The 144,179-nt window shown below is 40.1% G+C and overlaps 5 protein-coding genes across 5 annotated transcripts; 1 reads left to right on the forward strand and 4 right to left on the reverse strand.

Moving 5' to 3' along the window:
* Window positions 1–16,073: 16,073 nt before the first annotated feature.
* On the forward strand, window positions 16,074–35,291 carry LOC134498770 (interleukin-5 receptor subunit alpha-like). Its single transcript, XM_063305038.1, has 9 exons — window positions 16,074–16,175; window positions 18,025–18,166; window positions 18,263–18,435; window positions 18,909–19,033; window positions 21,966–21,992; window positions 23,052–23,175; window positions 25,677–25,770; window positions 26,782–26,860; window positions 35,163–35,291. Exons 1-9 carry the CDS (start codon window positions 16,091–16,093, stop codon window positions 35,241–35,243), a joined length of 930 nt encoding a protein of 309 aa, XP_063161108.1. The 5' UTR covers window positions 16,074–16,090; the 3' UTR covers window positions 35,244–35,291.
* Window positions 35,292–39,558: 4,267 nt separating this feature from the next.
* On the reverse strand, window positions 39,559–46,798 carry LOC134498776 (ADP/ATP translocase 3). The gene is made up of 4 exons (XM_063305046.1): window positions 46,587–46,798; window positions 41,927–42,413; window positions 40,602–40,742; window positions 39,559–40,194 (listed from the first exon to the last, which is right to left on the reverse strand). Exons 1-4 carry the CDS (start codon window positions 46,695–46,697, stop codon window positions 40,037–40,039), a joined length of 897 nt encoding a protein of 298 aa, XP_063161116.1. The 5' UTR covers window positions 46,698–46,798; the 3' UTR covers window positions 39,559–40,036.
* A 10,044-nt stretch (window positions 46,799–56,842) lies between these two features.
* Window positions 56,843–88,620, reverse strand: ASMTL (acetylserotonin O-methyltransferase like). Its single transcript, XM_063305039.1, has 13 exons — window positions 88,452–88,620; window positions 83,131–83,262; window positions 80,932–80,979; window positions 73,134–73,198; window positions 72,465–72,526; window positions 70,239–70,347; window positions 69,082–69,490; window positions 68,173–68,335; window positions 67,238–67,428; window positions 62,182–62,314; window positions 61,288–61,431; window positions 60,518–60,640; window positions 56,843–57,076 (listed from the first exon to the last, which is right to left on the reverse strand). The coding sequence occupies exons 1-13, from the start codon at window positions 88,542–88,544 to the stop codon at window positions 56,859–56,861; spliced, it is 1,890 nt and encodes a 629-aa protein (XP_063161109.1). The 5' UTR covers window positions 88,545–88,620; the 3' UTR covers window positions 56,843–56,858.
* An 11,302-nt stretch (window positions 88,621–99,922) lies between these two features.
* Window positions 99,923–118,114, reverse strand: LOC134498772 (P2Y purinoceptor 8-like). The gene is made up of 2 exons (XM_063305040.1): window positions 118,034–118,114; window positions 99,923–102,322 (listed from the first exon to the last, which is right to left on the reverse strand). The coding sequence occupies exon 2, from the start codon at window positions 102,242–102,244 to the stop codon at window positions 101,180–101,182; it is 1,065 nt and encodes a 354-aa protein (XP_063161110.1). The 5' UTR covers window positions 102,245–102,322; window positions 118,034–118,114; the 3' UTR covers window positions 99,923–101,179.
* Window positions 118,115–138,954: 20,840 nt separating this feature from the next.
* Window positions 138,955–140,483, reverse strand: LOC134498291 (P2Y purinoceptor 8-like). The gene has a single exon (XM_063304371.1). It carries the CDS (start codon window positions 140,360–140,362, stop codon window positions 139,295–139,297), a length of 1,068 nt encoding a protein of 355 aa, XP_063160441.1. The 5' UTR covers window positions 140,363–140,483; the 3' UTR covers window positions 138,955–139,294.
* Window positions 140,484–144,179: the final 3,696 nt, after the last annotated feature.

Genomic DNA, 144,179 nt, shown 5'->3' on the forward strand with positions numbered 1-144,179 from the left:
CCACTGTTTGATAGTTTGAACATTCTTTAGTGTTTCCCTTTTTTGGTATGGGGATATAAGTTGATTTTTTCCAATCTGATGGCCATTCTTGTGTTTTCCAAATTTGCTGGCATATAGCGTGCATTACCTTGACAGCATCATCTTGCAAGATTTTGAACAGTTCAGCTGGGATGCCGTCATCTCCTGCCGCCTTGTTATTAGCAATGCTTCTTAAGGCCCATTCAACCTCACTCTTCGGGATGTCTGGCTCTAGCTCACTGACCACACCATCAAAGCTATCCCCGATATTGTTATCCTTCCTATACAGGTCTTCTGTATATTCTTGCCACCTTTTCTTGATCTCTTCTTCTTCTGTTAGGTCCTTGCCATCTTGGTTTTTGATCATACTCATTTTTGCCTGGAATTTACCTCTGATGTTTCTAATTTTCTGGAAGAGGTCTCTTGTCCTTCCTATTCTATTGTCTTCTTCCACTTCCATGCGTTGCTTGTTTAAAAATAATTCCTTATCTCTTCTGGCTAACCTCTGGAATTTTCCATTTAATTGGGCATATCTCTCCCTATCACTGTTGCCTTTTGCTTTCCTTCTTTCTTGAGCTACTTCTAGTGTCTCAGCAGACAGCCATTTTGCCTTCTTGGTTCTCTCTTTCTTTGGGAGGTATTTTGTTGCTGCCTCCTGAACAATGTTGTGAACTTCTGTCCCTAGTTCTTCCAGGACCCTATCTACTAAGTCCAGTCCCTTAAATAGATTCTTCACCTCCACTGCATATCCCTTAGGAATATTAGTGAGCTCATATCTAGCTGATCTGTGGGTCTTCCCTAATCTCTTTAGTTTGATCCTAAATTGTGCAAGAAGAAGTTCGTGATCTGAACTACAGTCAGCTCCAGGTCTTGTTTTTACCCACTGTATAGATGTCCGCCACCTTTGACTGCAAAGGATGTAGTCAATCTGATTTCGGTGTTGTCCATCTGGTGAAGTCCATGTATAAAGCTCCAACAAGGTAACGATCCTTTGCTGAAGTAAAACAGGTTAATACAACAAAAAATGATTTGTGAATATTTATTTTTTAGATTTATGCCCTCTGCAATCACAAAGACTCTTGGCTGTTTGAGATACATCTACAGAACAATGCAATAAACTGCTAATGGTACAATAAATGAAACAAAATGTAGAAAAGAAAATCTTACAATGCCAGACAATAAATTATTCACAATAAACAAATTGAAAGAGAAGTAAACAGGTCAGCAATCCATGTATAAACAGCTACAAAACTAAGAAAATTAATGGTGATGCTTTATGCCCCAAATGTTTTCCCAAACTATTCTGTTTTTAGTAGCATGCAGAAAACCAACAACAGAGATACTGAACAGATTTCTTAAGAAGCTAATTTCAGGGTACAGCCGCAGTAACAGAAAAGTAGTGCCTGAACCCCTCCTCTTTCTGACTTTGCAGAAGTGGGAGGCCACTAGGACGCTCTCCCAGGACAAATGAGTCAGAGTATGGCAAAATTGGTTAGAGAAGATGGTCCTGTAAGATACTTCAAAGCATGAATAGTAAGTTTTTATTCCAATCCTTTTTTACTGGTGATACAATTCAGGAGTTGGATGATAACACATAATTGCATGGACTACTTGCCTACATTTTGGACTGAAATCAAAAGGCTTCATCACTGTGTTTTAAAGATCCATATGAGCATAGTTCTTTTCTATATCCTAGTATTTGAAATCTATCAAACCTCTATAGACTTTTGGGACATGGGAGCTGGTTGAAAAATATTTTAGAGCACTAAAAAGAAAAATCTACACCTGATTTGCAACAGTGGATTCTTGATACATGATGGTTGTAAACGTCTGAATTGGATTTTTTAAAAAGAAAAACAAAAAGGAAAGAAAGCAGATTTGCTAGTATGGCCAGTTTTTTGCAGTTGTTCTCCAAGTGTTTCAGACTGTTTTTCTCTTCTAGTTTCATCATAAAGATCTTCATTATCATCATGATTAATAATCTTGAGGGTACATGCTGTTAACATTATTGAATGTATGCATATTTTTTCTTCTGTCATACTGTATATATACTGTATGCATCTCTTATTTTTAAGCACTAAGGCTCACCTGCTAAACGGCCTGAACACAACATAATTTGAGAAATTATGGATCTCTCATTTAATATGTGTTTAATGCTTACTTCTCACACTTGTCTTTTGCTATTATATATATTCAATAAGCAAAATCAGATGAAGTTGAAGTTATATTTGTGATGCCACCAGTTGTGGAACTCTGTTGAAGAAAGAAAGAAATTAAAATAGGAAGGGTTCCAATATAGTCTGCAAGTCTTTCAAATAGTTGCAAAATTCATTACATACATATATACATATATCTCCTATAGTAAAAACCACAGAGCACAGTAGTTTATCTGAGTTTCTTTCTCTGAATCTTACTAGCCAATGGAAAATACATTCCATAGAGTATCTAACTCAACAGTACTCAATGGGGCAGCTTCCAGGTGTATGGATTTCAGTCCTCAATATTCTCCAGCCAGCATGTCCATTGCTGAAAATTCTCGAAGTTGAAGTCCATACATTCCCAAGCCAACACAGCTCTCAACGATGCAAATTGTCCTATCTGAACTGTTCCCAAAATCAGTGTTATTATGATTGCTTCTGATTAATGATCAATAAATGATTAATGATCAATAATTATTATATCACGTATTTTGGGATGGAATCAAAATATTCCATTCTATTTTGGTAGAAGTACATCTGGTCTAAACTAGAAGTAAAATCACTTCCAATTTTTTTTTTCCTGATAACTGGGAAATTTTGAAGCCAATGACCACTGCTGCGGATATCCCTGCTGGAAGCCTGATTGAAATGAGTCTGGATGAACACTATTATTTAAGATGTGTCTTAATAATACCAATTAATTGGTAAAACTACTGTATGTAGTTCTTTTGCTTTCTTATGGGTGTTTATAAGCATAAGGAAAACCTTTTTTGTAGACATCTGTCCTACTTCATATGGAACTTCCAAATGTGACTGCTATTAACCTTCCAGCTTGCCCTCTGGAACACCCTCCCTCCTGAAATTAGGATGACCCCGATCCTTTTGGCTTTTCAGAAGGCCTTGAAGACCTGGCTTTGTGCCCGGGCCTGGATTTTAGTATCTCTCGGCTGTATTTGTATTTAATTTTCCGTATTGTTTTAACTGTTTGACTGTTTTTTATTATTGTTAGCCACCCAGAGTCACTGGTCTGAGATGGAAGGCTATATTAATTAAATAAATATTGTACAATTCTACATAAAATATACTGGATGTTCACAGACTAAAGATGCTGATTTCTTATTTCTGTTCCTTTTAAGACTTCTTCCTCTACATTTCCAAGGGTCTGTTGTTTTTCTATAATATTTGAACATAATTTTGTATAGTTAGACAGATTTCAGTCTGTAACCCTGAAAACTCCTCCGTACTTAACATCTCATTCCTCTAATTACCTTTTTCTTTTCATCCCTTCTCACTCCTCCTTGATTATTTATCTCTGTTCCTTGACTCATATTGCCTCACAGTTTAACGTTTAGACTTTTATTACTTTTAACTCTATCTACTCTCCCTGTGTCCCCTCCCTCTTTTTTCAGAGTCACTTATTTTGTGTCTTCCAGCATCTTACTATGAGTATCTGGGCCTGAAGTAGTGGCTGTCCAGAGGAACAGCAATTGCTTGCCTTCTCACCCATTCCTCCCTCTCAGCCTCCACATCCCTCCTCGCAAAGAACTCTGTGGGAATTTTCCTCCAAGTAAATTCAGGAGTCTCTTTTGCTTTCTCAGCCCTGCTCTTTCTAGCTCCTCTTTTCTCTGGCCCCAGCAGCCATCGCAGCCCTTGATGGACTGTTCTGTGGGCTTTGCAACTTTCCTTATCTTCTGCTTTTTTTTCTCTCCAGCCATCTCCAATATGCCATTTGGACACACACACACCCATAAACAGTGGCTCATTTTTAACCAGCAACCCTCTTCCAGCCAGAGGTCACCATTTAATACTCTCAGCTTCCACTTCCAGAAAGATGCCTGTCTGTGTGTCACATGACATGGACTCTGTGTGGGAAATGCTAACAGGTGGCTAATGATCTTGGCAAAAGGGAGATGGAGCTACCCTCTTGCTCTAACTTGCCAGCTGAATAGAAATATACACATGCATGTGTGATCATGAGGACACACACACACACAGTGTCACAGTGTAACAGGGTTCTTTTTTGAGCTGGAGGTGTATTGTTTTGCAAGGGTGGCACTTGACACAGAAAAACATGACAATGGAGGCTTTTATGCTTTTTACTATATATAGTTATGTTATTTACAGCAGGTATTTATAACAGGTATATACAACGCATTACTGGTTTTCACCCAGTGTCAGGTTTCTGCCTAAGTTTTGCTCCCAGAGACTATCTCCCTCTAGCTATCCTGGTTCTTTCCCCTTTCTCTCCATCTCCCTCCCCCGTTTCTGGGCTTGACAAGAGAGAGAGTGAAAAGAAAGGAATGGGCTGGAATTTACCGTAGCAAGTTCAGCATGGCCTGACCTCCTCCTGGAACTGCTTAGCCAAACACCTACTGTTTCTCCATTAGGGGAAGAACCTCTCTCAGGGTCTTCTGCCGAGTCCTTCCCCAGAGACCAGGCCTTCTCCATCAACAGCTGATCTCCTCCTTCCCTCTGGGGTCTTGGGTAAAGCTGTTGTCTGCAGCCAGCTGGGTCCCTTCTTCCTATTCTTTGGTCTTTTGCGGAGCTCTCATCCCTCTGGGTCTTCATTTCCCTTCTTCCAGAAAAGCTACCCCTGGACCTTCCTTCTCCCTTCCCAAGCAGGAACCAACAACTGCTGTGCACACTTAACTTCTCTCTCCAGCCATTCTGTTCACTCTGTGCACAGACTTCCTTCCCTCCATCTCTCCTCTCCTTCATTTTCTCCCCAATTTTTAGATTAGACCAGCAGCATGTCCCCCAGCAACTGAGGAGGCAACTGGGATAACCCCTATGCATTCAACCATGTTTGTGATGGTGACTTATAATTGCTAGTTCTTTTCTTCTGAAAAGCTCCCCATCTCGTAGTTACATGGTAAACATGTAGCCCATGACTTCTCCATGCTGAGAATAGGCAAACCTTTTAATTCTGGATGGTGTTGATGAGTAAGATCTTTCTTCCACTACAGTTTGTGGTAATCTACCTAACTGTTTCATAAGTGAGGTAGACATTTTTTAAAAGGAACCAAACATAGGAGACACCAAAACTGACAGAATGTCTATCTCTACTGGATGCAAACAAGGAGATTATTCCGCTCACACACTCCATTCCTCTTGTTTATCTCTGATGCCTCAAAGAGCTGCTTCTGAATAAGTTAGGAGAAAAGGGAACAGAAAGCAAATGTGTTTTCTCCAGCAGGACCCATGAGAGGACAAAGAGGAACCACAGACCTTATTAGATTATTACTCAGGAGCACCTGTATTTCTGACCAATTCAACACTTCCTCAAACTGAGTACTGTAAACTATTAATGGTAGCACCACGCTTCTTATTAAACAGCTTGTCACAGTCCATGGAAGTTTTCCTCTAACAATTGCCTCATGGTATTCCCCCCTGTCCCACTTCCTCCTTTTTTAGGTGTTGTTTCTGCTTTTGGGGTTTTCTGTTAGCTTAAGGGATAATGTGTGGAGGAATTCCAAAGACTATCTGGCAAATCATTAGAACAGTTACTGTTTAGGATTCAAGTTTTGATATTGTGTAGGAGACAAAAATATCTTTGTAGGACTGAACTTTATAATATAAACACTACTGTCCTAACTTTTGTAATGTGTTTATAATTCTCTCTTCCCATCTTCATTGTTGTGAGATACAAAATAATAATAATAAAAGTAAAGCTTTAAAAAAAAACAAAATGGTTTTCAGCAATTATATTTTGCCTATATTAAAATCAATTTCACAAAATCTGAAATATTGTCTCCTCTTTTCATCATTTCACACAATTTAAGGAGCTGACTTCTAGAGAAGCAAAAACTATAGGAAGCTATGAATGAAATGGATGAAATAATCACAGTTCTAAAATCTGATATTTAAAAAAAAGTAGGAAAAAGGCCTACAAAACTATTGATTTCAAGTAATCAAACTGGTCTCTATGCATGCAGCCAATTCAACTGATTGCAATCTTAAGGAGTCAATAAAAGAAGATGAATGCAGTAATTATTCGAAGAAGAATTATATGGCTTCTGGTGGGAGAGGCGGACTGAACGGCTGTGCCCGTGGGTTCAACAGGCGGAGCTGACAACATGGTAACTTTTTTCAGGCTCAGGCAGGTTTTCCTGAAGCCCAGAAACGTTCTCCGGATCAAGAATACCTGGAATCATCCCATCTGTTCTCCGGATGGCTGCTTGCAGCCAGAAGATCGCAAATAGCATTTCACTTTCAACTGGTAAGAGCCAGCTGGGAGGCAGGGACTTCATCACTTTCCAAGCCACACTGTAGCCTTAAAGGGACACTAAGACTGACCATCTCATTTTTAAATCACCAGTTTGTATTTTTTTAAAGCATATGTACCATAAGAGAGGCTTTCTACGGCGAGGAGAAGCTGGTTCTCTTGGTGCTTAATGTTATTTTTGGGATTACTTTTTTTTAAAAAAAAATTCTTTTAACTTTTGGAATTTGTTTTCCTTCCAAAGGAAATTCCTAAGATTGAGACTAGAAGAATTGTCTTCCTGTTATTTTTTTTTTGTGGTAAATTTGAAGATATCAGCATTTTCCTACACATAGAATTGGCTCATTTGAACCTTCAGCTTTCTTTTCACTTTCTCTTGACTGCTATCTCACTCTCACTTTATTGTAAACATATTCTGGAATTCCTTCATATCTTTGACTTTCGCTGGTTAAACTCCTAGGGGGTGCCATAATCTACTGGTTGAAACATGGAGGATTTCAAACAGATTCTTTCTGACCTTCTCCAGGATTTTAAACAGATTTCTTCTGACTTCTATTGGGCTTTTATGCAAGATATCCAGGATATAGTGGAAAATATGAGATCAAAAACGTGCCATCAGGTTGGGGTTGTGGTGGATGAAACTGAGGCAATTAAGAGTGATAGAAACTTTTTTTTCAAGACTGAGATTGAGATTTTTATCAAGACGCTGGATGAAGATTGGATAGTGGAGTTGGAGAAATCTAAGGGAGAGAGTGATCTGCAAGCCATAAGTAAAATTGATCTCCTGGTGGAATGCCATGAAAAGAACCTGAAATCTTTGAGTGGAGCAGTTGAAACTATTTCATCAGGTAAAGAATTGGGTCCACAGCTTCACAGATTATAGATAACAAGGGTTATGAACTATATTCAAGCTGGAATCAGAGGTAGCATCCCTCTCCTGATCCACTGGCACACTGCTCTGCATATGGTGCTGGAACGTTCTTGAAATGAGTAGATAGGTACATATATTTTCACTACACCAACTATGCAAACTCTGAATCAAGCTGGGCATACAAGGTCTCTAACAGTCTTAAGCCATTTCAATACCTCTTTTTCCAGTTGTATCATTACCAGGGCCCCCCACAAACAACATAGTGAAAGAACTTCCAAAGAAAACTTGGACATCTCACAGAGGGGAGTGAACATTCTATCAATTCCCCACTACAGTGCCTCCAGAAAATCAAAGACCTAAAAATAGATGAAGATGAAATTATGGTCTCATTCAATGTCACAGCACAGACCCAGCACTAGCAAAAGAATCCATGGCAACAGTTCTACACAACACACCTGACCTAACCAAATACACTAAGAAATATCCAGAATCATGGACCTCATCGACCTTAGCCTCACCACCTACTTTCAGTTTGATGGACAAATATACCAACAAATCAGAGGAACACTCCTGGGATCACCACTCTCAGGACTCATAGCAGAGACCATAATGCAGCATCCAGAAACTACTGCACTCCCATGCATACAACCAAAAGTATGGATCCGGTATGTAGATGACATTTTGTCATAATAAAAAAGGAACAACTGGAGGAAGCACATGAAACTATCACAACATCTTCAATGGAATAAAATTCACAAGAAAAGAAGAAAACAACAACACACTACCCTTCTTGGACATCCTCATCAGTAGAGGAAATGAGGACAAATTAGAAACACAAGTCTCCTGGAAATCAACCCACACTAACCAAGTGCTCCATTACCAAAGTAACAACCCAACCTCCCACAAGAGGAGCTGTGTAAGAAATTATTTAGACAAGCACAAACACACTGCAACAACCCACAACACCAGAAAAAGGAAACAGACTGCCTATACAGCATCTTCCAACAAAATGGATACCCATGGAACTTTATCAAAAAGTACCTGACTACTCAACTTATATAGCACAACCAACACAAGCTATGAAAAGAATAACACTGCCATACATAGAAACATCTTGGGAACTACCAACAGACTGTTACAACCAAAGGCATCACTGTAGCACACAAACCAACTAAAGCTTTCCAAAACATCTTAAGCAACCCAAAAGACCCAGCAGCCCAAGAAGGAAAAACAGGAGTCATCTACAGCATACAGGGCAAGGAATGTAAGAGCCACTACTGTATGTAGGACATACAGGCAGAAGACTAGCAGAGCGCATCCACAAACTCCAACACAGTCAGAAGACATGATGAAAACTCCTTAATCTAACAACACATGGACAGACTCAACAGTAGTTTCAACTGGGAAACTGTGAGCATCCTAAACCAAGCCAAAACCAAATATGCTAGAGATATTCCTGGAAGCTTGGCACTCAGACAAGTCAGCCATTAACAGGCACATAGAGGTAAACAGTGTTTACCTACCATTCAAAAGAGACAATAAAAAAGCTAAAAAAGAAACAAAAAGACCAGAACACCTCCTTGCCAGCAATCAACACTCAGATAAGCAAAGATTAATACCAGGATTAACACTAGATGAACAATCAGGCAGTAAACAAGAGCCTAATCAAGGAACTACCAGGAGAGAACAACACCCCCACCAACACTGTCAGGGCAAGCTATGGTATATAAACAGAGAGCAAACCCCACTCCCATCTAGCACTGAAGATGTTGCCTAGTCGAGCAATGAAACATCTGCAAGCAAACAACCAGGCTCAGAGAGCATTAAGGACGCCACATTAATTGGAGCAGTGTTTTTCAACTTCAGCAACTTTAAGATGTGTGGACTTCACCTCCCAGAATTTCTGCTGGGGAATTTCATGCTGGCTAGGGATTCTGGGAGGTGAAGTCCACACATCTTAAAGCTGGTGAGCTTGAGAAACACTGGATTAGAGGCACCCAACACTGATCAACATGATTTTCTCAACTGATGTAGGCAGAACAGTTATCTAAATAGTTATCAGATAGTTATCAATAGTTGTTTATAGCTCCTTGAGTCCAGAAAAGTTTCCCCATATGAAAGAGATAGCAAGAGAAGGAGCAGAGAAAAAAGCAGCACACGGAATAGTAAATTTCAGTGTGAAGAAGCAACTTCATATTAAGCACACACACATTACACAATTCACACAGAACTCCTCTTGGCCTCCTATTTTATAACCTCCATGTTGGGCTCTGACCACCTGGTTTTCATGAAACTTGTTATGTTTTAAAAGATAGTTTGGGGAGGGGCCTGGCTGTTCTTGATTATGGAAGTTCATGTCTTGACTTTTGGTACTTATATACATCAGTCATATTTTGATCTTCTGAATTTTAGTCTATCCTATCATGTAGTACAATTACTTCCTTTTAATCAATGCACCCATGCATTCAGATATGTACTTCTTTAGGCTGAATATTTATCACAGAGTTCATTAAGCTCATTATCCAACCTGATCACTAGAAGAGGTCATTTGCTGGGCAAGCCAGCAAAGAGGTCACATTCTCCTTAAATATGAATTCTCTCCAATTCAGTTAACTCTTGGTTTTGGTGTATCCGAAGTACCCTTCAAACATGTATTATCAGGAACATTTAATATGATCAATCCTGAAAATTAAATCTGTTGACATTAAAGCTTAATTTATTACAATGAAGTTATTATAGTGAAATATTAACCATAGTGTTTCCAGCAGATGGCAGAATGGGAACAAGATATACATTTTAAACTAGTTAAGAACAGGGTGTTTTTCCAGATCTTTTACATTCCTGTTAACTGATAATGATGGCTGATACTTTCATTTTCTGCTTCTTAGACTGCCTGCAGTGGAAAGCAAATCAGAAAAAGGAAAATAAAAAACACTGTAGGCTGAGTACCTATGCCACCCAGTGGTGGATGCTGCAAGTGTTAGTATAATGTTAGATACTACACTTTTGTGGCTTTATATGGAGACAACAGATTTAATATTATCAATATCTTGAAACTGCTTTTTTAGCCCTCACCTAGTGAACATATAAAACAAGGTATGTGAGTTCCACACAATATCAACTCAAATGAGAAAAACTGGGATCAAAACATATATACACTGGGTTCATGCATCATACTAAGCCTTCTTTTAACTATGGTTTGTAGAACATAATGACCTTGTTCACATATAATTCTAAGCCATAAATCAATGTTTACCAACTCAACTGCTGGTTCACAGACTAAGCCAAAGCCAAAGCCAAAGAACAAAGCAAAATGTGTTAACTTAACCACAAACTAGGAAATAGCTATGAAGTTGACTATATTAATTTTAAAACACTGGGTAAAGAAAAGCATTTGTGGTAGATACTGGAAGCTTTCAAACACAAAGGAGTGGGCAGGTAGTGCCAATGTTTACGAAGGTTGAAAAGTTGAAAAGCATGGATGACTTTCAAGAACAGGATTGCTACTAAGGATTGCTTACCTGGTGAATTTAACCCTTTGTAATGTCTAAACAAAGCTGTTTTCATGCACTTTTAGAGAATTGTAAATCATCTTGACTCAACAAACATGAGAGCATAAATGAATTACTTGACTTCCTGTCATACACTTCATTTGTAGTTAGGTTGTTTTGTCTGCTTGTTTCTTCCAGATGCTGATAATAAGCTGTTGTGACTTTAGGAAATGCTTCAGGACCTGTTTTGTATTTTGAATAAGCAACAAAAGTTACAGCTTCTCTCTCTTTCCTTGTTTTCCCTATCATCTTGTTTTTTCCTTTCCTTCCTTCTCTTTTTCTCATCTCATGCCAATCCAGTTATGTCCTCTTTCTTTTCAGTTTTTACTTTCCTTCCCACGCAGCTACCTCTTGTCCTCACTCCAATTCTATTATTATTATTTCTTCTGGAAGAAATGGAAAGTATATGTTAGATGGGGAATGTATAGGACAAAATGTTGTTGATGGAGCAACTAAATGTCATAGTGAAAACTAGTTCAATCTGAAATACCACCATATGGTCATTTCCTTCATCATTTCCTTTTAAATGTAACATTGCATTCCCATGTACCTTTATTTACAAATAATTTCCATTGAACCCAAAGGGGTTTATTTCAAATTAATCATATTTATGTGTAACTGACTAAACAGCTTAGTCAAATGAATATGTAATCACATCCTGCTCTAACAAGAATTGGATCAACCTTCCAGGGTCACTCTGAAAGGAATTGTAATTCAGAATGTGACAGAAAGAGAAATCATCATTCCTGTGCATTGGTCAGACCATGCCTGGAATACTGGATCCAGTTGTAGGCATCGTATTTTTAAAAGGACTTGGACAAACTGGAGTTTGCCCCAAGAAAAGCAAGCAAAGTTATAAGGGCCTGGACAGAAAGCCTATGTGAAATGATTTCAGGCATGATATGCTTAACCTGGAGAAAAAAGACTCTGGGCACATATGATAGCTTTCTTCAAGTATCTGCAGGGCTGTCACATAGAAGATGGGGCAGAAACATTCAGAGGTGTTCCAGAAAGGACAAGAAAAAATAAGTTTAAATTACAAGGAAGTAGATATCAGTTGGACATCAGGAAAAAAAATCCTAAAGGTAAGAGGAACAGATTGTTGTGGGAGGTAGTAAATTCCTTCTCTGGAGGTGTTTAAAGAGATACTGGAATTTATGATGTAATAATAATATGATGTAGAAAGAGGGTAAAATATAAATGCATTTATAACCACTGTCAAAAAGATTGGAAACCATTTCTTTATAGTCTTTTCTTTTCTTTCTTTTTCTATTTTCTTTCTTACTTATTCACGATTCTTCCTTATTTTCTTTGTTTCTTTTCTAATATTTATATTGTTTTTATCTTGTTAAAAATTTCTTCAATAAAAATTATATTTAAATAAATAAATAAATAAAAATAAAGTGGGGCTGGAGAGAAACTGTAGAAGTAGATTCCTGACTGGACTGTGGGTTAGACCATTTGATTTCCTTCAAACATTATATTCTGTGATTTTATGAAATAGACAAGGAATGATCTTGTAGAGTATTGGTTAGTCTAATTCAATTCAAATAAATGCAGATTTCATACACATTATACTAATCTCTTTGTTCTGGGCTTACCCACGCTGTGGAATGTGGTCCCAGCACACCTCTCAACGTTCAAGAGTGGCCCTCCTTTTCAGACCAGTGGTGAATCCCTCCCTTTCCCTTGAGTTCAGCATTCATCCCAGCTGGGGACACTGTGGCTGTGCTTTCAGGTCTACTTCTTCCATTATTGTAAGCTTGAATCAGTGAAGTTCTTATCTCCCATGCTGACAGTCCACTATCTGTTCCAGATGAATCTGTGAATTTTATAAATTGTTCAAGCCTAACTTAAGGTTATTTATAATAATTAGATATTATAGATATTCCACTGAGTGGAATGATGCTGACTTACAAATAAGTGTGTGAAGTTTGCAGTTCTACTGAAACCAAATGAACAAATTAGTACTGTAATCATAAAGACATGACTCAGTACAGAATACTTCTGCTAGATTTTTTTTCCCCCAGTGCATATCTGTGGAACTATAAATCTTTAATACTTTCAAGAAGAAATGGAGATTCAAACTATATGTTATAATCACTATGCCTCTTCTTTTTTCTTTTAGGCTAAAAGAAAATTGATAAATTGAAGTCTATTTTCATTTTAATTCTTGATCATAATTATATGTTAACAATAGTCCTTTGCAGACCACAAGCTGTTTTTCTTTCTTGGCTAAAGTGGTGTGAAAATAGGAACTCTGAAAAGCAGAAATGTGTATTCTTGATGAAGCAATTATGGATATCACAATCCCTGCAATGTTCTTAGTCTGTCGTATTCTGAATCTTCTTTTTTTTTGTGAGCAGTGAGACCTTCCCAGATAGAGAATTTTGCCTTGGTTTTTAAAAAAGAAAATAGTGCTGTAATGGCCAGTTTAATCTGGGCAGTACATTTGTTGGGTCAATTGAATGGGTCACCAAAAACATTGAAAGTTTTACAACCTCTACATTTCTTCATTAGGAAGTTCTTCTTTTACTTATGAACTAAATATCTGAGTAAGGTAACTCCACATCAGCTGCGAGTATGGTCCTCCTAGTCCAGAAGGAGTGTTGCCATCTTGCTAGTTAAGAAGCTCATTGTTTCAGTGCAGGCCTGGAGAACATCAATAAATTGGCATTTGATGAACTGTGTACCATTACAATGTACTAGGAAAGGATCCAGGCAATTTTTGGCACATTGCCATGACATTTTGAATAGCTGTACTGAGCAAAAACCTACTGAGGTTAACAGCTTAAGAAACAATGAGACCATTCCCAAATTGGGATTAACCTGTGACTGCTACTTGCTAAGGCTTGTAGCAATCAAACTATGCCCAGGAAGACACAGTGCATGGTGAATATGCATGTTCTACTATTAATTTGACTCAAGATATTATAATGTAACCAGGGTTGCCCTACAAAAAAACAAAGAAAAGTATTAAACTCTAACCTTAATCTACTTCCTCATTTTCCTAAACAGGAACTTACTGACGTAAGATTGATTCAGAGAACAAGAATCTACTTTCTTTAGAACTGTGTTATTACAATTTCCCTCAAACACCAGTTTTCCTTGAGCCCTGATAAGATAAGAAGGTAAGGAAAGCTCCCCATCTAGAAGATAACTAGATGACAACAGATAAATAGATCACAGAGGTAAGTTTACATCAAAACAACATCATTTTGCTTAAAAAGGGGGGAAGTGTAAGCCTAATTGTTAGACTATCCCCATGATCCAAAGCATAACCTGCTACACTTTCAGGCCCTTTCACCGGCATGGCAACCAGCAATTATCACACCTCAACAAAATACAGTTCCCAGTTCCTTGCCATCTAAAGTAATCTGGCATTTCTAGACCTCCAAAATTGTCTCATTATAATATGCACACTATCTGTCAACCCAAATGTCTATCTGTCTGTCAACCTAAATGTCCCTGTTCTCCATCAGTTGAAAAACTGTTCTCCCTCAAACACACAGTCTCCCCTATCTTTCCTTTTGACCTCAAAGGCTGTCATATTACAAATGTTATGCTTTCCTTATTTTTATATTTTTACTATTATGCATATGCATGAGACACCCATGTATGACTGCATGTATGTGACTGGATATATAGTTTATTATTTATATATACTTTATTCAGAAGAGAGCATAGCAGTAAGTTATGTGTACCATTTGACAGTTACTTTACTATAATTATTTTTAGATATTAGAATGTAACTAGATAATCTTTCCATTTATTAGTAGTAGTATTATAATTACTATTTGCTAGATTGGTCAGAATCAAAGAACAGGATAATGCTAAAGAAATTCTGAATTTTCTGCAGTCATGTTATTTAAGAATATGTTGGTATTTATACTGTTTATATGCTGCAAAATATGTCTGCGTAATGCAAGAGGGCTTTAAAACATGTATTCTCTTAAGATATCCTTTGCTGTGACCATTCAAGTAAAATCTTATGCATTTCTGTATCGAAGTAAACTCTGAATGCAGTATGGCTTATTCTTGCAATCCTATAGCCATATACCCGTGAATAGCTCTTGGTGAACCTAGTGAGACTTATTCAGATATCTACTGGATATTACTGTAGGACACCATGCCTATTTGAAGAATTATGCAGCTGGGGACACCATTTTTTTCTTATGGAAGTGTGAGGTAGGGATATAAAAAGAAGTCCCACATGGAATTTCTGTAGTTTCCATGTAGGATTCTGTAGAGGGTTTCACCTTCAGAAGGTAAAATCAGGCTAGCATTTATCTGACTATCATGCATAGATTAGGGAGTTATACTTCTAGAAGTGTAAAAGGTAACTATATGACAACTGTCTGAAGGATCTCCTCCAGCTTTATTAGCTTCTAATAAACCTGGCATATTTAAAGCAACCCTTGGTTTTCTGCAGATGATAATTTGACAACAACTGGTGACTATCACCATATATAACAATAATCCTATAAGAATGTCATCCTTCCCATTCACAAAATCATTAATGTCATTTTAACAGATGTGGAGAAAGAAGACAGGAAATGCTAAAACTAGATGAACCAGAAAGTATAAAGAAGAACTGAAAGTAAAGAGAAAAACTAAGCAAAACAGTAGAACTCTAACAAAAGTTTAAGTTCTGTAAGTGGATACAAAAATATTGCAATACAGCTTTTATCCTCTGAATTCAATCTCTTGCTAGGCTTTTCAAATTCCTTCTTCCTCCCCACTTAATTTTTTTAAATAGACATGCAGCATTAAAAGTCCAGAAATCCATCTCACCCAAAAGTAGCATTCCTTCAAGTCATCTATTAACAAGGCTTTCTGTTTTGGAGAAACTAATCACATAGCTTGGTTCAGAGGTAGGCACATCATGTTTTGTCACACTACTGTTTCTTTAAAATATTCACTTTGCTCCTTGAATTACGATCTTACACACACACACACACCCAGCAAAAACAAACAAACAAAAAACCACCAATCTAGGAAGTTCCAGGGCTATGAGACTTGCTGGTATAGTTAAAACTATGTTCCATTATCTAATGCCTTGAAAATTATTATGAATTCTTGTCTACCATAAAAATCTCCACTTGGACTTGCATGTTTTTAGGGAACATTTAAAAAGGAATTAAACAATGTAAAGATGTTGATACTTTTTACAAATAAACAAGTCATTTCTTTCATTCCAGAATTCTTTCCTCTTTATACAGAAAATAAAATGGTCACCATTCTAAGATTTATTTATATGAGCTGGCTCATTGTGTTCTGCTCTGCATTACATGTTGCTTTTCCAAAGGAAAAGGGTATGTATGTAATTTCAAGATGATTTTCAAGTTCTTTTACATTGCAATTTTATTCCAAAGAAAAGAGACAGGGTTGCTAATCATTTCCCTAAGCAGTAACATCAGGAGCTATATTGACCTGATATATTACTCTCTCACTGCTCCAGAATTGTAATGATGTTATGCTGTGCTCAAGTGTAACAGCTATGCTACTGAATGTCAAACCACAGTGGAATGGGGAAAATGCTGGAATGGGGAAAATGGATTTAAGACTCCACAGGGAATAAGAATATCTTATTCATCTTCATAAGCACCCATTGACAGTTGATAGTGTTCTGTCTAAGTGAGCTGTCAATATGGTCCTTCCAGGTGTTGAAGCACCTACAAATAAATAGCATCTGCAGACCATAAAATTAAATACAAATGTACTTTTGAACACAATAAAATGGCTCAAATCAAAATCACAAGATTTCTTGATTTTTGCTTAAGATCATAGGAATGATATGAGTTCAGATTTAAGATCATAGGAATGATATGAGTTCAGATATGAGTTCAGGAATGATATGAGTTCAGAATGATATGAGTTCAGACTTATAAGATTTAACGAACTTATAGGACTTGAGCAATATTTAAAAGCTTAGTGGGGAGATATCTAAGCCATTATATGATACCTTTTAGCACTTTATAAGATTGTCAGCCTTCATTTGGCTCAACTGCATTTGGAAAGAAGAGACAGACTTCCTTTCCCTATGCTCTGCATTTCATGTAAGATTCCTACCTCTGCCAGTGCGCACACACATCTATGAGTTAGCCTTGTCTTGTATCTTGGTGGGAAGTTTCAAAGCTCTTACTATATTATTTTCTAGGCAGTACATCCACCCTCCAACCCTGGTATATGTCTGAGAGAGATACAGCTCCCATACCTTTTGTTACTTTCTTAAATTAAAAAAAATAGAGAAAATGAAATACATTTTATAGTATTATCTTCTACTCATGTAATGCCAAGGCATGTTGCTAGAGAAATCAGCCCCTTCTCCCTTGACCTTTGGGTGATAAACTAATCTCACAAGAGATAAACAAAATAAAAATTTATATTAAAAAAGGAAAAGGGAGAGTGTTTTTTTTTTTTTTTAAACCTGTAGATCGTGAAAAGAAAATATTTATTGGCAGATGAAATTTTTAAAATGTAAAGTTCAAATCTCAGATAGATTTAGAAGGATCTCTCATTTAAAAAATATAAACAGAAAACATGAGGTTCTGGGCAAACCACAAGATGATACTAATAGAGGAAACTCTGCTGTAAAGAGATACCTTGTTTCATAAAACACACAATGAGCTTGTACAAAGAATATAAATATAGAGATGAAATATTACATTTTAAATAAATGGATAAAATAAAAATTAATCTTGAGTAATACATCTTTTGGAAATTGCCTATTAACCATCCTAGAGACCTTCAGAACAACAAGTCTGAAAAGTCATTGTGTGAGTTTCATCCTCAACTCTGAACAAAAGAAAAATTAATTAATTATAAGCTTAAGAACTTAAATAATTTGAAATAAACAACAAAAAGCTAAATAAGATTTTGATCTAAAAAGATCTAAAAAACTGGATTAAGAGTCCAGTTAAATCTGGAATCTTGATTTTTACTATAAGATTTTGGAATTAACTATAAAAAATAAATAGCTTCTCATGGGAAACAGACTTATTTTGGCTATCTTGGCTTCAGTCTATCAAAGCAGACCAATGGAAAAAAAAAAGGTAGATTTTTCTGGAGTTCACTGAAAGGCTTGTAGCTCCTACTGATTCTTACATACAGTATATTATATTGCCCTGAATATTTAATTTCTCAACTTTTGCTTATTTCTAGGTATGAATGGAACATCAATTGACAACTTCTCCTGTTTTGTTCACTCATATACATTTAAGACCCCTACTATGAATTGTCTTTGGAATGCTAGCAAAAATGCTCCTCCAGATACCCAGTATTTTCTGTACTTAACATATCACAAGTAATGCATTTTCATTTAATAAACTGAAAAAAAAATCTGGTTGAAAGTATACTGTGTCTAATTGGTTTTTAAATGAAATTCTTTTGGCATAAACAGGGCTAAGGAAAATGAGTGTCCACATTATATAAGTAACACGCTTGGGAGACACGTTGGTTGCTACTTCCCCAATGTGACGGTAAATCAATACCGTGTGAATGTTACAGTAAATGGATCAAGCACAGAATCTCCCATTCAGCCATACAGTACCAAATTACTACTTTATACAACAGGTGAGAAAAAACGGGGGTGGGGCAGGCTTACAACTAATAATAATAGAAATGTTATATCATAGATATATTGAAATATCTTATAAATAAGATTGCCAAGTATGATATGTCCCTAATGATTGGTAGCTGGGCTGTAAGGGACTTTACTTTCATTAAGAAAATAGTCTTGCAACCTCTTATGAAGAAAACAGTATTTCACTTTTTTGTCCCTTAGTGGTAATTCATCTTCTGACTTGCAATAAATGAGAAGAACCAGGCCTTTAGTTTAAATAGTAATACATTTTCACTGACCTAGCACTGATCTAGCAGGCTGAAAGAACTAAAAAAGAAATACATGTACCAAATCTGGTTGAGGAGTTTGTGTTCATTTTGTCTATACTTTCTCTTCTCATAGTATTTCTGCTTATATTTGTCCATATATACATGACTTCCTAAGTCTTCATCTGCTACTTACAATGCTGCTTATTTCATTCCAGAACAACTGCAACCTCCCCAAAATATTACCGTGGATTATAAATCACCATTATATTATGTAGTACGGTGGGAACCTCCTCCAAGCTCTCGTAACGTTGGAAGTGAATGCTTCAAGTTCCAAATAAAGGTAAGAGCCAAGAGGTTGAAAATTCCCTTGCCAGCCCAATGTCAGTTTCTGAGCTAGGACATGAAATCTAGAGGAAAATAAATATTTCAAATTTTGAACAGGTTGCCAGATCTTCATTCATTTAAAGAATTCATGAGTGCTATTCCATGGTTTCATATATACCTGGACAGGAATAAGACATAGAGTTGGATGGAGGGACTCTATTGTCCCAAACATCCTAGGCAGTGGGTGGGCTTTTCCACCCACCAGGCACTCTCAGGAATACAACCTTTATATAGTCCCGTACAAGTCTATTGCCAAGGTGTGTTGGCAAGACTAAACAGTCTCTTGTGCAAGTTCTAAAATAGAATGTATGCTAATTTCATGTGCACTTACACACACAAACAGAACTACTATACTGTTGTTCCATGCATGAAGCTGTATCAATGTAATTATATCCATTAATAACCAGCAACAATTAACTGGCTGGATATCTGGCTTTTTTAGCTAGATAAAATGGGCTTTATTTTGATATCTATGTATAGATCAGCTGGTTCACATCGGCAGGATGGGTTTTGGATTTAATGGGTCTGGACAAACTTTTACTTAGTAAGTCTCTGGGTGCTGTTATAGTTTACCAAAACATTATAGGAATGCAAAAGGGCTGCATTGTATCAAGCTTTATAGTGAGTACTTGCAGCAAAAAACCCCAAAAACCTCTTCTACATTCATCTGCTCATGTATTAACATTGAGGAAAATCATCTGCATATGATAATATAAAGGAAAAATGTATTGTCAGTCACCAGCAAATTTTACTTGAAATTAGGTATGTTACAGTTAAAGCGATCCTCACTAATCTCTGCAGAAGAGGAGACCTGGTTGATCAACTGACTGCAGTTGATGCCTTCTCTGAGTTGAAGTTGACTGTATCTGCCTTGACTTGGATTCCAGAGTTATAGACCAGTTACAAATATATAGGCCAGTTGGAAGTATAGAAATATAGACCAATTATACATATTCAGTTTTGGAACTGGAAAATGTAATCAAAGATGCTGGCATTGAAGTTTCAACTGCATGTGAATTACGCTGATTATTCAGACCGGTTTCAATTGGGCTTTTAGATAGGGCATGCTACTGATTTATTTATTTATTTATTTATTTATTTATATTTCAAATTTCCATCACCGCCCATCTCCCCCGAAAAGGGGACTCTGATACTGATACTGTTGTGACCACCTCAGCTGATGACTTATGCCATAAACTGGATTGGTGGGGAGAGAGTATGGCTGTATTAGTTCTCCTGGATCTTCCAGTACAATTGACCATAGTACCCCTTTGTACTATTTGGTGAAATTGGGCCACAAGATATTTTGCTGTTGGGTCATGTCCAGAAGATGGTGCTGGGGAACTATTCTTTGACATCTATGGTATTTATTACAATGTTCCACAGGGCTCCATCTTGGTCCCCAGGCTGTTCAATGTGTACATGAAATCTCTTTGGTGTGGACTGCCACCAGTATGCTGATAACATCCAGCTATGTTGCTTCTCACTATCCATCCAAGGAAAACTTGGTTCCCATGTATGTTGCCTAAGTTCAGTAATGGATGAGGGAGAACAAGCTGAAATTAAACATAGACAAGAAAGAAGTGATGTGCTTGAACAGAAAACTGGGTTGACACATTGAGGATCTACCTAAGATGGTACAACATTTGCCCTAAAAGAGTAGATCACAGACTGCATATGGTTTTTTTTAAAATTATCATAACTGATCATGGTGGCCAGCACTTTTCACAGTTAAGGCTAGTGTGCCAGTTCCAGGCTCTCTTGAGCTGATGAGATTTAGTAACATTTCCATATGACAGTTATCCATACCTTGATTTCAATGTGCTCTATATGGAACTACACTTAAGTGTTCAGAAGCTGCAATTAATGTGTAATGGGCCATCTAGACCACAAATAGGTACAAGGATCTCAGGAGGCTTGTACTGAATCTGTACTGGTTGCCAACTAGGCCATGCAAAGCATCCAGAAATAATGCTTCACAAAATGTGAAGAGGCTTTCCTAAGTTGTGTTTGCATGTGTACATATGCAGGCATAACTGCTTTGCTGGTGGTTCTGATGGAACTGTTTTCTATGGATGCATAGAAAATCTATCAAGATGTATATCTTTCACCTGGCTTTATTAAATTCAGCTCTTATTTCAATATTGTCATTCATTTACTTAGTTTTTGTTTTACATTTTTATTAACTTCTTTGAATATTTGCTAGAGTAGAAAGATGGGGTTATAAACCAAATAAATAAATACAGTACAGGCAAACTGGATGCAGGAGATGGTGATGCAGGAAGGCAAAAATGCTCATCAGAATATTACCATGTAGCAGGCCTGCTTCTATAATTTAGAATGAGAAGTGATTAGAATAAAAGAGAGCTCTAATATTTAGGGAAAGAAAGAAGATCTGCTCAAAAGATAAATGACCCAATGGAAATAAATGCTACTGGGCCTACAACAAATCAAAGGTGGGAAATGAGCAGAAACAACTTTTTTTTCTCTTTTCTGTTATGTAGTTACCGAAGAAGTGGAGGAGAGGCATGAAATCACAAGGAAAGAAAACAATCATGGAGGGATTGGCTAGTGCTTCTCTAGTATTTGTAGGAAATGGGGACAGAACATATTCAGCAAGCAGCAACAGATGGCTGAAACAAGAAATGCTAAACAGTTCAGAAACTAAATGTAGGAATGTCCCCAAAGAAATCCTGCTTGTAATGTAATTTAATGGAAAAGTAAATAAATAATCTTCCTTCCCAACACCCTCTTATCACTAAAGACTGTTTGACCATTATTATAATTATTGTATACAACTGACTGTGGAAAATCAATTCCAGTTCAGAAAAGGAAAAAAAATATTATCAATACTAATAATTACTTTATTTTTCCCCTTTGTTTCCAAGGATGAAATCAGAAATACAACCACTAATGTAAGTGCTATTATCTTATAAATTGCTGATGAATAAGTGATGGAAAGACCTGGCAAATTGCACTCTTATGCTACAGAGCTAGATGGGCAAATACTCTGTTAGTGAATGGACTAAAGCAAATCTGTTTGGTTTCTTTGTTATGGAAATTGATTTCCAGCCTAGTGAATTTCTGTACGACCCACAGGCATATATTTATATACACCCATCATGCTATTTCCTTGCATTGCAAGGCAACACACTAATCTGGAAGTACATGCATTTTAAAGAAAACGATGTACGAAAGTCATCATCAGGCCATTTAGGGGTTGGACTTCTAAATTTTGGAAATAACCCAGAGCCTTCTACCCTGTTTTAAAATGTAAAAATTGTTCCCCATATGCCCAACAGTGAAGTGTTCTTTCTTGTTTGTATGGCAGTTCTTGGAATATATGAATATGTGCTGTTAAATTAGGAATGTTTGTATCTTAAACCTAGAAGATGGAAGATACTTAGGCACCTTCTACATCTATACTTTAACTGTTGGTTAATTGATTGTTTTTGGAGATGAAACTGAGTTTAGCTTTTGTCCAGTCATTAAGCTATTGGAAGCAAAACAGAAAACACTCACATTTGGCCCCATTGGGAACTAAGGTAATTTTTAACAAATTCCCTAGAACGCATTAATCTTAGATCACAGGACTTATCAGAGTTCAAAATCTGATTCCAATGATCAAAGTAATAATCCTATTTCCCCATCTTTTCTTGTGCATAGGGTACAAACAGGGCAGATGTTAACTTTTTTCTTGTAATATGAAGAATGCCCATATTCTAAAACTCAATAGTAGGAGTAACAAACAGTTTGTTTCCTTTGCATAATTCCATTTTAGAAAACATTTCATGGTCACGATGCAGTGGGAACAAGATTTGAAATTAAGAAACAAGCTTTTACAATATTTGTTTTTATAAATAAGCAAAGTAATAACTATAATGTGATTGATTCAAGGTAAATTGTATTTTTACATAGAAATCATTGTTATTTCATCAAGCATGAAATTAAGTAGAGAAATATTTTGCTTTTAGGTACCAGGCAAAACATACAATTTCTCAAAGCCTGCAAAATATATATTGAGAATTCGCACAGGTGGAAAAAGTATTTGTGCAATTGCAAAACCATTTAGTAAATGGAGTAAACCAATTGAGTTTGGTAATTATTTTTTTCCTTAATTATTTTTCCTTCTTAATGCTAACATTCTTTCTAATAGTCAGCTAATGGTTAAGAGCTTCCTAATATAAAATGGTCACTGAAAAATAAGATAATTTTTATAAATTTAGGTAATTCTCTTCTTATGTAAGGTTATATATTAAACTAAAACAATAAACAAAAGAGTCTGGCAAGGAACTTCCATTTCAGTTGGTTATTGGCAATTCAGCAATAGTTCATAATTTAGAGCTTTTGAGTGATGTGTTTGGGTAATATTACATAAAATTGGTGGAGCTGGGACAAAATCTAATTATTAACTACAGTTAGCATGGCATTGATGTGTGTATTTAATCATTCCCTCTGCTTTGTCACATTAAAAACTATATTTTGGTGGCAAGGTTTAGAAACTCTCTGGGGACCTCACTCAAGGGTTTCAGGATCTCAAATTGTGAGCCTCTGCTTTTGATACAAGCAGTCTTAGAGTACCTTGGTAGAGATAATGCATTTAAATTCTCAGAACATTAAAAAAAACACTTATTTCTGCTGCTATACTGAACAATTGTAATAAATAAGTTATTACAGTTTAGATATGCTTCTGAGAATAAAGTCCCAATTTCATGTCAAAAAATTAAAAAGTGATAACAGCCTATTCCACTATCATGGGCCATTTGGCACCAAATATTATTCCTTTTAACTAAGGTAATGTTAAAATGCACAAGATATTAATGGAATGTGAAAATTAATACCTGATTTGGGAGACCCAAAAACCATATGACAGCTGAAATTATAATAGTTTATTAAATTTAGATTTAGATCAAGATGTCTCATTGTATCTTACCTAGGTTGCAGAAAGTGAATCAGAGTTTGATATTGGAACAGAACTGGCAACAAATATGACTAATAAATCCATATTGGCACAAAGCATAGGGACTAATTTGAAATTAATTCATAGCTGATATTTCATAGATGCTCATTCATAATAACACTGACTCATCTATCAAATAATTTTCACCAAAATGTTGGAGCAAATATAGGTGAATGGTACCTATAGAATCTGTGGTGGCAATATGATAATTGAACTGCAATATATAAGTAACAGTGCCATCACAAAAGATTGTCATAAATGCACAATTAGCATGGTTAAATCTATGGTATTTCTTTAATATACCATTGAAACACATTGAAACTATTGTTATACTCTTATTATCTGTATGTACAGAAAGCCAGTTTGGTGGAGTGGTTAGGGTACCAGGCTACAAACTGAGAGATTATGAGTTCTAGTCTTGTTTTAGACATAAAACCAGCCATGTGACCTTGGGCCAATCTCTCTCTGTTAGCCCTAGGAAGAAAGCAGCAACAAACCACTTCCAAAATCTTGCCAGAAAAACTGCAGGGATTTGTTTTGTCCAGGCAGTCTCCAGGAGTCAAGTCTTTAATTTTAAAGATTTTATTTAATTACTACTTATCTCAATAAAATCAAATTACTCTTCCTCCCACCATGAATGTTCCCAATTCCATCTCAACTTTATTCTGCAGATGATGTGGATGTGATTCAAAGATCCATTTTTAAAAATCTTTTTCCCGTTCTTTGATGGTAAGAGAAGCAACAACAAGATTTTTTATCAGCTGCCATTTTAGACCCAAAGTGACATCCACAGTGATAGTCACTGGCTTCAGAAAGGCAGGTGAGCTTAAACAGTCAAAGCCCAACACCTATTTGTTTGTGCAGTGCATTGAAAAAGGCTGAGCTTTGATCACCTGGTCACATCTGTCATTCTGAAGCCAGTGATTATTATCTCTATGGAAACCCTAAATTCAACATCCCTCCTGTTGGATTATTAGTTTTTCTCTCAAGTTTTAAGAATGACCCCTTGTCTAGGTTTGAGTTTGAGGACAAGGTGACTGGACTGCTAAAAATGGAGACAGAAAAAACAGTCTAGATGCACTACTCATTATTGCTAAAGCCAGTTTCATAACAAAGTTTAGTGCATTCCCTTCTCCAAAATCCCAAGTTGACAGATTTGAAAAAATGAATTTGTTTTCTCCCCTGCATGGATTATTTGAAGTATAAATCTCCTATAAAGTACCTAATACAGGTTGGTTGAAAACATGAAAATGAGCACATTTGTAATTTTGTTCAGGTTTCACTTGCCTTTAGATGAACACCTAATTTTGCTCTCCTAAAAAGAAATAGCAGTCAATATGTACATGATTTCCTAGATAGGAGTGTGCAGCTCAGTGTTCAATCAATTTGTTTTATTTTTCTGTTAGTGTCATATTTATGTACAGATTTATTAAAATATTACATTTTATTACATATCCGTATTAAATATGATGGTACATTCAGGGTCAAAGATAGCTTTTGGCTTTTTCTTTTTTTCCTGCCAAAAGAAAGAGCTTAGTGCAACATGGAGGCTGCTGCTTCTTTGCTCTGTAATTGTGTGGTGCTGAGTCTCTATTTAATTAAATTAATATAAGAATATTAAACCCTGCTATTTTTTCAGGTACTGACCCCAATCCATTCCCTGCAGTGCCTTTAGTCTTTGCTATACTTGGAACCATCTTAATAGTTGTGCTCTTGGGTTTGATCTGTAAAAGGTAAAATGTAATTATTTTTAATTGTTATGAAGAAACAGAAAACAGCTTTCACTTTAGCATCTCCTTTGTGTTGGCATTTGATAAATCTAGCCCTTAAAATATTCAGATGAAAACAGCACTTTGTCAGGATAGCAATTAACTAGACAAGATGCAGATGTTGGGAAAGGTATAAAGAATAGAAGCAGATGTTTTAACCTATTCAACCTTTACTGTGTTTGTATCTTTCCTTAATAGAGTGGCTATATCTGGATTATTTTTTTTGTCTGTAGGGGAAAAAAATTGTACATGTGCCATAACTATAAAAATAGGTTAAATACAACTATCATTACACAATAATTATATTAAATTTACTTTATAAGTAAAGCAGATGAGCTAATTAATAAAACCAATAGGAATCTATGAAAATGGCAAGGCTCATTTTGCTGATCGCTATGGATATAGATTTACGAAAACCCATCTACTGCAGTGGGCCTGCTCTCTTGTCACAGCTATTGACTCTTTGTTTGTCTTTTTATTTATTTTTATTTCATTTATTTCTCTTTCTACTTTTTCTCCTTTTCTTATTACTTTTCTTTCTCAGAATGACTTTGGTCTCCCACCGCCTGCTGTAAGAACTTCTCTTGACTGTTGTCCTCAGATAACTTTTTAAAATTAATATGGTATCTGTCTCCTCTTTCTTTTCCTTCAGGCAATTGGTTTGGGTTAATGAAGGTTCAGAAGAATGCTTTTTGTATTTTTATGGGTCAGAATCTATTTGAACCCTTTGCTTATTTCTGCATCTAGCTTTGTAAAAGTTGGTTCCACCCACTGGTTTTTCTCAAGTTTGCTGCTTTGCTCTTAGTCCCGGTAGGAAGTGATACAATTAAATATGCACAATTAATAATCTATACTTAAATAGTGTATACTTAAAAGTATGTTGCTTCAATGCTGCTGCATATTTTCAGGCAGGTATAGCAAGCTATTTCAAGAGAGAAGAATCTGGGATAATGTCCTAAATCTTTCTCTGTACAGGAACCACATATGGCAGAAGCTTACTGATCCAGTTCCCCAACCAAAAGATATAATGTGGCAATGTGAGAAGAATATGGAGGTGGGTTCTGAAATGTGCTAAATATAATGACCTATAAAATATTTGATGTAAACATGAATAACTCTTTCATACTTTATAATTTTAATGCTGCTAAATTAATAACTGGTTCTATCATTCTTTTAATTTTATTTGTGTCAGTATAAATTAAGAATAGAAATATATCTGAGGTATAGAAATATTTATCTGAAGATGTTGGGTATAATTTAACATTGGTAAGTGAGTATGCTGCCCTCAATTTATGTTGTCCTTATGTCTATCCAATCAGCTAAGCTGTCATGTTCCCCATTGCAAGGCATAAGTGCATCACAACGGGGAACATGCCCATCAGGAAAGAGGAAGGGATAACCATTATCCTTTAAACACACACATCATCCCTTAAGCACACAAACTCCTAAAACAATCACCAGGACAATAGAAGCACACCTCAGCCCGGACCTAGAAACCATTAACAGATCGGGGGAACTCCCACACATTACCCCGGGGGACGCACCTGCACTGGATGAAGGCAAAAGGACAAAGGAAACCATCGGAGATTACCCGAATCGCCCATTGTCAGACCCATACCAATTCAGATCGCCCATCTGGACCCGGCTTGTGGGACAATGGGGGGTGGAGGAGGACAAGGTCCGCCACCAGGGTATAAACAGGGTACCCCGCTACCATGCCTGCATTCCCGTCTTTTTTCTCCGTATGCAATCTGCTTCCAATAAACAGGAAATCCTTAGACCCTCTAAGTGAGTCCGTGTCTTATTGGGAGTAAGGCTACCCTGACATAAAGACGGGAATCGAAAAAAAAAATTTCCACTAGCACCAGTCCAGATCCAACCTGTGAGGGAACCAAGCTAGTGATGGAAGAATTCATCACCCAACGAGGCGGCTACTCAGCGAACGGCAATGGAACCCACAACCCCACGGATGGCAGACGCCCGGTGCCCCGACAGCGCGTGGCCCAGGAGAGCTCGGGATCGAGCTCAGAGGGAGAAACAACGGCAAATGCCACCCGGGAGTCCCAAGGCACGTGGGTCACCATTGACGAGATGGAGGAATCCTTGCCCGGATCGCCCGGAGCCTCGGGAGACCCGCAGGACGTCCCATCATCCATGGCGTTGGGAACCGAAGGAGAGCGGCAGGGCCACCACACCAAGAAGGGCTCGAGAATGGCGGCAAGGCTGAGCGCAGTTGAGGACAAGCTGGAGGCAATGCAGCAGCTGCTCCTGAGGTTAGCAGAGGCGTACGAATCCCACAGCCGGGGCGCGGAGGGGCCAGGCACCAGAAGCCCGACACCCCTTACCCCCCCCCTCGAAGATGCACCAGCCGGAGAGCTGGAGGAGAGGTCCGGAGGATGACACAGCACCAGGCAGAGTCCGTTTCCAGGAACCCGCCAGATGGGCTCTTCCCCCCCTCCCACCCTGATGGTAAGACGACCAGAACGAAGTGGGAGCCAGCAGGAGATGGTACCAATGCCACCCGAAGCCCGACGGAGGGAATCCCCACGTTGAGACCAAAGAGCCCCGACCACTCGAAGCACACCTCAATGCTCAGATGTGGCTTGGAGCCCACCGAGAGCGGCGATAAAGGACTTCGGGGTTAAGTTCGATGGGGACCCCACAAAACTCTCCTTTTTCCTCACAAACGCGAGGAACTATATGGAGGAATGGGGTCCCTGCTTTCGAATGGAAAAGGGCAAAGTAAATGCCATCACAATCAAATTAAAAGGATGGGCCACTGACTGGTATGTCCAGTTATGCCAGGCAGGTGCCCCAGAACTCGAGAACTGCAACGAGTTCCTCTGGGCAGTAGACCTGCACTTCAGGGACCCCCTGGAAAGGGAAAGGGCGAAAAGAGCCCTGAAAACCCTCAAACAAGGACAGCACTCTGTGGCAGATTATGCCAGGGAGTTCCAAGCCCTGGCCAGGAAGGTCAAAGTTTGGTCGCAGTCCACCCTCATTGAGCGGTTCAAGGAGGGTCTAAACCTGAACGTACTCAGGTGGGCACTGTGCAGGAGCAACCCCGACACTCTGGTGGAGTGGATCCTGCTGGCCGGAGAGGCAGAGGACGCCCAGGACACTTTCCTCCAGGCAAAGAGGGAAGTGCAGCATGCAGAGGCAGCGAGAGGACTCCGAGCAGCAGCAGGACCAGCGAGGTTGAGACCCCAGCCCTGGAAGGAAGAAAGAGACCAACGGTTCGCCAAGGGTCAGTCCCTTCGGTGAGGGAAGGAGGACCACAAGGCGGCGGCTTGCCGAAACTGAAGGCGAGAGACAGCTCGTGGAAGGCGCCAACCAAGCCAACTCCAGCACCCAGGAAAATGCCAGCCATGATGGGTGAAACTGCAGCAAAGGACTTCCCCTACTCCACTGAAGAAGAGGAAAGTGACAAAGACAAACTGGCAGGAAACACCAGCCACCTGCCCTGAGGAGCGCCAGAGGACAGGTGGAAGAAAACAAGAGGCACAACAATTTCAGGGTGAGTGCTAATTGTCCCACCCTATACGTGAAAGTCACCCTGACCCACGGTAGAGAAACGGCAGAAGTTTGGGCGCTAATTGACTCCGGCTTCTCCAAGTGCCTTACGCACTCGGACCTGGCGGCCATGCTAAACCTCCGCTGCTATCCACTTCAGCACCACATTGTTTTTACACAGTTGGATGGATCAGCAGCAGGAGAGGGCCCGGTCACCCAATACACGGACAAAGTTGCACTGCAGCTCGGCAGCCACAAGGAAAGACTGCCGTTCGTTGTGGCACCAGTGGGCCAACCCCTAATCATCCTAGGGATCCCATGGCCAGTACAACACAACCCACAAATAAACTGGACAACCAGGGAAATCACGTTTTCGGATGGGCGCTATCAAGCACCCACAGGGGATCGGGTTCCCCGTGCTGCAATGGGGAGGGCGGCGACTACATTGATGCATCTGGAGGCAGCGACCCTGGAGGGCCTGCCAGCCAGATATGCAGTGTTTGCCGATGTGTTTGGCGAAAAGGAGGCTGACAAACTCCCACCCCATAGAAAAATGGACTGCACTATAGAACTGGTCCCTAACACACCCTTACCAAAGCCCAAAATCTATGCGATGACCCAGAAGGAGCTGGCAGCATTAAGGGAGTTCGTAGATAAAAATTTAGCGCGGGGCTTTATTGAGCCCGCAAACTCACCAGTCGGAGCCCCAGTCCTCTTTCGGGGAAAAAAGGACGGGTCACTGAGGCTCTGTACCGACTACCGCGGTTTGAATGCTGTGTCCATCTCAAATAAATACCCCTTACCCCTCATCAAGGACATTCTTGCCCACCTGGCAAAGGGCAAGATATTCTCAAAACTGGACCTGAGGGAAGCCTATTTCCAAATACGAATACAGGAGGGGGTGAATGGAAGGCTTTCAACTGCCCACTGGGGTCTTTTCAATATAAAGTCTTACCATTTGGGTTGGCAGGGGCACCGGGAGTGTTTATGCAGTTAATTAATGAAGTCTTGCATGACCACTTATTCAAGGGGGTACTTGTCTACCTAGATGATGTTTTAATCTATTCAGAGACGGAAGAAGAGCACGAACGCTTAGTGAAGCAAGTGCTCCGGAAACTCCGCAAGGCAGAGCTATTCGCCAAGCTCTCCAAGTGCGAGTTTCATAAAGAACAAATTGACTACCTGGGCTATAGAATCTCAGCGAGGGGAATCGAGATGGACCCAAGTAAGGTCCAAGCCATACTGGCGTGGGAGCGCCCACGCATGAGGAGGCAACTGCAAAGTTTCCTCGGTTTCACGAATTTCTACAGGGGTTTTATCCAGGGGCTGGCGGAAATTGTGCTGCCTCTAACTAACCTACTCCGGACAAAGGGCTTGGGTGATACACGAAAGTCACGGAACCCGGGAGCGCTCCTGAACTGGACTGCTGACTGTCAAAGGGCTTTTGATCACCTCAAAAGCCTCTTTACAGCAGAGCCAGTGCTGCAACACCCCACCAAGCCCTTCGTCGTACAAGTCGACACATCCGACTTCTCCATCGGGGCACTCCTGCTTCAGCGGGATTTTGACAATCAGCTGAAGCCCTGCGCGTACCTTTCCCGCAAGTTGTCCGAAACGGAACGGAGATGGCACGTGTGGGAAAAGGAGGCGTTCGCAGTCAAGGCAGCCCTAGAGACATGGAGGCACCTCCTGGAAGGGGCCACCTGCCCCTTCGAGGTCTGGACAGACCACAAAAACCTAGAGGCTCTCAGCACTCCAAAATGCCTCAGCCCCAAGCAAGTACGCTGGGCACAGTTCTTCAGCCGATTTAACTTTAAATTAAAGTTCATACCAGGGAGGAAGAACTTCCTAGCAGATGCTCTTTCCAGACGGCCTCAGGATGCCAGCCAGGCATCGGACATTGTGGGTACTGTGTGGACCGACACACAGCTGGGCTGCCCTGCCATCACGCGCAGCCAAACAAGAACCCAACGCACCACAGCACAAACACCCGCGGATGGAGGGAGACGCAGGTCAATTTCACCAAACTTGCAACAACAGCTCGTTCAAGCCCTCAAAACAGATACATGGTTGCAAACCAACCAACACAATGTATCCTTCACGAACGGTCTAGCCTGGAGACAGAAGAACCTGTACATGCCAGAGCTATTGCGAGCGGAAGTTTTAAACCACTCCCACAATGACAAGACGGCCGGGCACTTTGGGTTTGTCAAAACACTACATTTAATCAGGCGACAATTCTGGTGGCCTACTCTCAGGAAGGACATTAAAGAATATGTCGCTGCTTGCCCCACATGTGCCATGTCAAAACGAAAAGTGGGGAAGCCCCAAGGACTGTTGCAGCCAGTAGCAAGCCCCTCCCGCCCCTGGGAGGAAATTTCAATGAACTTTATTGTAGATCTACCACCCAGCCAAAGAAAAACGGTCATCTGGGTGGTAAAAGACTATTTTTCCAAGCAGGCACACTTTATACCCTGCGCGTCCATCCCCTCCGCGCAACAGCTGGCACGCCTCTTCCTAAATCACATCTATAAACTCCACGGCGCCCCCTCCCGTTTGGTGACTGATAGGGGCACACAATTTACCTCCAGGTTCTGGAAGGCATTTTTAAAACTAATCGGCACCAAGCAGGCACTGTCCACGGCTTGGCACCCCCACACAGATGGCTCTACGGAGATTCTTAACTCCACCCTGGAGCAATTCCTACGATCATTTATAAACTATCAACAGGACGATTGGGTGGACCTGCTACCTTTTGCAGAGGTAGCCTACAACAATGCAGTGCACCAGAGCACAGGTCACACCCCATTCAAAGTAGTTTACGGTAGAGACTTCGTTCCAATCCCGGAACTGCCCCAACCAGACACCCCGCCCTGTTCCCCAGATGACTGGGCGGCACAACTGGCCACGGTTCGGCCCGTCATCCAGCTGGCTCTCGCAGACGCACAAGCTACATCCAAAAAGTTCACAGACAACCACAGGGCGGCGCAACTGAACTACAAAGTGGGAGATAGGGTCTACCTCTCCACTAAGTTCATCAAGTCCCCACAGCCCTCGAAGAAACTGGCACCCAAATTCATTGGACCGTTCCCAATCATAGAAATGATCAACCCAGTGACTTTCAAGTTGGAGCTACCCCACTGTGCCCTACTGAAACCAGCCAGCCCTTCAAAATGGCACAACGAACCCCCCCCCCCGCCCTCACCCATCATGATAGATGGTCAACAACATTTTGAAATTAAGGAGGTACTAGACTCCAGGAGGCTAAGGGGCACCTTACAGTACCTCATTAAATGGAGACATTTTCCCCACCCGGAGTGGGTCCAAGCGCAAAACGTTTCAGCAAAATGGCTTGTCAAAAGCTTCCACAAAGCATACCTGGACAAACCGGCACCTTAGAATTTTTCTTGGGGGGGCAGCATGTCATGTTCCCCGTTGCAAGGCATAAGTGCATCACAACAGGGAACATGCCCATCAGGAAAGAGGAAGGGATAACCATTATCCTTTAAACACACACATCATCCCTTAAGCAGACAAACTCCTAAAACAATCACCAGGACAATAGAAGCACACCTCGGCCCGGACCTAGAAACCATTAACAGATTGGGGGAACTCCCACACATTACCCCGGGGGACGCACCTGCACTGGACGAAGGCAAAAGGACAAAGGAAACCATCGGAGATTACCCGAATCGCCCATCGTCAGACCCATACCAATTCAGATCGCCCATCCGGACCCGGCTTGTGGGACAATGGGGGGTGGAGGAGGACAAGGTCCGCCACCAGGGTATAAACGGGGTAACCCACTACCACGCCTGCATTCCCGTCTTTTTTCTCCGTATGCAATCTGCTTCCAATAAACAGGAAATCCTTAGACCCTCTAAGTGAGTCCGTGTCTTATTGGGAGTAAGGCTACCCTGACATAAACTCACATCCAGTGCACAGTTTCATGCATATTAATCAGTATGGATAATAATGTGCTTTGCCTATATATTGGCCACAATAATAGATTCATTAAATAATATAAGGAGCCAACATGTTAAAAATGGAGAAAATTTAATAAATGGGATGGAAGATTGAATCATATTGAACGAATTTAGAATGGTAGGATCAATGAGAAGAAACCACAGTGCCAAAACAGGTCCTCCAAGGTGTATCTTAGAATAACTTAGAATGAGGTCAAAGGAAGATATTTCTTCTCCAGAGGAAAATTCCCCAAAATTTGTTTTAATCAAAATTAGTAATAATCTATCAATACAGGTAACAGAGTAGGATGATTTGTGGAGGAAAAATTAAAAGCAATTCAACACACAAACATTACTGGGCAATATGACACATTTTCATTAGTTAAGCTGTCAAACCACCACAGGATTTTTTTTTTCAAGCCTGCCTCCCTAACCATAGAAGCTGAAAATTAAGGTTGTGCAAATCCTTCAAAAGAGGATACACAGGAGTGCATATAGAACATTTCTCTTTGTTTATTGGTTTGTTTTTAATTCTTGTCAGTCAGCTAGATTTGCAAATTGTAGTTGTAGTGGCTTTTAAGTTTACCAGATTTTATTTATTTATTTATTTTTCAAATTTTGCCACTGCCCATCTCCCCTGAGAAGAGGGACTCTGGGCAGTTTACAATAAAACTAACATTAAAACAGTAAGTATACAAAAATATAAATATGAATTACCAAATGTAAATATAAAATAAATATCAATATAAAATCCAAGTGGCCATAAAAGATCTAATTCAGTGAGGAGAGCTCTAAGGCGCCAGCCACCCCCAGGAATAACTATTCCCCTTCCCACCACAGGTGAGGCAGCAGAGCCAAGTCTTCACGTTCTTCCGGAAGGTCAGGAAGGGGCCTGCCTCATCTCCGGGGGCAGAGAGTTCCAAAGGGCAGAGCCACTGCAGAGAAGGCCTGCTTCCTGGGCCCCACCGAACGAAATTCTCTTACAGATGGGGTCCACAGCATGCCCTCTCTGCATGATCGGGTGGGACAGGTTGATGTCTTGATTGATTGATTAAAATAGTATTACACAAAATTCACCATGTAAATAGAAATAAAAAGGAGGTAACAAGTTTTACCCCTTCCTTTTTAAATATTTCAATCCCAAATATTGCTATTTGGTACAAAATACAGAGATTACAGAAAAGAAAAATCTGCACTGACTGCCAGTTGTTTATTCAGTACAACATAAGTATTGGTGATGACTTTTAGCATCCTTAGAGTCCCTTTTGGGAGATGGGCGGTGACAAATTTGATTAATAAATAAAAAAATAATAATAAAACAATCCTAAATGGCTCAGGGCCTTAAGATCTGAGATCTTTTTCACTATGAATCTAGTGTAACAGGAAAAATACTTTTGAAGATGTCCTGGTTGCCAGAAGCTCAGTTATCTGGTACATAGAAGAGGGTTTTTCCTGTGTAGCTCCAAGGTCATGGAATGCTTTCCCAGGGAGAAGTGTCTGGTTCTGATTCTCCCAGGTTTTTGGCAAACAGCAAAAACTTCAAGGGGGCATACATATTGTTTCCTCTTCCCATTTCCCCCCACAACATCTATCCTGCAAGATGTGCTGAGAGTGACTAGCCCAAATTCCTCCACTAGGTTTTCATGGCTGATCGTGGACTAGAACCTGGGTGTCCCGAGGGACGGTCTAAAACCTTAACTACATACTTCACCACCTTGGCTCTCTATTGGAGGACTACTCTATGCAGTGAAAAATCAGAGTTTTGGCTATGTGCACTAATAAGTAGTCATTTGCAATGAGCTATGATGTAGATATGGGAATGAATCAGTCATGACCTTTAGGAATTAATGCAAGGATATTTTCTTTTCCCTTTTGTAGAAGTGGGTGAGCTCAGTACCAATAGCAGGTGAATCAATAACAGTGGTTGAAGAAATGACTGCCATCTCCCAGAAAGTGTGAGGAATTGTCCACTACAAAACAATAACCACCACCACCCTAATAAAATATTAAAAGAAAACCTATATACATACATTTGGCTTATTCATTCTTTTCAAAATATGAATGCACTTGTATAAATACAGTGGGACTTAAGATGATCTAGAGGCTGTCAAGCAGGGGCTAGATTCATCTGTGCATGTACAAAAGGGACAGAACTCCACCATCTTGTTGTTGTTGTTTTTTACTTCCCCTGTGGACACTGATGGCTAGATTTCTTTTACATACAGAAACAAGGGGATAAATCTGTTATTTCCTGTCATATGGATCGGCGTATGTTGTCAACCTTTATTGCATGGACTGCTGGCAAGATTTATTTTCTATCCTGCCTTCATTATTTTTCTAAGTAACTCAAGGAGGCGAACATACCTAATACTCCTTCCTCCTCCTTTTTTCCCCACAACAGCAACCCTGTGAGGTTGGTTGGGCTAAGAGTGAGTGGCCCAAGGTCACCCAGCCAGCTTTCATGCCTAAGGAGGGACTGGAACTCTCAATCTCCTGGTTTCTAGCCCATTGCCTTAACCACTAGACCAAACTGGTGATGTTTGACTCACAGTGGGTTTCTCTCCTTCGATCATTATTAGAAATTTTCAGACATTTTATTACAAGGAAAAGAATTAACTGAACTGTTATTCACCACTCTGGAGTACTAGGAAGCTAAGATGCCTCTTAACAAAAGAAAGCTTTCCCTCTACTCACTGAGAACCTTCTTCAGTTCCAACTTCCAAAGAAGCTGTTGTAGAGCCAGAAAGAATGGCTCTGAGAAAGTAATTATTCCTTCTTAGGGTGCAGTGGCTTCAGCCGATAGCCCTTTGGAATATTGGTTATGACGTGTATGGAGAGCAGGTTTGTCTGCAGGTTATGGTTTAAAAAAGTCAAGATAGTGGCCACAATGTTGTGATAAATGCTCCGCCAGCTTGTGTGTGAGATATGTGGGGCTGTGTATGCGTGTGTGTGAAAGAGGTGTGTGCATGCTTTTATTTCAGAAAGCCAATAAGAGAAATGAGCTTTTCCAACTGCTTAAACTTATCCTGGATTACGTTTTATGATAATGATAAAGATATGAAGTTGAGGAACAAGATCTAATAATAGGGAGAGGAAAGAATTCAAGGATACATTCTACCAAAAAAAAATGAAAATTATTAAACTTGCATAAAAATAATTCAGTATAAACTGAGCTACAATTCTGTTCACAAAGATATATAGCAAATATCCTTTTTTATTCCTGAAGAACTTTTTGCTAGATCTTCCTCAAAGCTGAAAAATACAGCAGGATGGTGGGATGTATTGGTCCAGTGTAAAGTTTGGGGAGTACAGTGAACCAACCAAGTTTGATAAAAATACTTTTCTACCCTCCTAATTACTTTCTCCCTAATTGCTTTTCTGTCATGGCTCCCATATCTTTTAAGACAATTCTGTGGGCCCTACCTTATGGCAAAAAATACCACAGTAACTCACCTGTTTTGAAAGTGAAAGGTCTTTGTTGCTATCATGTGTGTATTTGTGCACAAATGCACATACTGCAGGTCCAATCTGCAGTGGGTATCTTTTTCTGCTGTCTCTAAGGAATGGTCAGTTCTACTCAAGGACAGAGGATCTAAAAGATCAAGAACTAAGGCTGAATCTTTGAGTTTAGGTCTGCAGTCATGATCAGCTAGGACGTATTTTGAGAAATCACTTGAAAGAAAAAAAGTGAAAATTGAATGGGGGTGGGGAGAATTTGCACAAGCCTCCTTACCTGATAGTACTCTGGCCAGAACAATCATTAAGGGAAGGTGCCATATATACTCACGGATAAGCTGACACTTGAAATTTTTGTTTTTTTCAATATATTCTGAAGGACTTCATTTGTTTTCTTATTTTGTATCAATAAATTTTGTTTTCCAGGTTGCTTTAAATGGATGGAGCACTTTTCATGGTATTGTTTGACTTATCCACAAGTATATATAGGTACTTTAAAAAGTATTACCATACACACTCATGGATAAGCCCATCTGCGGATAAACCAAACCTAATTTTTTGGGTGTATTTTGAAGCCTAAATTCTCAGCTTATCCATGAGTATATACAGTGTTTTAAAATAGAAACATTCTATTATGAAGAGATGTTTCACAAGCAAGGAATTGTTTTCCAAGTAGCATTAAAATTGAAAACCTGTACAGTTATATGGCAAAAATATGCTGAATAGAAGAAACACGTAACACTCATTTCAAGAGAGACACTTAGGCTTATCATAAATTTTAGAATACCTGGGACTTTACAATATTGAAAAATGGTTGTGATCCTTAAGGATCAATTTCAGTAATTCCATTTAATGGTGTAAAATAAATCTTGAAAATATTAGGCGATATGTTGATCCTTTTAGACACCAAAGGCTCACATTATGGGATAACTTGTTTAAATATAGGCAATAAATTGACCTATTAAATTGCTAAAGAATTTATATTATAGCTGAATATTTATTAGCAACTTATTTAAGAATCTGTTGTTTGATCTATTTATTCCTGATGCTATTGCTACTTTCAAGCTCCACATCTGTTAAGAAATGTTTCAACAGAGCTTCCTGCTAGCCATGGACATAAAACTCTCCCAGCTCTTCTCAAGTAAATACAAAATCAAGTAAATAATTTTATTGCAGAAAATTAGGAAGGTATATATATACAAACCAAATCTGTGAACACTACACAGTAATTCTGCTATAAGCATGTGTGATTGGCTGTCAGCCTTGAAGTTCAATCCCAGGCTTCATCCTGCACCTTTTTTGGCCAACGCACTTTTGGCTGCTCTTTTGTGGTCTTACTTACCAGACTTTTCTGGTACAAAAGTCAGAGTCCCTTGACTTCATTTTTACATGATGGACTTCATGAACTAGACATATTTAAAACTTTTGGGATGAGCTTGGATATCTTGTTCTTGTAAATCAACAAGCGCCATTTTAAAAATAGGACTTTTTTCTTTTTGTAACAGAAAATTTACTTAATAATTAAAAAATAAATTAATAAGGGTCAGTTGCCAATTGCCTTGTTAATGGATGTACATTTCAAGACATTACCTCACAAAGTCTATCACATTTTTGACTAAAACTCAAACTGTTCATGACTTCAGACTGACCAATTGGACATCAAGGATACATATGGGGGCATGGCCAAAGACATCATTTTTCAACTCTGGAATGAAATATACTATATTTGCAACAATAGATTGTCAGTGTGTGTTTACCTGTCAACCTCTCAAAAGCAATTTGGTCAGTTTTTTAATTTTATGGGCCTATTTATTCCATTAATTTTAATATTACATCACATTGTTAATGGCTAAATAACTTTTTCTGATAATTACCAAAAATATTCATGTATAAGCTGAGAATTTAGGTCCTAAAATACAACCCAAAATTGGGCTTGGCTTATCCTTGAGTATGTATGGTAAATGCAATAAACTAAAAGAGGAACACTTGACCTTCATCCCTAATACTAGAATAATACACATTTGATACAATATGTCTCACTTTTCACTTTTTTGCAAATTCTGGAACTGGAATTTTAAATTCTCTCATTGCACCATAATCCTTTAAACTTGCCCATTTCTACAAATTTTCTCTGATGTGATATTTCTTTTTTTTCATTTGGTACTCAACATTAGCAGTCTAAACATCAATATCAATACAAACACTTCTAATAGCTACTTGTTTTTCAGTAGGACAGTGTAAAGCATACAAATGAGAAACTTGCAATGTGGGAACACAAATAAGATCTTCAAATAAAGACTCATACAGCTGTTCCATCTGACTCCACATGCACGTGCTACTTTACAAAGCACCTTAGAATTTTCTGCATAGCCCTACATTCTACCTTTTCATAGATGACCTATTATTAGTATCCCTATATGCTCACTGCTTAACCATTGTATTACTATTTTCAAGCTATGTTTTCTCAGACTGTGTTCCTATTTCAAATTATTTTACCCATTTTCATAAAAGTATGATGAAAACTCCTGAAGGCCTATCTAAGCATATCTCATTTAAAAGGTCTTTAAATCCAGCGTCTACGTCAGAAGCCTCACTGGAGACATTTCACTGCTTAGAATCCAAACTGTATTAGTTTCCCCCAACACACACCACAGACAGTTTAACATGTCTTGCTGTACTAGTTCTTCCCTTGCTTTGTCCCACTCCCCCTTCTTGTGCAGGTGGATATGCACATGCATAAATACTGCCTCAGGCCAATAAACCACATCTTACTGCAGGGTGAGGCTGGCCCTAAAACTCAAGATGTAGTAGTCATAAATTCAACACATAGTTAATTATGTTTATTGTTCACAGAATGCCCCAAATTGGAGAACACAAATGCTAGATGTTCAGCTGTGCAAAACAGTACATAGTGCTTAAGTACAAGTGGAAAAACAAGATTGGCTAAATGAATATTTTTCAAAACACGATTTTTATGGTCCTTTTAAGACAGGACTTGAAACTTACAGCTGATCTTCAGACAAATGCAGATCAGCTTCCTTGGACCCAGAACTGTAGCTACTACAACAAACACCAAAATAGACAAATCCAGTAAGCTGGACTGTCTGTTCTGATGCCTGAATAATGCTGTCTCAGAAGTACATCAGTTCACTGAACGAAGTTTCTAGTCCTACATAAACATGATCTGGCCCCGATAAATAAGACTGAGTAGGAATTTTTTTTAAGGTTGTGGTCCATAATGGCAAGTTATTCTACATGATCTGTCAATTTAATTTACATTTCCAATAAAGTTTTGTTTAAATGACTTTCTTGAACTCATCATACAACACAAGCACAAATGCACCACCCATGCCTCGAAGAACATTAGACCATGCCCCTTTGAAGAAAGCCTTTCCACCTTCATCTCTTGCAATCTTCCTCCAACAGTCAATTGTTCCAGAGTACATAATGTCAGCTGTGGGGAAAATAAGTTGATTCTTTTGAATTACTGAGTTTCAAGCACAGCAAGATAACAACAAGAAATGCAGAAGCCACCCAGAATTTGTAGATTCAATAACAAATAGTTCTGTTACACATTCACTTTTTATAGGAGGATGTGGGGGAGATATCTCTCAGCTAGGCAAGCAGTGGAGCAGCAGCACAATTTCATTACCAGAATGCAGCACATCTTTAGTGCAACTCAGCTGAACACATGATCCTGTCAAGCTGCTGGGGCTGAACATCTTAATATATACTTAAGTCTTAATCAATAACATCAACTGTGAATGAGGTTGCAAAGCTTTACATTTAAACAGTACACACAATATATCAATGAGAAAAAAAAACCTTCCTGCTTCAAAGTTTATAGCAAGTTCTACTTACCTGCTTTACGCCCAGACTGCATCATCATTCGACGTCGCACTGTGTCAAAGGGATAGGAGACTACACCAGCTACTGACGTCACTGTTTGTGCAATCATCCAGCTTATCACAATATGAGTGTTCCTAGGATCTGGTAACATACCTGTAATAAAACAACACTCTCATGAAAATAAAGGCGACTTTCCATTAAGATTTAAGAATATCAAAAGGCATGTAAAATGCATCTGAGCAACTGAGGTTTTGAGATCAGTAGTAACATCAAACATATTTTATTTACAGCAGGATGAGTGTTTAAAAAGCAGGTGTCCATCCCAGATCGATTACAGCTAGTGGTAAAACTATGTTTAGCCTTACTCTGTCAACTTTCAGGAAAGGTATCAAGATCTTCTTTAGTGAGGTTTTTTAAACATCAAGAATAATTTCACTGTTTTTAGTTATCTTATCTTTGACTTTTATGTCCTATGGGCAAAAATTCAGAATAAAAATCAAATTAATAAAAAACTACTTTGAGTAGACACCATCCTCAAAATTGACTCTGAAGTTGTTTTCGAGATGAGATATCATTATACAGCTTCATTTGGCAATTTACATGTCATGAGTACTGATGGCGAGCAGGAGGGGGCCTCTATCCAGGGGGGAAAACGCATGCATAGTACTGACGAATTAAGCAGCCATTCAAAGAGACACAGATCAGACCCGCCTTAATTTTTGGGGTTTATCTGTCTGGGTTTTCCCATGCTTCTTCAGTTTGTTAGGATTCTGTCTTATGTAGCAGTAATAAACACTAGAGACCTACTCCTCGTCTCAGCGTGATTCCTGACTGTTAGGACATTACAACTCTGATAGTAAAGCATTGAATCTTGAGCACCCTATATACATCAATAAAATGAAGGAGTCAAAATAGCTATGGAAATTTAACTTTGTTTTTGAAGCATAGTTGGGGATAAGTTTTATAAAAATGGATATTAAATATTGCCCAAAGTAGCTGTACTTCCCTAAATGTAAGCATTCAAATAATCTTAACTGCTAGCATTCAGCTTTTTTCTTTTAATACAAATCCCTCTTTTCCTTCTCAACCTTGATCTTCTATCTTCTTTCTTCCTTGATGCTCTCACAGCACCATCAGCTTTCATTTCCTATGCCTTAGCCCACTGAAACTTAAAAGGTCTTTCAACAAAGTATCACAGAATCAGTTGGAAATTATTTTAGCAATTGAGTCCGGCCCCTTATTGAGTCTAGCGACTATAACTTCTACCAATCAGAAGCAACATTTTGAAAGGGTCCAACCGCGTTGTTTGCCAAGATCAGCCTGAGCCTTTCATTTACCTTTTGCTGTATCATAGATTCCAAAATAAGCAGCTCTATAGATGATGATGCCCTGGACAGAGACATTGAAACCTTGATATAAGCCACGCAGGCCATCAGACTTGAATATTTTGAGGAGGCAGTCTCCCAGACCCGTGAATTCTCTGTCAGCTCCAGCTTTTCCAACATCAGCTGCCAGACGGGTTCTTGCAAAATCCAAAGGATAGACAAAGCAGAGGGAGGTAGCTCCAGCTGCACCACCTGAGGCCAGGTTACCAGCAAAGTATCTCCAGAACTGTGTGTGTTTGTCTACTCCTCCTAAAAACACTTGCTTATACTTATCCTTGAAGGCAAAGTTGAGTGCCTGAGTTGGGAAGTATCTGATAACATTGGCCAAATTTCCACGCCAGAAGGACAATACTCCTTGCTCTTTAGGAATGCGGACTACACAATCAATGATTCCTTTGTACTGTTTGTCAGCAGCAATCTGCTTGCTTGCATGTTGCACCTATAAGAAAAGTTTTATATTACTCCAAATTAATTTTTTTACTTTCCATTTCAGTCTGAAGATCATTTTTAAGAACATGAAATAATGTTAAAAAGATTACACACAACCTCAAATGAAGATCTATTGTTTTCAGAATACAAAAATAAAGCATTTGAACTTTATATCAAAGGTAAGGTTGTTAAAGACACTCCCTTCTTAAATAACAGTAAGAGGCAAGTTTGCCTCAGTCTGTAATAGTCAAATATGAGCAAACTAAGAAGAAACCAGATGGCAATTATTCCTACCTAACATTTAATCAAACTAACTCTTTATTACAGTCATAGACCAGCATAAAAAAGGTAGGGTACAGTCAATTAAAAAGCATACACACACCCACATGAAAAACTAGAAAATATATTAAAATGAAGTGTATATAAAAATAAGTCCAAAAAAATCTAAAAGGCCCGGAGTAGGAGCATTAGATGGGTGTAGGGCAGAGCTTTCCAAACTTTTCATGCTGGCAACACACTAACACACTGCAGGTGCGGCCGCATCACCGGAAGTCACATTGAATCAGCTGTTTTTACCCGGTTACGCATACTGCACATGTGCAGTACTTGTATGATCCCTTGGCCGTGCGACACACCAACATGTCGCAACACACAGTTTGGAAAGCTCTGGTGTAGGGGGACATAAAGGTTAGTATGTGGAAGGCTTTATCTATCAAATTACAGAGTACTCTAGTATGATGAACTAGATGCTCATTAAGTCTAGTTTATGGCACAGGTCATCATCCAACAAATTTTAAGCACTGCTGTGCAGAACATGAACATTTAAATAAGACATATTATTTGTCTAACTGAATCTGCTTAAAAAAAGCACTGTTATTACATCTTAATATCTTTGTAGTAACTGCTACAGACATACAGGAAGCTGCCTTACAGCAAATGAAACCATTGGTCCATCTAGCCCATTGTTATGGACACTGTCAGTGTTTTCCAAGATTTCAGAACAGACTTTTTCCAAACCCTCTCGAGATGGCAGAAATTTATCTGGACTGCTTTTGCATGCAAAAATTCAACAACTTTCAAGTTTCTCTATATTTTTCCCTTATGGAAGTTTAAAAAAAAAAAAAAGCCACTGTCATCTAAATGAGTTTACCCGATTTCAAAACCTGTGTGATTTTGAAAAAAATCTCATCTATTTAGAAAGTCTAGGAATTTATGATTCTCCTGTCAATGCAGGTTGCAGAATCACTACAAATGGGTGGTCAAGAGAACGTTTTCTTATGTTTTATTATTTTATCCGTTTTTAATACGGTCACAGACCAGAATTACAATTTTTTAAAAAAAGAAATACATTGAAATACGTTAAAATACATTAAAAATACATTAAATGAAATTAACAAAACATAATATATTTACAGATTAATAGAGTCGTCAATGGACAGTCGAGGTCTGCCTAATTTGCTGACAGTATAGCAAACTTTAGCTACATTCAGGGAAACTAAGTCATTCTGATCAGATAGCAACAACTGAACATAAAAGAGATCAGAATTTCCTGGATATTTTATCAAATGAGGGGTTATTAAATGGGTTCGCGAATCCTTATAAAGAATACAGTATAGCAGGACATGTTCTATAGTTGCAATAGCCCCTTGTCCACAGGGGCACAGTCTCAACTCGTATGGGACTTTTTTGTAGTGGCCTTCCAAAACTTCTGTGGGAAGCACATTACAGCGTGCCAAAGTAAGTGCCCTCCAAAATTTGGAGACAGTTATATGATTTAGGTATCTCGCTGGCTTATAAGAAAAGGCTTGATCGCCCAAAAAAACACTGTTAGGCAAAGCTGACTGGTCCTGCTGGATTTCCAGGTCTTTGATACGCTGCTTGAATTCGCTAAGTGCACGCTCATAGCCCATCATTAGGAGTGCCTCACTAGAAAAGCTGAGATGTTGTAGTTTTTGCGAGATGGTCCTGAACCATACTGATTTATAATTATCCTTAGAAAGGAAAGAACCCAAACCCGTAGGGAAAAACAGTAGTTTCAGCCAATGTGCTATAATACAAGTCCATGCACCTGTTTCAACTTAGGCAACCCTGCTTCCCTCTTTAATACTACATTTGGGATACAGGGAGGTACCTGAAATATGGCCCTTAAGAATTTGGATTGAACCTTTTCCAATGGTGTGAAAGGATAGGATCCTAGCTGAGCACCGAAGAGTAATTGTGTGCGGGCCTTAGCTTAACTTCAGTGCTGCTGGAATGTGCTGTGCTCCCTTGGTAAAATGAAAGGATTGGATTGCTGCCAGTGTTTTTTGACTGTTTTGTACAACATAGCTTTGGTGAGCACTGCATTTAGTAGAACTATGAAAAACCATGCCCATATATTTAAAGGATTTAACTAGTTTAGTGTTCTGGTCGTTTATCCTCCAGATGTGCACTTTAGGTCTCTTTGCAAAGACCAAAATTTTAGTCTTGCTATAGTTGATTTCGAAAGCTTCTTCAGAGCAGTAACTGGCCAGAGCACCCATGGCTCGTTTGAGTCCACTTCGTGTTTGTGATAAGAGCACTATGTCATCTGCATACAACAAAGTTACGATATGCCTGTCTGCCAATTTTGGAGGGTGATATTCTAATTGATTCATTTTGGCCACAAGTGAATTTATATACAGATTAAACAGCAGAGGAGCTAAAATACAACCCTGCCTCACTCCTCTGTGAGTTGGAATCTCACTTGTGTGATGGCCTTGCGTACTGCATCGAACTATGATTCTGGAGTTCTTATAAAGATTATGCATGAGCAGCAGTAGCCTTCTATCAATTGTAGTATGGATAAGCTTAGACCAAAGCCTTGCTCAGGGAACCAGATCAAATGCAGACCTAAAAACAATAAAAGTGGTATCTAATGTCAAGCCTGTTTTAGATGTATATTTTTCAGCCAGATGTTGAAGTATAAGGGCATGTCCATAAATAGAATGTCCAGACCTAAAACCTGCTTGCTCATCTGCCGATATATGCTCTGAGTCAATCCAGTCAACTAGCTTATTGTGTAAGTGTCTGGCACAGAGACTGTGCCAGACACTTACACAATAACTTACTTCTTATACTTAACAAGCTAATGGGCCTGTAATTAGCAGGCAGGTCTCCAGTGCCCTTTTTATAAATAGGGACGATAATAGCTAGGCTCCAGTCCTCTGGAATTTGTGTAGTGTGGTCAATATAAGTAAACAGGGAAGCAAGAACAGGAGTATTTTAATGTATTTCAATGTTTTTGTTTTTGTTTTAATTTGTAATTCTGGTCTGTGACCATATTAAAGATTATCCGTTTTTAACCTTGTAAGCCGTCCAGATTCGTCTGGGGAACAGGCAGACATATAAACTGAATGCATAAATAAACAAAATAAGCGACAAGCTGCAAGGAGCGATATGAGCTTTTGGTAAACTGAAAAAAAAAATGGTCTGCAAAATAGCATAGAACTAACAAGGTCTGTAGGGCTCACTAGACATCCTTAGCTTCCCCAGCCGGGAAGTAATATCCCCGTTTAAAAATACAAGGCGGAGTCAAGTAGACAACGAATCAGCAGTAGGATAGCGAAAGGGCGGAGCTAATCCAAACCGCTGCATTCGAAACGTCATTCCTCTCACCGACTCCGCAGAGGCTCGTGCCTCTGCCAAGTCACGCGAGACATAGGGGGGAAGGGGCGAAACCACAACTGCATCCTCTGCGTCTACGAGGGGGCTATACGTCCGCCGCCGTGTCAATCAAAGACACGTCGCCGGAAGAAAAATGGCGGCCGGCTCCTCTTTCCTTCGTTCGACCTCTCTCTTGTTCCCGCCCTTTCTTCCGACTCAAGAGACCCAGCGGAAACCAGGGAAGGGGAGGGATGCGGACGCGGGTCGATGCTCTCCCCCTGGTCCCTGGATCCCGCCACGCGCCGTCCAACCGACCCGGCTCCTCGTCCGCTCGCGCGACCCAAAGCCTCCAGGAAGGGAGCCGAGCTGACAGCGCCCTGGCGCGCGCCATGCGGAGCGAACGGAGCTCCCATTGTCCCCGCAGGCGAGCCGCTCCGAGGCGGCCCTGAGCGGCTGAACCCCTCCACGGCCGATGGTCATGCGAGGGACGAGGTCCCCTCTCTCGGCCCCTCCTCCCCAGAGCGCTCCCCTCCCCGCAAGCGCGCTCGACGGGCCCGACCTGAAGCAAGAGCTTGACCCGCTCGATGGGCGCCACCGCCGTCTTGCTGATGGCCGCCGCGACGCCGCCTGCGAGAAAGTCCTTGGCGAAGGAGATGGCCTGCTCTGCCATGGCCGCACTGGATCGGAGCTGCTGGGTGGTACCGAGGGGAGGGGCTGGGAAACGGGGCGCTCTGTCGTTGCCGCCGCAGCGCAAGACACCGAAAGGGAAGGACTGCCGCTGCTCGGGAGCTAAATGGCCGGCTCGAGAAGCTCCGCCCGCTGGGCGCCATTGGCGGGCACACCGAGGAGAGGCGGGCTGTGCCGGGCAGCTGCGCTTCCCTTCGGTCCTTCCTGCTCCGCCCGCGGCTTTCCTCGCTCTTTCCCGTAAGGCGCCTTTGAATGGAAGGAAGGCGAGGATTTAGAGCCACGTGGAGCGATAGTCAAGGCGCCTTTCCCCCAGCAGAGATTCCGCCCGGCGAATGTGCTCTTCGGGGGAAGCAGCTGTGGAGGGTTATCAGCAACATGTCGAGTGGAGGATTCTCACTAACTCTGAATCGTTAGTTTGTTTTTTTTTAAAGGTACGCTGGATACATTCGGGTTTGCTTCCAGGTCAGCCTTTGATGTCCCGTGACTACAGTCCGAAACAGATTCGAAAATTCTAACCATTTCATTTTGATCTCTTGGGACTCAATTCCTGAATTGATCCTTTTGTTGCTGTTGTTCTTACTACCCACGTTTAAATCCAAAAACAACCTTCAAATAATAAAGTTGATAATAGGAAGAACGGAGTGTTACAATGTTACTGCTTGTGAGCCACTGCAGTCCATTATAAACTGTTGCAAATATTGGGTTTTTTTTTTACTTTGTAGCTCTTATTTGCTACATAAATATATTTCTACTCTGAGTACTGAATCTATTTGTTTTTTTAACCCCAACTGGGGCAGTTAAAAATTCAATAATATTTACAGAAATCATATATCCTATTTATTTTATTTTTCATATATTTCCTTATCTGTCTCATTTTCTTTCTTCATATTAATACAGAGTTCAACTGGACCATTTTGTTGTTTATTCGTCGCTTCCGACTCTTCGTGACTTCATGGACCAGCCCACGCCAGAGCTTCCTGTCGGTCGTCAACACCCCCAGCTCCCCCAGGGACGAGTCCGTCACCTCTAGGATATCATCCATCCATCTTGCCCTTGGTCGGCCCCTCTTCCTTTTGCCTTCCACTTTCCCTAGCATCAGCATCTTCTCCAGGGTGTCCTGTCTTCTCATTATGTGGCCAAAGTATTTCAGTTTTGTCTTTAATATTCCCTCAGGTGAGCAGTCTGGCTTTATTTCCTGGAGGATGGACTGGTTTGATCTTCTTGCAGTCCAAGGCACTCTCAGAGTTTTCCTCCAACACCACAGTTCCAAAGCATCTATCTTCCTTCACTCAGCCTTCCCTGAGGACCAGCTCTCACAGCCATATGTTACTATGGGGAATAGCGTTGCTTCAACTATGTGGACCTTTGTTGTCAGTGTGATGTCTCTTAACTATTTTATCAAGATTCGTCATTGCTCTACTCCCAAGAATTAAATGTCTTCTGATTTCCTGGCTGCATTCAGCGTCTGCAGTAATCTTTGCACCTAAAAATACAAAGTCTGTCACTGCCTCTACGTTTTCTCCCTCTATTTGCCAGTTATCAATCAAGCTGGTTATCTGTAGGTTGAGTCATGGCAACTGGATTTCTTTCTTTTTGGCTGAAATTTTCCGCTGCTTGTCCAAGCAGCTTCTTCAGTCTGGGCAAAGGTTGGTAGGGGGACCCCATATATGTCTTCCAGGGTGATTGCATTGTCCCTCCACCTGAATGGCTTGTTAATTGGGCAGTGGAGGTGTGGATTGTCTTTGGGATGTCTTACTCCTAAATCCCTCGTTCGTCCCCAAGTGGATCGTTAAATGTGGCCTTCCTGGGGAACTTGTGGTCTTAATCTTCCTGCGGACGGATCGTTAAATGTGGCCTTCCTGGGGAACTTGTGAAGCAGTCTTAATCTTCCTGTGGACTAATGAAAGAGTAGCATGAAAAATGGGGGACAACTTGTGTCTGAGGCCTCTGCCTCTTTTGAGGGAAGGATTTTCCACTTTGTCATGAATGGATTCCTTGATGTGGGACCAACTCAGAATGGCCTTCCAGAGCAGATCAAAATATTTCTGGAGTTTTGAATCCAGTCTTAAAGTAGGTTAGGAAGTCTCTTCACACCCCAGTAAAAATGAGTAAATTAAGCACGCTTAAAGAAAGAAAAGAACAGTAGTCTCCTTCAAATATGACTCCTTGCTGACTTTATGGACAAGTCCATATAATTTTTTTGGAAGTAGTTTGCCTATTTTTTTTCAACTTACTAGTTTAATAGAACCAAGAAGGGGTGCTTGCCCATCAAGGTCCCGCTATAGGTCATTGACCAGAGCATTTCCATCCCATAATCTGGCCTGTCTCTTTCAAGACGGTTGTAATTATTCTTTTCAGAAAACATAAAAATTTCTGAGATCCAGCTGCTCACACCCTACCTGATTGTCCTAAATGAACAAAGAAAGGCACCACTGCAGTTCGTAAACAAAGAATTCTGTCCACTTCCTCAGGCACATGCTAAAAGCAAAAACCCCACCAACCAAATAACCCATCCTGCTCACACATCACAGTAAACTCTTTACAATTGGCATAAGCCCAGTATGAATATGAGTTATCGGTTAAAAAACACCAAATCTTCCAAAAACCTGCAGGTATTTTGTTTTGCCCAGGATAATTCTGAACAAGCTTATCAGGTGAAAATCCTTGGACACATGAAGTACAGAGAAGTATAGTCTTGAACATGAGCAGTACTTAGTCTCATCTACTTCTGCTTTTTTGCCACCATTCTCTTCATGTCTTTTCAATCAATTTCCCTCAGTCCCTCAGTAAACTCAGTTGTTATTTCAGGTCAGTGATTTGGCAGAAGCTTTGCAGGAGCAATCTCATTTATTCTGATTTTCTCCATGTTCCAGAGATTGACTGGCTATATAACAGAACTCCCCACCAGAATGGTGAGGAAACTCTCAAGTGCAGTCTGGAAACCCTCAGATCCATAAAGTACCTCAGATCCATAAAGGCCAGTCTAAAGGGACTTCTGTCCATGCATCTGCAGTTTGCAAAGGAAATGATCTGACCATGGCAAAGGATAGGTATCAATGTTTTCCATTGGCTGATGTGATGATTGCCTTGCTATACTGGCCACTAATTTGTGCTATCCCAGATTGGGGTAGAAGGGTGCCAATTTAGAACTAAACCAATGTGCCTGGACCCCAATCTTCAGAATTATTAGAATTCTATCCCCTCCACCCATGGCAACACACACAACTTTATAATTGTGGCAGAGCTAAAGAGCCTTCATTCCAGCTATTTAACATCTTGTGCTTTGCACTGAAAAGCCATTTCCCTAGGAAGTCTCAATACCTTCCCTTGGATGTAACAACATCCCACTTCACAGTCAAATATGCTTCTCTCAACTGGGTGACACTGAGACGGTCATACTGCACAGTCCCTTCTACACTGTGTGCACAATTATTAGGCAAGTGAGTATTTTGACCATATCATCATTTTTATGCATATTTTCCACCTCCAGGCTGTATAAACCTGAGTGCTTATTGGATATAAGCATATCAGGTGATGTGTATTTGTGTAATGAGGGAGGGTGTGGCCTAAGGAGATCAACACCCTATATCAAGGTGTGCATAATCATTAGGCAGCTTCTTTTCCTCAGGCAAAATGGGCCAAAAAAGAGATTTAACTGACTCTGAAAAGTCAAAAATTGTAAAAAGTCTTTCAGAGGGATGCAGCACTCTTGAAATTGCTAAGATATTGGGGTGTGACCACAGAACCATCAAATGTTTTGTTGCAAATAGTCAACAGGGTCGCAAGAAACGTGCTGAGAAAAAAAGACGCAAATTAACTGCGAAGATTTGAGAAGAATCAAACCTGAAGCTACCAGGAACCCATTATCCTCCAGTGCTGTCATATTCCAGAACTGCAACCTACCTGGAGTGCCTAGAAGTACAAGGTGTTCAGTGCTCAGAGACAAGGCCAAGGTAAGGAAGGCTGAAACTTGACCACCACTGAACAAGACACATAAGTTGAAACAGCAAGACTGGGCCAAGAAATATCTGAAGACAGATTTTTCAAAGGTTTTATGGACTGATGAGATGAGAGTGACTCTTGACGGACCAGATGGATGGGCCTGTGGCTGGATCAGTAACGAGCACAGAGCTCCACTTCGACTCAGATGCCAGCAAGGTGGAGGTGGGGTACTGGTATGGGCTGGTATTATTAAAGATGAGCTAGTTGGACCTTTTCGGGTTGAAGATGGGACTCAAAATCAACTCCCAAACCTACTGCCAGTTTTTAGGAAACACTTTCTTCAAGCAGTGGTACAGGAAAAAGTCTGCATCTTTCAAGACCATGATGTTTATGCAGGGCGATGCTCCATCGCATGCATCAAAGTACTCTACTGCATGGCTAGCCAGTAAAGGCCTCAAAGATGAAAGAATAATGACATGGCCCCCTTCCTCACCTGACCTAAACCCTATTGAGAACTTGTGGGCCCTTCTCAAATGGGAGATTTACAGTGAAGGAAAACAGTACACCTCTCTGAACTGTCTGGGAGGCTGTGGTTGCTGCTGCACAAGAAGTTGATCATCAACAGATCAAGAAACTTACAGACTCCATGAATGGAAGGCTTATGACTGTTATTGCAAAGAAGGGTGGCTATATTGGTCACTGATTTTTTGTTTGAAATGTCAGAAACGTTTATTTGTAAATTTTGAGTTGTTTATTATTCTCACTTTAACAGATGAAAATAAAAGAGATGGGGGAATTTTCGTTTTTCATTTAGTTGCATAATAATTCTGCACACTAATTGTTGCCCAATAATTGTGCGCACATAAATATGCTCCTAAGAAAGCTAAAACCTCACTTTTACTTTCTTAAATATTCAGGTTCGAGGTTTATTAACATTTTGGATTGACCGAGAGCACTGTAGTTGTTCAATAATGAAATTCATCCTCAGAAATACAACTTGCCTAATAATTATGCACGCAGTGTAGTTGGCTGGTCTTCAGACCTAATAGTCTCCCTCCTGCTAAATTGTTCTGTTTTGGTGTGTCAGATGAGGAAGAAGTGTTAACTCCTTTTGACTAACAAGCATGCAGAAACATCCAGAAATGTACCTAAGTTCTGTGTTATTGCCACTGTCATTTGAAGACTCTTTTAAGTTTCCTAATCTCTAAATACACATGCTGTATAAAACTAACAGCCAGACTCTCCCCAACCTTTTCTCCATTATCTCACCAGCGGCAAGGAAGAGAGAGAACCCTCAACAGCAATCCTTACCAATCACCCAGATAGCTCGATCCATTAGTCCCCACTTGATTCTCCTTCAGTCTTCCTGTTCTTCCTGATCCGCTTCACAATGGCTTCTGGTAAAACCTGTGTCAGGCTCTGCTCAGAAGCTCTTCACTGGTGATCTACCAATCTCCATTCTATCTCCTATAACCACCAGATTCCCTCTCAGCTCAGCAGCACCTCATTTGCTGGCCTCCTAGCGAGCTTCTTCCATCATTCTCTGGCTGTTCTTGCTGGTGGGGTCAACAATGCAGTTCACTTCCAGTCAGCTCATCTGCACAGCTTCCTTCACAGCAGTTTTCAGGAGATGGGTTAATAGTGGATTCTGTAATCTGGCCAGTTTGGTTAGCACAGTATACAGTAATTATGGCACAGCTCTGTCCTTTGGTCTGCATGTTCTTGCCTTTATTTTCTAGAAAGAAAAGGGTGTTTGTTCACACACTCACACACAGACTTCAGAATAAAGCCCTGCTGTGCATAAGGGCAGCAAATGTGCCTTCATATAAAGTATTAATTCCCCCCCTCTGAATCAGGAATGTTTCTTTCTGAAGAGACAACTGATAATATAGACTGAGAACATACGTATTTGGTAGCCTTATAAGAGTATCTCTTCATTTGAAAATATGCTCAGAACGTTAGCATGTTTAAGCAAATTTGGGAGTCAATCATTTGTTCCTGGAGTTTTACGCATCTGAATTTAATTCAGAAGTCGCTATGGATAACTAACTACAGTAAGTGTGCTAGAGCATCTTCAGTCATAGTGCTCTTAAGTTGAAGAATAGAAACATTAGAGTTCCACTGGGCTAAGCCATAATATGATTGGTTTGGGATGTGGCTTATCTACTAAACCATGGCTTATCACATTGAATAAGCCCAATCACTGTTACTGTGTGTGTGTGAGGTGGGTGCAGCTCTCTGTTCAGTTTGTTATAACCACTGGCCATCATGTGAAAGAGTGCTGATGACAATAATATAAAACTGATATAAATGAACAACAAAAAGGATTCTCACAATATAGCAACAATCAAATGCTACTAAATCACACTCAAACAAGATTACAGCTAGTTTGGTGCAGTGGTTAAGGCACTGGACTAGGAACAGGGAGGCCCAAATTCTAATCCTCCCTCAGGCAGAAAAGTCACCTGGGTGACCTGTGGCCAGTCACTCTGTCTATAATGGGTATGTGATGGAATGTGAGAATAACCTTGGGACACAGGAGGAAGGGCTGCAGCCTAGACAACACTCTGATAAACGAAATCTAAGTCCAGAGGAGGGATGGGGAGGAGAAACATCTCAGAAGAGACCCTCCCTCGTTCTCTGGAAAGGCAGGGGAGGGGGGAAGTGCTTTCAGACTTGCAAGATTCTGTTACTGTAACCTTACAATAAAGGTAATGGTTTTGGTTTCCTGTCTGGATTACCCTGAAGGGCTCACAAAAGCATCACAGAAGGTAATGGTAAACCACTTTGTCCTAACAGTCAGAAATCACACTGAGACGAGGAGTAGGTCTCTAGTGTTTATTACTGCTACATAAAACAGAATCCTGAAGAAGTGTGGGAAAAACCCAGACAGATAAACCCCAAAAGTTAAGGCGGGTCTGATCTGTCTCTCTTTGAATGACTGCTTAATTCCTCAGTACTACGCATGCGTTTTCCCCCCTGGATAGAGGCCCCCTCCTGCTTGCCATCAGTACTCATGACACACTTCCCCTATGTGGCCAAAAAAATCTCACCAGGATCCCACATTAACTCAAAGGCACCAGAGAGGAGAGAGAGGGAGGAAGTAATTAAAGTGTGTGTATAAGGGCATGTGGGAACAACCTTGGGAGACAGGAGGGAGAGCTGCAGACTGCATGTAAAAGATGTCTCAGCTCACAGGAGAGCATGGGAAACATTTCAGATAGGACCCTCCTAGTTTTCTAGAGAGTAAAGAGGGGAGAAAAATATTTTCGGACTTGCGACACGCCTAAGAGAGATGTTATTTTCATCACAGGAGACTGGAATGCTAAGGTGGGCAGTCAAATGACACCTCAAATTACAGGTAAGTATGGCCTGGGAGAACAAAACGAAGCAGGACACAGGCTGATAGAATTTTGCCAAGACAATTCACTCTGCATAACAAACACTCTCTTCCAACAACCTAAGAGACGGCTTTATACATGGACTTCACCAGATGGACAACACCGAAATCAGATTGATTACATCCTTTGCAGCCAAAGGTGGCGGACATCTGTACAGTCGGTAAAAACAAGGCCTGGAGCTGACTGTAGTTCATATCACGAACTTCTTCTTGCACAATTTAGGATCAGACTAAAGAGATTAGGGAAGACCCACAGATCAGCTAGATATGAGCTCACTCATATTCCTAAGGAATATGCAGTGGAGGTGAAGAATAGATTTAAGGGACTGGACTTAGTAGATAGGGTCCCGGAAGAACTCTGGACAGAAGTTGGCAGCATTGTTCAGGAGGTGGCAACAAAATACATCCCAAAGAAAGAGAAAACCAAGAAGGCAAAATGGCTGTCTGCTGAGACACTAGAAGTAGCCCAAGAAAGAAGGAAAGCAAAAGGCAACAGTGATAGGGGGAGATATGCCCAATTAAATGCAAAATTCCAGAGGTTAGCCAGAAGAGATAAGGAATTATTTTTAAACAAGCAATGCGCGGAAGTGGAAGAAGACAATAGAATAGGAAGGACAAGAGACCTCTTCCAGAAAATTAGAAACATTGGAGGTAAATTCCAGGCCAAAATGGGTATGATCAAAAACAAAGATGGCAAGGACCTAATAGAAGAAGAAGAGATCAAGAAAAGGTGGCAAGAATATACAGAAGACCTGTATAGGAAGGATAACAATATCGGGGATAGCTTTGACAGTGTGGTCGGTGAGCTAGAGCCAGACATCCTGAAGAGTGAGGGTGAGTGGGCCTTAAGAAGCATTGCTAATAACAAGGCAACAGGAGACGACGGCATCCCAGCTGAACTGTTCAAAATCTTGCAAGATGATGCTGTCAAGGTAATGCATGCTATATGCCAGCAAATTTGGAAAACACAAGAATGGCCATCAGACTGGAAAAAATCAACTTATATCCCCATACCAAAAAAGGGAAACACTAAAGAATGTTCAAACTATCGAACAGTGGCACTCATTTCACATGCCAGTAAGGTAATGCTCAAGATCCTGCAAGGTAGACTTCAGCAGTTCATGGAGCGAGAATTGCCAGACGTACAAGCTGGGTTTAGAAAAGGCAGAGGAACTAGAGACCAAATTGCCAATATCCGCTGGATAATGGAAAAAGCCAGGGAGTTTCAGAAAAACATCTATTTCTGTTTTATTGACTATTCTAAAGCCTTTGACTGTGTGGACCATAACAAATTGTGGCAAGTTCTTAGTGGTATGGGGATACCAAGTCATCTTGTCTGCCTCCTGAAGAATCTGTATAACGACCAAGTAGCAACAGTAAGAACAGACCACGGAACAACAGACTGGTTTAAGATTGGGAAAGGAGTACGGCAGGGCTGTATACTCTCACCCTACCTATTCAACTTGTATGCAGAACACATCATGCGACAAGCTGGCCTTGAGGAATCCAAGGCTGGAGTTAAAATCTCTGGAAGAAACATTAACAATCTCAGATATGCAGATGATACCACTTCACTTTGATGGCTGAAAGTGAAGAGGAACTGAGGAGCCTTATGATGAAGGTGAAAGAAGAAAGTGCAAAAGCTGGTTTGCAGCTAAACCTCAAAAAAACCAAGATTATGGCAACCAGCTTGATTGATAACTGGCAAATAGAGGGAGAAAATGTAGAAGCAGTGAAAGACTTTGTATTCCTAGGTGCAAAGATTACTGCAGATGCTGACTGCAGTCAAGAAATCAGAAGACGCTTAATCCTTGGAAGAAGAGCAATGACAAATCTCGATAAAATAGTTAAGAGCAGAGACATCACACTGACAACAAAGGCCCGCATAGTTAAAGCAATGGTGTTCCCTGCAGTAACATATGGCTGCGAGAGCTGGACCATAAGGAAGGCTGAGCGAAGGAAGATCGATGCTTTTGAACTGTGGTGTTGGAGGAAAATTCTGAGAGTGCCTTGGACTGCAAGAAGATCAAACCAGTCCATCCTCCAGGAAATAAAGCCAGACTGCTCACTTGAGGAAATGATATTAAAGGCCAAACTGAAATACTTTGGCCACATCATGAGAAGACAGGACACCCTGGAGAAGATGCTGATGCTAGGGAGAGTGGAAGGCAAAAGGAAGAGGGGCCGACCAAGGGCAAGATGGATGGATGATATTCTAGAGGTGACGGACTCGTCCCTGGGGGAGCTGGGGGTGTTGACTGACAGGAAGCTCTGGCGTGGGCTGGTCCATGAAGTCACGAAGAGTCGGAAGCGACTAAACGAATAAACAACAACAAGATTCTGTTAATATAACCTTACAATAAAAACAGAGCTAGTACTCCTGTGTCTGCTTCTTAGCTGGTCTATCTCACAGGGTTAACAGTGTGTATGTGTGAGAGGGGGAGAGAGAGACGGGGGGGGGGGTAGATTCATTTTATGTTTTCTTGTAATATTTCTTCAGATTTTCCTATTACACAATAGGGTCATTGGACTATATCCTTGAGACATGGCCTGCTAAAATCTGTACAGCTCCTGATGCATAGAAAAGCTGTTGGATCACATTAGAAAGAACAAATATTGGGAAAAAAAGGAGAATCGATTTAATACTATCAATTACCATTAGTTACAAAAAAGGACAATAAAAAATGGAGTAACTTTTACATACAATTCACCACTGTAACAAATCAGAGAAACCAAAATCAGAAATAGAAACACTTGTAGTATTCTGGAACAACTGAAATAATAAATGCAGTATTATTTAGTTTATTGGGGAGACATTTTCTTAGAGCACAAAATCACATCTAGCAGATTTCCTGTTGTTTTAATCTGCACATCAGTGAATCCATGTTCTTCCAATAACTGTTTGTACTCCAAGGCACTTCTTTCCTTGCCTTCTGTCATACTGAGAGACTGGAAAACAGCTCTAACAGGGTTTATTCGCTTCTCATCAAGTATTATCTCGGCTATTAGCAGTGCAGTTCCTATATTTAAAAAAAAAAGCAAAAATTTAGTAACATATTTAGTCTTTTGTTAATGTTTTTCCTCCTACAGGAAGCTTTTTTTAAAAAAGATTTTTTCATCCTATCTTTATTATTTTTATAAATAACTCAAGGTGGGGAACATACGTTTATTTTTATAAATAACTCAAGGCGGGGAACATACCTAATACTCCGCCCTCCTCCTCCTTTCCCCACAACAACCCTGTGAGGTGAGTTGGGCTGAGAGTGAGTGACTGGCCCAAGGTCACCCAGCCGGCTTTCATATCTAAGGCAGGATTTAAATGCTATTTCCCACTTAGGAAAAAAGATTGTATTTTTTTTTAAGGGCCACTGATATTTTAAAACAAGTATAGACAACTTGCAGCCCAGATGCCCTTCAACCCCATTTTGTGGTCTCCCAGAGCATCTACAAATTGTGCCACAGTATTTTGCAACAAACCACTGAAAGTAAGCACTTTATAAACAGTGCCAGAAATGAAAATGAGAGATGAAATTCCCCCTTGCAACGTAACTTCAGTCTTGAAATGTGGACAGTAATAACCTCATGCTTTTAAATATAAACAATCCGGAACAGCAACACCCAGGAAAGAGGAATTTGCCTTTCCCTTCTTGGGTTCATGGCTGTTCTGATTCTGACCTCTTCTCTTATTGCAGCATGTGCCAGGAAGGAGTTTAAATATCCCTTTAGTGCAGGCTTGATCAAGGGGTGCTTAAAAAATCTGAAATAGATTTCCTAATCTTTTTCTTTCTACATATCTTGAATTTCAATTCATACGCAAGTAGACATTATAGAAGCTGACATCCAGCATGGCAGATCAGAAGGCTCCCTTGAACCACTACCTGGGAGAGGCCCAAATCAGAACTGTACTGCAAAGGCTTGGTTTCCCACCCTCATATTGCAATCCTCATTAAAATGGGAGTGGATAGTGATGGAAACAGCCACATGATCCAGGAGATGACAGTGATGTAGAAGGAAAGCCTAAAATCCCTTTCCCTTCATGCGGTGATCCTAATCTGGCTCTTCCCTGCAACCACTATTTAAACTGAAAAAAACCACATATACAGTGAATTGTATTTCCATACATTATACAGTGGTTAGTTGGATCCCCAACTTTCTCTGAGTTCAACTCAATGAACATAAAATCAAGGTTATAGTACTTTGGACTCTTGAGTGTCAGTGGAGCAGTAGAATTTACTTCTGAGTGAACAATTACAGGACTAGACTGCACATATTTAATGCGATGAGACTGACAGCTGGAATAGATCATGGGAGTTTCAGTGCTTAGCATTTATTTGGCTACTTTTTAAAATGTGCAAAGCAAACATACTCAGCAATATTTACAACAATCCTATATTGCTTTCAATTTGACAGGTAGTGTGGAGGCACAGATCAAATTAGTATGTTCTATTTATCAAGCCAACAACAACCCTAAAATGATTAGGCCACACACTGAAATTTTATTAAATGGGAAAAAGTCTCACTCTATTCAGTAGATTGATTCCAGTTACATTTGCATAGGATCTCAACCCTCCCATTAAAATTGTCAGTAGCTGAAACAGAATAGATCTTCACAGCCACATCAATTCTATACATTTCTTCCTTGGCAGGCAACACTGTGGTAAAGATTCTGTAAGGTTTAAGGCTGTGCAAATTCTTCAGAAAAAGTGCTTTGCAACACATGGGGGCACATCTGAAATACCTCTCTTTGAATCATTAAAGCAACCACATCTTATTTCAGGCTTGCATAACTGCTTCATAAGCTCTTCTGAGTTTTAGTGCAGGTACATACGCACATACAGCCACAGACATACAGAGGCAGTAAGAATCAGGTTACTAAGCAACCACACAAGCCTTAAAAAAGACACATTTCTTTTACTGATATAAAAAGATGCTTCATATGTGTTTCTGTTCATTATGAAGCACTTTTTTCATAGGATTTGCACTGCCCTACTAAGCTCACACAATACACTAAGCAAAACCAAACTATGTTATCACTCAGTGTGATCGGTAAATCCATTTCCTTGAAGACTTTGGGTAAAAATGAAATGTTACAAGACAAACACTATCATCTTTGCACTTCAACTGCATGTGCCTGTCAGTCCATTATACAGAACAAGGACAAGGGAAAGTACAACGTAATAGTATCAGGATCTCAGAAATCTGCTCTAACCATTACAGAGGCAAGAATCAGACAAGAGGTTGCCACAATCGGAAGCGACCTCAAGTTCTCTTCTGATCTTTAATTCTAATCAGAGTCTTTGGAAAAGCAGTCTTTCATTCAATGTATTAAGAAAAACTGCAATTAAAAGGACAGCTTTATAAGACATAAATTCAGAAAGCTGTTGGGTGAGGTTATAGGGATTCTGGGAAAGCTGTTGGTATGCTCCTATCCAATATAGCATCCAGATGAACTGAGCACTTCTTCAGTCCCAGTGACCTAGATGCTATAGCAGAATTTCATTCTGCTATGATATCTAGATCAGTGGGACTGAAAAAGTGCTCCATCTATCTGGATGCTATATTGGATAGGATGAAGGCCAAAAAATAAGAATTGACAAGCTAGTACTACTACAGTCAGATAGCTGTCAGGTCCAGGAAACTGGGTTGTTTCCTTCCCCCTTTGGGGGCTAGCATGCAACGTGCGGGAGGGGGTAGCATTCTTAAATTCTACTCTGCAGCAGGACAGTTGGTCCTGTGGCATGAAATGTCTTTTGACAGCCTTAGTCAGCTCCAGTCATGGTAAATTGCCCTCTGCAACCTCCTTACCAGATGTAAGACTGGTATATGAGGCTATTCTGGAAATGGATTCTGAAGTTTCAGCTGATGCAGATCATGGCTGCCAGTATTCAGTTGATAAGTCCAAGGTCATAACTGCCTGTTCTGGTTTCCATCCAAGGCATTTTAAAGAACTAAATGGCTTAGACCTCAAATACCTGAAGGAACGCCTGTCCATGCTTTTATGGTTTTCTACAGAGCCTTTTCTTCTAATGTCTCCATTATCAAAGGCACGTTAGGCAACAATCGGAAATATATTCTAAGCATGGGAATTGCTGCTATGGAATTTCTTCCTCAAAACCTGAACCCGGCTTTAGCCCCCAAGTTGAATTTTTTTTCAGTTTTGGGCAAGAATGCTCAACACTTATAGTGTTGTTACAAGGTATTTTTTTAAATGGTTAAAGTTTTTATCTGCTAAATTATTGGTTTCTGAGATAATTAGTTGTACCCTAAATCCTGAGAGATAGAAGTCTGTGAAGAGTTTAAATAAAATACTTTAAAGTTAAAGATTGGCTCTGATTCAGTTTCTCCTAACATCAGTACCTTTCAGATCTCTGGTTTACTTGAATGAAACACATTATTCATACAGTTTTGTAAATATAAAACCAATAAATCAGTGAATGTGGGGGGAGGATTTAAACTCTTACCTTGCTTGGAAATAGCAGAGAGTTTGTTTAATAGTATAGAAATCTTTTCCTCAGAATAATGATGTAGAACCCTTGAAAGAATGTAAAGATCTGCTTCTGGAAGATTATCTTTGAAAATGTCACCTATTGGAAAATGTATTTTCATTAGTTCCCAAAAAGGGTCTACATTTTCAGCTCAACAGCTTTGTAAACAGACTGAAACATGAGATATGAATAATCAAACAAGCATGCTTCAGAGGTTTGCAGAATAGATACAATTTTTTTGCAGGGAGGAATGAAAAGATTTCACCCTTGTACTGTTCTAAATAACCTCAGGGCTACATTTAACATAATGTGTAGAGATTCAAAATATAGTGGTCAGGTTATGTCAATTTCATATAATCTAGCATTTCAAAATTTAACATTTTCCCATGAATTCTTGGATAAGGAAAATCATGCTAAGCACTTTACTAACATTAAAAAAAATGTGAGGAATATTTCTGTCAATATTTTGATTAGATCCAAGTTGTTAGAATAAACAAGTTGAGTGTTAGCTTCATTTGTAGTTACATATATCAACATTTTATTGCAGAGTAAGTGGAATTTTTTATTGAGATCTGGATTATTTCTGCACTACTACTGCAATGTAATATTGAGCTGAGCCAAGTCTTTCAAAACAAGCTATGTTTGCAATGCAGGTCACTAATCTTTATGAAATTACAAGGTTCTCATGTAGTCTTTGGACTACAAGTGCCCTTGCCTTGGTCTACAGATGGCAGAAACACATTTACCTGATATAAAGGATACTTCACAAGCATTTTGTCTTGAAAGTTGACAGCTGGTAACATCTGTGATAATTTCAGGAAGATCCAGGACAATGACTTGCATTTCTGGGTAGATCTGGACTAGATCATAAGCTAAAGCTCCAGTGCAACCTGCAGAGAGAATATAGAATTTATATTAGCGCCTTGGGTTATATATATATATATAAAAAAAGGTGGGGAAGAGAAAGAGGAATAAGAGTTGTTCAGGTACAATGCATGCCACGTTTGCAAGATCTCCCATAGAATTTATAAAAAAAATTGCATTTAACTGGTTGGTTGGGACAATAACATTCATATTGTTAAGCTTTTCAAGAGCTATTCACATTCTTCAGTTGGCATAAATTATACCGGTATTATATCTGCTATCCCAATGCTGATCCTAATCTGTCTGTATTGTTTCTATTCCCAATCACCTGATTTCCATCCTAGTTAATGGGTGCCAAGCAGGTTTTATACACCTTGAAAGGATACTATTTTAATACCAGTATAGTTAAGGATAACTTAACTTTTCTCCCTCATGGACTGGGGACTAAGTGAAGGAAATGTTACAGGAACATGATGGAAAAAACCCCGCCAGGGCATGATGTACCATGGCCAGGTACAATAGTAGTTGAACAGAAAGTTATCTCCAACTGCTATGTAGTTTTGAACATTTAAGATGAAGGAGACAGGAACACATAGAGAATTACATTTACCTAAAACAGTGTTTTGACTGTACATTATCTCTCTGAAGTGGTAAAAAAAAAAACCCTGCAATTAAAGATATGTTATATAATCTATCCAAACAACATCCATTTAATCACAATGTACATTAGAGCATTTTCTGTCAATAAGTAGGGGTAGTATTGTTATAATATCTACCTCCCAAATCACATACAACTCTGAACTGTGAAAGATCAAAAGCTGTGCCTATGTCTCTTGCTGTCACTTTGGAACTGCTGTGCATGGCTCTCGTAAAATGCTGCGTCACCTCTGTAGACTGAGAGTGGAAATCCTTAAAAGAGAAAGGTCACAAAATTAACTAGATACACATATATAAAAAGTAGATCTTGAAAAAATACATACCTACAACAGTTTGGTTCTACCCCCCAACTTGAAAAGGAATGACAAAGCTATATGACCAAAGTAAATTTCATTGCTTAAAGCTACAGAATGATAATTTAATTAAAGCATTTTAGACTATCACACACACAGAAAAGAAAATCTGTTCTGGACTTCTGGGGGGGACATGGTGGACTGAACAGCTGTGCCCACGGGCTCAACGGGCAGAACTGACAACATGGCAGTTTTTTCAGGCTTAGGCAGGTTTTTCCTGAAGCCCAGGAGTGTTTTTCCAGAAAAAGGAAAACACCTGGAATCACCCCAATTCTCCTCCGGATGGCTGCTTGCAGCCAGAAGATTGCAAACAGCGTTCACGTTCGACTTGTAAGAGGTAGCCAGGAGGCTGGGATGTCACCATTTCCAAGCTGCGCATTAGCCTTAAAGGGACACAAAGACTGGCCATCCCATTTCTAAATTTATATTTATATTTCTTTTAGTACGCGTGCCCTAAGAGAGGCTTTCTACAGCAAGGAGAAGTGGGTTCTCTTGGTGTTTATCATTATTTTTGGGATCAATTAAAAAGTTTTTTTTTAACGTTTTAAACAAGACTTTAAAATTTTTTTAAAGCTTTGTTTTCCCTCCAAATATTAAGGAAGACTGAGAGTAAATAATTGTCTCACTGTTATTATTTTTGTACTAAATTTGAAGATATTAGCATTTTCCTATATGTTGAATTGGCTGTTTTGAACTTTGTTTTCTGCTTCTATTTTCCCTGGGAACTGTCTGCATATGTCACTTTTGCTTATGTAAACACATTCCGGAATTCTTTCATATCTTCAACTTTTGCTGGTTAAGCACTTAGCCATAATCTGTGTGAGACATGAAGGATTTTAAACAGACTTTCTCTGACTTCCACCAAGATTTTAAACAGATTCTTTCTTATTCCTATCAAGTTTTTATGCAAGGCATTCAGGACATTGTGGAAAATATGAGGTCTAAAATGTGTCTTCTGGTTGGGGATGTTGTGTATGAAACTGAGGAATTTAACAGTGACAGAAATGGGTCTTCTAAGAGTGAGACTGAGACTTCTGTTGAAATGCTGGATGAAGATTGGGTAGTCGAGTTGAAGAAATTTAAGGGAGAGATTGAGTTGCAAGCCATAAGTGAAATTGATCTTCTGATGGAACACCATGGAAAAGAAGGGGTCATTATGTATGGGAGGTCTCCTGAAGAGAAGTCGAGTTTTTGAGGGGGGCAGTTGAGCTGTTTGATCTTTTTAAGAAAAAAGCTCTGCGTGCATTGTGGGGACATGTAAATGCTCTGGTTTATTTTGAAGTGGGATAAGGGTTAAAGAGTGTTTATCTGGATTGATTTTAAGGCTTGGCTGATTTCATTTACAGTATCTTTAATGATCTGGATTAAGATTAATAAGGTATAAAAATGTCTACTTGGAGGGTTTTCGGTTTATTAAGATTAAGATCATTAAAATTTTTGTATTACTAAGTGTAATGCAGACAATTTTTGTGCTTTTTACTTTGATCTTTCTTATAGTAGACAGAAATGTATAGAATAGTAGTAGGAAGGAAAGTATTAAATAAATGTTATCTTTGGGGGGGAGTTGATTAGGAGGTTTATATAAATGTTTCTTTTTTCTTTTAATATAAGGGGAGGTAATAACTGTATTTAGTGATTTTTACAATATGCCAATGGAATGATTTACAGAAATAATGTGATTTTGGTTTAATATAGAGTAAGGGATTGATCATGGAAATTTTTGTATATCTTTGCTGTTAAAAGTTGGAAATCATGTCTTTTTGTAACTTTGAAAATTTTTTCTCTTGTGTTTCCACATTTTTTTAAAGTTTTTTTTCTTTGTAGTTTTTTGTTTTTCTATAGCTTTTATCTTTGCTTGAAACTTAATAAAATTCTTATTAAAAAAAGAAAAAAATCTGTTCTCTGAATCATGGTAGGGGAAAAAAAAGTTAGTGAATTTGGCATGTAAAAAAAAAAAAAAAGAGGAAAAATCAGGAATAAGTAAAATAAAGACAGTGCACTATTACTGTATGACTTACCCTCCATATAGAAAATTCATGAATGGAACCCCAGGGCAGAATAGGAATTTTAAAACCTTATCTTACAGCACTGATTTTAACATCCAGCCATTCAGAGACATAATTGGGCAGACATACTCATTTTCCAGCAGCGTTATACTAATCTAATCTTCTTGGTAGATTAGATTAGCCTCCATTATTTTCTTAAGTGGTCAACGCACTTGCTTAATTTTGTCTTGTTTTTAGTACATTTTAATTTTTTTATTATTTGTTCGTTTTTTATTGTTTTTATTGTTTCGTTTTAACTGCCCAGAGTCCCTCTTCTGGGGGGAGATGGGCGGTGGCAAAATTTGGAAAATAAATAAATGGTGCAGGTAGTCCTCGACTCATGACCACTATTGTCATGAGTACTGATGGTGAGCAGGAAGGGGCCTCTATCCAGGGGGGAAAACGCATGCGTAGTACTGAGGAATTAAGCAGCCATTCAAAGAGACACAGATCAGATCCACCTTAACTTTTGGGGTTTATCTGTCTGGGTTTTCCCATGCTTCTTCAGTTTGTTAGGATTCTGTTTTATGTAGCAGTAATAAACACTAGAGACCTACTCGTCTCAGCGTGATTCCTGACTGTTAGGACAACTATTGGGACCAAAATTCATGTCGCTAAGCAATGTGGTCATAAAGTGCAACGTCATGTGACCACGTCGCTTAACGACAGCAATCCTGGCACTCCCCATTGCCATCGTTAACCAAATTCCAGACGCACTGCAATCCAAGCCATTCCAGGCTTGGTCACTCCCAGCCCTGAGCCTCGGTAAGGTAAGGGACTCCTCCTCTTCAATTTCCCCCACCCACCTATCTCCCCCCATCTCTATTCTTTTGGCCACCCAGCACCCTGCCTTGCAGGGCAGTAAGCAGGCCCAAAACTGCGGCTCTGGGGCTGCTTGTGATGGATTTCAGCGGTGCTGCTGGTTCTCAGGAAGGAGGGAGCACATTCCAAGAAGGAGAAAGAGATTAGAGGAGAGACAGTCCAGAAAACAAATGTGGGAAAACCAAGAGGTTCAGGATAGCCCGACCCTAAAGCTTTCCCAGGTTATTTTCCCTTGGGTAAGGTAGAGTCGTTTTAGTCTGGCAAGATTCTGTCTACACGGGGTTAGCAAATAAAGCACTGAAGTCTGGCTGGACCGATTCTTTGTCATTCTTGGGCTGGGCCTGAAACTGCTTGCCACGCTGCAGCTCAGGGGTTTCTTGGCGCAGCGTGGCTCTGGGGATGCAAGAGGCCCAAACCACAGCATGAAGCCACAGCTGCCCCTGGAAGCTTCCCCAGCAGTGCGGCGCAAAGCCTCAGTGCCCCAGGAAGCCCCAGGTGCCCCACCCCAGCCACCCTCGCTGCCCTGCACATTGCACCCCAGCTGACTTTTGCTGTCTTCTTGCTCCTGCTCCTGACAAGGTGTGCCCACCCTTGCTCTTTGCAAAGCTGCTGCTGGCCATGTGAGGCCATCTTCCCCAGGTCTTCCTAGCAAACCACTGTGCGCAACCTTGGGAAGGGAGCCTCAGGTGGCCAGCAGCTGCCTCGTAAAGGGCCAGGCTGGGCATGCTTGGTCAGCAGTGGGAGCAAGAAAATGGCAAAGGTCAGCTAGGGTGGCAGGGGCAATGGAGTGCAGGGGACCAAAAGGGCATAGACAGAGGGGAGACAGGTGGGTGGGGGGAGCTGAAGCACCCCTGTGGTTGTAAGTTTTGATTACATGATTGTGGGGGTGCTGCAACAGCCATAACTTCAGGAACCAGTCATAAGCCCCTTTGTTCAGCGCCTACGTAACTTTAAATGGTAGCTGAATGAATGTTCGTAAGTCAAGGACTACCTGTGCCCAATGTTGTTGAAAATACTATAACTTTCAATTAAAAATTATGGCAAAATAAGGGGAGCTTCTGGGTGAGGAATGGTGAGCTAAGACACCTCCAAATGAGTGTAGATGATGACTGTGGCTAAGACTGAAGGACCGGCAAGTAGACCGATCCCACAGAACCTCTCCCGATAAGGAAAGGATGGGAGATTGCCCAGTTTGGGTGGGGGCTTTTTCCTCTTTTGCTTTCTTGAACTTTTTTTCTTTTTTTTTTTACTTCGTATTAGCTTTTATTGTTCTTTCTAAAAATCTTAATAAAATTAATGAAAAAAAGGCAGAGAAAACAACTAAAGTGGAAACAGAAATGACAATACAATAGCATAAATCTAATTCTTTTGGATTTACAAGAGTAGTAGGTTCAAGTCTTGAAGAAATCTTTGAGATGGGAAAAATAAAAATGGAATAGATCAAATCCTATGACAGCACCTGAATGAAGATTAAGATTGTTAGAAGCAAAAAGAAGGGTACAAAGTTGGTTTGTTCGATCAAGTTTAAAGACATGTTTGCATAAATCTGGGATCCCTTTATCACTTTTTGCTGACAACAATCATTAAAATGTTAATGATTTATGGATTTGCATATGGATAAGGGATGGCTTACGGGAAGAAGAGATACTTGCATGTAATGGTAGGGGGGTGATGAATTGCTAAGTTTGTTTGTAGTTCTTGTAATGAAGATTGGAAGGTACTTAATTTCTTTTTTTTTCTGTACACTTTTTATCTTCTTTTTTCTTTACTCTCCCTTCTTTCTGAGTTTAGTTTATATATATATTTTACTATTATTAAAACTCTCAATAAAAATTATGGAGAAGAACCAAAATTATCGCAAAATATGCATGGTAAGCTTTATAAATACTTGTTTTAAGCTCATTTAAAAAAAAAGCTTTTCCCTTTCATTAAAAAGTAACTAGATTCTTCCATACCTGAGGCAAATCATTCACAACATGTATCTTCTCAAACGTATGATGGTTCTGTGAAGTTCCTTCTTTAACTGCTGACTCCAAATTTGTAAAAAATGGCCACAGGTGGTCATTACAATGGAGAATGTAGTCATGAAGTGAATATTCACTATTTGATACCAGGAATAGATTTGTCAGTTCTGTATTACTGTAACCTTTAAAGATATTTTTAAAAATTACAAATTACAAATACAACATATTTTCAAAAAATAAAATTTCAGTATTGAATTCCAGAAATTCATAGCTCTCTGGTTTTTCACAGACTAAGTCCCTTGACTGCATATAATTAAGCTAAGCAAAGTATTATCTTTGCTTATTAAATTTTGCACATCTCCTTACCACAAAAGCATTAAATAGAATAGAAAACACGACCCTAAAATGCATGGTTCTTTCAAATGGAGATACCACAAATTCAGTTTGGGTGCAGCAGACTGCAGATATGAACATGAGAATATTCAGGAAGCCGCAGTGATTTTTTCCCCCCAAAGGACAGAACAATTCATAACAGTCCTCCTACTGCACTATCCTAAAACGCTGAGAATCCCATATCAACCTGCTATTTACCCTGCAAATAGATACTTTGAAATTTGGAGACAAGTAACATTTGAGAGAAACAATTTCGCATTAGAAATCTCAAACTAAATCAAGGCTGCCTCCCCCCAGCATGGCTGCAATTTTAAAACCAGGCAATAAATTCAACATCACAACCTGTTGTGTCATGTTGTGTTTTCTAAGGCCATTCCAAGTTCATTTTTCTCCAGATGCATCTTTTTTTCTCCTCAATTATGTATACGTTTACTCTGCTTAGCAATCTAATTACATTTGGATGACACTGGGATGTTATCTACTCTACTTATTCCAAACTTTCCTTCCATAGTGATTTTAGAGCAAAATATGACCTTGATGGTTCTTTTCCAACAGACCAAGAGAAGCGCAGGCATCAAGTAATCTTTCTGTTCCACGTACGGAAGTATTAAGTTGATTTGTTGCATCTTTTGTGGTCACAGTACCTTTACCTTTGAGAAGGTCAAATACTTTCAGCTGACAAGCCACAAACAAAACCTGCAGATATAGCCACATGAAGGTTAGCATGTATGGAAGAGCTTCCCTTTACTGATCATTTTCTTGCCCCTGCTCCCAGTCTGATTTTTGTGACAGTGTCATTAAACAAAAGATAACCAATAATATATTACAGCTGCCTATGCTAATTGATCAAGGTACTCAGGATCTCAGGCAGAGGTAATTCACATTACCTTCTACCAAATGTTTCATCATAAAATGCAACGATTAAATCTGGGACATTTAGTACACAGAACAAATGTCAAACCACTAAATTATATTCTCTTCCTCCACCTCTTGTCACTTAGTACACCTGAACCCACAGCTTCCCCAGGCCAACCCCACCAAGTTACATATAGAGATACATCCTGTATATGACATCTGTGCTTTTTATGGTGCTTGACCGACAGTGTGGTACTTTAATTTTATGTATTGTGTAGTTGTTCTAGCTGTCATGAAACTTTAATGGATTTTAATGGACTTGGCTGTGTGAACCTCCCAAGTTTTTGCAGTTTTGTCAGTATACGAGTAATGGAAATTAAAAAAAAATGTGTACAATATTGGGGTTACAATTTAATGTCATAAAATTCATAAAATTGCACAAAACCCATCTAGGTTTTAAGGTGAAAACATCAGAGTATTAAATACTCCCAGAACCAGACAGATATTCTTAGAAATCCTGGCACATTTGCCAGGCCCATTCTGTATAATAAAAATAAAATCCATATGCCAAATAATGAATGCATTACCTTTGAGGCTTTAAAACCATCCATAAGATCTGTAAGTTTAGAGAGGCCCTGTGTTACATTTCCTAGTACTCCATTCTGAATTTCCACAGGCACCTTATAATTGCAATGGCTTTCTTCACACTTTCGCAGCTCTTCAGATCTACCATTCGTTAGCCTTTTGGCATCTTCCATTTGTGCATTATCTGAAGAATCATAGTCTCCATCGCTTAGGATCTCAAAAGTATCCACGGAAGGGATAGAGTCGTACTTCATACGATGGACGGTATGCTTTGGGGGTGGATAATACAGTTCAGCTAACTTTTTGCAGAAGCGATTCAAAGGAAACCCTACCACATTTAAGAAATCTCCATGGACGTATTCCACCAACATTCCCCCAAGTGCTTGGATCCCATATCCACCAGCTTTGTCCCTGAAGAGAAGAGAAAATGTACGTACATGTATGCACACCCAAACACTAATTTTAAAAATAGTATTTAACATTTTTTAAAAATGCTGAAAAATTCCGACTAGTTAATAAAGTGTATGTTGTATGTCAAAAACCTAACAGCCAGGATCTTAAAGCTTTAGAGACCTTATAACGCTCTGACCCTTTTTTAAAGAACTGAAGCTAGTGGCCTAGCACTATAAACCTTCTTATTTTAAGCCATGATAATAAACCCTCACAGTATGAGCACACATCAAAATCATTTTTTTTTCTGAGCAAGGAAAAAGATGACTATTTAAATTGATAATACTGTTATAGTGATTTTGAAACGTAAGAAAGTCAATAACCAAATGAACTTCACTTTTTTGCCATTCACAGCTGGTTGCTAAACTTCACTATGCAGGATACTAATTCCTAAAATGGTGCCACCGATAATCTCACTTTTGTCAGAACAGAAATGAAGCGTTTTATTATGCTACATTCTCACTTTCATACAGTATTTCACGTGCCCTTGACACACAGTGTTTCTCAACCTTGGCAACTTTAAGATACCCGGAGTTCAAGTCCCAGAATAGCCTAGCCAGCTATTGCTGGCTGGGGAATTCAGGGAGTTGAAGTCCCAACATCTTAAAATTGCAAACTGCCATACATACTTCTGTACATTGTGAAGAGGCAGATTCTCCTCCTGCTACAAGTTTCTAGACCCATTCAGTCTGCCTTACGTTGCACTTACATTGGCTCCCCACTGTGGATATAGTCCCATAGAAGTTCCTCGGAGAGTTCAGCAAATTTGACTTTTGTTTCTTCGAAGAACTCAGTGGCTTCAGTGTCTAGATAATCATCTAGAAATGCAAAAGTATGGATACAACCAGTATATTTGATCATGACATCAAGGTGACTTACCTTCAGAAGATTTATTCCAGGTATTCACAACCTGCAGTCCATAAAGTGAGCTGTTCTGAGTATTCTGGAAACACTCTCAAGAAGCTTGAAGCAATACACCTGCACTCATCAAAGTTTACATTCAAAATATTTCAGAATGAACTGTTCCACACAGCACTACCTAGAGAGATGTTTGTGCTTGAGGATAAACGCTGGATTCCCTAATTCACAATGACTCTCTCTTCACACACTGGATCCAGTTTATTGGAACCAGTTTCATAATTTCTCTGGCTTTTCCAGTCAACAATGTTCTATCATCAGCAGCACAGGACTGTTATAATTCTGAAGGCAACAGCAAAGTATAATAAACTGAATTGCTATAGTACAGAAACATGTTGCAAAAAACCTGTATCTCCAGTGTGGCAATATCATTTAGTGGTTAACCAGTATTCATCTTAGAAATAGCATGTATAATTTTGAGCGGAAAATGCAAATTAAGTTTTTCAAAGGCACTTTGTTCATTTAAATCAATTTAGGCATGTGTCTTGGGTTAAGTGACATTTAAGTGGATGTGAAGAGCTATTTTGAGACTTGGGAGTTTATCCTGATAATTTAGAAATGTTCAAGCTACATTCCTACACACATTTGCCTAGATATCTCACTGCATTCAGTGAAATGTATTTTTAAATAGATTTGCACAGGACTGTGTTATAGGAATCTATGTTATTCTCACAGATGGCACACATTAACCAATAATATCCAAGGTTTGTTTTATGGCCTTTTGCAAGAGTCACTTCCTTAACAAGCATTCAAAAGTTATCTACCTTTTCCAAACATCTGTAATTATCTGGAAATCTAAACACACAGTAACTAGCAATGTTCTGAATGCTGAAACTTGCAAGTGGCATTAGTACAGAAATTACCAGAATAAGCCAAAATCAGTAAGTTCTAAATACCTTACTTGGCATAAAGGATCTGGAAAATAGGCAATACCCAATTCTCTTAAAACAAGGTAATTTCTAGACACAGGTCCAAAATACTTCTCAAGTTGATTCAAGTGTACAATCTGAATTGAAAAGACTCCTGGACATTTAAAATATGCAGATTCTGTCCTATAAAAAATTCAGCATGCTAAATTCTGTGTTCTTTTTAAATCACATAAATATCAGCCAAAGGGAAAATGCAGTTCACTTGATACACACTGGGGTACAAGCCTAACTTCAAACACACAGTGATGAGGTCTGAGATGAGTTTAATTAACTAGAGAAAAGATCACTGCATCAGAGTGGGTATCTCATTATGGAATGATTGATTTACTGGTACACCACCTTAATCTTTAAACTCTGGAGTTTACAGCTAGTAAACTTTTTTACTAGCTGTAAAAAAGGCAGATTCCATGCTAGGAATTATTAAGAAAGGAACTGAAAATAAAACCGTCAACACCGCAATATTGTTAAAGCAATCCATGGTATGACTGCATCTGAAATACTTGTGCATACTTCTGGTTACATTTATACAAAGAAGTAATAAAGCTGGAAAAGGTACGTATGAGGGCATTCAAAATTATCAGGGGAATAGAATACTTCCTTATAAGATTGAATATTTGGGACTTCTTTAGCTATGAAAAAAGATGACTAGGGAATGTAGGGATATAACATCATGAATGGCATGTAGAACATGGATAAGTTTTCTTCCTCACTCAAAACACTAGGAATGAAATGTCTAACAGATCCCAGGAAGATGGACAGACCAGCTGGCCTTTCCTCTTGGGTTTTACAGAGAACGTCAAGAGCTCCTTGTAATGCCACTGAGGAAAAGTCATGTATCTGTTGGTTTGGGGTGCTTGTAATGTATCATTTTTAAAAATGAGAATTAAAGCCTCTCTAAACCACCTTGAGGTCCTGGAAGAAAGGCAGAATATATGTCCAACAAAGATTAAATTTTCAAAAGTAAAATATACTTCAACATGAATAGAGGTAAGCTAAATTCCTGAAATCTCCAGACTCAAGAGTGATACTGAAGAGTGGACAGCCATAGAACTAATGAAAATTGATCTGACACAGATACTTTATATTACCTTTACTACTGCAGTGAACAATTGCAACTCCTGTGACAACGCTATGCTCTTTGCCACTTAACCTATTAAAAAGAAAATTAGTCTGCAGTTATTTTGAAATAAAGATTAATTTCTTTTAAATTAATTCAGTGCGGTGAAGAGACATGCTCTGTCATTTATGAATAATGCAGAACAGCCTTATCCACCATATAAGAAGAATTTGGTACATATTATCTTATAAGGCTTGTCTATATGTGTGTGTGTGTATGTATGTATGTATGTATGTATGTATATAATGACATTGTGCAGAACTACATGGTACAACATACTATTTGAAAAGACTGCTAAATGATAATTTAACACATTGGTACAATAGCATAAAGCCTTTCAAACCCAATACAGTTCTGCAATAATACATTGAATATATAAAATAAAATTAAAAGGTATAAAAACAAACAGAAATATATTAGTAAAAATAGGCCTCAAGAAACATCTTCAGCACAAGAGATTATAAATCAGACTATCTTACCCTGTTTAGATTCCTCTGATACTAATATTTTTGTATGAACGCAAAAGAGTTTTTTTATGTGTATCCATAAAGGGCTGGTGTAATGATAATACACTGCAAATGGCCAGGCCTACAGTAAAAGCAGCATTATTTGCATTAAACTTTAGTTTTAAAGCATAAACCTTGAAAGCATCTTATATGCATCCTGCTTGTCCACTGGTTTCTCCAAAATTTGTTCTTCTATACTCTGAAATGGAAATATACATAGTTTGCTATGTGCATGTCATTAGGTTGAAAATATTATCAAAGTACCCAGCAGTGAGAGTTTCAAAATTGCAGCCATTAGATTATAAATAACGTTGGAGATAGTCTGCCTTTACTTAATTTTACGTTGAAATAAATTATGCATCCAGTACTTGGCTACAAAGAAGATACAAACAATGTGTATTTTGAGTAGTTAATTGTTGGTATCTCTCAAAGTGTTATCAAAATAATCCCCTTTGTAGGCAGAATACAGACTCAGAGATACATAATTTAAATGTTGAACCAAATCTTTTTTTCCTTCAGTTTCGAGGTATTCATAACAGGTATCCTGATTTTATAGTTTTTCATACAACTGTACATACCTATACAACTGAATAATGCCTTATCTCATACTTGACAGAAACTATTAATTCAAAACTGCTCTCTGGATGTGTTTTGCGAGCAGAACAAATACTCATACACACACAGAAACATTTGCCTTTCTACAAAGATATGAACACTAAAGCTCAAATGGTCATACAATAACAAAAACACTCAAAAAATAAAAGCATATAAAAGTGAATAAAATGAACCATGCCAAGAAAAGCCACAGAAACACTATTAAGGATGGTGATATAAGGGTACAGGATTAGCCTTAGACCAAGTTGGACTATTGGTCCACATATTATTGACATTCATTCGCAGTGGCAAAAAAAAAGGGGGGTTATCCCATTCTGACTTGGCCTTTTGCATACACAAATGTGTTTTACCTTTTAGATAAGGCTGCCTGTCATGTTCATCGCTCCAATATTGCCGTTACATCGTAACGTTTCGCATGTCGTTTGGCTGATGCGTGTTTCGTCTGGGAGGGGAGGAGGATTCCATCTCGTGGGATTGTTATATGTTAGTAGCTGGATTGGAATGTGTTTGGGTTATCTTGTGTGTTCAAGGTTCCTTTCCCAGGACATCAGCAGAAACGGTTACCAGCACCTGGGGGGGGGGGGGAGTTTGCAACGGCAGGGCGAGGGGAGGGATTACGTTTGAGCTGAGGGTTTTTAGTTTGTATTTGGCACGTTTTGCTCATTCTCAGCTTTCTCTGTATTTGCATACTATTCTTTAATAAATCAGATATCATTAAGTTCCTGCTTGTGAGTCTGAGTCTATTAGGGTAGGCAATCCTTACATAAACCTGAGAATCTCAAAAAATTTTCCGTTAGCCCCTTTCCAGATTTATTTTGTGAGGGAGAAGTGCTAGCGATGAGCAAACCATATCCCCAAACCACGGAAAGCAAGGAATCGAGCGAGGGGGAATCCGACTCCACGATGAGAAGAACGGAGAGGGTCCCTACTCGAGAGCTCTCAGAAATTTGGGAGGTGTCGAGCTCCAGCCTGGGAGAAGAGGAGGCTGGAGGTAAAAGAGCCCCTGAACCGACCGGCGAGTCGCCAGGTGAACTGGTCACCTGGGATGAATCACAGGGACCCCTACCAGGGACGTCCAAAACGTCTTGGAAACAGAGGTACCTGAGTTCCCCAACTGTGGTGAGGCAGGAGGGAAAGGAGGATTCCCAAACCCCTGACCGTATAAGACTGGTGGAGGCCAAATTGGAGTCACTAGAATTTATGTTTCAGAAAATGTCAAGGGACTGGGGTCCCCGGGAGAGGAGGAGAGAGGAGTCTAGTAATAGGCATTCATCTCCTTCTTCGCCCCCACCTTCTTCGGAGAAAAGGAGTAGGACCCGGCGCAGAGAGGAGGCAAGGGCGCCAAGAGTGAGAATTTCAAGGTCCCTCCCTTGAGAGCGGAGATCCCTGGGAGCTAAAAGAAAGTCCGATCGCCCAGCTGTGGCGAAGGGACCGCCCGGAGTGGGGGTTGAGGACTTTACAGTCAAATTTGATGGAGATCCAACTAAGCTATCGTTCTTCCTTACCAATGCAAGGAGTTATATGGATGAATGGGAACCGTATTTTCGTTCAGAAAGAACCAAGATTAATGCCATTGTCACTAAGCTCAAGGGGCGGGCTGCCGATTGGTATGTGCAGTTATGTCAAATGGATGCCCCTGAGCTGGAGGAGTTCGAAGAATTCCTGTGGGCGTTGAAACTACACTTTGAAGACCCATTAGCTAAAGAAAGGGCAAAACGGGCGCTGAGGGAGCTTAGCCAGGGGCCACGATCGGTGGCAGACTATGCTCTGGAATTTAAGGCTCTGGCTGGGAAGGTTGAGGATTGGTCCCAATCTACCTTAATAGAACTTTTTAAGGATGGTCTGAACACGGAGGTCCTGAGATGGTCGCTCGGTAGGGACGACCCAGATACCCTGTATGAATGGATACAGTTGGCAGGGTGTCATGATCACCGCTGCGATGTTTGCGACATCGCAACGGCTCACATGACAATACAGGGATATGGGTCCTGAGCTGATAAGGCAAGGGCAATAGAAAAACACAAAAAGAAGTAAGAGGTTTAAGGAAACTATGTAACGACTGAGTCCGGCAGCCCAGGAAGCAACAATAAAAGGAAACTGACATGAAATCGAATAACCACTGAACAGGCGAGATTCGGAAGGGCGCGCCCGGGCTTTCGAGGAATTAGAAGCCTGATCGCCCGGCAATGGATCATCACTGCACAGGAAGGCGATCGAGGCAATGCCTGGGGCGCAGGGGGCTGGACGACCTCTCACCTGGCAAGGACAAACTGTTGGGACTCGTGGGGCGCACCTGGGGTAAGGTGGGGTGGAGTGCTGACCGGCGTGGGCTATTTAAATCCCGTTCCGGCGCGCTCCCCTCACTCTCAGCTTTCTAAGGGCACGCATTCTATTCCCAAATAAAACCAGAACCTAAGTCTTCTCTAGCGTCTGTGTTTTTATTGGGTCTCAGGCAGAGCCTGACACAGGGAAGGCTGAGCATGCCCATGAAACCTTCACTCACAGGAAGGGGATGAGATATTCCAGGCTCAGCAAGGGTTCCTGCCCTGCTGAGCCTACTGGAAAGTCCGGTCAATGTGCCTGGGAGGACGAGAGGGAGCGCCGCTATGTGAAAGGGCAGTGCCTCCGATGTGGAAAGGAAGGTCACCGAGCGGCGGCGTGCCCGAAGGGCAAGACTGATGATCGTTTGGGGAAGCCGACCGGGAAATCTCCCTCCCTACCCAGGAAAATGAAGGCAGCCATGGCTAAAACTGAAGTGGAGGAGGTTCCTTACTTCGGGGGCGGGGAGCCCGAGCTACACCAGCCGGCGGGAAACGCCAGCCACCTGCTCTAAGGAGCGCCTGTGGGCAGGTGGTGGAGGGTGCGAACATGTTTCAGTGAGTGCCAACTGTCCCACACTGAACATGAAAGTGAAGTTAGGCTCCCGCACAAGAACCGTTGAAGTTTGGGCATTGATCGATTCAGGGTGTTCGTGTTGCTTGATGCACCCTGACGTGGTGGCTGCTTTGGAGTTACCCAGCTTTCCACTGCAACGTCCCATGATTTTCACCCAGCTGGATGGTTCTACAGCAGGGGGGGGGGGGAACCGGTCACCCATTACACGGGCATGGTGGCGTTGCAAATGGGCAGCCACTATGAGGGGCTACCGTTTGTGGTGGTGCCTGTGGGGCATCCTTTAGTCATTCTGGGGATTCCTTGGTTGGTCCAACAAAACCCCTATATAAATTGGGTACACAGGACTTTGACTTTTGGGGATGGTTTCTATCAAGCCCCTGCGGAGGACAACGCTCCGGAGGCTGCAGTGGGGAGGGCGGCGGCAGCAACTCCGCATTTCGCTATCACACCACTGGAGGGCTTGCTGGAGCAATACCAGGGCTTTGCGGATGTGTTTGGTGAGAAAGAAGCGGACCAACTCCCACTCCATCGAAAAACTGACTGTGCGATAGAGTTGGTCCCCGACGCTCAACTGCCCAAACCAAAAATTTATGCCATGACTCAAAAGGAACTGGCGGCGTTGAGGGAGTTTGTGGACAAAAACGTGGCCAGGGGTTTTATTGAACCAGCAAATTCGCCAGTGGGTGCCCCTGTCTCGTTTCGAGCGAAGGAGGATGGGACATTGAGACTTTGTACAGATTACAGCGGATTAAATGCGGTCTCGATATTGAACAAATATCCTCTGCCGTTAATAAAAGACATGTTAGCACATCTGGCTAAGGGGAAAATCTTCTCTAAGCTGGATTTGTGGGAAGCCTATTTCCGCATCCGCATACAGGAGGGGGATGAATGGAAGACTGCTTTCAATTGTCCACTGGGTTCTTTTCATTACAAAGTTTTGCCTTTTGGGTTGGCGGGGCACCAGGGGTGTTCATGCAATTGATCAATGAAGTGTTACATGAACATTTGTTCAAGGGTGTACTGGTCTATTTGGATGATGTTTTGATTTATAATGAAACGGAAAAGGAACATGAGCTCTTGGTGAAACAGGTGCTTAGCAAATTGAGAAAGAAAGCTTAGCAGAGAGCTCAGCCTAAGTGTGAATTTCATCAGACTCAGCTTGACTACCTGGGGTACAGGATCTCTGACAAGGGCATTGAGATGGATCCTGTGAAGATTCAAGCCATTTTGGGGTGGGAGCGCCCGCGCACCCACAGGCAGCTCCAAAGTTTTCTGGGATTTTCCAACTATTACCACCAATTCATCCAGGGGTTCGCAGAAATTGCGTTGCCTCTCACTGACTTGTTACGTACAAAGGGGTTGGGGGACACACGCAAGGTAAAGAACCCGGGGGCATTGCTCAATTGGACACCTGACTGCCAGTTGGCTTTCGACAAACTCAAAAGCCTGTTCGCTGCTGAACCCATTCTTCAGCACCTTGATTCCACTAAACCCTTTGTGGTTCAAGTGGATGCTTCCGATTTCTCAATTGGAGCGCTCTTGCTGCAAGCGGATGCTGACAACCGCCTGAAGCCGTGTGCGTATCTGTCCTGGAAATTTTCCGAGACGGAAAGGCAATGGCATGTTTGGGAGAAAGAAGCTTTTGCAGTCAAGGCTGCTTTGGAGGCATGGTGCCACCTCTTAGAGGGGGCTAAATGTCCTTTTGAGGTTTGGACTGACCATAAAAATTTGGAAGCACTCAGCACGCCCCATAAGCTCAGTCCTAAGCAGATCCGCTGGGCTCAATTTTTCAGTCGCTTTGACTTTAAGTTGAAATTCATTCCGGGCAAGAAAAACTTCCTAGCTGATGTGCTTTCCCGCCTGCCCCAGGATTCGGTCCAGGCACCTGACGTTGTGGGTATGGTGTGGACAGAACCCCAATTGGGGTTGCAAGCTGTCACACGCAGTCAAACTCGTGCGCAGCTGCCCCCAGCTTCAGTTTCACCGGCTGGGGGAAGGACGCCAATTCCCTCGCAATTGCAACAACAGTTTCTGCTAGAGGTGAAATCTGATACTTGGTTGCAAGCGAATAGAGACAATGTTACATTTGACAGAAGCTTAGCTTGGAAACAAAACCGCCTCTATGTCCCTGACAGTTTGCAAAGGGAAATTTTGATTAGGTCTCATGATGATAAAGTGGCTGGTCATTTTGGGTTTGTCAAAACCTTGCATCTGGTACGCCGCCAATTTTGGTGGCCCACATTGAGACGCGATGTAAAAAGTTATGTTGCTTCTTGTCCTGTCTGTGCCATGTCAAAACAGAAGGGGGGTAAACCGCAAGGGCTGCTGCAGCCGGTGGCCAGCCCCTCCCGTCCTTGGGAGGAGGTTTCTATGGACTTCATTGTGGATTTGCCTCCTAGTCAGAGAAAGACTGTGATTTGGGTGGTAAAGGACTACTTTTCCAAGCAAGCCCATTTCATTCCATGTGCTTCTATTCCGTCTGCTCAGCAATTGGCCCGCCTTTTTCTAATCCACATCTACCGGATTCACGGGAGCCCTTCCCGCTTGATCACGGACCACGGGACACAGTTCACTTCCCAATTTTGGAAGGCATTTTTGAAGCTGGTGGGCACCAAGCAGGCATTGTCCACTGCGTCGCATCCGGAGACTGACGGATCTACGGAGGTTCTTAATTCAACCCTGGAGCGATTTCTGAGGGCATTTGTCAACTATCAGCAGGATAATTGGGTTGATCTGCTACCTTTTGCTGAGGTGGCTTATAACCATGCCGTCCATCAGAGCATAGGGCACACCCCTTTCCATATTGTTTTTGGACGGGATTTTGTTCCCATTCCCGAGTTACCTCAACCCCCTGCGCAGCCCTGCTCCGCTTCTGATTGGGCTGCTCAACTGGCAGATTTGTGGCCAGTGATTTAGCAGGCATTGGCTGATGCCCAATCTGCCTATAAACTGCAAGCTGATAAGCAACGAGCCCTTCAACCTGCTTTTAAAGTTGGTGATAAGGTCTACCTTTCCACCAAGTTCATTAAGTCCCCTCAGCCCTCGAAGAAGCTGGCTCCTAAGTTTGTTGGTCCTTTTCCCATTGTGGGAGTTGTGAATCCTGTCAGGTTTAAACTGGATTTGCCACACAATCTGAAACGTTTACATCCTGTTTTTCATTGCAGTTTGCTCAAACCTGTCAACCACTCTGATCATTGGCATCCGCAACCCCCACCTCCTGCTCCGATCATGATTGACGGACAGCAACATTTTGAGGTGAAGGAGGTCTTTGATTCTCGCCGACTTCGTGGCACCCTGCAGTATCTCATTCGGTGGAAACACTTTCCCCGCCCTGAGTGGGTGTCTGCCCGTGATGTTCATTCTCCTGTTTTAGTTCGACGCTTATCCTCTCAAACCTGCCCCTTAGTGTTTTTGGGGGGGTGGTATGTCATGTTCATCGTTCCAATGTTGCCGTTACATCGTAACGTTTCGCATGTCGTTTGGCTGATGCGTGTTTTGTCTGGGAGGGGAGGAGGATTCCATCTTGTGGGATTGTTATATGTTAGCAGCTGGATTGGAATGTGTTTGGGTTATCTTGTGTGTTCAAGGTTCCTTTCCCATGACATCAGCAGAAACGGTTACCAGCACCTGGGGGGGGGGGGAGTTTGCAACGGCAGGGCGAGGGGAGGGATTACGTTTGAGCCGAGGGTTTTTAGTTTGTATTTGGCGCGCTTTTGCTCATTCTCAGCTTTCTCTGTATTTGCATACTATTCTTAAGTAAATCAGATATCATTAAGTTCCTGCTTGTGAGTCTGAGTCTATTAAGGTAAGCAATCCTTACACTGCCTCTCTTTGGGCAAAGTGCTACTGTGTGTAGGCAAAACTTTAAAAAAAGCTTTGTGGTGGATTTTTCTGAATTGAAACGTAATGAAGAAACCAAAGGACACCAGCACATCTGCATCAGAGCTATCATAATATCTCTGTTAGTGTATGTTTCATATAATCCTCTGATTCTCAACAATGGTACATTTCAATATAAATGAGTGACATGAAAGATCAGAAGTGTAAAGTTTAATTGCTCACAAAAACATTTATTTCTTGACCTAACAGGAAACTATACTGCTTGGCCTTTCCTCCATCATGACGCTCATGCATTTTTCACTCAGGACCCACTGAGAAGTATTATTTCCAAATTTGTCTAAACTGGCCTTCAAAATCACTTCAGCTGCCTCACCACACTTCCAACTCCTTTCTTCCTCAGACTGTGTTATGTATTATTAGCGATTTCCCATACTAGAACAACCCTGTTATAATAGAATTAAAAATACACCAATATTGGATGGACAAAAGAGCCTGACATTTAGTTTCTATTATGTGTACTGATTCACTAATACTATAGACCTACACAACCTTTACTGAATAGTTGTCAGCGTATATACTCACCACTATAGTGTCTGCTCCAATAACAATATCTGGTGTTTGAAGATGTTTCTGAAAGAAAAGGGAAAAAAAACATAACAGGTTTGTGTATAACAGCATTATCAATGCTCCTGTAAAGTTGAATGCTAGCAGATAACAAATTAAATAAAAAAGCAACCTTATTATAATACAGTAAAAGCAATCTTGACTTCATTCAAGCACAATCATTAATGGAAGAGCAAGCCTAAGAGGGTGCAGTACTTGCAAGCTGGGCTGGCATTTGATTGGTGCTTGGTAGGGAAGGGCAGAGAGAATAAACTAGCAGGCTTTCTGTCATTTTCAAAGTCTGGATGGCAAGTACTTACTTATTTTCTTCTGCAGCCTTTTTTAAATAGTCTCTTATTAATTTCAATGGGAAGGAAGCAGTTCTACACCAGGCATGCAGCCACATTCAAGAGAATGCCAGCGTAGTCAGCAAACAAGGTCAGAGAAGCTATTAGCTTCGCCCAAATGAAGAGAACCATAGAAGCACATGTCTTGGAAAGAGAAATGCATGCAGAAAATATTTAAATGTTTTTTAACTTGAAAATCTGAGAAGAAAACAGTTGAATCATGAACCATTGGGTGAAAGGGTTATCAAAGGTGTGCTAAAAATGAAAGAAATTACAAAAAACTAAATTAATTTGATACATATAATTCCCCTAGTGAGGCATGAACTAGTTTTTTCAGGTGGGGAAATTAAAGAATTAAGGCAAATATTATTACCTTAAGAGTCAATGTAATATAGTGGTTAAGGTGCTGGACTAAACCAAGGAGATCCACATTTAATCACAGAAGGTCACAAGCGTATTGGTACAGAATGTATTTATAAATGACCTAGAGTTGTAGATGACCTATAAAATTATTCAGAACGGATAATAATAATAATAAATAAATAAAGGCTGGAGAAATCTTCATGGAGTTCTTCTCAAACTGAGCAAATGAGCTTTAAGCTAATCAGTTCATGAAAGTGAAAAAATGGTGCATGTTAGAGCAGCAATACATCCAAACTTCGCATATAAACAAATGGCTGATAGTAACTATCCTGGAAAAAAAAATTAGAGAAATGGTAGATAATTTGATGACAATGTCAACCTTGGATGTGGCTAGTGTCAAGACCAATTCCATGGAAATATCCATTAGGGAAGGAATGAAAAATAAAATACCTATAAATTAATAAGCTCATGTAAGTCTATTATGAAAGTACAATTTGAATGCAATGTATAATTCTGGCACTGCACTGTAAAATGTGTTTATATACCTGAAAAAGGTACAGAAAAGAATAACCATAATTATTAGAAGGTTGAAGCCGCCTCTCTACATTGAACTATTAAAATGCCTTAGGTGTTTTTTGTTTGTTTTTCATACAGAGAAAGATTTAGGCATATAAAACTATATGGAAAATGTGGACATACAGAAATATTTGCCTCACAATATTACAATTCAAGGTCATCCATTGAAACACTACATGGGAAAATTCATATAATCAATAGGGAGGACTTCTATACACAGCACATAGTTAAACTATGCAATTTTCTGCCATCCGATATGGTGGTGGCCACTATTTCGATGTTTTAAAAGGGTATTAAATTAATTCATGGATTATAGGGCAAAGTCTAAACATTAATCCCAGAAACAAAGATCGTAAGCCTTAGTTATTAAAAGCCCCAATGGAAGAGGGCTATCATCCTCTTGTCATTCTTATGATATTTCTGAATTAATCTGGTGAGCCACTGTGTGACAGTGAACATTGGACACTGAATGCTGGCTTGGCATCATCCTGATCAACATCTTATACTCTTACATGTATTTGAGCTCAATGTTTTTCTATTCCAAGTCCAATGTTTCATCCACTGGTTCCATGTTCCATGTTTAACAGAGGCTGCCAAATGTAAATTTTGTACTGATAATAAATAGCGATGGTGAACAAAATCCTCCTTGGCTATAAACATCCATTTTCTATTTGGACAGAATAGAGCACACATTAATTGGATGATAGACCCATCATTTCACCCACCCTTATATCAATAATTGACTTTCTACTAAAGGGGGTAGTGTTTTTCCTGTTATTTGATGCCAAAACACAGATATTAGAAGAAACGTGTTAATAAATCAATGCAAGAAACAAACCGGATCCAATCAATAAAATAAAAAATAGCCTTAATATGGAATTGTTAGGCTTACCACATGCATTCTTTTTGCCACTTCAAGTGCCTTCTGTTTTGCAGTTTCTACAGCATATTGATACGGGGCTGAAAAACTTGACTTCTCAAGTGTTTCTTTGAACCAGGATGGAACAACTTCAAACCGGAGACCCTGTTAAAGAGAAAGAATAAGTGAATCCAGGGGAAAAAATCATGCAACTTTTACATTTTATAGGTGCTTTCACCAAGACCTTGGTGATTAAAGACTACTGAACACTATCCTCTTCAGAATGCAGACTGCAATCTGGAGTATCTAGCATCAGTGGTGCAACAGGAGAATATATAGTACACTAGCTTTTCTATTTAATCTTTCTACTCTGCTAGCAGAACTATCATCTGTCAGAAAGTAAGGTCTGCCTGAGTTGAAAGACTGAGTGATGCACAGCAGTAACAAAATGTTCTGGTGCATCTTAAAAAACAAAGAAATTTTAAGATAAAAACTCATTCATGATAAACTTGACTTCTGGTGACCACATGGAAGTTTTATCTGCAAAAAGATGGAAGTGGTTTCCGCTATCTTCTAGATGTTTCTTTGACTTTCTAGTCTAATCTAAGATATGGGATTTCAAAGCAGTCTACTATTCAAATACTAACTGGATCTGCCCCTGATTAACTTTTTCAAGCTCATTTAAGGCAAGTCAAGCTCCTCAGGTTGCAAATGTTGCATTTGTGCTCCATGAGAGTAGGATATAAGCCACTTTTCAGAAATGCATATATAGCAAGAGAAAAGCAGAAACTCTAAGTTAGATAAGAATCACATCTTAATCACATTTAAATCCATTACTAATAAAGTAAAAGCGTAAGCTTTTAGGAGCAAAGAGTTTTACCATTTCTCACAAATTACATATAGAAGGTACTGGAGGAATATACAACTGGCTATCTAGAGTCCTGAACTATAAGTTAGTTGCTTGTCTCCCTTGAATTTAGCTGTCCTTCAGAAGAATTCTTGTCCACTTTATGAATTCACAGTAACGATTTCTCAACCACTTGGTGAACTCAGCCTAGTGAGTGAAATCTAAGAAACAAAGGTAGCTGTGTTGTGTTAGCTTTAAGAAAAATTGAGAATATATAACACTAATATGATTATTAAGCTACAATTCTTCATCAACAAGATAACAAAAGCAAATAAAGAAAGTGGGAAGGAAAGATGGATACTATCTAAGCCATGTAATCTATATCAATTCATCTTATAATAGAGGAGAGTCATGTTACCTTACAGTGGCAAAAAATCAGGAGGAGTTTGGTAGCACCTTTTCCAGCTCACAAATTGTATTAAAATGTATAAGCTGCGGCTCACAAAAGCTTAGGATTTTTAATAAATTTGTTAATCAGAGTAAGTGCTACCTGACATCTTAAAATGGAGTGGAACAATACATTGCCAGATTTCACATTAAGCTTTATTACCTGCTGATTACTTCAGCTTGGATCTAGGCTTCTCCTAAGCGCTATGGAGATAAACCCTCCAAGTTTTAAAAATACAAAACCTAGCTGTTATGCAAACCTCCTTCCATCCTTCTTTGAAACATGTACTTTTCTTGGCACATGGAAAACAAAAGCAAAAGAAACTAGACAGGGTTTTATACACACACACACACACACACACACAGAGCCAAATATAATTGTACATGCTGCATTAGATATCGAAAAGTGATCATTTGGATATCTTTACCTAGTAGTTGGAAGGAAAAAAAAACAGTTTCAGAATGTAAAGAACATAAAAGTTTCCAGTTTAAATCTCTCTGCAGCCTTAAGGTGTCCTCCAAATATACTGCCCTTCAATTCTGATAATCCTAGTGAGAAGAGCAAGGCAGACCTTAGACACATCACTATTTTTCTTATTCCCTATTTTAGTAGGCTGTTAAACTTTTTTAAAAAAATTATAAAACACGAAGCTTGTCTGTCTACTTGGCGTGTGCAAAATAAATGCAAATGTTATTTATTTAAGCAGGTAATAAAGCTTAATGTGAAATCTGGCAATGTATTGTTCCACTCCATTTTAAGATGTCAGGTAGCACTTACTCTGATTAACAAATTTATTAAAAATCCTAAGCATTTATTTTGCATTTATTTTGCAAATGTTATTTATTTATCAAATTTCTATCACGGCCCATCTTTCCCAAAAAGACAGATTTGTTAAGCACATAAAGATTTCTATTGAAAGATAGCGGTTTTGGATTGCCCGGAGGACTAACCATTGCTAAAATAACGGGCATTCACAAAGGCATACAAGCAGAGACTTCACATGGTTAAAGCCTGATTTACTATACTGAGAGGATGTCACCTTAGACAGTGAAGATGAACAAACTGTTTATACTTCTCTTAGTCATACATATCCATAATGTCACAAACTAATTTCTAAGTTATTCAACCTTTTGTTTCCTAATAAAATGTACAATGTATTTACACAATACTGTATGAGCAGATTCAACAACTGCTTATTCCTAGATTCCTTTTAAGCAACTGGTTGTCACTGTACTGTTGCAAGTGGTATCAATCTAAGATTATGTCAGAAGCAAGTTAACCTTACACTGCAAACATGACAGGCTGAAAATAAACATCAATTCACATGTAACGTAAAATTCACATATTACATCAATTCACATATTACATAAAATATTTCAGCAGGATCAGTGATGCAACCAAATGCAAATTTAATGCACTTTGGAATTAGCAAAACCATTCTGGTGCCAACTCCTGTACTGCATTCATCGCTCTGAATAGGAAGGCTTTCTATTTTTGTCTTATTAAGTCATATACATGAATCCTTTAAAAAAATGTCCAATATTATACTATAAGAAAAAAGGAAGCAGGAGTTACTATGATGACATCCTTCAGACATGGGTGCATGATTTTTTCTCCACTGCAAAGAAATGAACCAGGTATGCATTTACTTTTTTTAACATTATAATCTTATTACATTTTAAAAAGCATTCATGTACAGAGAAATACACCAGCATTGAAAACATATTGATTAAAACAATGTTTCATAAATTTGATAAATAAATAAAGAACAATTACACTTTGATATCACTTGGTATTTTACATATTTTGTATGAACAACAAAAAAAATAAACAAACAATCTAAAAGGTTTATGAGCTCCAAATCCGTATTACTGAGTATGATGGTAGACAATCTATATCAACATTTTAAGCACTTTTTTTAAATATACAGGCAAAAACATGTTTGTGTTTGTGATCCCCTTTGAAACATTAATGTTAGAAGTTATTTTTTCAGATATTGCAATGCCCTGTAATATAGAACATCACTGCATATATGCCTCTCTTCTCCATGCCCCTTCCCTGCAATTTTAAGTGTACTTTTAGCAGTGAGGGACGCGGTGGCGCTGCGGGTTAAACCGCTGAGCTGTCGATCAGAAGGTCGGCGGTTCGAAACCGCGCGGTGGGGTGAGCTCCCGTTGTTAATCCCAGCTCCTGCACACCAAGCAGTTCGAAAACATGCAAATGTGAGTAGATTAATTGGTACCGCTTCGGCGGGAAGGTAACGGCGTTCCGTGAGTCATGCTGGCCACATGACCCGGAAGTGTCCTATGGACAACGCCGGCTCCAAGGCTTAGAAACGGAGATGAGCACCGCCCCCTAGAGTCGGACTCGACTGGACTTTACGTCAAGGGAAACCTTTACCTTTACCTTTAGCAGTGGAGATATATGAGGCCAGGTTCTTTGACATATGTCTTTTCATGCAAAGTATAATCATTTGGGGGGGGGGGGACCATCACTCTCTACACCAGAGCTGCCCAGTATGAGTCCCCCAATTCCAACATCACCAACCTTTAGATGTGTTAATAGTTACCAGCAAATTGTAGTTTTTTTTTAGATTTCTTATCCTGCCTTTATTATTGTTATAAATAACTCAAGGCGGGGAACATACCTAACACTCCTTCTTGCTCCTATTTTGTCCACAACAACACTGTGAGATGAGCTGGGCTGAGAAAGAGTGACTGGCCCAAATTGTTAATGTGTCAGAAAAAGTAATTAAATATATGGACAGTAATCATGTTAACTACAGAACTGAATACACTCACTAATTTAAATTTTATTTTAATAGGGCTTCCAACAGATATCCAAGAGGTCAAGGGTAGTCTTAAGACTGTGATTATATAACTTAAGCCTGTACAAGGTTCTTTTTGTCCATCTTAATAAGTTTAAGAAACTGCTGACTTGAATTTCACATGACAGCCAGCAACAACTGCTTCTCCCTGTCCAATCTATGTTTAAAATATTTATATTAACTCAAAAGCCCATTTTTTTGTGATTTTTGTCCTTGTACTACTACAGAAGTTAGCAGTTATTTCTAATCATTACATTTATCTGTGCTTTTCTCTGCTGAGGCATTGGCTATGGAACATAACATGAGGGTTTGACATACCTAAACTTCGGTAACAGTTAATTACTGTGATACTTTATGTCCTGTACTCTTACACATTTCAGGGCAGAACATGGCTGCTGGGGCAGTTTGACTCAAAATGTACTATACATGACTAATTTGAGAATCTGTACCATCAGGTGTAACAGCAGCAGTACAGATATAAATTGTGATATATCAGTTTTTCTTGAGACAGCTCTTATAAATGTTATAAATGAATTGATCTGAATCTTACAGGGGTATATTTCTTTATACACGTCACAAAGTTATTGCAAATCATGTGCAAGGCGTAACAGCATGCACATTCTGGAGGATCAGATCAAAAGTTTATCTACTGCAGTGGCCTGTTTTCCAACTCTGTTTGGGAATCCTACAAACTGGAGATAAGTTTAATACATTTCTGATTACTGCGGTATTCCAAAGGAGGGTCCTTCAGTTCTCAGAGGTGGCCCATACTTAGGGGAACAGCAACAGCGAGCATTATCCTCCATTAATTTCTTACAGCCTGCTATACTGATGACCCAGCTACATCTGATGAATTCCACAGGAAACAATCATTATGCATAAATAATGTATATTGTGTGTGCTTTTCCTTTCACAGATGTGTTATCCATGGAGTCAATTATTTAGAATAAAGCGTTCCTTAATTTTGATCTTCCATTAGCCCTGTCTACAGGAAAAAAGAGAATTTATACACAGGGGAAAAAGTACACACAAAATCTCTATGGTTGTAAGACAAACCTTCTCCACTTTTTGCACCGGTTTAATTGTTAAAACCTAACGCCTCTGCCTAGAGCTTTGTTTCTTTTTTCTTTTTTTTTGGAAATGCAGGTGGAAACCGCAGCTTTCGGCAAAGCACAGTAACTCCACGCCCACCACCCCAGCTCAGGGCCTTTTAAACGAGTCAGCGCACTCACCGCGTTGGTTAGGATCTCCTGCCTGCGCGGAGAGCCGCTTGCCAGCACCACCTTTTTGTTGGCCAGCTTCTTAATGACCGGGTTTAGCACCATGGCTGCAGCCGTTGTGAAGGCGACTTTGCAAAAAAACGGGGCGCGAGCAAAACCCCAGACCGCCAGCGGGCAACCTCTCCGAGGCCAAGGAGGGACGAACTCCAAAGAAGACTTCGCTCCTCCCTCTGGCCTTCAGCGCTCCGATCCGCCAATGAGAGCAGTCCCGGCAGAAAGGATGGCGGAAGTGCCCTTCTCCTTCTCTGGCTGCGTCGTTCGTTCTTCGCCCGGGGAAGAAGGAAAGAAGTCAAGAAGCGCGGAAGAAAATTCTGTTGAAATCCTTGCCTAAACAAACTTACATGGCTTATCAGGGAATCCAAAAGAAAAATTCAAAGAGTACAACACAAATGACCTCAACTGGAAAATATGTATCTAGATAATTATATTTTTCTGCCTCTGTTGATGTAATGGGCTAAAATGCGGGATGTGGCTTACAAACGGCAATTACAAAACTAAAGTCCTCTAGCTACGTCATTAGAAGACTCAAGTTACTGCTTAACCTGGCCTACAAACAGCCGGATGACCCCTAGATGATCTCTAAATAACTGGTGAATGGGCATCTGGATTTTTGCAGCACGAATCTACTCTCCAAATGGGTACAATTTATGCAGCATGCTAAGCTACAAAAATAACCATAGCTCAATAACCCAAGATCAGCATGTGCAATTGCAGGTGCAAAGCTTGTAACCAATCTGGTTAGCTGTGTTGTGGAGACACACTATTACATCTTAGCCTGTTTGGCCATACTATGATTGTTTTGGCGTAGCATGGATGAACATGTCATCTTTGGGGGTTAACCATAGTTTATGGTTTAACATGTATGAACACAGCTATAGATCCATACCACAAAGAAACAAAGGAATCTCAAAAGGATGTGAATCTGTAATTGGGGAGTAAAATGCAGCATTATAATCTAAAAGATAATAGAATGACCTAAATATTACTGCATGCCTGGGTACATCTTAGGGCTTGTCTATGTAATAGAAGGGAGATGCCTCAGCAACCTGATTTACAGGACAGACAACATTGTGCTCAACTAACCCCTGACTCAATGAGAAGGCAGCCTATGCTTGTCTTTCCTACTCCATTTGTAAAATGTTGGTTTCCAGCTTCTGGCACAAGCTCTGTGGTCCAGTCCATCAGAAGTGCATCATACCAAGGTAAGGATAGGGTCAGAAGCCTGCCGTGCTCTTGTTCTCCACCACAGCCATGTATCTTCCATATGCTTGGTCACTGATTTTCATGGCTATTTGTCTTTTGGCAGCAGGAAGATCAGGACTCTCCTGCTGTATCCAAAAGCCATTTCCTTCTCTTGTCAATCCATAGGTGGCAACAGAAGTGGAAGAAAAGGGTGGGAAGGAGATCTTTTTGGTGACAGTTCTCCTAGCACCAAAAAGACTCAGTCCCTGCCTGGGTTATAGGTGTCCCCTCCCCCCACACACACCTTCAGAAAATAGCAGAGGGAGAGAATATTGGGGGTGGGGGTGGAATGTGGGAGAACAGTTGTCAGTTCTCCAACTCAGTATGAGGATCTGATATGGGGATATGGCACCAAAGGACCAGGGGTATTTCCCAAGACCTCTCTTCCCCCTGCTTCTTTTGCAGATCAAATCCCTATTTTCCAACTCCCAAGGCAAAATGAAAGTTGGAAGCCATTTAAGTTATTATTAGACCTTCCCTTGTTATGTTACCTGTGGAAATGTTCAACATTTGTGGGAACAAGCTAAACCAGGGTTTCTCAAACAAGGTTACATAGAATCCTAGGGTTCTGCAAGAGGTCACTAGGGGTTCCCTGGGAGATCATGATTTATTTAAAACGTTATTTCAAATTTGGGCAACTTCACATTAAAGAGGGAAGTTTCATTATTTTTAGTTTAAGGACATTGTTAATGCATTTATACAGGCCTACACATGAAACAAATATAATAATTTTGTAACTTCTGGCCTATATTTGAGCTTGAATGTACAGGGGCTCCCTGAGGCCTGAAAAATATTTCAAGGGTTCCTCTAGGGTCAAAGGTCAAGAAAGGGTGGGCTAAACTATAACTAATAAGCTAGAAAAGCCATCCAGTGTTTAATAGGTAATCATTATAACTCAATAACAAATTTGCAGAAACTAAAGGAATAAAGTAAATTGAGATGGAGAACAATGACACCAGATGGTATCAGGAAAATCTCTGCTTGCAGAGGAAATAAAGGTTAAAGATCACTATGTTCAAAGTTCATTTATAAAACTATTGACTTTTACAAGTGTGTACTGTGTACTTTTTTTTTACATTATAGATTAGAAAAAGAAGGGGACATACCCAAATTATATTATTTCATGAAAAGCTTAAAATGAACTCTGGCCCAATTGGAAAGCAAATTATTCCCATGGATCTTCAACTACAAACACTATGGATTTCTTCAAGTTTATAAGATGTTGTAGCCTACTGTATTACAGTCATGTTATGAAGCATAGAAGAGTATATCAGAACAGGTGAAGCCTATACATTTCTAATACAATAATGGTGAAGCCCAGAGTATGTAATCACACCCCTGAGTCAATAGAAGTTATTCATATATTATGCTGGCTTTCCCCAACCTGGTAATCTCCAATATGTTGGAACTACAACTCTGAATTCTCCGCCAGCATGATGCTTGTTTCAATTATGTCTAGGCAGTAAGATGTTTCAAGTCTTCCAGCATTATTTAAGTCAGTTTCTACAAAAGAAGGTCACACACTTTGAGTATTTCAGTGATAGGTTTATTTATACAACAATATAGGCTGAGTGTAAGATAAAGATTACCAACATTAACACTCTAGTAGCTTCCTGTATTCCATTATACTTCTAGGGCAGTGTTTTTCAAACTTGGCAACTTTAAGATGTGTAGACTTCAGCTCCCAGAATCCTCCACCCAGCATTCTAGGGGAACTTAGAATGCCCTATTTCCATTCAGGTAACTTTAAAAAGATAACTCCTATGGTCAAATCACAGTTCTTGGAATAAGGAAGGAGAAGCTTTGTTACTGCCCATCTCCCCGAAGAGTTACGTTGTGCTATCTGCCCTGCATTAATTATTAGAGGAAAGCTTATATTGATCCTCATAGTTTTCTACTAACCATCATAATTAACAATTTGAATGCAGCTGCAGACCTTCCTACAGTGTCAACAATTTTCAAGAACAGGGTCAATTTATTTTTAACCTTACTGTAGTGTGTTTGAAATTGCAGTGAAGGTAGAATTTTCTTTGGCAATGTTCTTCGAAACACCAAGCTTGCAAGTGGTCCGATTTTCCCATTGCTATGAACTCTTGCCTCACGCTTTTTTCCAGCTCCTGAGCAAAAGGTAACTATTAATCCCACCTCCATTCCAAAGCTACAGTTTAAAACATATCTCTGAAGAAGTTCTCTTTCAAAAGTGGTCACTTGAAAAACACTCTGGGCAGCAGCTTGGTGTTTTGTAATGGGCTGGTCTCTTGCTGGAGAAGGGGCAAATGGAAGAGAACGTTTTGATACCATTACTAATAGCTTTGCCTGGATTATTGTACACCAAGGAGGAGTTGCAACAGAGACATTCAGAGTGACAAAATGTGTGCATGACATTGCAGTGCAAGCACCAGTCCTTACATACTTGTGTGCAACATCCATGATACACTTACAAAAGGGGAGGAGTTTACATCACAAACACATATTTTATCCTTCTTGTTTCCCCATGGATGCCCATAAATTGCAAGAATCTACAAACAACCAAAACAGTCCAGAAGAATCCTGACTATATTTTACACACCATAGCAACAAACACTTAGAACTATTGTAAAAAATGTGTGACATGCGAGCCTCTCACAGCTTATGTTGGCTTTTAAACACACACACACACACGCAGAGAGAGAGAGAGAATGGTGCCTTTGCAGTTGAGTAGGTTCATAGTGTGGCAACTGCTCAAACATAGGTGATTGGAACAAGCCAATATGATGTGAAAAATGTAACTTGTGTCATTTCTGTGATAATCTTATGACATGTGTAATATCACTGGTTCCCTACTTGTCCCCCTGCAGATGCCTATGCACTTTTTCCAAATGGACCAACAAATACAGACGGACGGATGGATGGAGATTGTTCTTAGCAATTTATTTTCATTCTCTTGTGTTTAAACTGGGGAAGTTTTAATACTTCAGGACCAGCAGCAGCTCACAGAGTGGGCATTGATTGTGTGCTATTCAGCACTTTTCTATTGGTCCACTAGAAGGAGCACTTCCCTCACTATGGAGTTCAGATGGAATGAAGATGATCGCAGCCTCAGATTGCTCTAATTTGAAAAAGAGTAGTATTTTGGAAATGTCCTCACTTTCCCTTAACCTTTAAAAAAGATCCCTCCCTTTTGTTTTTTACAACATGCAATGAAGAAATATTTTTAGTTTGTACTAAATCTGTTGCAGTCAATTTCACCGATTAGGGTTAGGACATGTTTCAGTCATATCATCTGACTAATTCATTGGCCATTATAATTGGCCCTTTTCTGCCCTTGTTTCCATTCTGTAGTAATTTTTCTGAGAATTGCAGATGCCATTCCCAATGCCATTACAGAATAGATTCATAATCTTTTAATCCACTTATATACTGTTTGCCATGTCAAGAAGGTATCTTGCAGTAATGAATAAGTTTAACTGTATTAGAAATTATCCATGTATAGATAATTTTATTAATGGCAGTCAGCATTCTCAAACCCATTTCTAATAATTTGTTGCATATCCCTTTTGTTCGAATTTATACAAGAAGGCAATGGCAAACCACCCCGTTCATAGTCTGCCAAGAAAACGTTGCAAAAGCGGCATCCCCCCAAAGGGTCAGACATGACTCGGTGCTTGCACAGGGAACCTTTCACCTTTCACCTTCATTTCTACAAAAAGTTTGATAATTTGATAATATGTTTGATATGTAAAACAATAGAAGAAGTTTTTATTTTAAATCTCAGATTAAATGTGTGTCATATGAAGTTCCACTGAATCCATTAGGAATTTCTACCAAGTAAGCATGGATCAGACTGAGCTGTACATGTGAATGATATATGCAGTTCAATCTTATCTGTTTTGATACAAAGGGAAGCATTACAGTACTTCCCAAGTTCACACTAAACCAAATGCAATATCAGAACATAAAGCTTGAGGGAAATATGGAATTCAAATTATCTGTCTCAAACTGGGTACAGACATGCTTCAGTGGCAAGTTATTTTATATCTCAGATCTAAAATTGCTCAGTGCTTCTTGCTTTAAAATATCAAATTTTATGTTCAAACTGAAGTGCCCACAAGAGGTCAGTCTAACTCAGGAATTCAATACGATTCTTTTTCTGCACTGTTCACATTACTATTACTATTGTGATGAAGGCATGTTTATTTGATTAAAGTCTTCTAAATAGATGCTTATCACTCAGGTAAGATTTCTACCATTCAAATGTGTCTAAGTCAGAAATTTCTTCTATAAAATTGGCCTTCAGATATTTTAGGGCTTTTTTTATTATTTCAGTTCTTTGTTTCAAAATATACCTTTTCATAGAAGGGGAAAGTTCAGCTCAAACAGTTAAAAAACAACTTACAATCACCTAATAGAATTGTACAATTAAATGACACAATGCTTAGTCACTGAAATATATAAAATCATGTTTTTCTTTGTGCAGAAGTTTGCAATATTTTCTGGTCTCAGATTTAATTGCACAATTTAGTGTAGCAGCCTGAACGCTCTCACCCAGATTGCTCAAAATCCCATTTGGGAGATTATGCAAGATTTTGGTAATCCTGCCAGGAAATTTTAAGATCTTGCAGAAAGATACTTCTGCTTGATGAGATCTGAGTGTTTTTGCATGCAATCTTGAAAGATCTTGATGTTCTTATATAAGATTTCTGTATTACCATGTTAGATTTTGGTGTTCTTGCATAAAATCTTGTGCCCAATTAGACAATCTTGAGAGATTTTAGTGATTGACAGACAAACAGCTGGATATTTTGGAATGTTGAAAACTCTCAGTTGTCTCTTCCATGACTTACTGTATTGTCACATCAGAGCAAATGTCAACAATAATACCTCATGCCACACTTTTAGCCTGATGTACTTTGTGTCAAGGGTCTTGATGCTAACTTAATGTTGGTTTAAATGTTTTTCCTAAGATCACATACTTCATTTCCTGCTCTGGTTTCACCTTTTCCCTGAAAACAGCGTACATGTTCATTCAATAAGTTTTCCAGAAACATAGTTTGCCCAAGCATCTTGATTCAATGGAGACCCTATTCTAATTATTAAATTGAAAAGTCCCCCTGTATAGGCCCATTGTTCAAAGCCAGATGGAGAAACTAAAAGTTCAATACCATCTTAGAACACTACATCCATTAGTATATTAGCTACAGCTAATTGGCCAGACCTTTTATCCATGGTGGAGTTTGCTTATAATAATTCAAAGCTCCCTTTGAGTCCACTTACAGCAAACACCCTTACTCTTTTCCAGACATATTCAGGACCTTGCTAACCTAGAAACCTCCCAATTTTCCCAGTAGTTATGCTTTTTGATTGAAGATAGAATTTTTCAGCACTCCTTCCAACAGTTTTCCCCCATATTTACCCATTATACTCCCACCTTGGTAGAGTTGAGAAGAGTTTGAAGAAGAACACATTTTTTGGGCTCTTTGTGCAGCAGGTGCTGGCTTTGATACATTTGAATGGTTACCCAGAAAGTGAATGCTGCTCTTTATCCCAATTTGAAATTTGGAAGTTAATAGTCATTGCATAAGAAAAGGAAAGGAGCATAGAAATCTTAGATAAAAAGTGTTCTTGTCCAAAAACCTAGTGATTCAGCTCCCTTCAGGACTTAGTTGTTTCACACATTATTTAACCTGTAATATACCAGAATGGCAAGTTGGAAAAGGGCATACAAAACAGGGTAGAAAGTCTTGATTCTTGAAGTCAGATCCTCCCCATTCTTGATGCAGTGCCATGATTGTGTTCCCCTTGGCTGATGATATAATAAATAGAGAGGGCGGCAAAGCTGGAGGATTAAACCTATCACTTTGAATATCGTATGTTACACATGGATAACCAGGGTAATACCTTCCAAAAGTATGTGGTAAAGGGAAGATAGGGATCACCAACGGAGCAGCACCTGCTATGACATAGTTGTCTGCTAAATCAAGGGTCAAGAAATAGCACTAATTAAGCATTAGGGAAGGGTTCCGCGTATGCTTTCTGTAGGCAGTCTTCCTGGAGAACTGTGCAGATGCTGGGCTGCTTGGTTTTCCTTCCATTCCTTTATGTGTGGGAAGCCAAACTAATGTTGCAGGCACCATATGTGAACGTGGCTCCCTTTCTGTAGATGTGTCTGAGGGCCGGTGGCAGTTCAAATGTTGCAAATTTGGCTGATGAAATCTGGTGATGCTGAGGAAATCTGATGAAATCAGACTGTGCTGAGGATGTTTTGTGTATTGCATGTGTGATAATGCAGAATGTGTGCTGAAAGTATGTCCCTGGCACTTACATCTGTGGCCATTATCTCCAGTATTGTTCCTCACCTTGGCAGGATTTCCATAGAGGCTGGAGGGATATCAGCCATTGGGTGAAGGACAGCATAACATTTTTCTACAGTAAATAAGTAAAAACAATAAATATCCTTTTTTATGTTTTCTCTTTGGATGTTTTTCCTTCTGCTGTCAACCTGAGAATGTATAGAAATACCAGCATAGTGGCAGCACATCTCATTGTTACAACCTGTATAATCAATGCATATTGCTAATATTCCCCTTCATTATTTTGAATACAGGGAGAAGTCACTTGCAGTGTTTACATCTCAAAATACCTTTGTTCTGCAAAATGCCCACATATCTGGTGTCAAATTACATAACAATGTCAAACTTCCCCTTTTTCTATGAAAAGTGATTTGTAGTGACATTCTGCTTCAAGAGACATTGAAGCATACGGTGCATGATGTTTTAATGGATCTAACTAAAGTTACATATATCAGACTGAAAAGGCCATGGCTGAATTGTTTGATCTACCTTGACATTTGCAAATACAAAAAGGTTCCTGCCTGAGAAGAAGAACTGACTTCTTTGACACTATATGGCAATATAATGGGTAGAGCTAAATATCAACAGAAAAATGTACATTTTGAGTATAAAGTTCCCTCAGCAGCTCAATTGTATTTGAGAGCTGCAATGATAAGCATGCACAGAAATAAAATACAGCAACTGAAGTAATTTGAAGCAGCTCTATTTTTCAAGTTGTAGTTTGAAACCTGGAAAATTAGGTTAAAAACAGGAAAAACATATTCATTTGTTTACAATGAGAATGACTTTCAGTTGGGGGAAGAAGGAGAAGGAGAAGGAGTTGGGGGAGATACACTATCATGAACTGTTTTACCTCTTGAGTTTCTTGGGCAGTGTTATGAATTTTTGGCAGATCTGTCTTTTGTTTCCATCCCTAGTATATAGGCTTCTTGAATTAGCTTGTGCAATTTTCAGTCCTACTATCTCTGCACTTGCCTAATCACGTCTGCAGAGCAACTGGATTGCCACACAACAAAACCTGCAAATTGAGTGAAATAAAGCCTGCTGCATTAGCTATTCATAATACTGACCCTGTAGACAGATCCAAACTGTTCATGTCGCAACAGACAGAACCTGCATTTTGTGTTAAGCGCTGCCTAAGCATATTAACTCCCTGTTTATTTTAATGTTGTCAAAATATAAGTCAAATAAGTAAAGCAATTCAGAATTTTTCCTGTCTCCTAACAATGTTTTGGTGCTGTGTTTACTTCCCCGTAGCCCCTTAGAGTAAGGGTAATCTCTTTTCCTCTCCAGATTGTTGTTGTCAAGTATAACGATGTAGAACCCAATTTATGAATATGGGCCTTCATCTGGTACTGGTCAAAATCTCTCTTTAGAACATGATCAAAGTAGAAGAACACTGGCTTACATTTAAATGTAAATGTAGTGACTCTGGAAAAGTTCCATTGTTATACCTTTCATACGGAATGACATGATTCCGATGGAACAGAAAAACATCATCATCCAATGAAAAAGTTACAAAAAAACCCCCTTCCTTCTCCACAGTTGTGTATACTGAGCAGTGTACTCTGCTAGGCACCACTTGTACTACGTGTTGCGGCTGGAATGGGAATTTTTTTCAGTACTCCAATTTTTTGAAGAGTAAATTGGGAATGTATAGTTTATAATACCCCAAGAGTCAGGTTTGAGCAAGAACATCAATTGACTAGTGAATCTGTATTTATTTATTAAAAGGTGGGGGAAAGGAAAAAATGGCCCTAAATGAGTTTCTCCAAGGTTAATATGCTACTTTATTACAATTTCCCTTTTTTCCCCAGACCTTGGCACCAGTTTAATAGAAAATTGCTAGCATTTTCACCAAGACTGGGCCATATTTACTAATATTTATATCACAATAATCAGTTTTGTTATTTATCTTCAGTTTCTCCTAGCCCAGTGTTTCTCAAGCTCAGCAACTTTAAGAGGTATGTTCAACTCCCAGAATTACCCAGCCAGCATGATCCAGAGCAGTTGTTTTATTTATCAGGTGTATAAGAGAGCCAGTTTGGCATAGCGGTTAGGGCACCAGGCTAGAAACTGGGAGTCTGTGACCTCTAGTCCTGCCTTGGGCACATAGCCAGCTGTGTGTCCTTGGGCCAGTCACTCTCTTTCAGCCCTAGGAAGCAGGCAATAGCAAACCACTGCCAAAATCTTGCCAAGAAAACTGCAGGGACTTGTCTCCAGGTAGTTGCTAGGGGTCAACACTGACTTGAAGGATATCTGTATCTGTATTTGTATCTATACATACATAGACACAGACACAGACACAGACACATTCAAATATTTCAAATATTTTTCTGGGCATCATACTAAATAGGATCCACCAAAAAGAGCAAGGAGAAAATAAAGTGAGTTATTCTCTATCTAAAACTTCAGTTGAGAAAAATTATAATTGCCTGATGTATACCCAAAGAAAAGTTTATTGATTAAAGAATCATTACCTTAAGATAATTTAAGGTAGCTGGGTATTCATTATGATAGCCCTGGGTCTGACATTCAGTTTCTGGGGTGATTATTCCCTTATTCATGGACCTCTGGGTTTAAATCTACACAAATCACAGATTACTAAAGACTTCTAAATATAGCTTCTATTCTACTTTGTTACATGAAGCTAGCATATTGTTTGCCTCAGTGTTGAGATGTCTATATATATGCTGGAGAATTATTTTGATGGGAAGAGGGGACTTGTACAAAGGCAGAAATGGATGCTTATATAAGCTTCATCTATTATTTCCTTGCTAACACATATTCTACCCCTCTTCTATTATAATTCTTAAATAATGCAGTCTTCTTAATCTGGGAATTATTGTATCAAAGCACAAGCATTCCAATAATTTTTAAAAAATGTTTATTAAAAAAACAAGCAAACAGGTTCCATTCTTATTTGATATATAAATATCTAACAGATTAGCAAACTTCTTCCTTTTGGGCAGTTTTGGTCTGTTGCACTTGTTTTTCCTGAAGCTTTCAGATGTTTATAAGGCTTAAAATGGATATCAGGTAAAAATGTTTTTCATTGTACAGAGCATAGTGGATGTCACTATATTCTTGTTACCATATAGAATACTGTACCATACACAGCATGTCACAAAGGAAATGAGAAAAGAAGAAGGAAATCCCAACAGTGTACAGTTACAAAACCAAAAACCCATAAAATTATCACATTCAGGTTTAGCATATCTTGTAAGCAGCTTCTCTATTTTAAAATTTATTCCTAGGAAAAATTTCAGCTCCCAATTTACTGATTTATTTGGAAAAAAAAGTAATGTAATAATGCAATTCTACACATATTTACTTGAAAGTAAATTGTATGAAGCTCAACAGTGCTTCTTCCTACAATGTAGTTATAGGATTGCAGTCCTATTCATATGAAGAATCTATATTTTATATAGTTGGATATCATGAGGTTACCGGATCCTCCCTTTTCCAGTTTCTGGCTCTGTTTCTTTCACTTGTCAATCCAATTTCCAAGGATATGATAATGTCATTGAAAGAGACACTGTTTTAGTTATCCCAATAAACAATAGAACACAAGGCCCCAAATTTAATATATAAGATAAAATGTCATGAAATGTAGCCCATATTCTTTTTCTTTTCTGATCCTACAATGCTAAAGATCAGTACTGAGACCTGGATGAATTAATTTTCTTTTTCAACTTAATGATGTCAAATGAAAGAAAAAATAATTTGATTAATAGAATATATAATGACCCATATGTGCTATTACAAGTTTAGTAGTGCCTTGACATATTCATATTTGAAAACTTTACCCACCTAGCTTTTAAAACAGAGTGAACCACTGTACTTATTTTTTCCTAAAAATTCATTTCAAATCAGATTATGATCACAGTGTATTTTGAAAGTAATATAGCCCAGCACTGAAGGTCATGTTCAACAACTCCCAACCTTTGTCAATAAAAATGGAAAATCATGAACTGGAGAAGGTCAGTTACTACATCTATCTTGGTCAAAAGATTACCAGGGAGGGTAATATAATAGAGGAAATTTTGAACCAGACTAAACTAGACTGCAGAGCATTTGGACAATCTCATTCTGTATTCAAAAGCAAGATATTTATCTACTTCAAGAGGAAATTATTTAATCTTTGTATACTACCAATGCTGACACATAGTTGCAAAACTTGGGTGTTAATGCAAAAGCAGTACAAAGGTTGAACATTACACAAAGAAGCATGGAACAGGCAAATGCTCAACGTAACAAGACATAACCCCCTCTCCCCCCAATAATGGACCCACCAACTGATAGGGGTATATGACATAATGAAGCTGGTAGCCTCAAGGAAATGGAAATTGGCTGGCTAGTTTGCATAATGAACAGATCAGTGCTGGACAACAATAGTCAATTGGATATCAGTTAACTTTAAGAGACCCAGGAAACCCCAAAGAAACACTAAGCAGATGATGAAATTCAGTTCAAAGATTGTAACTGGAAATGACTAGTTTGTCAAAGCAGTTGGAAAACTGCTGAAGAGACCTTTGGCCAGCAGTGGATTGACTGGGGCTGATCATGATAACCCAACATATCTGAACAAAAACTAAAACTGAATTTATTTGAAAGTGAGAAACTGGAGGAGAAAATTGCCAGTGTTAGGTCTGATGGGAAACATCAGCAATTGCTTTAATGTTGTATTTCCTTAAGGTGGAATTTAAAGATTATTCTATATTGGGGTTGCCATGGTAAAAGGAATTTAATTCCTCATAAGGGAGTGGATTCAGATTTAGTCATGCTTAGAATTAAACGCACTGAAGTCAGTCAGTCAACACTGATTTCAATGTATCTATTCTAAGCATGACAGCTTGAACCCAACCCACAGTCATTGCTGAATGCTGCTATGGAGAGACATTTGTGACATGATAATGTTCCTTTACATTGTACTTGTTGCTACATAGTACAATAGGTAATATTGGTTGCCATATTTGGAGAGAAGAAGCAAGTCCAGTACTGAACAGAGTTCCTCAATCTTGCATGTAGTTGTTTGAAATAACTATTCTTTGTTTGCTTCATTCCATGAAACAAAGAAGATAATCTCTTCATATTTGAGCATAAGTATTAAAAAACACTTTCATGCCTCTCATGCTTTTGCAAACATGTTCTAAGTACATCCAACCCATCCTTATGTCCACCTGACAGAGATCTGGCTGATGTCCTTGTAGAGAATATGCTTTCCCTTCTGCTCTCCGAACTGTCACTCAGGAGCACCTTCCGTCCTAACACCTGCATGAACTTCTGATAAAAATCTTTGGATGCAAAGTAGTAAATGAATGGATCTATGCAGTTGTTGAGGCAACTAAGACACAAGGTAAGTTTGTAAATATGATAGTAACCTTCTCCTCCCATGAGACGGGTGATTATGTGTACCAGTAGGACAAAGTTGTTGGGTGCAAAACAAATGATGAAAACCAGAAGAACTATTATAGCCAAGTGAACAGACCGTGTCTTCTGCCCATTGCCATCTCTGTGAGAAACTTGGATGAGCTTCCGAATAATGCCAATGTAGCAAGCGACTGTAACTGTGAATGGAAGCAAGAAAAAGAAAAAAAAGGGCATCAGGAGGAAAAGTCCCCATGCAAAACGGTTGGGAAGCATATTCCACTGAAGGACATCAAAACAAGTTGTAATGTTCAGTTCGTTTACTTTGAAAGTCAGGTCTGCTGCTGCTAATGGCCACAAGGCTAATAATACAAAAAACCACATTGCAAAACAGGTAGCAATCGCATACCTCTTTCTTCTCCATTTTTGGGAGGTCATTGGGTATACCACCCCCAAATAGCGCTCCAAGCTGATGCAGGTCATAGTCAATATGGAGGAATACATGTTTGCATAAAACATCATTGTGACAAAGCTGCACAGCTTCTTGCTATAAGACCAGTGGTTCTTCTTAACATGGTATATAATCTGAAGGGGAAGACAGGAGGCCAGTGCAAGGTCTGTGAGGCTAAGGTTAATCATGAGAAGAACTGATGGTGTTTTGGGCTTGATATGAAAGAAGAGAATCCAGAGAGAGAAAATATTGCCAGGAATGCTGATAATAGCTATTAGTGAATACACAACTGGTAAGGTGATCATAATATCAGGGTTCTTAAGCATGTTCATTGTTGCATTATCCAGCGTCATATTTTTTATCCTTTTCTATGTTTGCTTTCTTTGTTCTTGGAAATTTGGATGATGTATCTCACAGCTTAAATTTGTACCCTATAAAGTAGACAGATAGAGAAAAGTGATCAGTGAAAATTATTGGATGTTTTATTTCAGCATTGCTTACTATTAAATTATCTCCTTGCAAATATCTAATAATAGCAATAGTAGTAATATAATTTTAAAAATGTGCACATAATATATCAGCTTTTGGATGAAGAATGGGTATTGGTAACATTATTGGACAAAATTGAGATTATTATTAGAGTAATCAAAATTTAAAAATGAATCTTTCCCCTTTGCCTTTACAGTCCAAGAAACTAAGGAGGGTCTGTTAGATGTTTGTCATGTCCCCATTCCTTCTATGGGCTCAGATGCCTCTTATTTGACTGTTGCCTGGTCTGCAGTTCTTCCTTCTGTCTCCCAAGGACATTCCCACATACCATTACAGGAAGGCATTTTTCTCCTTCAAGCTTTGGTCCTATGTCACATGCAGGGGGGTGGGGGAGAAAAGATGGTGGCAGTGAATACTGGTGAAAATAATCACTGCTGTACTCATTCCAAACTACCCCAGTTAAGTGGGCAGAGCCAATGGTGGATGATAGTGAATGAGAAGGAGAGACCCATTACAGTGAGTTGTTTTATCACCATAAAAATTAGATTCTGTTATGGAGAAAGTAGTTCTTCTAGAATAAGCACTGGATTTCCCGCCACAAAACCCACAGATAAGGTTCTTTGACGCCACCCTTCATCAGGTGCAGACTGTATGGGCTCTTTTGAATTGCTTTCTGAGACATCCTCCTGGTACTTAGAGTTCTTATTTTTCAAAAATCCTTAGGTTAATAGATGCTGCCAACTAAACCCAGAGTAATGAAAAAGAAAATGTGAAAGAAAACTTAGATGTGGTTTCTTCTGTGGTACCACTTCTTCAGTATCATGTATGCCTTTCTAAAGACATTTACTAAAGCAACTAGTCACTCAACTGTTTTTGCTAATACATTTATTTGTTACATTTGCCAAATACCTCAAAATCACATTTGCAAGCATTTGTACATAGCATGGTAGCAATGCAACAGATCAATAACATTCAACAAGGTAAAATAAAACAGTAATATAGATTATAAGCATGTAAACTACTATCAAGCTAAGAGGCAGAAGAAAGAAAGAAAGAAAGTTAAATGAAACATTTTCTTTTACTACAAATACTAAATAAATGAGGTAACAAAAGCACCCAACTCTGGCACCAAAAGGAAGACAAGGATAATCATGGCAAAGCCATGAGGCTGCTTTAAAAATCCTCTCACTTGTGTGCCCTCCCTCTGAATTTCAGATTAAATGTATATTATAGGAAGAGCTTCTGAAGATAACTTCAGACTATGTGCTTCTAGTGGGTAGCATTCTATTTGATACCAGATGTCCATTGACATCAATGTGCCCCCAGCTACTTCTTTAGTGCCCTCAGGTACCAGCCACCCTATTCCATTAGACTTACAAGACAAAACAAAATAAAATAATAAAATAGGAAGTAGGTATGTTGCAAGAGACCAGTTTTTAGCATTATATTTATTTACAGGAATGTCTGTCACTCCACAAAAGTTCCAGTGGGATGGTAGAGGTTTGAATTCTGGTAAATAGTTGTTTTATACCTGGACAGGTTCACCATGGTAGCCATGTTGTGAACGTATTCCCTGCACACACTCAAAATTCCAGATGTGTCACTGGCACCTTCTCCTAATGTACTACAAACTCAGCACCAGAGAACAGTAGAATCCAGTGAAAGTGACAAAGATAATTATTGATACAAATATGAGGGTTGGTCCAATTTATCTGGTAGTCACCAGATGAACTTGGAGATATCCAAGCCAAGTGGTAAGTGATCACTGTCTGGTTTATCTATAATATCAAAGCACTGTACTAATGGGATCAGTGAGAGTGATATGAATAAATAATCAACAACAGCTCCCCCTCTGTGGTTGTCTGATGTATAAGAACCCCCAGATTGATCCCATTGTGATCTATGTAAACTAACCATTTGTAATTTATACATTAATTTAAGTAGTTCTAGTCTACACTTGTTCTGGATCTTATCGTGTGACATATGGCCTCCATTTCAAAAAAGCCTTTATCCTTTAAGTTCAATATTTCCAAACCTGGGCTGATCCTAGCATTAAAATCCCCACAAATAATTAAATCTACACTTGTGGGATGATGTAACATATCAACTAATGATTGTTTCAGGTTATACCAATTTACCTGTTGTGTAGGTGTCATATACATGTTAACAGATATTAACATTCTCCCTTTAGATTTCAGCCTCAGTATTTGAATTTATCATATATCTATATGATTATCTATATCATAATTTCCAGGATTAATTTCTTCTATTCTGACATCAAGATTTAGCATGCCCCATCTTTTGGTCCCTCGTGGCCCGTTTATAAAAACACCTATAGCCAGGTAATGCTATTATATTATTTCCCATCAACCAAGTTTCTTGGAGAAAAATCATGTCATAATTTTGTAGACAATGAACATTTACCTGCCCAGTCAGCAATGTTCCAGGATACACATTTAATTGCAGATGTCTTCATGTTAGTTTTTTGTCAACTCTGTTGATTAACCTCATTTTGGATTTGGATCTGCTGACTATTTTGTTCACTTGTTCTATTAAATTTAAATTTCCTTGAGTATCTCTGTAAACACATTTATTTTTAACCCCAGGGATATTTGGTGTAAACTTGTATATTGCAATCTGGGCTTCCTTGAAGGGTCTCAAGTTCGATTCTATTCCTGGTTGCTTTCTTCTGTGCACTTCTGCAGTAGTCCTGCACTACTTATCGTCGTGGTCTTATCCATTTCAGCTGGCAATGGATTTTGTGGTGCTCTGTGAATCATAATCTGATCCAGATTATGTCCATTTGCATAACACCCTTCATGATCATTAGCAGTGTTTACTGTATGTTGCTTTGCCAAAGCTCCTTCTTTTGGAAACCCACGTGTTATTGGGAGGTTGACTTCTGCATTAATTAGGCTTTTCCCCAGCTCCATTCTTTCATTATCCTTAGCCGGGTTGTTATGCTCAATATCCTCCACTTGTGATATACATGGAACTTCAGTTCTTTGTATTACAGTGGTAATTGGTTCGGGTTGTTTTTATAGACTTCACAGAGTGTGTGGTTTTGGAAGTTTCTCATCACCCCTATCAAAAATTTGTTTAACACATTCTTTTTCTTCATCACCAAACTAGCCATTGCTGTAGAGTCAAAAGTCTCAGTTGCGCTGGCATTTATATAGTTATAAAATAGATACTCAACTTTATTTATGTCTTTTGTTAAGAGATCAGTTACATCTAAGGACTGCATTGCTTACTATTTTGCAAATTGTATCAGGAACCTAGAGCTAGATTTATCAATCCCTTTGTTAATCCAACTAAATCATTCTAATTTAGAAGAAAACAAATCTATTTTCTGTTGACTGATGTTGATGAACATGTACCTAAACAAGTTGCATTGTTTTCAATGGCCGCAAGGAAGATACAAAAGCAGATGTTGACAAATAGTGCTGTTAATGTTAGAGGGGATGTATTGAACTGAAATGGATTGTTGTAATTTTATATGAATTTTGCTAAAACCTATGGGTTGCCAATAAATGTATATACAACAACTGGGAGAGGTTCTATTAGTAAATGCATGTGTACTGTATACAGTGCAATGTTTTTAGTATTGCAACAGGAAATATTTCTAAAATATCACATGTATAAATAAATACTTTGATTGCTAAGCATGTATAGAACTTCCTTTTTATAAATCATATCATGTGCACACTGTCTGATTAAAGTTTCAAAAGCAAATTAATATATATCTGCTAATGTCTAAGAGTGTGACCAGTACTCACTTCCCTTTTCATCACAAGATCAGTGGCCAAAAACAAATGGTTGTTGACTGCCATAGAAAGACAAGTTGTGTCATGTCAAAGAATAACTTGCCATGCATTTTTCATCTATATAATACATAAACAAATACAGTATGCATATAATACCTAAATAAATACAACATGCATACATATAGCATACAGTATATACTGTATATTGCAATGTTCCATTTCAGGATTATGCAGAACTCAGAAAACGAGTATGGAGTTGTAAGTCAAAGAATGCCTTTTAGTAAGACAGAGAAGCTATAGGCTAGGTTACCAGCTTTAGTAGCACTTATGCCACATTGAGTATTATTTGCTAACTGTAAGAACACTATTGATCCATTCTGGGACATTTTGACCTACATGATTCAAGGGCAACCAAAGTGTAGTTCTACTGTTGCTTCAACCCAATGTTTGATTACTTTGGCTCAGGAATGTTTTTGGTGAAAGATACAGAAGCAATGTTGCAGATACAGCTCAGTTAATTTCAGTCAATGAAGCCTATTCATTCATTTATTTAGAATTTGATAGACAAAAATATGCCTATACAATAGGCATCAGAGAAACACTTTAGGTATCTCAGAATATAATAAGCCAGCCATTACACTGAATTATTATCAAGCAAGTTTAAGAAGTACTACATTGCACCACCACAACTGCAGAAGTGATTTAGAAAATAAGCAACGTAGTTCAATTCTGGGAAAACCACCTGGGTATATACGTAGACAAGCTGTAGTTTTAAGTATATACAACATATAGTGAAAACACCTGCTAAGTCAAATAAGATTGGGGTGAATAAAAATCTATTTCTTTTATTAGGAATAAATCCAGATGGAGGGATCCTAGGGCTACCAAACAAAATACATTATTCAACTATTCCAACATTTTTTCTGTTACAGATTTTCTGTGAAAATAAAAAAAGATGTAGGGAGAAAATCTGAATAGATTACAAATGGGAAATGGCATCATCTGCCCCAGCTGGTAATCTGTGCATGAGAAAGGATGTTTGCTGTGGAGATGGCAGTTGAAGTCCTATCTCATGTTTTGGAGTCTGCTAGGGTCTGGATGAGAAGAAACAGGCTGAAGCTGAACCCAAGCCAGATGGAGCTGCTGTTTGTTCATCAGGTCTCCCCATGTACTCCAGGGTTGTATCTCAAAGGCATAGCATTGTCCCTGGTAAAGCAGGTCTGTGAGTTGGGGATCCTCTCACATTACAACTATTGCTTGATGCGCAGGTAGAGGCCATGCTGAGGAGGGCCTTTGCCCAGTTGTGGCTGATATAGCAGTTTTGACCCAACCTGGAGCAGGACAACCTGACAACAGTTACTCATACTCTCATCACCACTTGATTGGACTACTGCAGTGATTTCTACCTGGGGCTTCTTTAAAGACCTGTAATGGGCTGTGAAAATAACTCTGAGGAACAGGAGGAAGAGCTGCAGCCAAGGCAAAGGTCAGATAAGAGAAATCTGAGTCCAAAGTAGGAATGGACTTTGAGAAAGTGTCTCAGACTTGACCCTTCCTAGTTCTCTTTAGGACAAAGGTGGGGAGGAGGTAGGCACATCCAGAGTTGCAAGATTCTGTTACTGTAACCTTATAATAAAAGTAGTTTTAATATTCATTATTTTATTTATTTATTTATCTTCTATCCCGCCTTTATTGTTTTTATAAATAACTCAAGGCGGCGAACATACCTAATATTCCTTCCTCCTCCTATTTTCCTCACAACAACAACCCTGTGAGGTGAGTTGGGCTGAGAGAGAGTGACTGGCCCAAGGTCACCCAGCTGGCTTTCATGCCTAAGGCAGGACTAGAACTCTCAGTCTCCTGGTTTCTAGCCCAGCACCTTAACTGCTAGACCAAACTGGCTCTCATTTTGGTGTTCAAGTCTGGTCTACCTCAAAGGGCTGATAAGACCATTAGAAAACTATAATTAAAACAGAATGCAACCACCCCTCTGTTAATTGGCACTAGACATCACAAACTTATTCACATGCACAACAATATGCCACTAACACCATCAAGAGGCATTCAGTGGCATCTGCAATGTGAGTGTGTGTGTGTGTGAAAAACAGGCAAGTTGGCAGATACAGTGTCACAGTCTAAGCCAAGCCTCTTTTGTACATGCATTAACATTGTAGGTACATAGAGAAGAGAGGGGCTTGGATCATGATGCTATGTAGCCCTCTTGCCTGTTCTGACCCCCATCACCACCATCAGGGAAACACCGTGACCATTCCTTATACATTTATCCACAACTATTTTAACAACCAAAAGCAGATTGTACTTCCCTGTCTTACTTTCTGCTCAATGCCAAACCATTCACTAAACATTCCATTATTCTCATATATGCTTTACTTCTGTCATATACTGCCCTTACTGCATTCAGCAACCAACCTTCAATTCCATATTTCTGCAGATCTTTTAATAAGTCAAGTCTACTCACTTTATTATATACTTTCTCTAACTCAACCAAAGTACTGTTAACTTTCTCACAGTCATACATTTCTGTAATGGTATGTGGGAATGACCTTGGGAGACAGGGGGAAGAGATGCTGCCTAGGGAATGATCAGATAAAAGTGGGGAGCCCACAGCTGCATAATGGGCACAAAAAGAAACTCAGAAAGGATCCTCCCTAACTTATCAGGCTGTAAAAAGAGATGATGGGACATTTGTACTTTCAGACTTGCAAGACTCTGTTAACGTAAGAATTATTGTATTCTTACAATAAAGTAGAATTAGCTCATCTGGTCTTGTTTCCTCTCTGGTCTACCTGAGAAGGCTGACAATTTCTCAATAATACTCTGAAGAGCAAAAGCCTGATTTGCAAACCACCTGCCTAGTTTAAAACCAAACTACACTTTCCAAATGATGCTGTCACCTCTTCTACCCTTTGAAACAGAAGGTTACCAAACACCTTCCCAGGTACACTTAACAAACTAACCCCTCTATCATTCTTGCATTCATTTGTGTTATGTTTCATTTCGTAAAAGAGAACAATAATGGCATTCTTCCATTTATCAGGCACAGAGGCAGGCTTGATATACACATAAAATAAGTTGTAGTCACTCGGTAAGCAAACAGCACCCATATTTTAATGTTTCTTGTTATACTATCTACACCTTACTGTCAGGCTCTGCCTGCTAACCAGTAAAGACACAGACTCTAGACTTAGGTTCTGGCTTTACTGAGAAAACAGAGTGCATGCCTTTAAAAAGCTGAGAGTGAGGGGAGCGCTCCGGAACGGGATTTAAATAGCCCGCGCTGGTCAGTGCTCCACCCCACCTTATTCCAGGTGCGTCCCATGAGTCCCACCGGTTTCGTCCTTGTCAGGTGAGAGGTCGTTCAGCCCCGCGCCCTGGGCGTCACCTTGATCGCCTTCCTGAACGGTAATGATTCATTGCCGGGCGATCAGGCTCTTAATCCCTTTTGACAGCTCGGGCGCACCTCTCCTGTTGTCTTGTCAATTACCTTTTGGCAACTTTGTATCTTTGTCTTCTGCGCCGCTGGCTTTGGTTGTTACTTAGTTTCCAGCACCTGTTGCTTTCTTTTTGTTTCATGGTTGCCTTTTGCCTTAATCCGCCAGGCACCCATTTCCCTGTATTGTCATGCGAGCCGTTGCGATGTCACAAGCATCGCAATGGTGATCATGACACACTGCCCCCCTTTAGAAAGTCAAGCCACGGGTTTGGAGGGATAGGTGGTACGGAAGTTGCGGACCAGGTCGGGAGCCTGGATGTCGCGGGCAGTGACCCACTCAGGGTGTGGGAAGTGTTTCCATTTTACTAGGTATTGGAGGGAGCCACACAGCTTGCGGGAGTCAAGTACCTCCTTCACTTCGAAGTGTTGCTGTCCGTCTATCATCACTGGTGGGGGGGGGCGTGCGTGGGTGCCACCGGGGGGGGTCACTTGCCGGCTTGAGTAAGCTGCAGTGGAACACCAGGTGCAGCCTCTTTAAATTATGGGGCAGGTCCAAGCGCACCGTGACTGGGTTCACGATTTGTGTCACCTGGAATGGCCCAATAAATTTGGGGGCCAGTTTCTTAGACGGTTGCAGTGATTTGATGAATCTGGTGGATAGGTAGACCAGGTCCCCTACCCGAAATGTTGGTTGTTGACGCCGGTGTTTGTCCGCTTGCAGTTTGTATGTGGTTTGTGCCTCTTTAAGCGCGTCCTTGATGACCGGCCAGGAGTCTGCGAGTTTCGCACCCCAATCACAGGCGGCCACTGCTGGGGATGGGGGCTGAGGTAGTTCAGGGATGGGAACGAACTCCTGACCTGACACCACCCCAAAGGGGGTTTATCCCATGCTTTGGTGTATCGTGTTGTTGTATGCGACTTCTGCAAATGGGAGTAGGTCCACCCAGTCGTCCTGGTGGTAGTTTATGTAGGAACGGAGGAATTGCTCCAGTGTGGCATTAAGGATATCTGTAGATCCGTCCGTCTGGGGATGCCAGGAGGTTGACAGGGCTTGCTGGGTACCTATCAGCTTCAAAAAAGCCCGCCAAAACCTTGAGGTAAATTGTGTGCCCCTATCGGTCACCAAGCGGGAGGGGCAGCCATGTAGGTGGTACACGTGTACTAGGAACAATTTCGCCAGCTGTTGTGCTGACGGGATCGAGGCGCAGGGGATGAAATGGGCTTGTTTTGAGAAGTAGTCTTTGACTACCCAAATGACCATTTTCTTTTGGCTAGGCGGTAAGTCTACAATGAAATCCATTGAGAGTTCATCCCAAGGGCGGGAGGGTTCAGCCACGGGTTGCAGCAGCCCCTGGGGTTTGCCAGCCGGTGCTTGGCCATTGCGCACACTGGGCAGGATGCCACATACATCTTGACGTCCTTCCTCACCGAGGGCCACCAAAACTGTCTCCGAGTTAGGTGTAGGGTTTTCAGGAACCTGAAGTGACCAGCCTGTTTGCTGTCATGAGATCTGCTGAGGATCGTCTGCCTTTGTGAGTCAGGAACGTATAACCTTCCCTCCGCCCATGCGAGGTCCTGTTCCATAGTGATTTTGTTAGGGTTGGTGAGGAGCCAGGGGTCAGATTTTATCGCTGTTATAAAATCTGCCCGTAACCCACCTGGCATTTGGGGTTGCCTGCGCCTGGGGGCGGGTTGCGCTGGAGTTGCTTGTGAGGGGGGGAGCAGGCTGTCCCCGAGCGCGTCCCCAGGTGACAGCTGCCAGACCCAGCTGGGAATCAGAGAGCACAGTCCCTACGATGTCAGAGATAGGCTCCGCATCCTGGGGTAGTCGGGAGAGTGTGTCTGCCAGGAAATTCTTTTTCCCTGGGATGAACTTCAGCTGGAATTTGAACCGGCTGAAGAACTGAGCCCAGCGTATCTGTTTGGGACTGAGGCGCCGGGGCGTACGGAGCGCCTCGAGATTGCGGTGGTCTGTCCAGACCTCAAACGGGCAAGTCGCCCCTTCCAAAAGGTGACGCCAAGCCTCCAGTGCTGCTTTAACCGCAAAGGCTTCCTTTTCCCACACGTGCCAGCGCCTCTCTGTCTCTGAGAATTTCCTAGAGAGATAGGTGCATGGCTTCAGGATTCCAGTGGAATCCTTTTGCAGCAGGATGGCCCCAGTTGAGAAGTCAGAGGCGTCCACCTGCACCACAAAAGGCCGTTCGGGGTCCAGGTGGGATAGAATGGGCTCCGCTGTGAACAGCGCTTTTAGCCTGTCAAAAGCGGTTTGACAGGCGGAGTCCAATTAAGCACGGCCCCTGGGTTTTGACCTTGCGTGTCTCCCTGACGCCTTTGGTCTTAAGTAAATTGGTTAAGGGCAGGGCAATTTCCGCGAACCCCCTCGTGAAGGATCTATAGAAGTTCGCAAACCCAAGGAAGCTTTGAAGCTGGTGCCTGGTGCATGGGCATTCCCAGCTCAAAACTGCCAGAACCTTCGCGGGGTCCATTTCTATGCCCTTGTCAGAGATTCTGTACCCTAAGTAGTCCAAGCGCGACTTGTGGAATTCACACTTGGAGAGTTTAGTGTAGAGTTTGGCTTTCCGGAGCTTAGTGAGAACTTGTCTCACTAATCTCTCATGTTCCCTCTGAGTCCTTGTGTAGATTAGGACATCGTCCAGGTAAACTAGTATGCCCTTGAACAGATGTTCATGCAGCACCTCGTTGATGAGTTGCATGAAGACCCCCGGGGCCCCCGGAAGACTGAAAGGCAGTACCTTGTACTGGAAGGAGCCCAAGGGACAGTTGAATGCCGTTTTCCACTCGTCCCCCTCCCTGATGCGAATTCTGTAGTACACTTCGCAGAGGTCGAGTTTGGAAAATACCCTTCCCTTTGACAAGTGTGCCAGCATGTCTTTTACAAGGGGAAGGGGCTATTTGTTGGATAGGGAGGTGGAATTTAATCCGCGGTAATCTGTGCATAGTCTCAGGGTGCCATCCTTCTTTTCTCAGAATAGGACGGGTGCTCCAACCGGCGAGTTTGCCGGTTCAATGAAGCCCCTGGAGAGGTTTTTGTCCAAAAATTCTCGCAGCGGCGCCAATTCCCTCTGGGTCATGGGGTAGATTTTGGGCTTGGGTAATGGGACGTCCAGGAGCAGTTCAATTGCACAGTCTGTCTTGCGATGGGGGGGTAATTGGTCCACCTCCTCTTCTCTGAAGACGTCTGCGAAGTCTAAATATTGCTCCGGCAGTCCTTCGGGGGGGGGGGGGGGGCGTGGGTTTGGTCAACGGTCTCTGCTCTCCCCACAGTCAGAGCGGAGGATTTCTCCTTTGTTGGTGCTTGGTAGACCCCATCTTCGAACGTGATAGAGCGGGTCCTCCAATTTATGCAGGGGTTGTGGCATGCTAGCCAGGGAATCCCCAGCACCACTATGGGCTTCCCCACCGGGGTTACCACAAAGTCTATGGACTCCCTGTGGGTGCCCATTTTCAGGGTGACCTTTCTTGTACCCTGGGTGGCTGGTTCCCCCCCCCCCCCGCTGTAGAGCCGTCGAGTTGTTGGAACACCAGCGGTTTAGGGAGGGGGGAGCAGGGCAGTTTGAGTGTGGCGACAATGTCTGGGTGGATCAGATTTCTGTAGCACCCAGAGTTCACCAGAGCTTCGACCACAATGGCTCTAGAGCCATAAGTGAGTTCTATTTGCCCTGCCAGGATGGAGCAATCTTCACTCACCCTGGGGTTGTCGCACCCCTTCTTTACCACCTGCCCAGTGGCGCTGCTTAGGGCAGGTGGGAGGCGTTTCCCGCCGGCTGCTCCTGGGCATCAACCACATCCCCTGCGAGGTAGGCATCCGCTTCCTCATCCGGGGTCGCTAGCGCTCCTTCAGCCATCTGGGAGGGTTGGGTGGCTTGTGCGGCGCTGTCTGTGTTGGTCTGGGCGGGCGATCTGTCGTCCTGTCTTTGAAGCATTCCGCTGCCCGGTGGCCCGTCTTCCCACACCTGGCACATTGCCCGCGGGCAAACCTCCGTTGTCGCTCTGCATCCTAGGTCGGGCCTGACTGTGGGACTGGTCCTGTCGCGCTGGGAGGGATCCTGTTGTTTGCGGCTGCTAGCATGAAAGTGTGCTGGGCGTACTCTGCCTTTCTGGCCAGACAAATCCAACCATGTAAGGAGTCTGGGTCATCCCTATAGAGTGCCCATTGTAGCACCTTGCGGTTGAGGCCATCCTTGAACATGTCAATCTGGGTGGCCTCAGACCATTCTGGGATTTTGCCCGCTAGGACCTTGAACTCGAGGGCGTAGTCAGCGACCGCTTTTTTCCCTTGGCGAAGTCTTTGAGGGTTAGGGTTCGTGGGGTCTCTGTCAAACTTTACGGGGAAGTCCTTGGTGAATCCCCCAACTTGTGAGACCCCCACCTGTGGGTGGTTAGGGATGACCCCCCACCGGGCTGGGACCACGAAGCCCTGCAAAAGGGTCCCGTGCTTGGCCCCTTCCTCTCGTGGCTGTTGATGGCGTGGGTAGGGTGCCCCGATCCCCTCTTGCCCCCTGTGCAGCAGCAGTCTTTGTGAGTTCGCTCACCACCGATGCCATGGACTGGAGCATGTGTTCCAGGGCTCGTACCTCGGCTTCCAGGGTGCTGACCCTGTCCGGTATGCCAGGGTCGTCCGTCCTCGGTCCTGCCAGTTGCTGCCTGATCGGCAGTCCTGCAACTCCTTGCTCAGGCATTTGGGGGTAGTGGAGTCTCCAGGTGGTGTAGGATGTCCCCGTCCAGGGTCCTGCTCCGCCGTCCCACGTGAAGAGTTGTTGGCCCCTGACTTCGTCTTCCGTCAGGGCTCTCCAATCTGGGCTGGAGCTCCAGGTCTGGAACTGGGGTGCGGTGTGGGCAGGGAGGGAGCCCGTGTCCCATCTCGGGTGCGCCGACTCTAGCAGCTGTTGGGTCATCTCCTCCTCTTGCGTGGCGTCCTTCGCACCTCCGGTGTGAAGCGCCGACTCCATGGTCTTCCCCGGTTCTGTCATCGCCGGTGTTTTTCTCCCGCGGAAAACAATTTCCCCGGTGGAGACTGGCGAGGTTCGTTTTTGTGACTCTCAGCTTTATGTCAGGCTCTGCCTGCTAACCAGTAAAGACACAGACGCTAGCATAGGCTTAGGTTCTGGCTTTGTTGAGAAAACAGAGTGCATGACTTTAAAAAGCTGAGAGTGAGGGGAGCGTGCTGGAACGGGATTTAAATAGCCCGCGCCGGTCAGCGCTCCACCCCACCTTATTCCAGGTGTGTCCCACAAGTCCCACCGGTTTTGTCCTTGTCAGGTGAGAGGTCGTTCAGCCCCCCTGTGCCCTGGGCATCGCCTCAATCGCCTTCCTGAACGGTAATGATTCATTGCCGGGCGATCAGGCTCTTAATCCCTTTTGACAGCTCGGGCGCGCCTCTCCTGTTGTCTTGTCAATTACCTTTTGGCAACTTTGTATCTTTGTCTTCTGTACTGCCAGCTTTGGTTGTTACTTAGTTTCCAGCACCTGTTGCTTTCTTTTTGTTTCATGGTTGCCTTTTGCCTTAATCCGCCAGGGACCCATTTCCCTGTATTGTCATGCGAGCCGTTGCGATGTCACAAGCATCGCAACGGTGATCATGACACTTACCATATTTCAGGTTCTTACAGAGTTTATTTCTCTTGTTTCATCTTTGTTTTTTCTGGGATGCTAACATTTATAGCATTTGTTCCAACTCCACCCTTTCGTGTATCAGTAGGATTTCCATACAGATCTCCAAAAGAATCCTCAAAATCCCCAAGAATAGAAAACATAGTCATCCCTGTTTGGAGCACAATCCACAATATACTTCATCATAGGTATACTGGCTTTCATACAGTTACTCAGAAATAAATGAGCTGCAGTGCTGAGCATTCTGGCTTTTGACTTAAACCTGGTGTAGAAGTTATATTAAGCTATAGTTTGTTTAATCATTTTTAGAAAAATAGTTGCCTGGGTATATATAGTTTCCTATGGCATAAACCATAAATTTTACTTTGGTGATGTTCATTTTTTTTTTTTTTGGTCACAGTACACTACTCAAAAGAGTTATATAATTCAGATTTAGTCTGATGCTAAAATCAGACCATATTTAATAGGGTTTAATTCCTAAGTTTTGAAAGTGTTGTGCTCCCAAACAAACCAATTACAATCCATTTGCAAGAGACTAATAGTTGTACAATTCTTGTTGCACGTTCTCTTGAGCTTTATATTGTCTTAGTTAAATGCCTCTTTTTAGTTTTATGCACTCTATGTCTTCACCACCTATTTACAGCCTTCCTCAATTGGATACTACTCTTTCACATAGTTGAGGAATTGCTGTATATCCTATTCCTTCTAAGTCTCCCATTCTTGAGGTTAAACCTTCTCAAATCTTTTAATCTTCTTCATAAGATTTAGTTTCTAGTCCCCTGAATATGCTAGCTACTGTTGTCTGAACTCTTCTAGTTTTCCTAAATCCATCATAAAACATTGTGCTCAGAACTAGAAATACTCAAGCTGTTGGTCTGACAAATTCAGAATAAAGTGAAACTATTACTTCCTGTAATTTGGAAACATATTTCAGCTGATGCAGCCTAAAATGGCATTGGTGTTTTATGCAGCTGCATCACACTATTGAATCATAAACTGTTTCTGTTTCAAGACTTCCTTTCGCTAGTACTATTATCAAACCAGGTATCCTCAATGCAATATTTGTGCATTGGATTTCTCTTTCCAAATGGCATAACTCTGCATGATCTATCACCTTATCTTATTCTGTCAGCCAGGGCTGCAACTAGGGGGGGGGGGCAAGTGGGGCATGTGCCCTGGGCGCCACGCTGGGGAGGCGCCACAATGAGTGCTGGGGGTGGGCAAAATGGGCGCGGAATCCACATTTGCCCCGGGTGACAGAGACCCTAGTTGCGGACCTGCTGTCCGCTCTTAGCAGTACATTGCCAAGTTTAATATTTGCAGCCTCTGGAGTTCCCCAAGATCAAAACATCAAAAGTGGATGATTCCTGGCAGCATAATTCTTTGGATACTATTTTAAAAAATAAGCATTCAATAAGGTTATTTTTTTATTTTAGAAAGATGATGGAAAGAAAATATTTCTGTTTCTCCACTTCCAATGGCATCAAGCTGTTATTGCCATGCTTCTCCTGGCCTTCAGAGGCAAAACCCCCCAAAACAACAAATCTTGAAAATCAGTATGGCAACCACATTCAAAATAAATGATCAGCCTGTTTCATCAAGCCAGGGTTCTTTACACAGCAACACTCCAGAACACACTGTTCTGGAAATCTCTGTTCCTCACAAAAGTATTGGCTTGCTTTTCCAGTTCAACGACTGTTCCCCAGAATCAGTACTGAAAGATAACCATAACAAATGAGATCCAGAGACTGAACTACCCAGACAGCAGACCAAGCATCACATAGGTCAATTCTTTGTGGTCTTCTCATTCCATTCTATTTGCAAAGTATTAAATTTCAATTTAAGTTATTGTAATTACTCTTAAAATTGTATCTATACCTATACATGATCAAGTGTCGTTTATACAAATCTGTAACCTTCCTTCATATTTTTATTTTTGGTGGTACATAAATTATCAGCCTACATCGAGCCTCCAGGGTCTAGAATTCTTCCTTTGTGTGAACGGATGAGCCATTTATAATCTAAGCCACTATCTGTCTGTTCCTGCAATAGGATCTATGCTAGATATATGACTTTTCGCCAATGACCAATGGTGCCAGTGATCAGTGGTTAGTCATTTTCTGGTTTTATATGAATTTAGAGAAGAATAAAATGGGATGCGGTGGCGCTGTGGGTTAAACCGCTGAGCTGCCGATCGGCAGTTTGAAACCGCGCGGCAGGGTGAGCTCCCGTTGCTAGTCCCAGCTCCTGCTCACCTAGCAGTTCGAAAACATGCAAATGTGAGTAGATCAATAGGTACCGCTTCGGTGGGAAGGTAACAGTGTTCCGTGTCGTCATGCTGGCCACATGACCCGGAAGTGTCTATGACAACGCCGGCTCTAAGGCTTAGAAACGGAGATGAGCACCGCCCCCTAGAGTCCGACACGACTGGACTTTACGTCAAGGGAAGCCTTTACCTTTACCTTAGAGAAGAATAAGTATCCTTCAAATCTAGTTTGACTCCAGATGACTTCATGGACATGCTCACATAGTTTTCATTGACAGTGAAACATTTCATTGAAAAAATTGCCATTGTCTTCTTATAGGATTTCTTACAATTTCTCATCCGGCCCCCAGCCATGGCATTTGCTGAGTGTCTCTTAATTAAGTACTGATCTGCCTTTGCTTAGATTTTCAACAACTGCCAAGATCAGCTATAATAGTTGGGCTTATAGAGCAATAAAATCAAATCTTTTTAAAGCTGTGCTTATGCATCAATTCCTTTTTTGTAATGTTGTTCTTGACACTGAATGTACACTCACCTATTTGGATTTTGTTTCTTTGCTTGCAGGCAATTCTTTTGTAATAGTAAAGCAGGAGAATGGAGGGAGAACCACAGCACATTTTGCTCTATAAGCCATCTTCTGAAAAAGGAAAGTCCTTTACTTTAGGAAGAGGGGTATTCTGTGTTTGTTTCTGGAAGTGTGGGCACATATAAAGAACTTGTGGTAAGACTCAACGTTACCACACCGAAAACTTTGAAAACATTAGTAGAGATTTGTAACTCCATATAAGGGGCTGCAGGAGGAAGGCTTTACATAAACAATGAGGCAAAACAACGACTGTGCAGTTGCTGGGTTGATTATAGTATGGAAATAAGCCACTTGTTTCTTTTTATTAAAGAATTTCACAATTAAGTTCTTCATGGAGGTAGTATATACCTTTGCTTCTCTTTCCCATCATTTGCTCTTGGTAATATCATATTTCAGTTTTACAGGGCTTTTTCCAACTCATCTCTTTTGTCCCCCGCCATCAAAATGAGGGTAGAGATAAAACAATTATTTTAATTCACTATAAATGCTTATATTTAAATTATTAAATAGGGAATCTGAGAGACACTAGATGCCTTGGATGACAACCTCAATAAGCTTAAGGTAGTGTGACCAATCATTAGGGATTATGATAATTGTCATCTACAACATCTGGAGTTCATCAGATTCAATATCCCTGCTAGCCTAGAGAAAAGGGTAGGAAAATCAGTTTGACACTATTAAATGAGATTCTGCCCAACAATAAGCTTCTTAATTGCTACCAGGTCTCAATCAGAGTTAAGGCATTTGTATCCATCCAGATGTGGTTAATCTACAGTTCCTATGCTTGGTATATGGTTCCCGGAGGACCACAGATTCCCCATTCAAAGTCTAAAATATTGGTGACACAAATGTAAAAATATTAGGGACTTTCCCATCCCTTCCTGTGTTCTTTGCCTACTATAACTCTGCAAATGTGCAAACTGCATTATGCACCCATGGGTGAAGTTAAAAAAAAAATCACATGTATGGCAGTGGCTGAGGCCGCTGAGGCATTACCAACTTAGGCTACAGGTATGCATGCATAATTTCCCTAAAATATCATTTGGTGGAGGCATCTTTACTGTTTTGATAGAAAGATGATCTGGTTCAAATGCCCGTTTGTGAATAAAGTAAAAACTGAATTTAAGAGAGGTAAGGAAATGCAAATAGAGTACCTGGACAAACTGTGAATCAAGAAGCAATGGTAAGAAGGCATGTTTCATTCTTTTCCTCTTGGGTGCTGCAGATAATTCCTACGCAGCTTGTTAATATAGTCAATTGAAGTAGACATCTGGTAAAGGACTGTTTATTTCTTTCAAATTATACCTCTACTTAAAATCGTCTTGGCACATAGTTCCTTTTTACTTTTTTTTTGAAAAAAAAACCTAGCAGCTGTATTACTAAAAATATATTATGTACAATATATAGCTAGCTTCAAAGTAGCTGAAATATTTCACTCTAGGGTAGCTCTCATGATTAACCAACAGGAATAGACATTGCAAAACAAAAAATATTAGCTGAAATGGATGAGTTCACAATTATCTCTGTGGCAAAATTGTTATCCACAATTCTCAACAAACATGGGATAGCCATTTTATGTCTTCTGCCAGCCAGATGAAATGTATTCTGCCCCCAACCCCACTCCTGGCACTTTGTCAATTTTTTAAGATCTAGTGGTTTCGTGCTTGGCTGATCTGCGTAATGCATTACTGCACACAAACAGCTTGCCATGTGAAAGTAACTGCTGGGTGGCACGAATTTATCGTAGCTTTCATGTGGTGGCTGTGTGCATTCTAGCCTCAAAGACTTTTGCTGTAAACAGGCTTTAAAACTGAAGCAGAAGCCAGAAGAAATAAGGAAGTGGTAGAAATGATTTCCATGAAGGGGTAGTGAGACTCTGAGGGCACAATGCTGAAACATACATTTGAAGGTAACCCCCAAATCTTGTAACCTATCCATGTAATACATCAGGGTGCTCAGTTTCTTCAGGAATGAGGCTATAATTGCCCTTTCAAACTTGGGCACTGCATTCCCAAAATTAGGTCAGACAAAGAGGAAGCTGAGAAGGCGGCAAACAATAAGATTCACTTCTTTCCAGTTGAATTTTGTTTTATTATTCAATTAAGTAAATATAATGAACCCAGTTGCCTCCGTTATATTTAATAATTTCATGCTGTCATATTCCAATGACAATATGAGCAGGACTTTTGGAGCTTTTTAAGAGTGATAGCACCCTTGAAGCAGCAATTTATCCTGCTGTATAATAGATGGATAGGCAAAAAAAGTGAATGTTAAAAAATAACAGACAATACCTTACCTCAAACTTCCCTACCCAAAGGTCTTCCAGGAATATTGGATTAAAACTCCAGTTAACTATAGCCAAGAGTGGCTAATGGCTCCTACTGAAGGATTACCCAACCACTTGTCATTAAAAAATATATTACTTCTGAACAGATCTTTCAGTGGTTTCTTGTTTATTATTTGAACTACACTACAGATCAGAACAACGGTATAATTTTTGTCTTCAAAGAGAAAATCATCATCATAGTTGTTGTCATCATCTTCATCATCATCTGCATTGCTATAGCTCCTGAATATTATGGAATGGGAATCCCCTGTCTGAAATCATTGTCTAGAATAAATTGAAATGAAAATGATAGTGCCCAGACTGGAATAACAAAGGAATGATGAGAAAGTGGTGTGTTGTCAGCTTCAGAGCACTCTTGAGAAAGTAGATTATCTAGACCCATTTTAATCTAGATTCAGACATAGTCATGGCACAAAAACAGCATTGGTCTCTTTGGTAGATGACCTGTGTTGGCGCATAGATAGGAGGAATGCATCCCTCCTGGTACTTTTAAATCTCTCAGTGGTTTTTGATACCATTGTTCATGTTATGTCCTGGACCAGCTAAAACGGTTGGGGTTGGGTGGTGCTGTGCTTCAGTGGTTTCACTTCTACTTGAGTGACTGGTACTGCTTGGTGGTGGTGGGTGAGAAGAAGTCAGTCTTGTGGGCCCTCACTTCTGGGGTCCTGCCAAGTTCTCTTCTCTCACCCCTCCTATTTTACATCTATATGAAGCCGCTGGGAGAGCGTGTCCATCAATTCATAGTGAGATACCATCACTGCCTGAATATACATCTCCACTCTGTGTTAGCAGATTGCTAGGAAAGCCTTTGGCCCAGGAGAGATCAGAAAAGTCACATACCAGGCATTTCTATAAAAATAATTTTATTTACAGAAAGCAAACATATTTACAGGCTCTCAGTGAGAGCTGCTTAACTCTCTACATGCCTACACAGAAGGGAAACTGAAACTAAAACAAGTCCAGGCAAGTTCTTCCCCCCAGGTGCAAAAATTAACAACCGAAAAGGGGACAATTAAATTCATCCTCTTCACCCAGCCAAAATGATTAGTTACCATAGTAACCTTAATCTGTAGTAGAAAACATATTAACACTCTGGGCCAGCTGGAGATGCAATGAAGTCTTAACCTAGGGTCTAGAAACTATTTGGATCTGGATGGGATGAAACAGGTTGAAACTGAACCCTATAAATTTGCTCTCTGTACAGAAGGAATATCTTTCATCTTCAGTGATAACTCTTGGAAAGTGGTACTCCCCTAATAAAGCAGGTTCCTGACTTGGGAGTCTTTCTAGATTCACAGCTACTGCTTAATAGGCAGACGGAGGCCATGGCTAGGGGACTTTCTCCAAGCTTTGCCTGGTGTACTAGTTGCAGCCCTCCCTACAGTACGGAGCCATAGACATAATAACTCATTTTCTCATAACCATCACTTCATGTACTGCCTTCTGGTAAACATTATCTCTCTCTCTTTCTCACACACACACACATATGATCTACACTGCATACAAATAAAGAAATGTACTCCTTCCCCCATGAGATAGGTGGGTGGATGTCATGTAAAACTTCATACGCAGGGTCATGACATAAAGTAACGTCAGTACAAGCTGAAGACAAAGTGGATTGTATACCCCATTCTGCTATAATTCAGTTTATAGATTTTATAGTTGTTTATATCTTTATTGGTTTTTATATTTTTGCTCGGCTTTCATTTTATAAACTGCTGTAAGCATAAAGCCATTCAAATGCTGTACTGAGAGGCCACTACTACGCTTCTGCCCTGAACATGCTGCTGATTGCCTAACACTGATATGCAACAGTTGCTGATGCAACAGGAGCAGCATCCCCCAATGCAACAGAGGTGCTGGTAACATATAGCTACACTTTATGTTGGAACTGTAGATTCTGCTAGGAGAATCCTAATGTACGTCCCAGTGGGCTTTGTTTGGCATAGCAGAAACACCTCAGGAGCACCTCCCATGCAAAAACATCTGCTTTGCCCCAGGTGCACTATCCTAACAAACCTGAACGCATGGAAAATAGGATTCCTATAAACTGACATTCATGAATTTACAAAACATGAACCATGTCAGTGGAGACACCCTCAACACACATGAGGATGGAGTCAGATGCATCACATTATTTCTGGTAGGAAGAAAATGTACAAAGTCCTGGTTCTTTCTGCAGAGAACCTGTATGAAACTAAACTACAGACCTGCACCCCCCGCCCATCTTTTCTTCCTGAGCTTTTCGATCAACATCTGCCTAGTAGTAGAGCCTGAAATTGTGTTTTCGACAGCTGTGCTTTTAACTTACCATACTCAGAATTTCTGAAAGTATTAGGAAAACTGCATATATTGTAAAACCCTAAAATTCCCACAATGCTCATTGCCTCTTATGGTTTATTGCTGTCCTGCAAAGTATTTCAGCAAAAGCTACAAAGGAAAACAAAATAATAGCCAGCATTCTCTGCTGGTCTCTCAAAAGAAGAAGATACTACTATTATAGGCAAGTTCTGCATCCTAAAAATGACTATATTAAAAACATGAAATACATGTTCTCCTTGCTTTTATTTCAGTTAATTCAAGAAAATGTATAAATATCGCCCTGTATGTGCATTTGCCAAATATGATACAGCATGATTGCCTGTGTTTAATCTGTGTGGTCATGGATCTATTTATTATAATTATCAATAAAACAATCCCATCCCCCTTCTTTTCTCCTCAGATTCTAACTATGAAACAGGTAAAGCTGATAAATGAACAGGTCACGATCACTCCATGAGCTTCCCAGTCCAAAATTATAACCAGTATACTGAACATGATACAGAATCAATGATAAAAATTACGTTATAGGCAAATAACCTGGGTAGCTAAGCACAAATCACTACAAACAAGAGACAACGGTACTTGGAGGGGTGGTGTGAGTAAAAAGCAAACCATTTTTAAAATACCTGAACATTTTGGTAGAACAGCAATTATACAACATTTTAACATTTCAGAAAATGGTCTGGGCAATCCTGTAAAAACCATTTCAATAGATTCCTTCCATAAGAAACAACGAAGAAAGTTTAGTTTTATGCATGTAAAAAACATGCTCTTGGAAGCTGAAATCCACCATGTTCTGTTTCCATAGCAGCTGGAGCAATGAAAGATTCCGACCGCCCCCCCCCCCCAATCAGTCTCATGATAGCCATAGTCCAGACCAGTGTTTCTCGACCTTGGCAACTGGGGAATTCTGGGAGTTGAAGTCCACACATCTGAAAGTTGCCAAGGTTGAGAAACATGGGTCCAGACTGAGCACAGGCCAGCCCCACTGACAATCCACTGAAACCCAGACCGTAATTCTGAAAGTTGGCTTAAGAAACAGCATTACAGCCTTTATGTAGTTTATGATTCTTCTCCTGACTTTTCTCTTCCCTAGAACAGCAACGTAGAGATCGCTCTGTTTTATCATATGCCTGCCTCAGATGCAGAAACGGCACAAATGCATTTCTTTGTGCTTGAACTAAAATGCAGCATTTATAATAATCAATTTACACAATATATTAGAACATCAGCTGCTTGTGCAATTTTAATAATAGTTCTGACTACACAGTAACTGCTCCTTCCCAACCTGTTGCCGATTGCAAATTAGTGTATCATCTGTTTTAAAAATATTTTAGAGTTGACTAACTTTGGTTAACTAATAGTGGTCTTTTCTCAGTAGGTACAATGTAATTAACTGTAGCACTATTTTCTATTGAACAATAAACATGAACTATCATAAGCTGTTCTTAGAATGCATACATTGTTTAAGGAAAAATGACAAATAAATAATAATTACCTGCTGCAGTGTTTGTGTGATTCAAGAATGCATATAATAGGAAGTGAGCTGATTTTGTTTCAAAGTAGCTGAGGAAATGACCAGCTCTCTGTCATATGCATATACAGTTAACTCTTTCATCCTTGATATGATGCAAATAATTCAAGAAGACACAAACCGAGTTATTATTTGCTTATCAGGAAGGACTCTAATATGCTGATTATCAGAGGGATCTGTGTGCTTGACACAAGTTCAAACTAGCACAAAGAAGCTGGTAATTAAATCAATCTGTTCTGTAGAGCTGGGCAACCTGAGACAGGGGGTCCCCCAAACAACAACAACAACTCCTCCTCCTGCTCCTCCAAAACTACTCTATACTACCATTTTGAGGTGGAAAATACAAACTATATTATTGAACCCTAAAAAACACACATTACTCCCTACCACATTTGTCCCAAAAAAGGAAGGACATCCCCCTCAACCCACAAAAATCCTTTCCTTGACAATTTGTCATCATCAGCCCACCCCCATCAGCCCTTGGGAACCCCAAAAATGTTAAGGTAGTCTCCAGCCATTAAAAGATTGCACTGCTTTCCTGCATACATATATAAAGCAAATGCCATCTTTTTCAAAGACCTCTGAAATCTTCAGTGACTCCCAGGTTGACTTCTGAGGTATCTTGACTTTTTCATAGCTGTTGGATCACTTCCAGTAGCAGTCACTCTTAAATGTGTCATTAGAAACACCACATGCAATGTGGGTTTGTATGTATCATCGAAAAAGTACGTCTTCCAAAGTGGTAAAGACTCTATTATGGCAAATATGCAACTGAATTTGCTCTGTTGGGTAACCTAATTTTCTGCTGAGTATAAAGATGCCCTTTAGAGGAGAAGAGGACACACTAGCTCTGTATATGAAAAACACTGAAATATTCCTGCTTCACCTAAGAGTCTGCAAAGTGCTTTACAAAGCGTGCAACTAATGCCATTTAAAATTTAAATCCCTAAGTTAAAGTTTGAGTAAAAATAGGTTTAATAAGAAGGGCTGGGTTTGACTACCATCATTCTGGATGAAGTCCATGTAGTCTTCTTTGGTGTTGGCTAGGACTTCTGAGAGTTGTAGTCCCAAGATATCTAAAAGATGCCAGATTTTTGTGGATGATAAACTTCAAGAACAAGGTTGATAGAAAGAAGCAATAAACTTTATTATGCAATACACTTTGCTCTAATTCTTGCTCATGCTGGATTCCTTAATGAATCAGGGAGTATAAAAGTGATTAAAAAACAGAAACCATTAGAAAGAGTGTTCAATCGCCTGAAATGTACACAGTGATACAGAGCTTACTGGAGCAGTGTGTCTCAACCTTGGCAATTTCAAGCTGTACGGACTTCAACTCCCAGAATTGCTGGCTGGGAAATTCTGGGAGTTGAAGTCCACACAACCTGAAGGTGCCAAGGTTGAAAAACACTGGGCTAGAGCCATGAATCTATTTTAGTCTTACTGTGGATAGGTCTGCCAAAGAACTCACTACATGGAAAAAAGGAGATAAGCCCAGAGCTTATCTAAGTGCTCTAAAGGTTTATTTACAGAATTACAATTGAGAAATGTAATTTTAAGGCTGTTTTCCTACCAAGCTCAGGCTGAAGAGACAATTGCTGTCTGCCCAACCAAGTGAGTAAGGATGTTAAGGTCACACATCTTTCCTGATCTACTTTGGCTCCTTATAGGTAATATACAGACAGTTGACCTTTGACAGTGTAGATCGGTGTTTCTCAACCTTGGCAACTTTAAGATCTGTGGACTTCAACTCCCAGAATTCTTAGAGCTGAAGTCCCAGATCTTAAAGTTGCCAAGGCTGAGAAACACTGGTGTAGATAATTTGGGACCTAGGTGCATTGATCATATTTTCAAATGAAAAAGAACACTGACTTATTCATTTTAAGTTTGACAAGAGGGTTGCTATACCTTCCAGAAACTCAGTCCTACACACAATCAATCACCCAGGAAATCCTTTATGCAAGAACTAATCTTAGAAGTAACCACCCACATGCATGCTGGGTATCCCCTGGAAGTCTAGAATCACAATCATATCTCAAATCAACCTCTGTTAAGGTGCATGCCTTCATGATATCCTTTGTCACAGACCTTCTGTTAAGGTCTTTGCAGGATTGCTTTTTCCAATCTTTTGCTCTCCAAATATATTGGTGACAACTCATGACCAAACAGAAGTTTTATTCCAATGTATTTGGGAGGGGACCAGCGTGAGGAAAACTAAGGTAGAGAAGCATTGACTTTTTCTTGTAGTTTCTTCTTATCTTCTTAGTATTCCATCTTTTTGCTGTATTAGAAATGGCCAATCTGTGGTCCTCCAGGTACAGTTATACTCCTTCAAACCTGGTCATGATAGGTTGGGCTGATGGGAGTTAGTGTTCAGGAGATTTGCAGAGAGGTTCATACATTGTCTATCCCTGAACTAATACAGAATGGTGGTGGGTAATGGGCGGTGGGGGGGACCAGCTACATGAACTTACTTCAATTTCTAATTCATAACCTGAACATTTAAAACATTGAGAGACATCACACTGAAATTTCCCTCTTTTTTTTTTCTACATGTGTATTTGGCATCAAAGAAGTTAATACAACTTCCCATAATTTCTTGCCTTCTAGACATGGCCATCCTATCTGGAAGTTATGGAAGCTGTAGTCAAACATGTTTGGAGACCACCAAATTGAAAAGTTATCTTAAGAGATAAATAAATAGAACAGGTAGCCCTGGAAGAAAATAGTATTCCAGCAATGGGAGACCTCCATGGCTGCAAAAAGAAGACACATTTCTAGATTTTTTTAAAAAATAGGCTGGAAAAGTGTAAGGTGATAATATATTTAAAAAACAAAAAAGACTTTTAGAAACATTGGGCAAAAGTAGTTAAATAATTATGTAAGCAATAAGAATGTGTTTAACTATATATATGTATATATGTATATATACTGTCTGTTAGGTTTATAACTTGCCTTTCCTTCAGCTTTCATTTTCAGGTTTGCCCCTTTGTTGTAGATTAGACTGAAAGAGAGCTAGTCAAAGTATACTTGAAGCAAAAAAAAAAATTCTGGCCAGGGAAATGTTGGACAATTAGAATACAAAGGTGTTAAAGGGGTACTCAAGGAGAATGGGAAGATTGCACAGAAACTTAAATTCTTTTTCATTTGTATTTATTACAGAAGATTACAGCTCCCCAGCCTGTAACCACTTTCTTAGGGACAACCAGTCAGAATGGAAATCTTAGGAACTCTTGAGAGACCACACAGTAGCAAACCACTCTTGGAGATGCTGCCTTAAAGTACTCACTGCTAAATGATGACTGCAGTTACCCTATTTAGTTCCCAAGATTCTGGAACCTCTCCTCTTGTTCCTGGCATTGATCCTGATGAGATGGGCTCTGGGCAGATCTGCACTTCTGCTTGGCCCATCATCAGTATGAGCCACTCGCTGCCTTAGAGTAGGAACTGATGATGTTGTCTTCCTTTCGCTCCCATCCTATTACAATTGCACCCCTTGTCCATTTTTCCAGCTTCAATTAAAAACACTATTTTATTTCATTGAGGCCTTCAGTGCAGATAGTCTTCAGCACTTCATTCCAGTTCTAGTGGCAGCCCCAGCTCCAGTTGGCTATGGTGCCTGGCATGTCCACACCAATCCAGTGGTTGGTCATTGACCTGGACAGTCATTTCATCCTGGACTGCTTTGTTATCTGCAGGTCAGCTGTTTTTTTGCTGGTTTTTAAAAAAATATAATCTTGCACTTGATCCAACAGTAGCCTGTTAAATCAATGAAGTATCCCCAACCTTTGAAGCTCATATTCCAATCAACCCTTTTATCTCCCTTTTACTTTCAGCTGGGTAAAGCTTGCTCCCCTTGCTTTCCCACCTGCTGCCCACAGTACTGTAATGTGATGGTAATAAACAGTAATTTAAAAAAGTCATTTTCTAACCAATGCATGAATTTACAATCCAAGGTTATGAGCCTGACAACAAAAGCCTTCATTGTGAAACTGATTAAGGTCTGGTCAGTTTCAGGCAGCAGTGCCAGCTTCCTTGAGGGTTCTAATCAACTAATTAAGGTTACAAAGCTGAGCTTGTTAACTTGAGGTTGGCACTTTTTAGGAAAGGACTAAGCTGCGAAGAAAAGCAGCTCAGGAAGAGATACCTGGCTTAAGCTATCTTTCTGCCCTGCCAGGGGACAAATAAAGGGGAAAAAGTGCTTCAGGCACAGGACAGTGTAGGAGGGAACTTTATCTGAACGAGACAGCAGCAACCAGTGATCTTCACAGCATCTCTCTTTCTCTTTCAGTCACATGTTTGCTTAGTGACCATTTCACTTAACAACAAAGTCTCTGGAATGGATTGCGGTTACTAAATGAGGAGTGGGCGTGTTATTTTTTTAAACTTTAAGTTGCAACATAGGCCATTGTTGCATTGTTTCTATGAATCTGAAAGATCAGTTCATCTTTGCCACAAAGTTTTCACACAACTCTAGAGGAATATAGGAGTGAAAAAGCAACCTGTTCCCTGGAAAGGAAAAGAAAAGAAATGAGGAGAGAAGAGGAGAGGAGAGGAGAGAAGAGAAGGGTCTGTGTTTTCTTCTGTGAACAGAAGTCACAGAGGTCTGTGACAAAGGATATCATGAAGGCATGCATGTGTGGAAACAGCTGGAAAGCCAGGGCAAGTCATAGGGAGTAGTGAGGAGGGAACAGTTCCTAAAAGGAAAAGGCAAGTCCACTTAGCCCAGTGAGGCTTACCTTTCCTGCATGGATGGGAAGGACCAGATGAAGGGCAACAGCCAATCAGTCTCATGGTAGCCATAGCCCAGACCAGTGTTTCTCAACCTTGGCAACTTTCAGATGTGTGGACTTCAACTCCTAGAATTCCCCACCCAGCATTGCTGGCTGGGGAATTCTGGGAGTTGAAGTCCACACATCTGAAAGTTACCAAGGTTGAGAAACACGGGTCCAGACTGAGCACCAGTCCAGCACCACTGACAATCCACTGAAACCCAGACTGTAATTTTGGAAGTTGGCTCAAGAAATGGCCAGGAGCAGCATAGGAACCCAAGTAGCATAGACTGCAGTGTGGAATTGCTCTCTTTGTGAGTCTTTCTTCCTTGGCCAAGCACTCTCGATACCACCCACGAGTTCTTTAAAAATTCAAATACGAAATTGCTAACCTCCTAGCAAAAATATATAACTTGTCCCTCAAATCAAACTCAGTGCCAGAGAACTAGAAAATAGCCAGCACGACTCAAATTGTTCAAAATGACCCAAGACTGAACTAAGCAAATAAAAGCTTGTTAGATTGATGTCTGCAAATTGGTAGAAACAGTAACCTAACGGGGAAAAAATATTAAGCGCAGAGAGGAACAACCTTTGCTCAAAGAAAATAGGATGTGTATTTTGCAATGTTAAATCCTGCCACACTGATCTGGAGATTTTGGAAGTGTCTAAAGAATGGGGTCTTCCTGTTGACATTATATACTTTGATTTTCACAAAGCCTTGGACAAAGTTCTTCATCCAAAGCTCTTGAGCTTTTAGTGGCCATAATGTAAGACAGGCTGTCCTTTTAAGGGTTGCTAGCTGGCTAAAAATCAGATGCACCTGTAAGTCAACTGTGGTTCATTCTCTTTCCTGATTAACCAGCCAAACAATCAGATTTCAGTTAGATAAACCTACTTTCTGCAAATTGCACCTTAACAGTTTTATGTACAGAATCTGAGACTGGGACTCTCGTTCTTACTCAACATTCTTTTTCACTCAGAGTAAAGGAACATACAATTTAAACAAAGGAAATGCTCACTTCTTCTTTCTGGAGGTTTTATTTATTAATTTTGATATGTCTTCTATTACAGACTTTTGGGCATGATTCAAATCCATTCGTAGTCAAAACAAAAACAACCAGAGGAGTTATCCCAAGAAGCATCTTCAGAAGACTGAATAGAACTACAAGAGATAGAGATGTAATAAAAGAGAGAGAAGATCCTTGTGCAATGGGAGAAAATAGAACCTGATGCCATTTTTTCTTATGTTTCAGTATCTTCTCCATCCAACCAGGTGGTCTTTGGTTGCTTTACAAATGAACGTGGATATTGTGAAATTGCTGTTAACTGTGGAGTATGTCTGAAATAAGTCTGGGGGCTCATTTGATATTTGCTTCTGAGATCTGGAAAGATGTACATGGTGAGCTACTTCTTTTACAGCTTTACCAGAACTCTTAGGGTGCCAGATGTTGTATCAGTACAGGATTGGGAATGAGAAGCCGAACTTCTAAGGTCAGTTATAGGGATCCTGAACGTCTTTAGGCCAGCAGATGCATTTTGGATGTGATAGCATGGTGTGAGTATTCTCACAAAATGGCTGCCACATTAATAAACTGGATGGCACAGTGGTGAATTTTGCCCTGCCACGTCTGGATGGTCCTAACACTATAGCCTTTTTTTTCCCCTGAGGAAGTGGACACATTACCAAAGAAAGGTTTCCAGCAGCCACTATTTTTATTTTCTGAGAATGTCTAGGGGCCAAAGGCATTCCTGGAATCAAAGACAATGGTGGAGGTAGATACTTCATTTTGTACCATGTCATTCTTTTTTGAATTAAAAAAAAACCCTTTAAAAAAGTCAAATGGGACAAACAGCTGGAAATACCTGTTAGAGGTTGAACCATTCTCTGTACGTATGAGAATGAGTACGAGGCGGTTCCCACCCCATTATGTCTTGTACTTTGGTAGGGTCCATTTTGATGCCATTTGAGGAGATAAGATAGCCCAAATAGTCAAGCTGGGACTTGTGAAACTCGCATTTAGAGAGCTTAGCATAAAGTTTGGCATTTCTTAGCTTTTGCAACACTTTCTTAACAAGGGGAACATGGTCTTTTAAGCTGTCAGAATAGATTAAAATGTCATCCAAATAAACTAAGACTCCCTTGTACAAATGCTCATGGAGGACTTCATTAATGTATTGCATAAATATTCCAGGGGCCCCAGCCAACCCAAATGGGAGCACTTTGTATTGGTAGGAACCCAAAGGGCAGTTAAATGCAGTTATCCATTCGTCCCCCTTCTGGATTCAAATTCTAAAGTACGCTTCTCTGAGACTGAGTTTGGTGAACACCTTTCCTTTTGATAGGTGGGCTAACATGTCCTTCTTTAAGAGGAGAGGATACTGGTTGTTTATTGAGGTGGCATTTATTCCACAGTAATCGGTACAGAGTCTGAGAGAGCCATCCTTCTTTGCCCGGAAAAGTACCGGGGCAGCTATGGGGGAGTTAGCTGGCTCAATAAAACCGCTCTCCAAATTCTTGTCTATGAATTCTCTGAGAACCTTTTTCTCAGTTTCTGTCATAGCATACATTTTTGGCTTGGGCAGTTTAGCTTTCGGGTCAATTTCAATGGCACAATCAGTTTTTCTGTGAGGAGGTAGTTGGTCACATTCCTTTTCATCAAACACATCAAGAAAATCGGAATAATTGGTTGGAATGTCTAATTGTACATCAGGTTTTCCCATTGGAATTTGGTTGAGGAGTATCCTAGCCACATTGCGTTCATCTTGTGATACAATCGATAGGTTGCTGGCACCATCTTTAAACAATAAGGCGCCAGACTCCCAGTCTATTTGTGGCTTTCAATGTTTTAGCCATGGGAGTCCCAGGATGATGGAGTAGTTGGCGTACAGCACTGTCCTCTCCGATGACGGCAGGGGCGATGACTGCTTCACTCAGGATTTGCAACAATGAACTGCAAGGTTTCTTTATGCCCCCCCCCCCCCAACCTCATGGCTACAGTCTCAGTTCGGAACTTAATGGGACCCCCATGGCAATGGAACCGTCCATCTGGGTAAAAACGATTGGTTGCTTAAGTCTCTTAGTTTTGAGGCTTAGTGTGTTAATTAAAGTGGGGTGTATTAAGCATTTTGTACACCCCGAGTGTACTACACACATGTGTGCCTGGGGAAAAAGGTAGTAGGAAGTACCCTGAGATTAGCAGTCTCTTTGACAAGAGAGCCACAAAGTAAGTCTACAACTCTTCACTTATACCACACTGTCCCCTTGTGGTCTGTAGGTCATGAAGAGTCAGTGGATTTACCGGATTCACACTTCCAAAACACCAAATAAAGTGTTTGGTTGCTTACTAGTGTTCTTGATCTTCATTTTGGACACCCCAGATATATAATGATTTGGTCAATCTAGAGTTCTAGTCTGTCAGAATACCAATTTAGAATATTTGTATTTTGTGTTTGGAAGTCAGAACAAGTGTACTGTACCAGTACCACCCTCCTAATTTTGTACTTGGCTGGTAGATATAGTATTGGCCTTGAGTCCTGGAATAATTGTCTTATATAACTGTCTTATATAAAGGAGTCTTAGGATCCATGCTGAGGCTACTTTATATGATGCAGCACATGATTCAAATAATCCCCTGACAATCATGGGACTGTCTCAACTTGTTACTGACCCAGCAGACATAGAAAGTCTTGTACTTGTGGTGGTTCAAACAGGAGGGATGTATTACCTGTCCTTTACCATTGTCAGATGACATATAGACATTCATCAATCCCACTACCACTTTTAATGTGGGGGATCTACTCTGGAGGTTAAGAGATCCTAAGGTTTCCAGAGGTCTTTGGCAATTTTTTTCATTCATATGGCTAATGCTTCTTTCAAAGCCTTGTTCAACCGATGCAATACAAGTGATTTTATCACTTATCACAATCACACTGAACACCTTTCTTTTGGCAGAGACAAACCACTTCCCTGAAATAACTCATATACGAGATTAACAAAGGAAGTGGAACAATGTTTCTAATGAAGTTTGAAAAAATATCTTGCTAAATCTCACAACTATGTGTAAGAGATCATTATTGAGACTATTCTGCAGTGGTGAAAATAGGGAAGAAGGAATACTTTTTCAATCTCATTTCATTTTTGTAATGTCATCTATTAGAGGGCTTCTAGTCATTGAAGAGTTTATTGATCTCAAATCTTGAAAGCAGATTGGTCAGTATTTGTCTAATAGTGACAAATGTGCAACTTGTAATTCTGCATGGCTTGGATTTTATAGTTAATGCAGCTCCATTAACAGAAATATCCAGACTACCATTTAATCTACCATTAAATATCTAGGCTTGACCATCCCATACTGGCACTCTTCTCACACCTCTTGATACTTTTCCACCAGTGCACTACAACGTCATCCAGTTAACAAAGGAATTGCCATTTATTTTGGGAGTCACCTTCTTTGTACCTTCTCTGAAACTCATTCTCTCTGTAGTCTGAAATCTTTTCTGCCTGCATGATCTGCATGAACCCAAATGAATCAGTATACCATGGTTAGGATTACACTCTAGTGGGAATATATTTGCATTGATATGGTTATAAGTGATTATCAGATTTCAAAATATTCTCCATTTGATATTTTATATGTAATGGCATCACTTCAACACTAATAACAGTATGAATGCAGTACATGCCATCTCGTAAAGTATAAACTGTGCAATCTAGATGCTTTAGTCTAATATACAGTATATAGCTATAAGAAGCAGATTACATAACAATATGCAGAACAATAACACCTCAGTTTAATGGACCTTTTGGGGAAGGTGGTGTCCATTAAATCTGAATGTCCATTAAATCTGAATTTACATATTTTGTGTCAGTTTTTATGATTTGCTTCATTACATGATTGATGTACATGGTATCATTTTCAGTAAAACCTCTATTTAAGTGGGAAAGCTTAGATTTAATGAACAACAGTTTGTAAAGGTAGGTCAGAACAAAAACTAGTATACAGAAGTGAGTTTGATAAACTACGTGTATTTCAAAGTTAGTTGATTAATAGCTTTATTGTAAAGAAGATATATTTGGACAATGGCTGATAGTATTGAGGTTACAAAACATGTAACTCAGACAGTGAATTCAAAAAGTAAGCCAAGTTACTGGGTGTGGTGTTTCCTTCCTTCTACTGTTTTTCAGTCATGAAGGTGAGAATTAAGAAATAAGTAGATCATGAGATAAAATGTTTAAGTGCTAGACAAAATACATTTGTACTTAGGAAGCTGTTGCTAAGAAAGCTGCCATTATTTTATCTCTTTCTCAGAACAATAGTGATCTAGTTCATCTTCTGCTCATTGTAGGATCCATTAGGGCACCTCCATCAGAAGACCATCAGTTTGGACACATCCAGTGAAAGAGAAGACACTACTTCATGGGACAGCCTGTTCCACTCACTGACAGCTCAAATAGTTGAGAAGTTCCTCTGCATGTCTTGCTTGAACTTTGTTCCTTGTGGTTTTATCCCATTGGTTTTGGTCTTTTTTTGTGGGGAAATTTAAAATAGGTTTACTTCCTCTTCCATGTGGCAGCTGTTCAGTTATTTGAAGATTGCTATCCTGACTCCACAGCCTCATGTGGCGCAGAGTGGTAGGCAGCAGTATTGCAACCGAAACTCTCCCCATGACCCAAGTTCGATCCCAGCGGAAGCTGGATTCTTGGGTAGCCGGCTCAGGTCAATTCAGCCTTCCATCCTTCCGAGGTTGGTAAAATGAGCACTCAGTTTGCTGGGGAAGGTGACGACTGGGGAAGGCAATGGCAAACCACCCCACTATAGTCTGCCAAGAAAATGTTGCAAAAGTGGCATCCCCCTAAAGGGTCAGACATGACTCAGTGCTTGCACAGGGGACCTTTCACCTTCACATCCTGTCTCCCCGCAGTCCTCTCTTTTGCAGGCTAAACCTTTAATCATTTCTCATAGGGCTGGATTTCCAGACCCCTCACCATCTTGACAGCCCTCCTCTGGAATTATTCCAATTTGTCACTGCCCTGTTTGAACTGGAGGGTCCAGAATTGGACGTACTGTAGTATTCCAAAGGAGGTCTAACCAGGCCAGGGTAGAGTGGAACAATTACTTCCCATGATCTATCTCCTGTTAATGCATTCATCTTTTTAACTTATGCATTGCAATTGCTAGCTCATATTTAACTTGTGATCAACAAAAACATTCAGATCCCATTCTCATGTATTACTGCCCAGCCAGCTCTCCTCCATTTTATGCATATGTTGGTTAATATAGAGTTATAAATATCAATACTGTTTAAATATAGGAATGTACGTCTGAATTATATACCAAAAACATGGAACATATCACTGTATGGAGAATTATGGATTTATCAAATACAGAGGGTAGCAAAAAATTTACTCTTCAATGTTGAAAATAAAGAGCAACTTCAGAATCACCAATATGCATTCACTTTTGGTTCATGAGCTGGCTCTCACTTGGTGTAATGGAAAGACTGACAGTGTTATTTTTAAAGTTCAAGGTTCAAGGTTGTGTTTAAAAATAAATCTGAACAATTTCCTTTGTGTAACATAATGTATTTTTTTCTTCTTTTGCTGTTTATTATCTTTTGTGGGTTTTTTAAAATTTGTTTTACTTTTCTTTCTTCTTCTCTTTTCTTTGTCTTTTTGGATATGTGTGGTGTGGGGCATATATTAAAGCCTGAATAGGATTAGAGATTAGAGATATACAATGCCTGAATAGGATTAGAGACTTTTCTTGACCAGGGGCAAGATAGTGCAAGATACTTGCTTGGTGGCATGAGAAAAGGAGGTTTTGAGAGGCTAACCAGTAGATTTTTCCTGTGTTAAACAAATAAATAAATAGAACAAGAAGGGAACATGAAGTTCTGAGAAGATTGGGTGCTTACAGAAGTATGGAGTGCTGAAAGGGGCCGAAGTGTCATGTATGTGGGGAAAAAAAGCCTCTGTTTAATTTTTTACTCCCCTTTTATGGATTACAAATTTGAAATAAAGAAAAATGGTTATTACTAAAGGAAATGAAAGTTATAGAGGGGAGGAGAGGATTGCTGGACCACTCCAAAAGAATATATTTGTTTGTGAAGGATAAATTCACAGAAGAGGATATTATTTTGTCAGCCAGCAAGATTATTATATGTGTATAAAATTGAGATATATTGAAGTGCCCACAATGGAAGATAAAATAACAAATACCTTTGCGGAATACTGAACCTTTTATGTACTTTTTGCTGAAAGTGGAAAGACCTAAAATGATGATTTTTAGACTGGAAGATTGAAAAAGTGTTGAATAAGGGGACAAAAGAATTTTTGTTATGTTTAAGAGGAAGGCGGGATAATAATGGTGATTGTAACTGCTGTAATGAAGGTCGGAAGTCACTTCTTTAATTATCTTTTTTCTTTCTTTCTTTTAACTTGTTTCCTGTATTTTTTCTTCTTTTCTTCTTTCCTTCTTTTATATATTTCTTCTTTTTATTTTATTCAAATAAAAATAATAAATAAAAATTATATTAAAAACTTGGATATGTTGGAACAGCCATCATGCTGCTGATACGTCTTGAGATCACACACACAAAAACGGCTGCCAACTGCCTGGACTTCTCTCTAAGTCTCATTCTTAACAAAACTCCAAACAAAATAAAAAACAAAGATGATACTGTACATTGTATGTTAGTTATTGTCAGCCTGAATAGATAGAACAGCCCAGGAAATCAACTCCACAGGAAGGCCTAAAGTGGTTTGGTGGTTTTGGCTATGTATGTTGTGTAAACACAGCCATGATGGTTTGAAAATCATGGTTTATGGATTAGTATGTTTATGAACCCATCTATTTGTAGTTCATAAAATAAACCATGGTCAAAGAAGCCAAGGCTTTCTTTAACATGCGATAAGAAACTAACAAATTTATTTGGGGATATTTCTTCAGTGATATGAAACACACAATGTTGGTTTTAATCATCAGTTTGATCTGCCATATAAACATGCATTGATGTCCAATTTATAGATGACTCTCACTTCTAATGTACATTTTGGGAGCTCAGATAGTGATTGATGACTTGAGAGCTGTTGCCCATATTTATGTTTTTACATATTTCTTCAGGTAGCACACCACAGTTTATCCATGGTTCCTATGTAGGCTGACCATATTTCCTTGAGACAAAAATGGGACATTGGGAAAGCAAAACAGGATGGGGTTAAAAACGGGACATTGGGATGGCAAAATGGGGCAGGGCTGGACAACGGGCTGGATCAGCAGGCAGGAACTTCTCCAGTTTTCTTGGCCTGGGAATCTTCAGATTCCTTCGTTTGTGAGAGGCAAGGCTGGGCTGGAGAGTCTAGTGAATGGTTGTCCCCGACAAGCCGTTCCTCCTCTGGCTGTGCTTTTACGTTCTTTTCTTTCTGCCATTTCAAGGCAGGAGCCAATCAGCTTGCCCTTTGATCACTGCCTATCAGCGGATCCTATTATTTTCTTTTTAGGTTTCCCGCCGGGTTGAGCTCTGCGGCTTTTTTCCTGCTGTTTCTGTTGAGCTCCTCCTCCCTCCACTCAAAGTCAGACTGCATTCTGACAGGTCTGTGGGAACTTTAAAATTTTTAAGTAAGGTTTTTAAGAAAACAGGACAAAATGGACATTTATCTTAAAACAACGGGATGGTCTGGAAATGTTAAAAAAAAGGGACTGTCCCATTCAAAATGGGATGTATGGTCAGCCTATTCCTATGCAGTCTAGGTAACACAAGCTTTCTCTTTTCTCAGCCCCTATACTATCCTGATGAAGACTGCCAACAGAATTATCTCATAGAAGGAATGTAGGTTAAAAAAACATCCAACCAAATCACTTGTCATGTGACAAAAACAATCTGAGGAACTCCAAGTGCAAGAAGTAGTAATTAATTAAATATCTGGCTGCTTTCAGGATTATGCTTTCCTCAGTACTGCAGGTGAACAGTTTTACCCTGATCCAAGTGGAATAAATACAGACCTCTCAAATATAGCTAAAATGAGGGATTATTGCTCATGGAGAACAGACCTTTATGTCTGCATGTGTATGTATGTAAACGCCCAGAGTCACTGGAAATCAGGCAAGTTGGCAGAGTGCTAGAAAGCATTTGGCCCAGGAGAGATCAGGAAAGTCACACACCAGGCATTTCTATAAAAATAAATTTATTTACAGAAACCACAAAAACATATTTACAGGCTTCTGCATTCTCACAGGCTCTCAGAGAGGAGAGAGATCTCCCTCAGCTGCATATTCTCTACATGCCTAAAGAGAAGGAAAACTGAAACAAAAAAAACTGCCCTCGCTTCAGGCAATTGCAACGATTAACACCTTAAAAGAGGACAATTTAATTCAACCTCTTCACCCAGCCAAAATCATTTGTTACCACAGTAACCTTAATCTGTAGCAGAAAACAATATACCAAACAAGGCAGCATATAAATTTAATTGATTGATTGACTGATTGATTGATGATGATGACATATGGTATATACAGTAGGTTTGTATGTATACACTCAGAGACTCATTCTGGTCAATCTTATCACACCAAGCATGGCTTTCAATCCCATAATGGAGGGGCAGTTGCTAAATCAACAGATGATTAGAGCAGTAAATCTGTTTCAAGTTTGTATTATTTTGATGTCTGGATAACAGAAATACCCCATTTTTCCCATTATTCTTTTTAGTTTGTTTTATAGAGTAACTAACTGCCATACACAAGATGAACTGGTATTGTTTTATAGAAATCCTTGTTTCTATGGATTACTGGCCCTGGGTTTTCTTTAATTTTCCTATATCATTTAATGGTCTATAAAGGATATTCAGTTAAGATCTTGACATAAACACAATGAACCTTTTTTATTTAAATTATATGACTGTCCATGTTTTGAATGATACCAGACATATGACAGTTGTCAATCTTATGCCAAGTATACTTCACACAATTTAGTAAGGCCTATCTATACAGAGCTTTTTCTAACTATCCTGAGTTTTAAAAATGTATGTACTGTAGGAGCTTGGTATACCAATCACCCTGCTGTACCCTTTGATGGTTAGTGCAATCCATGATGTTCTGAGATAATGGTATCAACAAGCTTCTATTCCTCATCAACAAACCTTTCTGTTAATAACTGATCCATCAGTATGGACATTTATCAGTATGAATTGTTAAATTAATGTTTTTCTTTTTTATTTATTGCAATACATACATTTATTGCTAAATCTTTGGTGCCTGTTGCACTGGCATGATTTGCATGTCATGCTCTGAAAAAATAGGGCTATTTTCACTGAGACCTACTGCCACACACCTGCAGAGTTTATTCTGTATTTTTCGTCGGAACTCTTTAGAACCAAAGTAATAAAGGAATGGGTCAAAGCAGCAATTGAAGCTGGCTGTTGCAAGTGACAGTTTGTATTCCACATAAAATGATTTATTTTGGAAAAGGAGGATATAATGGGCTATTGAAATGACAATGTGAGGGAGGTAACAAAGAGTAATCAGGAGCAGCAACACTATGATGAAGTAGACAGTCTGCCTCTTGGTCTCTCTGAATGGAGAGGAAGATGAATGTAGAAGTGTTAATATGATTGAGATGTAGCAAAATCCCATGATGATCAAGGGAAGGAAGAAGAAGAGAAATAGCATGGATCCAAAGTAAGCGATAAATTCTTCTTGGGTGTTAAACATTTCTTTTGGCAAAACATCAAAGCAGGTGATGATAGGGAGCTGCTGTATACGAATGGTGAGCTTATGCTGCATGAGAGGGAAGAGTGTCAGTAAAACCAGGGCCCAAATGCTGAGGCATACCAGGAAAGAGGCCCTAATTGGTCTTACTGCTTTGTAGCACAAAGGGTGGACAATGCCTACATAACGCTCTATGCTAAGGCTCATCATAGTTAAAACAGAGCAGTGTAGGTTCCCATATGACAGAACGGTGACAACATGACACAAGATGTCTCCGAAAGGCCAATTATTTTTCTTTAGATGGTAGACTATTTGGAAGGGGAGGATGAAGCCATAGAGCAAATCTGAGATGGTTAAATTAATGCAAAATATAATGGTGGGAGTCCAAGGCCTTGAATACCAACCCAGGTACCACAAGGAGATTAAATTGAGAGGAATGCTGATACTGCAGATGAGTATGAAGAGGGCTGGCAAAGTCATCTGGAGCGCATGGCTCTGAAGTGCGGCCAGTGTGGCATTGGTGACGTTTCTGGGACTGTTTAGAAGCGGCATCTCTGATGGACTTTCTGGTGTGATGGCAATGAAGATGTCTTGAACCATCCTTCTTCTGAAAATTAGTGGCGGCTCAGTGCTAGATTTAAAAAGGAGAAATACAGGTTGGTCAAATAATCCTTCACTGCAACATAGACATAGTGTTTCTTCTTCAGCTATTAACTGACTTGTCCAAAGTTCAATTAAAACCTTAAAGCAAATCATGGTTAAAATGCATCAGTGTAGGTTCCCAAGGGACAGAACAGTGACAACACAACACAACACATCTTCAGAAGGCCCATTATTTTACTTTAGATGGTAGGCTGAAAGGGGAGGGAAAGGGAAGCCATATATAAAAGATTTTTAATCTAACCATATAAACATTTACACTTGCTACAGTGACCCATGCCCTTGTCTACACTGATGCAATGTTCTCTACATGGGGCTGCCTTGGAGAGCACTCAGAAGATATAGTTAGTTCAAAATGCAGTGGCCAATGCGTTAGCTGGTATTTGACACTGGGAACACATTACACCAATTTTGCAGCCCTGCATTGGCTGCCAGTAGGCTCTGGATGCAATTTAAAGTGCTGGTGCTAATCTATAAAGCCCTGCATGAAAAATGGCAGGGCTACATTTTCCCATTGGAATCAGCCCAGCCAATTCAATCTAACTGGGAAAGCTGCTACTGGTTCCCACTTGGGTGTGCGTGTGTGTGTGTGTGTGTGTGTCAAGGCTCGTAGTCACTGCTTTCCAGTGGCAGCACCTCCCAGTGTATAGTAGATTAGTTCCCACTTCGACTGCCTTCCAGAAACAACTCAGAATGGAGCCTTTCCAGAAGGTGTTTTGGCTGTGATACCATTTACAGATGAGTTTGTTTTATATAATTTGTTTTTCATCTTTTTATTTAATTGGACTGCAAACGTTTCAGTTGCATATTTTTATTGTGCATGGTTTATTGTGCCCTTTATTTCTGTGAACTGCCAGGGGTCCTTTGGGTTTGTGGAAGTCTGTAAATGTTTTAAATAAATAAAACATTTATGGAGAGAAGATGGGTGGTGGTAAAAATATGATAAAAAAAAACATTGGTGGCTCAACATAGCTGGACTGTATTACTAATAAAGAGCATAATGTGGACATTTCATGCAACTGGGCCAGAAATTTAGAAATATTGCATATAAGAGATCAACACAATATCCTATTAGATATGGGGAGGACCACACTTTGCTTTTGACTTGTGTGTTGGCAGTTGAACTTCAAAAAGCAATCTAGGCCAAGGCAAACAGATAGGCAGGGATAGGATAACATTTGCATTTGATTTGATTTTAAATTACATTAAATTAAAATGTCAAGCTGTTTACTCCTTAGGTATGTCATACTTTTTCTCTGTTGTTTTAGATATTTCAGTGTGGCAGCATTTTGGAGGAGGATTGTGGAAGGTGGGACTACCTTGAACCATTGGGAGGCTCTGTGTGACCTGAAGCCTCAGGGTGTGCATCTGAGTATTAGAAGCTTAGTTTGAGTCTAACTGTTATGGGACAAGCTCAATACCAGGTCATAATCCAAAAATTTAAAACAGGGTTAGCTATGAAATAGATGATAGACAGACAGACAGAATATCCAAAGTGCATGGTCAAAAACGCCAAGAAGGCTGCTGCGATGGTATGCTCAATGAGCGATGCACACAAAAAACAGGTGGAGCTTCCATTGTACCGTCATGGGCACCATCTTAATTTTTTATCATATCCTGAAGGCACTGTTGATATAGAGATAGAAAGAAAGAACAGTGCTTGTTCAAGGGTATATGGTACCCCTAGGCCACATTGACTGATGGTTCCACACCCTTCTGATGCAAAGATTTGCATTTTTAGAGTGATTTTGAAGAAGGTGGCATTGGTGCCTCCTAAGCTTTGGTGCCCTAGGCCAGGGCGCACTCAGCCTTAGCCTAAAGCCAGCCCTGAGACAGAGGTATAGAAGACAGCTAAGGAGACATGCTATATATTCTAGCATTTGAATGATCTTTACCAAAATACGGTGTGCATTTTTTCCTGATTTTTTTTTCCAAAATATAATTGCACTTCTTAAACTGCTGAAATATTTCATGGATTGCTCAGAGAGCTTTGGCTATTGGTGTTCTGGAAATGAAATGAGGTAAAATAGGATAATTAGAGAGCTTATTATATGGTGTGAAAAGTCAGTAGGTGTAGGAAGACGTATAATAGCTATTGTAGCAGCCTGAAGTTGTAGAAGGACAGGAGATGCTAAAACCAGCTTTCCAGAAGGTTGAAATTGGCAGATAGAGTGGCAGGAGGCTAATATGAAATAGGGATGAAAGGTTCCATTGCAGAAATGCTGAGATTTGGGCTATATAACTATAGAGAAATATGCATCTAGATGAACTACTGTCTCTACATAGTTTTCGATGCTTACTGAAGTAGTTTATGGGCTCCCATGTGTTCTGAACTACAGCTCCCATATTTCCTGCCCATGCTATCTGTGACTCATGGGAGTAGTAGCCCAAAGTATTTGGAGAACACCAGAGGTTTTCTAGTTTCATTCCAGATTACATTCTAGTTTTCAAAAGCATTTCTATGAGCCCTCAATAAAAATGGAAATATACTTTTAAAAAATAGGAAGATTGAAATCTTTTTGTAAGAATGTCTATATGGAAAAGGATGGAAATAGAGTTGGTGGAGCCTCATGCAGGGATGAGTCATGCACTGTTAAATACTGAAAAGAAACTTCACATGAGGCTGCAGATGTTTCATTATTTTGATCTGCTTGCTTGCCCAGGGTATACAAAATTAGAAACTGGATGACTGCAGCAAATGAGGGAAGAGAGTTAGTGATGACTTAGCCTTAAAGTAGGTATGAGTAATCTGTAGCCCTTCAGGTTTTGCTTAATCACAACTCCGTCTCTTGTCAGCATTGCCAATGGTGAAAAATCCTAAGCATTGTGGTTCACCAATGTTTGAAGAGCCACAGGTTCTTCCCTTCTATCAGCTCTAAGCAAAGGCTGTCTGTTCAACCTTCATGTATAGAGAAGGCATGGCTGTACTCATCTGTTATCTCTTAGCTTTTGCTCTTCTTACATACCTTCTGATGTGGTAAGTAGATTTCAAGGTTTGCTGCATGGCATAGAAGAAAACAGGAGGCCTTTCGCACAACCATGAGAGAATATTTAGAGGTAATGCTTCTTCATATTAAGGGTGCAGAGTGGCACCCTTCAATCCACTGAATAGTGTATAACTTAGGCCAGGAAAGTATGTGGCTCAAGTGCTGTAGTAGCTATGACTTGTGTAACTAAAGATACACAGTAAGCACAATCACCAAATGAATCAGTGTCTCTCTCACCTTCCTATCATAAGATAGAAAATGCATAAAAACGGTAATCCTCCATATAGGCTTACCTTGCTCTACCTTTTGTGGGTGATGAAAAGCACAGAAAAAGAGTAAGCAGTATTAAGCAAAGAGACAAGATAAACAAATCTAACTACATCTAGTTTATACCACCCCTACCTTTCTTCCATGCTTCTTTTTGAGAATCTCATAAACTGCAACCAACTGTTTCTTGCTCAATATTCCCCTTCTTTCAAAGCATTCACATTTCCTTCAGATATTTGTTTTGCAATTCACTTCTCATTCATTCTTTGTAAACTACCTCATGTAACGCAACTTTTAAAAAAATAAAATAAGGCTTAACCTAATTTAGCCTAATTAAAAAAAGAAAAAAACCACCACCACCAAAGCATCAAATCCTGGTTCCATCCATATGTGTGACATGGCCCCACAAACTTTGCTTCATTGCTATACCTGCAATGTGTGGCTTAAGAATGGTCCTGACTAATGCTGCCCACTCTTGTTCTGAACTATTCTAAAATCCAGTC

Source organism: Candoia aspera, chromosome 5 (assembly GCF_035149785.1).
Source record: "Candoia aspera isolate rCanAsp1 chromosome 5, rCanAsp1.hap2, whole genome shotgun sequence".
Classification (NCBI taxonomy): Eukaryota; Metazoa; Chordata; class Lepidosauria; order Squamata; family Boidae; genus Candoia; species Candoia aspera.

What these genes read in the sequence shown, in the direction of transcription:
- LOC134498770 (XM_063305038.1), top strand. Translation starts at nt 16,091, where the DNA reads ATGGTCACCATTCTAAGATTTATTTATATGAGCTGGCTCATTGTGTTC. An exon ending in GAGTAAACCAATTGAGTTTG is followed by an intron (nt 23,176 to 25,676) that starts GTAATTATTTTT and finishes CTATTTTTTCAG; the next exon opens with GTACTGACCCCAATCCATTC. An exon ending in TTGGGTTTGATCTGTAAAAG is followed by an intron (nt 25,771 to 26,781) that starts GTAAAATGTAAT and finishes TTCTCTGTACAG; the next exon opens with GAACCACATATGGCAGAAGC.
- LOC134498776 (XM_063305046.1), bottom strand. Translation starts at nt 46,697, where the DNA reads ATGGCAGAGCAGGCCATCTCCTTCGCCAAGGACTTTCTCGCAGGCGGC. An exon ending in GGGTCAAGCTCTTGCTTCAG is followed by an intron (nt 42,414 to 46,586) that starts GTCGGGCCCGTC and finishes CTTTTCTTATAG; the next exon opens with GTGCAACATGCAAGCAAGCA. An exon ending in GCAGTCTGGGCGTAAAGCAG is followed by an intron (nt 40,195 to 40,601) that starts GTAAGTAGAACT and finishes TTTTCCCCACAG; the next exon opens with CTGACATTATGTACTCTGGA.
- ASMTL (XM_063305039.1), bottom strand. Translation starts at nt 88,544, where the DNA reads ATGGTGCTAAACCCGGTCATTAAGAAGCTGGCCAACAAAAAGGTGGTG. An exon ending in AGGAGATCCTAACCAACGCG is followed by an intron (nt 83,263 to 88,451) that starts GTGAGTGCGCTG and finishes TCTCTTTAACAG; the next exon opens with GGTCTCCGGTTTGAAGTTGT. An exon ending in TGAAGTATCCTTTATATCAG is followed by an intron (nt 60,641 to 61,287) that starts GTAAATGTGTTT and finishes ATTTTCCAATAG; the next exon opens with GTGACATTTTCAAAGATAAT.
- LOC134498772 (XM_063305040.1), bottom strand. Translation starts at nt 102,244, where the DNA reads ATGACGCTGGATAATGCAACAATGAACATGCTTAAGAACCCTGATATT.
- LOC134498291 (XM_063304371.1), bottom strand. Translation starts at nt 140,362, where the DNA reads ATGGTTCAAGACATCTTCATTGCCATCACACCAGAAAGTCCATCAGAG.